The 144,179-nt window shown below is 33.5% G+C and overlaps 3 protein-coding genes across 4 annotated transcripts in view; 1 reads left to right on the top strand and 2 right to left on the bottom strand.

The window, feature by feature from the left end:
* The window catches only part of LOC124363209 (proton channel OtopLc), a 26,083-nt gene extending 10,525 nt beyond the window's left edge, over positions 1–15,558 (bottom strand). Inside the window, exons 1-7 of the mRNA XM_046818370.1 lie at positions 15,323–15,558; positions 9,342–9,527; positions 6,446–6,562; positions 5,690–5,804; positions 4,854–4,965; positions 3,445–3,639; positions 1,431–1,591 (exon numbers count right to left, since the gene is read on the bottom strand). Of these exons, the coding sequence (XP_046674326.1) occupies positions 1,431–1,591; positions 3,445–3,639; positions 4,854–4,965; positions 5,690–5,804; positions 6,446–6,562; positions 9,342–9,527; positions 15,323–15,525 (1,089 nt within the window). The 5' untranslated portion in view covers positions 15,526–15,558. The remainder of the gene's footprint in view (positions 1–1,430; positions 1,592–3,444; positions 3,640–4,853; positions 4,966–5,689; positions 5,805–6,445; positions 6,563–9,341; positions 9,528–15,322) is intronic.
* A 4,437-nt stretch (positions 15,559–19,995) lies between these two features.
* On the top strand, positions 19,996–45,743 carry LOC124363208 (vesicle-associated membrane protein 7). The gene is made up of 6 exons (XM_046818369.1): positions 19,996–20,215; positions 36,900–37,108; positions 40,373–40,510; positions 41,710–41,800; positions 42,741–42,901; positions 45,522–45,743. The coding sequence occupies exons 2-6, from the start codon at positions 36,905–36,907 to the stop codon at positions 45,588–45,590; spliced, it is 663 nt and encodes a 220-aa protein (XP_046674325.1). The 5' UTR covers positions 19,996–20,215; positions 36,900–36,904; the 3' UTR covers positions 45,591–45,743.
* Positions 45,744–49,891: 4,148 nt separating this feature from the next.
* LOC124363207 lies at positions 49,892–121,170 on the bottom strand. Of its 2 annotated transcripts, XM_046818365.1 has the most exons (8): positions 121,043–121,170; positions 92,810–92,911; positions 80,335–80,583; positions 69,841–69,964; positions 68,586–68,752; positions 64,271–64,390; positions 52,795–52,980; positions 49,892–51,504 (listed from the first exon to the last, which is right to left on the bottom strand). In XM_046818365.1, exons 1-8 carry the CDS (start codon positions 121,145–121,147, stop codon positions 51,439–51,441), a joined length of 1,119 nt encoding a protein of 372 aa, XP_046674321.1. In that variant the 5' UTR covers positions 121,148–121,170; the 3' UTR covers positions 49,892–51,438. The 2 variants fall into 2 exon arrangements, with proteins under 2 accessions (XP_046674321.1, XP_046674324.1); XM_046818368.1 differs by lacking the exon at positions 64,271–64,390.
* Positions 121,171–144,179: the final 23,009 nt, after the last annotated feature.

Here is a 144,179-nt window from a genome sequence, read left to right as displayed (position 1 = left end):
AGTGGCGTAACCAAAGGGGGGATGAGAGGGATAAAAACCCTCCAAAAGCCCTAAAAAGATTAAAAATATATGTATAACGTCAATCCAACATGTTTGAAATAAAGCAGTTAAAAGTTTTACTCTGAACTAGGTCTTCTGATTTATTTAAATTTAGATTTATTTCATACCCCCAAGGTGGGGTGCTTTTTAATCAGATTCATCCCACCCTAAAGCCAAGTCCTAGTTACGCCACTGGTAGGGAATAATATAAACCTACTTCTTTTATTTTTGGTTCTCTTAGGACAAGAAGCTTATAAATTGCACTTAGTCCTATAAGGACCTTTACGCTACTTGTGGATTGACAGGATATTCAATATGGGTAAGGTTGGAGGTAGGGGCCGCCTCCTATCGAGATGCATGAGTAAGAATTAGTGCACTACATCTCAAAGTCATGTTCCCCCGGAAGAAGGGGGGCCAGCTCTGAACAGCCTCTCCAGTCAAAGCAGGCAGGGGGTGGCACATCCTTGTTGAGGCTAGCAAGATCCTCTGACACTTAGGGAACGAAGCTCACCAACTCCCAACAGTCATCTCCCACAGTAGACTAGACCTATCGAATTACTCTCACACTCCAGAATCTCGACATTTGCAGTTAGTGGTGTGCGGAATTTCATGCATTTCAAAACTTTGTTCATCAAACATTGAGTGTGAAATTGCTTGTGTAGCCTCTGTTAAAGTGGCTTTCTTGTGTTAGTGACTATATAATTTTTCACAGGTTGAAACATTCGCATCTTGGCAATAAAAATTCATCAGTAAATCAATTTTTTTCTGTTCTCTTTAACCCATACCTTTTTATATGTTATTTTACGTCTATAATTAAAAGTGTAGAAATAAATATGCTTATTAATTTGAATTTCCTTGTAAGGATGCTATGTAATATTACTATCACTTGAAGACTCATTTCATGTTGATGTCTGCTTCACTCCATTATTATACTAATAATAGTTTTAATTTAAAAAATAAAAATGAACAGTTTAAACAGAAAGGGATAGGAGGTAATAGTGGACGATCAGTCTATATGTGGTTGAGAGGATTAAACAGAATGAAAACTTGTTGAAACCTGACACATAATATATATTTAAATCAGTGGCGTCGATAAATCATTATTTTTTAAGGAGCTGGCACACTGGGTGGTTTAGGAGGTATAAGACACCCAAAAAAAAACGCAGACTCGGGAATTTTCCTTCCAGAAATTGTTCAGCTCAGACCTCATAAATGTGTTCTAGCTTAAAACAAACAACTGGGTCCAATTTTTAACATTTGTCTTTAAAAATTTAGGGGGCTTGAACCTACTCAGTCCCCTTATATACGCTCATGATTGAAATATTATATTTTCAATATAAATATGAGCAAATATAGGAAACAACAGTACAAAATATTGTAAACGACCTCACCTCATCATTTAAAAAAATGAAGTACATCTGTATAAAGATGAAAGCCATTCTAGTGGCAGGAGTCAGCGCCAGCAGCACGTTGTGGCACTTGGTGTCTCTCTCCAGCTCAAAATACTGGCCGAACTCCAGTCCAGAGTAAATCATACTGCCGATTCCGAAAGCTGTGAACAATCTCTTATATAATGATACGTGTAACAAATGAAATAAGTAAAATTCTACCTTCACAACAATTCGGTTGCTCAACAACAACAACTAATGAACTAAGTAAAGCAAAGATGCCTTATTTTACCAGGCGAAGTTAGGGCTTTCTCTAACACTTAACACTTTGTACCCTGAGCCCGAGTATAGGTCAGGCCGCGTCGGCAGCGCCTGCTACCGGCGCCCGAGTATAGCTCGGGTCGTGTTATTTAATTGTATTATTTAGCTCAGTCATCTTATTTTTGGATTCAAACATTTTGATTATGTTCATTGGTTGTCTAAATTCGTATTTGTTGGTTTTGAGATCCCTGGGTCACGTTTTAGTAATGAAATACGTATATTTATCGTCGTACTACAAGCGAGTCTAGACAGCTGATCGTAGGCGCCGCGGCTGATCGTCGGTACTATCAGTTTGCTTTGTAGTGTTTCACGTTGTGTGTTGTTGTGAGTCTTAGTGATGTCTTCTACAAATCTTGCTGACGAATACTGAAGCAAATATTATTATAATGTATTATAAATGTGAATTTAACTGTTTGTAAATAATCATAACTTTAGTTTCTTACTGAATGAAGTAAAGGCAAATGCAAGGAATGTGAGGTTATCCGTGTGTTTTGTTTTTTATTTATACTCGCTTTACTCTTTCTTCTAGACTTTCCGTTGATTTTATTTTATATTATTTACTTATTATTTTTGAGTTTAAATAATATGGGTGATGAAATCAAAAGTGATGCAATTCGCGATCTTTTGTTTGACTGCGAGTCGGAAAGTGACGATGATTTTGATACACACCTGGGACCAAATATTGATTTTATGAACGATCTAAACAAAAATTTGCGAGATCCTGTATTTGATTCAGACCATTGTACTTTAAAAATTACCACTCTAAGGCGAATTACCTGAACTAACAAGCTATGTAGCAAAAACTTTTTTTGTATTTTTTACATAACATTCAATACTATGTAATAATTTTATTTTGAAAATAAACTTTATATTTGGATACATTTAAAAAAAGTATGTATCTCTATCTTTAAAAAGATATATAGTATGAGTTTATAACATAATTACTGTAATAACACAGAATTTTTTAAAAGCATCATAAAACCCCCAGGGAGCCACGCCGAAACATGTATTAAGGGCCCAGGGTACAAAGTGTTAACCTGGGGACCAACAGCTTAAAGGTGACTTCCAAACCACCACCTATGTTAGTGGATCTATGTTAGTGTAATGATTCATTTTGAAAATATGGTTTGATCAAATAATAATAGATTTAAACTGGTTAAAAGTAAATATATCTACTCATCACTTAAGTATGATTTTTCAGCAGTGAATTGTGTTGTATTTGTATGCATTTACATAAGATCTTCCACCGATCATGGTTTAGATCATCTTATTGTCTTTTCAATTATGCTAATTAATCTAAAAATGACAGTATTAAACAGCTGTTCTGAAACTTTTACATGAACATAAACATAATGTTATAATTAACACCAAATAGTATTACAATATTAGTAATAACCACACAATTTTTCAAAGGAAATCTGTATTTTGTTCGAGGCCTTTTGAAATCAATGATTTCATTTTTTGACAACTCTAAAAATAATTTTGGAATAAATTTGTGGATCTAATACAAGTGACTAAATTTTATTAGTAGAGTTCATTTCTTAAGGCTTCTCACAAAATACAAATTCATGTAGGAAAATTGTGTGATTATTACTAGTAGTATTGAATGTAAATATTTTCCAATTTCTCCAAGAACCTTCAATCAAATATTATTGTTGCCTATGCATAGCTGAGACGCATTATCTTATCAACTGACCCACAGCACCCATGCGCAGGTAGAAGCTCCCATAGTGCTGGAATGGAACAGAGTTCTTGGAGAGTGTGTGACCTCTGTAGTAGTGATCGGTCACTGTACTCATCTCCGTGTCTGTGACGTAGTTTTGATGAGTCTCTCGACCACTCTCACACTCATCACTCTCCTCCGACGAGTTACTTGTATCTCTGTCCCTCTCTATAAAATAGTCACAGTAAAAGTTTGACGGAGAAAGACAGCTGATTCGATTTTCCAAAAATAAAGGTCTTTTGAGAAAAGTTCAGGTATTTTCAAACTTCTTATATAAATTATGGAAATAAAGTTTCCATTCTTAATAGTATATTTATAGAATAAAACAGCAACAATTTTTTTATTTTTAAAACTCAAAAATAAGAAGACAATTTTTATTGAAATCAACAATTAAATGAATAAACAATGATCTTGTGGATATTACAAGAAGTTCTATTGCATCAATTTCTTAAAAATGAGTGATAGTTTAACAAGCTGATCCAAAGCATTAGGATGCCAATTACATTCTTACATAATTTATCTATCATAAATAGAGATCCTTTTTTAAATGTTATTCCAAAACCTTAAAATTGTATCCACTTAATAAAAAACCCTTTTTAAAATTATTTGTATTCCGAATTACTCTTCACATCTTTTTATTACAATTTAAATTTATTGTTAAAGTACATACAGCAAGAACGGTATATTATTTTGAAAGGGATTATATGTTTGGTAATAAAAACACAGAATACAAAAAAAATTAACCCAAAGTTTTAAATATTATTTCATAATTAACTCAACCTTAAAAATGTTATTATTGTTTTTACTGACAATACAAAAGTGCATTGAGGTTGCAAAATGTAGCAAACAAAGAAAGCAGTTTGAGTCACTGTTGCTGTTACTCTTTGATTTTGGATCGTCTTTACACAAAATCGCATACATATAATACTTACTCATTGAGTCACTGTTGCTGTTACTCTTTGATTTTGGATCGTCTTTACACAAAATCGCATACATATAATACTTACTCATTGAGTCACTGTTGCTGTTACTCTTTGATTTTGGATCGTCTTTACACAAAATCGCATACATATAATACTTACTCATTGAATCACTGTTGCTGTTACTCTTTGATTTTGGATCGTCTTTACACAAAATCGCATACATATAATACTTACTCATTGAGTCACTGTTGCTGTTACTCTTTGATTTTGGATCGTCTTTACACAAAATCGCATACATATAATACTTACTCATTGAGTCACTGTTGCTGTTACTCTTTGATTTTGGATCGTCTTTACACAAAATCGCATACATATAATACTTACTCATTGAGTCACTGTTGCTGTTACTCTTTGATTTTGGATCGTCTTTACACAACATCGCATACATATAATACTTACTCATTGAGTCACTGTTGCTGTTACTCTTTGATTTTGGATCGTCTTTACACAACATCGCATACATATAGAAGAGGAAGGCCATGCTGCCAAAGTAGAGGTACAAGTAAAACCCCTGAAAAAAATATAATCCTGATCACATTTTTTATTGAAGGTACAATAAAATTATTCTAGCACTGTAAGACTGATTTTCATTTACTGAATTATCATAAAAACATAAAGAAAAAGGGCCAAAATGAAATTATTTTCTAATTGATGTAGATATATAGGCCATGGGCCTCAACATTGATATTTTATCCACTTTACTTCAAAAGATTGTTTGTAGAGGTAATAAAACGGTTTTATTTAACAGCAACCATATCATGTGACACCTGGTTTTGATAAAAAAAGAATGGTAAAATTGAGAGGCATCTAAGTTACACCGCCCAACATAGCATTCGGTCGGAGTTAGAATTTTACCTTCAACGATATCCAATTTGGATGGAGTGGTTAGAAATTGGTTTACTTAATATTCCTGGTTTTGTCTCATAAAGATCTAATTTTAGGCATTATTTTAATCGTCATCCCATTCACAACTGTTTTTGGGCAAACATTTTTTTGGAATTACTGGAAGTTTTAAAATCTCTCAAAAATCCACAGATGAAGCTAAAAATGTGGTTTTGACATTCTGTTATTAATTTAATTCCAAACATTTGTTTTTTTGGCAGCCTTCAAGCTCTTTTATCCTATAGGAGATAGTAACAAAAATATTAGTTGAGAATAATTTCCAAAATTATATGACTTATTCCACCTGAAATTACACAGCATCAAAGTAAACTTATAATCGCGTATGGACTTGCCTCGTAGACTGAAGTGGGTATGTGGGTTGAAATGACTTCTGCCATTGGAAAGGCAATCCCCATGACGACTAGCAACTTCCCATACAGTGCAGACAAGGTGGTGGCCAAAGCTTGACTGAAACATAACAATTTCTCATTATGCCATAAAAACTATTTCAAATACAAACAATAAATTATTAATTACAAGAACAAATAGCAGTACTTGAGACTAAACATTTAACTATTTTAACATGATTAACATGAAATTAATAACCATCTATATATACAAACGAATGTTTGTCTGTATGTCCTTTATAGAATCGTAAACTATTTGACCGATCATTATGAAAATTTGTATGTTCACGGAGAAGGTTTATATGCTATGCCCATTGATGAAACGCGCCACCAGGTGGCGCTGCAAAAGATAAAAGTTTACAAAGTGCCTGTACACTATAAACTGCAATTACGAGACAGTTACAGATATTAAATAGCCAAACACTATTTGAAGGCACTAAGTTATGATGTATATTTGTCTTTAAGATTAATTTCTGGTTGAACTAAAAGCTTGAGTGTTAGACCACTTTATAATAAAGTACATGTATGTGTACAATGGCTATAAACATACACAGATTTTCTTGATCGTGGCAAACTCTACATCGGCGTTGGAAATATAATTCACTTGAACCAGAAGTGCTCATACATGGGCAAAGCCTACAAAAAGCGTGCGATGCTGTAGGAAACGGCTAATTCTTAATATTATATAAATATTTGACTTACGCCCCCATTTTTCTCCAGTTGACCTGTAATTGTTCAATTCGAGATGGCCTCTTGATATTTGGTAAAGCAGCACGGTAAATGATGGGGGGATACATGACACACCCTGGTGGTGGCAGTCTGAAACAAGTCAAGATTCATTACTTTGTTTTTTCAATTTATCAGTAATTTGTTTGTAAATTAAAGTATTGTATAAAATAATACACTCAAAGTTATAATAACAAATGCCCCAATAATTTCAGCTTTAGCCATGACACAGATTAACAATGTATATTATAAATAATAATTACAGGAGTAATTAAAATACAGAACAAGTTAATAATATTATAAATAACAAAAAGCTATCAATTTTGAACTATCAAACTAAACAATAAAAACAATAATATATTTCAGCATTCAACAATAATGTAATAAACACTCTAAACAATTAAAATAAATATTAAAACACAGACTCAAACACACACATTTACATATGGCATCTGTATAAAAATCTTAGTGTAAGTGAAAATGAAGTTAAAATACCTACATGCCTCTTGGTATTCAACTTAAATCATCTTCATTTTTTCTTGCATTATTTATTTACATTTAATTATTTGTTTATGAGTTCATTAAAAAAATAAACATAAATACATATATCGTAAAAATCTATAGGAATCAAATAAGATGTTTATTGAAATATGAAGTTATCCAATACTTAATTGGTTAATATAATTAGTACGTGTTTAGACTTTTTATAATTTTTTTATTAACCCTAGAAGAGGCACACACGTTAGGCAGCCAAGACCACACACGCATCGCACTAACATACTTTCATACTATGTAATTTTTGTAAGAGTAAATATTATTTGATCATAATAAAATTTATATGGTTGCAAAAGGAAGAACCTAACTTCTCAAATATCAGGTTTTTAACAGTAATTTTACGGAATCAATATTAGTGTATTGAATTTTAAGTGTATTAAATAATCGCTAATTTTGCATGGTAATTCCGTATTACATATTTTGAAATTTTTTTTACTAACACAGTTCTCCAGTAGGATGCACACGCTTTATTACATCTGCTTGTTTTACAAAGCAACAGCTGGTGACTTGCATTGCTTGTTTATTTTTGTCTGCCAAGATGCCTGAATCTTTTCATAAAAATATGAATATATAATGTTTAAGTCCTTTAAATAATACATATCTAAAAGCAACCTAAAATTTGGGATGAAATATATATTTTTTACACTCCAACTTAGACATAAACTAAATTTGGAGGTGAACAACAAAATTTTGTTCACATAAATTAACATAACTTCTCTGTTCTGTTATGAGAAAAATTATGTATAATATATTACAGCTGGGACATTAGTTTTAGTTCAAATAAGCTTTTGAAAAACACATTAATGGGTACCTAAAACACCGTGCCCACACAGTAAGCTTGCGTGCTACTCCTAGGGTTAACTGGAACCCAATTTCTTCCAAGAGAGTACCGGTACACAATAAGATCAGCCAAGGTAAAAGTACTAGTTGTTCATAATATTCATCGCAATATTTTAGAAAGAGACAAACCTTCATGCATGTTAAAAGTAGAAAACAAGGAGAAACATACAGTGGTAGAAGAAAGATTTCGTTTAATGAAATTAATGTAACCAATTCTCAAAATTTAGGTCCCTATTTCTAAACATAATTTACCTAAATTGTACAGCATTCAAAAAAGAAATGGGTTGGTTCCATTTGCCCCCTACTCCCCCCTCCCAACATGGGTCCTGGCTACATCACTGAATTGAGCCATAGACCTATTGAGGCTGATAACAGTGGGACCACATTAACTAATAGACAAAAATTCAACAGGCACTGCGCTGTCACTTAACTACTTCTCACTCATAGAATTATAGCACAACACATATTCTATTAACGTTCTTTACAGTCTTTAGGTGTTAAATAGTAAAAAAGTTTAACATTTAAGTATAACAGCCGTTTAGAGTAACACTTTATAACTTAATAATCCATCAAATGAGTTATTAGAGTTTCATTAAAATATCCTTAAAAATCTATAACTCAAATATTTTTAGCTTAATAATTCAATAAATTACCTCTTTCTTCAATGGGCTCAGTATGTAACCCTCTTAGGATGACGAAAATATTTGTAATTTTTTTCTGGTAGGCCCTACAAACTTTTGAAGTGACTTATTTTTTCTGAAGAGTACACTGAAGAAGGCGAAGATGAAAATAGGAAAATGAAAAGGTTTTATGAATACATTACAGGTAAGTATTAAAAAGAAATTCATTTTTTTGTACAGTAAAATTGTCTAAAATTTATAACATTATTTAATAATAATTTGATTGAGTATAAAATAAAGAAGAAAACAAATTTTACTTTTTGTTTTATGTTTTTCCTTGTTATAACTTTTTGGTTTACCATTAGTTTACTATAACAGCAATAATAATTTTTACTGTAGATAATTTTTTTTTTCAGTTTCTTGCTTTATTTTCTTTATAAAGTACAAAATTTATATTGATTGGTTGTAAGGATAGCCCGTAGACAAGAGAGCTGGAGTGATGTGGTATGATGAAAGCTATTACGCAATTTGATAAAGATGTAGATAACTTATACTACAACATGACCACATAAATATTTGTAAAAGGTCATAGGATATGTTAGCATAGAAAATCATGATTTTTACTATGTTTCATGACTAATAAAACATTAAAACAAAAATACGCATACCCTGCATTGTCTTCTTGGACAACAAACTTTGCAGGCAATAAACAGCCTGCTCTAATTTTTCTCATCCATAATTATAAAAATATTAATTTTATCGTGTTGGTTGCATTGGATTTATATTTGAAAGTAGATTACGTTTTAATGATATACATATGATTGTATACAACGCAAAAATAATGGATGACAGCTTACCCCGAAAGAGATGTGGAAAGAGGGTGGCCACCCCTAGAGGTGGAAGTGGTAGCCCTGGAAGTGCGGCCATTGGGGGGTGCTCTGACGGGAGATGAATGATGAGACAGGGTCTCTGGGCTAACTATCACAGCACTGGGCGAGGCAGGGGATGGTAGTAGGTTCGGCTCGGCAGACGGGCCGACCCAACTGTAACACAGACCTACGTTATAACAACTAACACAGACCTACGTTATAACAACTGTAACACAGACCTACGTTATAACAACTGTAACACAGACCTACTTTATAACAACTGTAACACAGACCTACGTTATAACAACTGTAACACAGACCCACACCAACAACTGCATTGTTCTAGAGCGAACGTTGGATATATCCAGATAACAGTTGCAACAAATTAATCTGTTACAAACAAATATAAAATTCTTTGTTTCAACAAATTGATAATATAGGATTAATAAAAACCATAAATAGAGGGTGAACCAGCTGAGTATCCTAAACATAAATTAGAAGAACGATTAGAGCTATAACAAAGAGCGAAATGTAACCCTCTAGATCACATACAAAAAATCACAAAAATGGAGATCCTTAGTTGACTCCCTGTACAATGTAATGGAATGCTTTTTGACTCACCCTGTACAATGTAATACAATGCTTTTTGACTCACCCTGTACAGTGTAATGGGGTATTTTCGACTCACCCTGTACAATGTAATGGAATGCTTTTTGACTCACCCTGTACAATGCAATACAATGCTTTTTGACTCACCTGTACAATGTAATGGAATGCTTTTTGACTCACCCTGTACAGTGTAATAGGGTATTTTTGACTCACCCTGTACAATGTAATACAATGCTTTTTGACCTACCCTGTACAATGTAATGGAATGCTTTTTGACTCACCCTGTACAGTGTAATGGGGGTATTTTTGACTCACCCTGTACAATGTATTGGAATGTATTTTTAAAGCAGTAACCTTATTTTTACACAAAGATTATTATAATCATAGGTGGAAATCTCTAACACAAAACCACAAAAAAATTAAAATTTGTTAAGGTTTTATAAAACATTAAAAGTGTGATTATTTGAGAATATAACAGTTTGGTATATTTTCATAACTTAAAGTTATAATTTAAATAATTGTGGTAAAACATTCACTTCCCTCGTTTCAATTAGATTTAACTATCAATTTTTAAACATAACTGTTATTTAATTTTAAAAAACAAACTGATATACTTGCCTGTCCCTTTTCTCTTGAATATGCATTGCAAATAATTCACAACGTTTATTTGTAGCACTCACCTTGAATTATTCATAGATAAAAATATATTACCGATTAAAAAAAAAACTGTTTTCGCTATACAACTCTGGTATAACAATTATAACGAATATCAAATACAATAACAAGCACGACTTGCATTTGTTTCAGCAATATCACGCATTTATTGTTAGTTTTATGAAAGTTTTCATTTTAATGTAGCTATGAGAGTACTATTAAATGCTAACGGAACAAATTACAAATATATGGATAAAACAATAAATCTCAAGTTATACAGAATAACTTGTTCACTTTATAATATTAAAGTTAACATATGACCTGTAGAGAGCAAACTGATTGAAAGGGCAGCCATATTGTCTCAATGGGGCAGGAGGGGCAATTAAGGGCTAAATTGGCAAGTTATTGTTCCACAGTTGGCTCAAGGTGATCTGGCACCTTCCAACACCAGTTAACTTTGCGTAATGATATCATTACACAAAGTATCATTGTGTAGTATATCATTACATTGTATTAAATCAAATTAAATTCTTCCGTCCTGTAATAATACATGTACATAAACATATACGCATTTAGCCGTATAATTTATATTTAAAACATATTGGATTGTACCTCCATTCGTTTAAATTAATATTTAAAAATCAGAAAATTGGGTTTATTTATTACAATAATATAAAAACATATAACATATAACATTTCCTAAAGTGGAATATTTAATTGTTCGAGATAAACCAAATTCTTTTTTTTTATATTTAAAAATGTATACCATTCATTACTAACATTATTAATAAAAATCTTTTGAAATAAAATAAAACATTAGAATGAAAAGCAATTTATAAAACGTAATAACACACAAAAGCCTTGAATCATTTGTAAATTCAATTACATCACCACAGTAAAAATGTTTCTAACAAACATGTTTTCTCTTAATTACTCTTCAAGAGGGCTTCATCTTGTGAAGTTGTTATTAAAAAGCAACAAAACATTAGGCTCAAGTTTCCAGCAGTGAAGGTAGTGCAAAGTGTACTCCTGCTGTCATCAAGGCCCCAATTTCCTGCTTCAATTTTCTCCTCTCACCCTAGTAATTAATTCTCAGTGGTGGTACAGTCAGGTGCACTTAGCTTTCTCAGTACCATGCCTTCTACATACTAGTTTTACAGCCTGGCTGTATTTATATTAAAGGACACTTGTTGTTTTTGTCAATATTCTTCTATTCTTTTAGTGTTATATTAATGTTAAATTTATGTGTTCTGCCATTATGTATTTCATACTTTTTTCTATGTATACACTTATAAAACTGTTTTGAATCTTCATGATTTTAATAAAGCTTTTTGATTCTGATTTTTCTAGTAATCTCATTATCTTTGGTATCTCATTATCTGTAAGATAATGATTGTCTTTTAATACATAACCATGCTGTTCAACATAAGTGCACTAAATTGACAGTCCACTTCTTATACATTTTATTGTTTTACAAAAAAATAAATAAATAACATTAGAATTAATTATTGATAGTTTACAAATTTTCTTTTGGAAAAACATGCACATTGGTGTATACAATGGTCTGTGTACAGCCTTTGACCTTCAAAAAAAATATGGGAATTATGTTGCAGCAATCTTTATCAATAAATCTATTTCTGTTCAATGAAAAATATTGAATAAGTATAGCACTGCCATATTAACTCTTTGTTTAGAGTTGTTCTTCCATTTTAATTTCTAAAATGTTAGGTATTTTTTATTATTATTGAGAATTTACTTAATATAAATATTTAAACAAAGATAAAATCTGTACTATATTTATAACTACTGTTTCTTTCGTTTGCCACAAGAAATTAATTAAATTATTTAAATGGCAACAAATTTTAGTACTGTACACAATATCTTTTCAGAGGCTGTTTAGTAACCAAAAGTACATTACAAATAAAGTACAACACAGTAAATAATATTTCACAATATCAGACAGCAAAGCTATCAGCATCAACACTAATAATAAAATTGTTACAAAAAGTTTAAAAAACCAATCTGAAAACTCCGAAGAAGACCTTTTGATATTTATTTCTCTTTTCCTAAAGCATTCCCTACTATTCAAAAATTTCTTTTTGTTAAAACATGTTTCAAGAGAAATTCAATTATCTTTTAATAAATCACTATAATTGCTTTACAAGATTGTTTAGTTTTGTGTGGTAAATAATTAAATAGTTTTAAACCATAATGCAAATAACCTGTTTAACCCTTTGAGTGCTACGGCATATTTTCCCAAGTCATACGCATAAATTGCCGGAGCATTTCCTTCTGTTTTGCAAGCGTGTGGGGAAAAAACTATATTAAAAAATTATTCAACTGATTTGAATAATTTTTTTTTAGTTTGTGTGTTATAAAACCTATGTTTTTCCATATAATATTATAATTTTATTTTTATTTACACAAAAAGAATATAGGTTATAACAAAAAACTAAAAAATGAAAAAAAATAAATTTTAAGTTTGAACTAAAATTTTATTTATACATAATTTTTTTAAATTTTTTTAGCTACACCATATGAAAGAGCATGAAAAACTGAACAAAAATAATGCATAATATGGTGTGTTACAGTAATATTTAACCAGATACTGCAATATACACAAAATACAACAAAAAGCAATTTTTGTTCAAGTTTGTCAAAAGTTTAGAAACAATATTATAATTATCCTATTTCACTCAATGAAGTAAGACGGCTATAAAATATTAATTATATAAAAAGTATATAAAAATATACACAGGCCTACAATATAACCTTACTTCTATAACCTTACTTCACCTAAAATCAATAGTTTGATTGGAACTTGCATTTTATTTCATCACCAATCCAACAATAAAATATACGTCACTAAACACGAAAAAAGAAGTTTATAAATGCATTGTAAGTTTTACTGAACACAATTGCAGAATAGTAATAACAACAGTTTTCAGCATAAACACACGAAACTAGCACAATGTAAACACACACAAACGAAACTGTGTAGTTAATGGCAACAAGTAGCAGCTGACCAACTATTGCGTCATCTGTTTTTTTTTTTTCTGATGGCAAATAACTACAAGGGGGCGGTGAACAATAAAAATCAATCACAATCGATTGTTCGAAACTTGTAGATTGCCGTGAAATAAGTTATTTGTCGAAACAAAAATGAATTATATGTGATATTAATTAAATAAAAATCGTCTACTGGGTAGATGCCGACAATTTATGCACATTTCACAACATCTACTATGTAGACGCTGCGGCACTCAAAGGGTTAAATATAATGGTACCAATTTCTCAGTATGTCATATTTATCTGGAGATATAATCATGGTTTTTATAAAGGACTGTAATTTCAATATACATATAAAAAAAATCAGATACATCTTTTATATACATATAATAAAAGACACGGCAAAGTCAAAACACTATCTGAACGAAAATCTCTATAGCTAGCTGTATATCCACTAAACCTATATGACTCTCAAACCACTCTTCTGGAAAAAGAGACCTTTGAAATTCTTAACTGTTACAGAATTCTCCGAAAACATGAATACAACTCAGTCAAGGTTAAAAAAAACCAAAGTACAGTAATTTGAAGACAACCTCAGAGGATTTGTAAGGTATCACAACCACAAGAAGGAGGTTTGAATAGATCTAAATAAAAATGATTTTTACAAATAAAGCAGTTTTCGATTAGTATGGACACATCTAGAAAAATCTAATATGTCCAAATTCACTAAAGGATTTATATTTTTCCAACTACTTTCCTACAAATTTATCGTCAACTGATCCCAATAATGTTCCTGCAGTTCCTGATAAGTGATACAGGTGTGCATGATTCTAGGATGAATGAACAAATTTCTCACACCTATAAAAGAGCACAAAGAAGATATGGACTCTTCACAGTTCTGTTTGGTGACAATGGAGGAGGCACTTTGAATCAAGCAAAGTGATGGCATCTTATTGTTTCTTGCATACTCTTAACATTATCAGGAATATTCAATCAAGTGCATCATACATAAACTGGGGGAGAAGACCTGGAGGTATTATTACAATACCATTTTAAAGCCATCATCCAAAGAGCAGTTCAGGATTTGGCTGCACTGGTGTTGTGGATGTCATCCAAAAAACTGAAGAAGTTGTCTATCTTTATTGGCTGATTTGGCTTTTTAAAACTTTAATTTTGTGTAGGCGGATAACTCAAGAAATTTTATAGATTTGTATATAAACAACCGTTAACAGAGCACATGCTTTTACAACACAGTGCATATTGTAATCAAGGATCTAGACTTTATAGATCCAAATTTTGCTCCCCAAGATGAATTTTATTGACGGTTTTTTGCATAAAACAATTTAAAATTTATGTTAATTTTTTGGAATAGTATGAAAATGACAATTTTGTAGAATATTATACTAACAACTATGTATCACATATAAACCACCTAAGTCCCATTTGTTTGTAAATCTTGAAAGTACGGTACAGAGAATAACCAAGAAATTTATTCAGGATGATTTCTTGATAGGTTTTCTATAAAAGTATAGTAGCCTACTTTTATAAATTAAAGAGCAATGATTTCTTTTACTTTTATTGATTAAAGTTGATCATTATATTTTTGTTAATTACTAACCCCCAAACATAAAGAAAATGTGTAAGTAAACTGATAAAATACCTTTATTAGTATGTATAATATTAAATATTGTGCTTACCAAGGAGTATCATCCTTGACAGTTGTGGCAGTGGGTGTTGAGGCATCATCAGTGGTACATTCTTGTGCAACTGCACCGGACGTGGTAGCTACTTCCTCAATATCCGAGTCAATTCCTTGGGCAAAGTCCATATAAAAAGAGTCTCTTGAGTCACTAGAGCCACGCCTCAACTTAAGGCTCAAGTCTGGTGAACTGTCTTGCATTGTCACACAACTTTAAACTGTCCCCTTCATGTTTAAAACCTGTCAAAAAGCTACTAACATTGGAACATCAAATGTGTTAAAAAATAACCTACAGTTTTACATTTAAGACAAACTAGCCTAATTAACGGAAGCACTAAAGAACAGTTGTCACTTTTAGTCAGACCTAAATCTTGGTTACAAACTTATTGTTAAATAACATGACTTTAGTTATGAATATTGTTTTCACTGTTCATTTTAAAATAAACATACACAGCTAAAGCTTACATTGTAATATTAAAATAAATAAAGCGATTTCTTTGTCAGAATGAAAATTAGCCACTTAGATCCTTATTAGATGAATAACTCGCCAATCAATTCTTTGTGTTTGTATTTTTTGTTAATTCTATAAAACCTCAAAATTATATATAATTAAAAACTTAAAACAATTAACAAACTTAACAGTTGTTTTATATCAACAACAGAGCCTTTCTATTAATATTCAAATAAGATCAAAAATATTTAAATAATTCACTTCAGCTTGAAGAATGGTGGAGCGTTTCTATGTGCTTCTCAAGTAAATTTTCGGATATTTCTAAGTGATATTTTGTTTGTGATTTGGGAAAATGAATCAATGGGAGAACTGTCAATTGGGTGTTTAGTTGTTTTGGTACAGTTCAATTTTTTTAAGGCTTCTCACAGAGAGAAAGTCCAAAATATAATTCTGAAAAATATTACATTGCAGTCTTATAGAGAAAGAAAAATACTTTGGCAGCTTGCACAGAAACTTCAAAAATCAGATTTTCAAAATCAGAACTGATTAGAGGTGAATCGAGCGTTATAAACTGGTATAGTCAGAACTACAATAGAAGCGATCTGAACACTCTGACTCCACTTGTTTATCTCAAATCATTCTTAATATTCTATGAAACAAAATATCTTCTTATAGGTAGAGCTTTATTTTTAGGTGACATCCTGATTTTTGTATATACATTACGCATAATATTACACATACCATATACGTATACATTTGGAGAGACCTGATGGCATAGTGGTCTAAGACTTCGGACTTTAGATCTGAGTTAGAGACAGGACAGGTTCAAATCCTATCTGTAACCATAGCACTTTTTATCAGTACCATCGACCTTGAACTGCATGGAATCTTTCCCTTATTCTGTTTGATAAGATCCTCATAAAGGCCAATGGCCAATGCAGACAAGCAGAAAAATGCTCTTTTAAAAGACAAAAGAGGATTATGCTCTTTTAAAAAAGAAAAAAAAATTATAGATTTATTTTTATGTAGGTATTATGAGTTCCTTGTAAACAAAGTTGATTAAGTCTGTGATACTAACAAAGGCTCCCATTTGATATCTTCAGGTAATCATTGCTTTATATTAATGCAGTTTTACATTAGATATTGCATGCTATTTTTATGTAAAGATGAAATTTGTCACAAGTATCCCACAGTAAAGAAGAGAAAGTGAGTTATTAAATTATGTGATTTTGAAAATTATGGCTAAGCAAGTGCTAATAATATACGGTGACGATTCAAATGCATACTGTACTTTGTCTTCACATCTAGCTACAAATAATGTAAGTCTGAGGAATATTATAGTCAAAGTTAAGAAGAAGATCTGTCTGATAGTAATGAAGCTCCTATATGATCTTCCAATGTACAAAAAGTGTTATGTGCCATTGCACCTGTTACCCAACAAGGCAAAATTCAAAACAACATTGTATGTCCTCAGAGACCTAAATATTAATAAAACAGGCTCTGTCTTTATAACTATTGCAATTATTTACTTTTCAATGATTCTATGTAATTTTAAGGTTTAAAAAATTAACAATACGTGACCTTCATCTCTGTAATGTAATTATTCCCTAAGTCTACTCTAATTTTATTGGAACAAAATCTGCCCAGTACTAACCAATGTATCTTTTACTAATCAAAACATATAATTTAGCTTATTTTGAAAGAAAATTGTTTCATATGAAAATAATTTTCACAATATACGACATATTTTGTGATCTAGATAATAGCTACTAAAGGCATAATTTTTATAAAGTCTATTTTAATAGTTAAAATTGTAAAACATTTTAATGAATTAGACTAATTTATATAGTGAAAACCGAGTTGAAAAACAAGACTATAAAACCTACTAGACCTAATCCATTACAGTATCATAAAGATATTCACAGTCAATGTTCCAAAATAATAAAAATAAAACATAAACCTACACTAATCCACTTCACGCCACTGTCAAAATGTCACTACAGGGGAGATTGTTTGAGCATAGTGTATGAAGAATTCTTACGGGAGGGTGGATACTGCACCCTGAGAAAGGTGGGCAATGCACCAAAACAAATTCGTAGGGACGCGGTTTCCTTGTGCACTTTGTTTCGTATCAATAAGCTCCTCCCTCTCACAGCTGATCAAAACCAAAGCAGGAATCAAAGAGAAAACGCCGATGGGATCTTCACCGATAACCAACTATCGATAGAGCTATACGAATATATCGATTATTTTTTGTGTAATTTGACATTCATTGTATAATAACATAATACGTACTGATTGTTAACTATAACAGTTCAAATGACTGTCGTAGTAAAAAACGAATTGATGTCGCATTAAAATATTAGAACCAGAGTTTGTATTTACACTCTCAGTGCAACAAGGCTTCCATCTGGGACCAATTTTATTAAAAATGTCTATTCAGGAACAACCTTCCCTAACTGCCTTGAAATTATATGCTTTCTTTTTATTGATGATGTGAAGCTTTTTTATCGCATTCACTCCAACTTGAATGCGTGTTTAAATTATGCAACGAGGCAGTTTAAATATGCTTCAGAATAGATTAGTTACTGAAAACAGCCTGCCTATTATAACACTTTGATTGCTTAATTTTTGAGGCGTGCGTATCTTTGCAGACTTCGTCTTTAGATTCATTGATTGTATTCATTACACAGGAGATAAATAATTCGCTGGACGTGGTGTGTTGAGGTCCGAGAATTATTTAACTTAGTTCTGAGCATTGACGTTAGGGCTGCGAAACGTAACTTTTTTTATCGCTCTAATATTTTCTATCTGACCTCTCACTCCATAATTAGTGGCTGTTTGAGTGCTCACCTTTTCTGTGCCTCAATTTATAGCATTGTATAAGTTATCTCATGTGTAAACTAATATAATGAAATGTAAAATCTATGATCGAATTAAAAGAGAAAACTGTATGATAAGTAAATCAGTTCTAAAAGTAAACCACTGAAGTTTGCTTTCGACCGACAATAAAAAATACTGAAACATATAACTAACAACATACGTAATCCGTCTAAATGAATGCCTTCACATCTCTTCACATAGATTGGCGCTCTTAAAGAAATATTTTCTTTGGAATTATAAATAATTCAGATACAAACCAATAAAAACAAGATGTAACCAGATATTTAAACGGGCTAATTTATTAGTGAATTAAAAGTTTAACTACGTAGTCCCGGCCTAAGGACAACTCTTATCTAATTAATTTAGGAAGGTTTAGTTTACAATTAAATAGGCTACGCAAAAACTATATTTGCAGAGCCGGCCTTGTGACCAAAATACAGATGATGGAAAAGGACTGTCGTGCCATCAATGCAGACTTTACAAATAACAAAATAAACACATAAACAATAGAAAATGATTCAAGCTAGAATAAAATAATAATATTCAACTTTACAATAGATTGAGCAAGCTGTAGTCTATACAGCCATTCAAAAACAAACAGGACTACACATGTGCAAAGCTATTTAAAAGAATTCTGTATTGCTGTATAGAAAATTGGCAAAGAGGACATTTTTCAGTCTTAATTATATACTTGTTAGTAGGCAGATTCTTTATATCAGTAGGAAGTCTGTTGTACAATTCAATAGCAATGACATCATAGCTTATAAGAGTTCTTGAATATTTATTAAACTTAATGAAAATATTGTTTTCCTGTCTGGTAGAATACTTATGGATAGTTTCACACAATGTGAAGTATTCCATATTACCTTTTTCATACAATAAACAGTATAAAACATATATAGTTGGACACGTGAGAAATTTTAGTTGAGTAAATAATTTATGTACTGATCTCAATGAAATTTTTTAACATTATAGATAGTTTGAGCAAAAGCTTTAAGGATAGTAATTTAAAAGTGCTCTTGAAATGATTATGTGACTTTGAAAATATTATATAAATCTTCCCATGTTTGAATGACCATTTCTCCTATATTCAAGTAATATAAAAACAGTTTCGTTCATTGAATACACAATAAAAAGTATTAAAAATAACCCTTTAATTATCAAATAATTATAATTGCTACAAGGTTTAGAACATTGTAAAACTAACATTGAAATTAGAATGTGATAAAGGTGGCAGAAGATAAAATAAGAAGCTTGCCTATGAATACACTTTGTAGTCTGTTGGTGGTTAGGCGAGATCAGCTGACTTTATTTAATTGACTTTTTACTGTCACCGTCAGACAGTAGATACAGATTGGATTCATGTCAAAAGCAAGAAACGAGTTTTGATCAGGAGACGGTTGAACTGCGAAGCACTAACTAAATTGTGATTGTGATCTTGAAATTCTTTTATCAATAAAATTTATAAAAGTAAAAATATAGTATTGGTTTGTGTCATGATAGGAGTGGTTGTAACTTGTTTTATTGTGTAATTCTGTTCCTTTTGATCTACAAAACGTAAGTAAAAGAGTACAACTAAACCATTTTCAACGTCTTATCCATGAGCTTGGCAGATTGTATTACTTGTTATATAATAATAACTGTGAATAATGCTTTTCATATAATATTTTTGTTGGTTTTAAGCACAGATTCAATTTGTTTATACTAAGTAGTTAATGAGATTGCCAACATTCTTGTGAATGTTAGCCTATTGGTATCATATTCTACCAATTTAACAGGAAATCATATTAGATACAAGGTCAATACATTATAATTAAGACGGAATTTCATTTAATTTATTGTCAATGGCAAAGGCACTTTTTACAGAGTTTAACAGATGTAAAACAAATACAGATAATATAATATCAAGATAAATAACAATAAGTATAACAAAAATAAACTAGGTATAACATTAATGATAGCCATAAATAACAAAGCATTAACTATGAAGACAATAACAATAAATAGAAAGATAACAAATGCGTTGTACCCAATGTGAGGAAGTGAGTTCGTTTCCTCTGTTTGGGAATGTGGGTTTTATTATAATGTAGTTGAATATATGGGTAGGGTACGATAAGCGGACCCGGTTTTTTATATCGAAATTGGCAAATGATATTACTTAACCCTTTTACTGCCGGCCATTTTTTTATCGTACCAGTCAAAATTGCCAAGGGGGAAAATCGCTGTTGCGCATTCATTTACAAAAAAATGCTGTATCTTTTTTATTTTTCATTAGATTTGCATGAATTTTTACTTTATTTACTCGTATTTAAATGCTGTTTTTTAAATAATAAAAAGAAATTTTAATTTGAAACAAACTCATTATTTAATTTTAAAAATTATGTAAATAAAAAATAAATAAAAAAATAAAAATTGTGTTTGGCATCTGATAATTTATTTTTAAAATTATACTAAAATTTTGAGCATGATATCATTATAAACTAGAGCAATTGCTTAGAACATATACCAAATTTGAAGGTGCTACCTTAAAACATAGCTGCACTATGAGGATTTTCCCAAAACTGGTAGGCCTCCTCTAGGCCTACCAGTGGAAGTTGAAGGTAAACTTATCTGTGCCACATCCCCCTCACTATCTAATAACTCCTCATTATCTGATGGTAAGATAGTCAGGATCGTCATCAGTGTCATCCACATCACTTTGATTGTCATCAATAGCCCTAACACTAATATCAGAATCGTTCTCGGCATCTGAATCTGACAAATTCTGAAGGGAATCGTCACTCAGTTCGTCTTGCACTTGTACACCACCATCGATTAGACTGTTAATTATTGTTCCCTCACTCACAGGAGAGTTAGATGTAACTCTTTTACTCATTTTATCCTTGACCAACAAAAGTAACACTTCAAAAAACTTTCGATAACATTGTAAACAACAACAATGAACGAAAATTTCAGTAATCTAGACAGCTGTCTAGGTAGTTCGTCAATTCTAGTCAAAGACGACGAAAATAGAAATCCAAAGTTCTTCAAATGGCTTCTTTCATTATCCTTTCCTCCTAAACAACCAAAATACCGAATATTTCGGCATTTGAACATAACAGTAGCCAGTAACAATAAAAAAAAACAGACGTCTGACATATCGGACGTTGGCGTTTTCGGCAAAAATTCCGACGTCCGATATGTCGGACGTCGGCAGTAAAAGGGTTAATCATAACCATCAATATAATCAATCGATACTGATTAATTATTTTGAACAATTAACTTAAATAATCTATACAAACAGCTGTAAACACTCAAATAATACAATTAAGGTAATATTTTAAATTTCACAGAAGTAACATTTTGTAGGCCTATTAAAAAATGGCTGTCAATCTTAGGAAGCTTCACGAAATTGCTTTAAAAGACGATAAAACATGTTTTTTATGGCTTCAGCATGTTGGGTTAGTACCTAAGAATCCATTATGTGGTATTTGTGGAAAGGTAACAAATATAACTGTCAGAGGAGCTAACATGGTCGTCTTCAGATGCAAAAAAGAAGGTAATGGTGGACACAATTTTAGTAAAAACGCACTGAAGAATAGTTTTATTGAAGGGTCAAAGTTCGGACTGCGCAATATTGTAACTTTAATGTACTTCTTTTCCAGAAATCAGACAAATTACGATTTTTTAATTCTTGAGTGTAGTTCTGATTTACACAATCCATCTAGAAGTACGATATCTGACTGGCTGTCGTTTTGCAGGGAAGTGTGTTTTGTTTGGATAGATGATCAGTTTAATAGGGAAGAAAAGCTTGGAGGTCCTGGAGTGGTGGTGGAAATTGATGAGTGTAAAATTGGTAAACGTAAAAATAACAAAGGGAGGTTGGTAGAAGGAACCTGGATTCTAGGTTTAATAGAAACTATACCGGAAGGACAAAAACGTGGGGGTAGATATAGGATAGAGATTTGTCCTGAAAACAAACGAGATGCAAAAACTCTCATTCCTCTCGTACTAAAACACGTGCAGCCTGGAACAACCATAGTTACAGATATGTGGAAAGCTTATTTTGGATTAAGTGATTGTGGTTTTGTCCATTTTACTGTCAACCATAGTGAAAACTTTTTAAACCCAGCAACTGGTGCCAACACTCAGACAGTTGAAAGTTCGTGGAGAGCCGTAAAACGTAGTCTAAGAAGTGGTATTCCAGCCGACCTTCTCGCAGATCACCTCTGTGAATATTTATATAGAAGAGAGGTACAATTTTCTGAAGAGGACGCGTTCAACCATTTCTTAAAAGCTGTAAAAAATTGCTACCCAGGGGAAGACATGTAGATAGTTCGACAAATTTCCGTTTCCTATTCTAATTATTTTTATGTTCTAATTTATTTTCTATTCCCAATGTTTGTTATCATTTCTTAATTATTTATGGTTTTGCTGTTTGATTGTTCTCGTTCTGATTCATTTAGTTAAAGTTATGAGTTTCCCTGATTTTGGTTATGTTCATTTATTATTTGTTACATAATTAAATTCACATTTTAATATAAAACATATGATTGTTATTACTTTTATATCGATTGATAGTCTATGATTCGATATGCGAATATTAGGTATCGAATATTAAGTATCGATGATTATATTCTTCAATATAAAAAACCGGGTCCACTTATCGTACCCTACCCGAATATATTTACATAAAAAATGCAACATATGCCTTGGCACTAATTTTAGTTTAATACAGTCTTAGTTTTCAATACCTTTTAGATAGGCTAGTACGCAGGAAGTTATAATGTCTCAAACTAGGATATGATATACACATATCAACGAATAAATAGTTTCAAATAAACTTTTCCTAGATGTTGGGTTTTAGGAATACCCTCTAAAAGTATATAAAACCACTTTTAAAATATCCATACTGTGTACACTGACATTATTACCACAAACAATAATGAGAAATATATTAAAAAGTACTGAGAAAATAATATTGATAACTCGAATTTAATGTGATCAGTTAACATCAATAAACTAGGAACCCTGAAAGAATTGGGTTCTTTGTTGAGGATAACTGGGTAGAGTACAAAAAGCGGACCCAGTTTTTTATATCAAAATTATCAATGATATTTAATCAATAAAATCAACCAATAGTAATTAATTTAAACAATTGTTAAATCATTTGCACAAACTGTACAAAATTGTTATGTTCTAAACACAATTTGTTTAAGAAGTAACTTCTTTTAAATAAAAGAAGACACTTAAATCTAGAAACCTGTAAAAAATAACACTAATAGATGATTTACTGTCTTTCTCAGTTTCAAGATGTTTGTTTTGTTGTTACGCTTTTTCGATTATTTATGAAATTACGTAATTGTTTAAACTATTTCTATTAATTTGAAACATGTGATTTTGTTTAGATGTGTAGATATTGATTGATAATTCTGATATTCAATATATAAAGTATCAATGATTGTAATAAGCAATATAAAAACAGGGTCCACCTATCATACTCTGCCCGGATAACTAACGAACAATTTAATGTAGACTAATAACACTTACAGTATGTGTCCAAGGCTTGGTTAGACACTACATAATTGTCAAGCGTACTCAAGAATCACCTACCCGGGGGTCAACCGGCCTATGTGAGAGTAGGCTGTTGTTTATAATTGTGGGCAGAGTATGTTTAGTAGACTTGGCTCTTATATCACTTAGTATAATCACCATACTATATCTATATGGAATTAAAGAAATATCAATCCATATATAATATTAAGTAACCATCAAACAAATAATTAGAATAGGTAATAAGAAAAATCGGTACTTTGGGATTATACCGACCACACCCAGACATGAATCGTTATTTCACATTTCGTTTCTACTGATTACTAGATTAGCGTAGAACAATATTTCGTCAATATAAAACAGGAATTGTCTTATCGCAAACCCCTCCCCATCCTCAGACAGAGGTCAAAGTCGAGCGTCTAGTAGATAACGTGATTGCAGTCTCGCCGCCCGTTCAGCTGGTGCATCGCTTTGTTGTACTTCCGTGTTTTACCTCTACATTTCTCCAAACACAAAAATTCAACAAAAACAAACATTTACCAAACTAAACTCTTTATTAAAAAAAACACTCAAAACTTGTTTTTATTCTTGATCACATTCCGCCACCCAAAATGCGAGTGCCTCCGGCCATCAGCGCGGGCTTCGGCAGCACCTACGGTGCTGCCCCGCGCTGATGTCGACGAAAGAAAAAACATCCCTCGAGATAGTACCTATCAGTAAAATATCAAATTCTAGAGGGGCTAATCAGAAATATAAATTGAATTGTAATGGAAAGGCAAATTATGTACCGTGCAAATCACGTGATGCCGCGAGGCCTGCCGTAATCAGGATTCTCGAGAAAGATAAGATAAGATAAGATAACAGCGACAACAATACCGATCACAGTACCTGGAAATGCTTGTAAGTTTGTAATTTTGTAATTGAAGAGTTGTTTTTTCGTTCTATCATGTTTGTTTCTATAAATTTCTATTTTTGTGTTCTTCATACTGGTGTGGTCGGTATAATCCCAAAGTACCGAAAAATCTAATTTAAATAAATTAAGCCATAACAAAAAAAATCATCTTGAAAACAGTAAAACAAAGTTAAGTATCTTTTGTTAAGTTAATTATCTAATACTATGTTTACAATCTGAAAGTGCCTTTGAAGTTGTTGGTACAAACTTAAGGTACAGATGATTGTACAGTTACCAGTAACTGTTTTGTAATCAATATTGGTTGATTATATCGATGATTGTATTATATATAGAATATTGATATAAAAAACCGGGCCCACTTTTCATACTCTATCCATAATTATTTAACTGTAATTTAAGAAAAATAATAAAACTCATTCAACCTAACTACTTGATTACCACACCTATCTGGGGGGAAAAACCCGCTCTATCCAAGGAAACCAGTAGACCCAAGGAAACACCTTACCCCAGGTTTTTCTGGCCTTTCAGAGAATCAACTCTCGTATCCGAGCAAACTGTCAGACCCAAGGAAACACCTTACCCAAGAGTTTTCTGGCCTATCGGAGAGTCAACTCTCGTATCTGAACAAACTGTCGGAGACCTAAGGAACCACCCTACCCAAGGGTTTTATAGCCTACTGGAGAGCTAACCCTCCTATCCGAGCAAACTGCATAATTTCCTAATTTCATGTTTCCTTGCACTAAATGTTTTCTTTGGACATTATTAGTTCTAAATTGTATAATAACTGTTTTTGCACAAAAAATTGAGTGTCCCTAAACGGAATAAATAACCAAATTTTAAATGACAACTATATCTAGTATAGTACATTATAATTTAGTTTGTATGATATTTTTAATGTATGGAAAGGTGTAATTGTTTGTGTGTGTTTTTTTTTTTTTTATTCAGAGAGGCACATGATCCATTAAAATTGAGATTTAATCCTCCGACTGCCATTCAACGGATATCCGTAGTTTATTTTCGTTCCTTAAACGCCAATCAACGGATATACGTTAATTTGGTCTACGGGCCCGCCCGTCAGCCTGCTTAATATCATTTGTTATAATAAGTAAACAATCTAGTATCGGCGTGATTCATGTACCATTGGAAATGGTAAAGAGTTAGCCTGCTTAATATCATTTGTTATAATAAGTAAACAATCTAGTATTGGCGTGATTCATGTACCATTGGAAATGGTAAAGAGTTAGCCTGCTTAATATCATTTGTTATAATAAGTAAACAATCTAGTATCGGCGTGATTCATGTACCATTGGAAATGGTAAAGAGTTGTTGGAATTGGTAAAGAGCTTTTTTGTTGTTGTAAGTGTTTTATAGTTTTATAAGAAAACATTGCTATATAGATATTTTAAAAGTTAAAGTATAAAATCCAATTTCTTTTTGCCATTAGTGTTCACATTTTTACCAGGTACGTAATCAAAATATCTAAGTTTTGTTTTTTTACATAAGTTAATTATCTACAATTATGCTACTTATCAACTTTAATTTTTTTACTAATGGAATATGTTATAAAAAGATGTTTTAAACAATACAATTTCACATGATTTTAACTGTTTCTTGTTTGATTTTTAATCAATTGAATATATTGTTTCGGAGTTAAAGTAAGTGAATAAAGCCAATATACTTGACGAATGAAAGATAAATTGACATGAAGGAAGCGATAAGGTGTTAAGTGGGCAGAAGTATTTTTTTTTTTTTTTGGATTACTAATTGTGCAGAGTTGAGACGTGGTCTGATAGGCCAGTGATTATTAAATCATTGTCAATTTACTCTTGTACAGATTTGAGCAAACAAGGTCATTTGATGATTGAGTGTGTTTTTTTAGTTAATGTAGTGGGTGGGAGATCTATTGTAATGATTTTATGAATGGCCAACATTTATTTGAATTTTTTGTTTTTGTAGTCATGATTTAGCCCATCCACATGAATATCGCCCATTATTATAGTGCAGCATTTCCAAGTTGGAATAAGGTATAGTTTTAGACAAGACATCAAGGGCATTTCCAAGTTGGAATAAGGTCTAGTTTGTTAGGAAAGGTGTCAATGGCATTTCCAAGTTGGAATAAGGTCTAGTTTGTTAGGAAAGATGTCAATGGCATTTCCAAGTTGGAATAAGGTCTAATTTGCTAGACAAAGTGTCAATGGCATTTCCAAGTTGGAATAAGGTCTAGTTTGTTAGGAAAGATCGCAAGGGCATTTCCAAGTTGGAATAAGGTCTAGTTTGCTAGTAAAGGTGTCAATGGCATTTCCAAGTTGGAATAAGGTCTAGTTTGCTAGACAAGGCGTCAATGGCATTTCCAAGTTGCAATAAGGTCTAGTTTGTTAGGAAAGATGGCACCAAGTTGGCATAATGTCTAGTTTCCTAGACAAGATGTCAAGGGCATTTTCTAGGCCTCCAATTGGTGATCTGTAGACATCAATTGTGTATATTATGGTTTTGCAAATGGCCATATTGTGATAAACACGTACCTTCTCATTCAAGATCAGTTATGAGATTGTATATTTCAGTTCCCAGTAAAAAAATAATTCTATATTTTTATCGTTGGGATGGATTTTTGCACTCGATGGGGGTAAGGGAGGGGCTGTTTGAGCTGTGCTGAATAGACAACACAGTTCAGTTTTTGTGAGGGGTTTGCCTGCCTCCAACTATGTATATTTCAGGAAAGCAATAGAATTGTTGTCCAGAGGGGCTGTTGTATCATTGGGTTTTTATGAGTATGTCTGGCTCCAATTATGAGACTCTGAAAACTGTCTTTTCCTCATCAAAATCTTTTCGTTTAATCTGACTTGGTCAAATTATCTTATTTTGGTCATGTTATGACATGGTTTATACTTGTTAATTCCTGTAGTCAGTTTACTTGCATTAGAGATTTTAGGAAGGGTTAGAGATTTAAACTGATCATGTAATGCAAACTGGACACTGCTGCTTTTTTCACGACTGTGATGCGGACTTATATAAGCAAGGTAACCTGCCAACCGTTCATTAAACCAGAAATAAGGCACAGGGACAACTGGTATACATTCACACCATTTACTGATGTGTGGGAAAAAACCTTGTAGCAAATATTATGTTGACTGCCTGTAACATATCAGTATTACGCAATTCAATTTTTAAATAGTATATGACAAATCGGTTGGCAGATGTGTGGGAAAAAAACTTGTAACAAATATGTTGACTACCTGTAACATATCAGTATTACGCAATTCAATTTTTAAATAGTATATGACAGATCGGTTGGCAGATGTGTGGGAAAAAACTTATAGAAAATATGTTGACTACCTGTAACATATCAGTATTACGCAATTCAATTTTTAAATAGTATATGACAGATCGGTTGGCAGATGTGTGGGAAAAAACTTATAACAAATATGTTGACTACCTGTAACATATCAGTATTACGCAATTCAATTTTTAAATAGTATATGACAGATCGGTTGGCAGATGTGTGGGAAAAAACTTATAGCAAATATGTTGACTACCTGTAACATATCAGTATTACGCAATTCAATTTTTAAATAGTATATGACAGATCGGTTGGCAGATGTGTGGGAAAAAACTTATAGAAAATATGTTGACTACCTGTAACATATCAGTATTACGCAATTCAATTTTTAAATAGTATATGACAGATCGGTTGGCAGATGTGTGGGAAAAAACTTATAGAAAATATGTTGACTACCTGTAACATATCAGTATTACGCAATTCAATTTTTAAATAGTATATGACAGATCGGTTGGTCTTGTCCTTGACTGGAACGCTGAATAACATGTGAAGGTTAAAATAATGAATAAAAAAAGATTATACAGCTTTTTATTTGAATAAATTAAAATTATTTAATCATAAAAATTAAGAAAGAAAATCATGTTTTAACCATTATTAAATTCAAGTGTAGTAGTTTGGCTCTAAGACTAAAGATAGGACATCTGTTCCCGTCGAACCCGTTCCTCTTGCTATCTCGTACTCTCTCGTCCCTTTGCATTCGTAGGAGAAGGAGCTACTATGCTACTGTGACAATACAGAAGCGATTTAGTGTGTTTTATAGTATGTTAGTCAGTGATTTGGAAGTGAAATAGCATACGATCGATCAAACACGTAATAAGACGTTTAGTGATTAAGAAAAGTAGTAAGAACGGAAAACTGGTGAACTCTGAAACCATGTGTTACTGTGAAGTTTGTAGATAAATTCAAATTCATATTAAACTAAAATATGAATTTTGAATACTCCTGAAGTGTATGTTGGTGGTGAGTAAAGTAGATTACTGAAACTGAGCACATAACAACGAGAGGCGGTTGTTACACCTGCGATCCCAGTAAATGGTACCAACATCAAGGACCTAACACTATACAAGAACATTCTACATTGACTCAAATTTGATCAACAGCCAAGGATATCTGACAGCGTGGAACACAATATTTCAATATTTGAATTACATATGCAACACTATTTTTGACCTTCTACTGATGCACCACCTACACTGGGCTAGGCCTATATTAGTTGACCCACATTTCTGAACTTCTAAAATTGGCACAAATCAAGTTTAGCAGTCTCACCAACAAACCTGAACCTGAACCTGAACTGAATATTATGACGTCACCAACATTGGGCAGTTAATTTTGACCTATACATGCCTTAACTACAGCCTTCGGCGCAAACAACGTGATGTGAAATACTATTCACAATGACCAACACACCCGGAAGCGGACCACAACACGTCTTTCTAAAATAAATTTTACTATCATGTAAGTAATGCTAAAGAACATATTGTTTTGTTAATAATTTAATATAAATTGTCATATAATCTTAAGAAGTAAAGTTTTGAACAAAACACAAATTAATTTAGCCCTGTGTACATTGTGTACACCAGGAGTTTCACTGTTTTTTTTGCAAGCGTTTGGAAAAACATAACCAAAAATACAATTTGTATAGAATTTTAATATACATTAAAATGTTTACAATTGTAGGCCATATGTGTAGTAAAAACTATTATCTTTATTTTTTGGAGAACCCGTCAGTTGAAAAACACAAAATAACTTTAAACATTTTGTTTTATCACTTGTTTTACAACAAAAATATAAAGTATTTAACTTGAGTATATACAAAAAGTAGATTGTTTTATTTTATTTTAGGAAATGTACACTTATACATATAGGTACTCCCCAAACAAATTACAAGACTAAAACTGAAATTTTTACATGTCAAAAAAGCCTAAAATATTTTCTAGTTCAGCCTGAAAGAGTCTTCTAAAGAAACATTATTTGAAATATCAATTGGAACGTTGTAACTACTTAAACTCTCCACATCACTAATATTGTCTCCTAACAACTCTCTAATACCTCTACTACCTAAATTATTATACATTATCATAAAATAGTATTTCAATGACATGTAAAATGAACAAAACAACGCTGATTTGAAAGGTTAGCTAAAAGTATGCTCTATTGTTGTTGCTGTGATTTTGCCAGCTGTTTGGTTTTGCGCATTAACAAAGATCATGTAGAGACAATACACAGGAAAATTTTCAGATATCTATGTTTATTTTGACACTAAACACATTGATATTGATATTGTTTCTGAACGCACTCAGGGTACATACAGAAATCTACTGTATTAAAGTTTAATGTATCAACATTTTATACTTGAGTTAAAAATACAATGTGTAATTCAACAGATTTATTTTTATTTATATACAATCGGAAGCTCTAACCTGGATCCATTTAACACATTTCTTCTGGTTAAGTTAATAGTTTTGTCATAAAATGAAAATGCAATGCCCAAATAGAGACTCAAACCTGCGATCCTCGGTTAAGCTATGATGCTACCCATTCAGCTGCCTGAGAGTAGTTAAAAAGATTAAATTTTATATATATATATATATATATATATATATATATATATTATATATGTGCTGTAAAATATTGGATCATACATAACCATTCTCTTGTTATACTTACTAAACAATTGCTGTACTTCTATTAATAAACTCTTAATAATAAACCTCTGCTAAAAAATGTCCCTAAACTCAACTTTTTTATACTATTGCTACATGGTCCTGGGATGATAGCTGGCAAAAAGTTAATTGAAAATCTTCAATATAAAATATTTAAATAGCCCATTTTGATTGGATGATGAGGCTCTAATGTTGACCATAATTTTAAGAAAATCCCTCATATAACACTTTTTTCAGTTATTTTATTCTATTCATTTGTTAAGTTTGTTTTTGTTAAACCCTGTCCAACCATATCCAATAAAAAAATAAAGTAAAGGATATCTTATTTTACCAGACTAAGTTAAGGCTAAGAAGCCCTCTCTAACACATCTTGGAGATTAATGGCTTAGAGGTGAATTGTGTACCACCACCAATGGCGGACAGGCGGACTTCTTGCACTCACTCAGCGGTCATCCATCCAAGCAGCACTCATGCAATGTTGCTTCATTTGGTTATCTTGCGATAACCGCCGTACCCGCTACAGTATACCAATAGAAACTGTATCGTAATGATATAGTTGTGATTTTTACAAGATAATCCAGATTTAATTCTTTAACATAAGTTCTTTGGAATAATAAGTTACTCAACTAGTAATTAAATTAATAGATTTTCAGTACGTTCCTAAAAACAACCATCCTTGAAGAAGTAAAATAAAACCACTGATGGCATGTAATAAAACCATTAACAATCTATACCATTTTCATCATTTCCAGTATCTCTGTGTAAATATAAAGAAAGTGAGAAACTCCTGAAAAAAATTAATTGCATTCACAAAAAATATCAAAGGTAAATCCAGTCATCTCTCCAAGAATGTGAAGTCCTTTTTTTAAATTCACATCTGCTTTTGTCACAGTGAAACAAATGTAAAAGATTCAAGTTTTCTAAATGAAAAATTTCATCACCATTTCCTATAATAATTAATTCATAGTGGGTCAGTTTTATTCTATAGAGTTTGTATTGCTGCATATTGATAGTAATAGAGCTGGACTCAGTTATTTATCTGAGCAGAGTGACACGATGTTTGTGTTCATGTATCAGATAACTCTGTCACTAGAGTGGTGATATAAGAGGCGAGTGCTGCTGTGGAACTGGTGTTTTTTGTCCCAGCCGACATTCTAGCACAACGAGAAATGTACATGCATGATTTGCATAGTGGATTGTTGATTATATTTTGACCATGTGACTTGTTACTTTTCTATTATTAAACCAGTTCTATTTTACTTGGTAATTTTTCAACAGAGAGAGTGACAGCTTACACAAAATCTTAAGATTAATTAAATACTTAGATCCTTGTTGTTGATGGCATTTTACATTTGTTTAGTTTAATTATCTTTTGTAACTTTTACTCTAACAGTTTCTTCCAATTTATTTTCATGTGAGAGTATTATTTGTCTTTGTATTATGTTGACAATTACTTCTTGTGTATCCTAATGGATAATACTCAAACCTTGATTTCAGATAAAACTCTCAAACTTAACAAAAACTCATCAAAAAATAAATTTTTGCAGTAATTTATCACTAATAAAATAATTATGACAGAATTACAAATAAAAATTACATCCAATTTATGTAACAGTACACATTGTAACTAAAAATAAACTAACCTATTTTAAAAACCCATTTTAATAACTTTCCTTTAGTGATGAGCACAATATAAATCAAACCTAACTAAAGTAGTTTTATTTCATGCATTTCTCAGAATTAGTTGATGAGTCACTTGTTCATTGTAGATTTTAACTACTACTTTATATAATGCCATGTTACAATAAATTATGATTAAATTAACCCGGACTCAAGTTTTAAAAATTTGGATTCTATTCTACTATTTTTAATTTGACCAAAGAATTAAATTCCCTTGTTTTTCTTTTTTTTGGCCATACTGTGCTTATTCAAAAAGTATTTGGATTAGAATCATATCTTTGCTGATAAGCAGGACAATCACAGGATAATAAACTTTGCAGAGTTAAATTTAGTACTCTACTTCTCATTTTCTTAAGTTTATGAATATACATAATTTTTGGTTATTAAATTAAATTCTATACTTGTACGAGTAACTTCTTTATTGGTAATAGTTGTAACTGGTTGTCGATAAGTTATGACAAATTTTGAAAACTTCTACATCATTATATAGCATATTATAACCTATTTACGGGTCGAGCATTAGCAAAGCCCACTAAATGAGCGACCGGAAAAATTTAATTTCTGTCTGTCTGTCCGCATATCTCAAGAAAAACTGACTTTAGACTTGAAATTTTCGTGAAGGCAAAATCTATAGGCGTTTTTCTATATAGTCGACATCAAATTTGATGATGATGGTACATGATACTCGATTAGATTTTGCTTAGAGTTAGCCTATAATTTTACACTTGAATTTCAACTTAATTAACAAAAAATTGACATAGTTACACTGATCATTTATTGCCAAGTCATAGTAAATGAAAATACTAACCTAATTCAATCTAACAAAGTGTAGAGTTTTAAAACATATAAATAAGTTTATTGCACAAATTAAAGGTATGAACATATCAATATTACCTAATTTAGTAAACTCTATTGCTATGGAGTGAAGCAATATTTTAAAAACTAATGTCATTTGTATAAAATCTTATATTGAGTAAATTGAATTTTCCAAAAGGTAGGCGTAACACTTACACAAGAATATTTGTAGGGTAACTTTTTATTAGTGGGACTAGATAACAAATGAAAAAAAGGGGGCCCAATATTGAGCCTTGTGGGACCCCATACCTTATTGTTTGTTGACTTGATGCAATTTTTCTTATATTTATTTATTTATTTCATTTACGGCAATACACCATTTTACAAAATATCAATAATTAGCTCAGAAGAGGACTAGTAACTTAGAAGCAGCGTGCAACAATAATATATACAATAATAAATTAATAACAGTACATAACAATATAAGTAACTAGGACAATAACAATGGACATAAACTATATAATACATTGTAACAATAACATAAATAATAAAATATAGATAACAGATAGATAACAGTAACGATAGCAAATATATAACATCGCAGCACTATGTGGACCCTTATTAAGTTGCTATCACAGCCAATATTCGTGCATAAAGCACGATGTGGCCCTTTAAAATAATTATAGCTTAAGTTATTTTCTGTAAATTGTGTTTCCACATATTGTTTCTTGTTACGTACTGAGATAAGAGGTAAACCAACTGAGTTCTTTTTTGTTTATATCTAATTCTTTCAGTTTACCTAATAACAATTTGTGAGACACACTATCAAAAGCTCGTGATAGGTCAAGAAATATCCCTGCCACGTTTTTTCCTGCATCAACTGAATTGATTATGTTTTCAATAAACTCAATGCCAGCTGTAATAAATATATTTGTAAACAAACTGAGCACAAAACATATATTTTTAACATGTGACATGGTAACACGTGCAGCTTAACAATTCGTAAGATATCTTCAGAAAGATTTTATTTGTTGGCTTTTAAATTGTTCATGAAATTCATTCCTACATATACAAGAATGAGTTCTATGATGGTTCATGTCTATCTAAGGGATTTGTCTGTTTTATTGAAACATATCATTCAGTAGGTGACACAAAGTCTCTCTTGTCTGACAGGGTGATGTAGCAATTTCTCTTCTGTATGGCTGTCCATATATCTGCAGGACATCACAAAAATAAAAGGAGCAATAGGCTAGAAATTTTGCATACAACCTCAGCGAAATCTGTTACACGATACATAGTTTGGTATACCCCTAGCTCATTAATTTTTAAGAATTATCGAAGACTCTTGGAGTAATTGGAAAACTTTAAAAATATTACTAAATGTTAATAAAAACAATTCCAAATGGTTTATTTTTTGGAGGAGGCCTTTCGAATCCAATGGTTTTATCATCTGGCAAGTCCACAAATACATATTTACATTATTTTTATTACAATTAATATTAAAATACCACATGGTGTAAATATGCAAATACAAACATTTTTGGAAATATTTCAGCCAGTATGAAAAATTAGGTATGACTAAATTTTAATTTTTGAATAAATTGAGAAGAAAGAAGACTGGAATTTTCAATAGGACCCTCGTCATTGTTTATGAGAGTAGTCATATTTATTAAAATGTAGTCATATCTAATTCTTCATACTGGCTGAAATATTTAAACGTTTTACTATTTTTATTTATTATTCTGATCTCTATTATTTTTTATTTCTCCAAACAAGTGTTTTGATGATTTACCTCAAAAGTAGTTCGCATTTTTGCATGATCTGAGACTAGGTTGCATAACCCCGTACGTATATACACTCCATGCTTAGCCCTCATACAGTATATAAGCATATCATAATATTCGAATTCCAATCTTTAGTTACTGTTTCAGCTATGGTAAATTTACATTTCTATCCAAGTGTCAATGGTGTATTGGGTTAGTCAGGCAAGATAACAGCCAGTCTCACAACAGTAATGGGCCCAGACTGTTTGTTTATCTGTGATGATGGGTGACTAATCGTGAGTGAGCGTTTCCATTCTCTTGTCCTTTGTTCTGAGTATACAGCAATATCAGTTAGTTGACATCATACTACTGTACTGTACTTTCCCCTTCAGTTTGGGTTAACAGCCAAAATATTGTTTTGTGGTAAATGATGTCTGACAGATTAAGTAAAACTTGTTATTTATTTTACAATTACAATTATAAAATATAGACCTACATTAAAGAGCTTATTCTGTAATTTTATTTTATTTTTCTGCCCGAAAAGGCAATTTCTTAGGAAGATTATTAAATAAGGAAATACAAAGTACCGATAATGGAAAGTACTTGAGTTGGAAGCAAATAAGAAAGCATGTAAATGAACTTGTTAAACTGAAGTAGTTTTATCACAAGATGTTTATTTTACTTTGTCAGTGTAATTTATGGCGTGATATATTGGTAGCTATTTTATAGATGAGACTTTGATCATTCTCATGGGTCACTGGCCTGTGCCAGGATCTTGTTAAGCAGAATAAACGAGATATTTGATACAGTACAAGGTCGGTGGTGCTGATGAAAAGTGCTACTATCAGGATTTGAACCTGCTCTATTTCTAGCTCAGATCGAAAGTCCTTTGCTTAGACCGCTCTGCCATCAGCTCTCCTGATCAGTCAAAGAGTAATAGATACACAATTTTCATAGTAAAGATGTGTTTATTGGATAACTGTTTATTAGCAGAAAGATACTTTATTTTATTAGAAATATATTTACAGTAATACAATTTGCACATTTTGGAGTGGATTGAATGCTTGAATTAAAAGGCAAGAGAGATTTTGTAACATTTGTTTCTTCCATAATGAATTGAATATTATTGGTGAGTCATCTAGCAGAATTTATTTGTTCGGCATGTAAAACTCAGATTTTATTCCAGGAACGATGCCTATTCTGTACAGTGTGGTTGCAAGGGTGACCACGGTTCTTGCCAAGTATGCGTCTTGCCCAGGAAACTTTACCAAGTGTTTGTTCCGCATGTACAACTCAGATTTTGTTCCAGGAATGATGCCAGTCCTGTATAGTGTGGTTGCAAGGGTGACCACGGTTCTTGCCAAGTATACGTCATGCCTGGGAAACTTTACCAAGTGTTTGTTCCGCATGTACAACACAGATTTTGTTCCAGGAACGATGCCTATCCTGTACAGTGTGGTTGCAAGGGGGACCACAGTTCTTGCCAAGAATGTATCATGCCTGGAAAACTTTGCCAAGTGTTTGTTCCTCATGTACAACTCAGATTTTGTTCCAGGAACAATGCCTATCCTGTACAGTGTGGTTGCAAGGGGGACCACGGTTCTTGCCAAGTATGCGTCTTGCCCAGGAAACTTTGCCGAGGTCACGGACCAGATACTCACAAAAATTCCTCCTGAGAACGGGAAACTAACTCTGTCACATGGCAGTTACTTATTTCATTATATCTGCGAGGATCGCATTGTCTACATGTGCATCACAGATGATGTAGGTACAATCGTTGCATCATACTGAATATTTAATTCTTACTTCATTACTCATAAAACGTTAGACTAACAATAGTGAGAATTTGGAATTACATATTAACATAATATAAATCAAGAATTTTACTTTTATTTTGCTAAGGACTTATAAGGTTGCAACATAACCGTGAAGACACTGTACCATATTTTTTATTTCATATTCCAATTTCACCATTTAACCACATTTCAAAGTTTACAAACAATACACATAAAGATTTATTTGTGTATTACTTATATAAGATAATTTTACAAAGTTGTAGAGGTTACTAGATACAAAAAAAGTAAAAAGATGACCAACTTGTAAAAGGCTTCCCCTGCACTTAATTTTCTGCCTCTATGATTTCCCGTACTTAGTAGTTTTTAAATGCCAAACAAATTATTTATAGATGTAAACTGTAAACTGTACTATAGGTACTTAATATAGTATCTTAATAAAAATACTCAGTGTTTACTTAAATAATTAGTGTACAGTACATGTAGAAAAATATATTTCAATTTGTGTAAAAAATGATTTTAAATTTCCCAAAAATCAAGGTAGTAAGATAGTGATAATGACTAGAGACATAAAAATTGTCAAAAAACAACCAGTTTAGAAATTTATGAACTTAAATTCGATGGAAAATAAATGAGCAAACGCTTGTTTACTGCTCCAGTGTATTATTTTTTTACTGGATTGATATAGGATTTGTGTTTATTTGACACAAAACAAAATTAGTTGAATAATTATATTTATTTTGAATAAAATTGTAATAGATACATACCACTCTTAAACTGAAATTTTTTATGGCATTCTCTCTGTAAGCTTTCTTTACCTTCTCAAAAGTCTTTTTGGTTAAAAAACCAAATCCTAAATACTAAATTTCTTGAAAATTCACATTTTCAGAGATAACCAAGTGTTTTGTATCTTATTTATTTGGCCTTTAAAGTAACCTATAATAGGGTACTAACTTTTCAACAGTGTTTTGGGATTTTGGAGATTAGAAAAATTACTTGCGGTTCTTGGAATAGAGTAGAACTTATAGTACTGCAATTGTAACAATCCTAGGTTAGCATATTTTATTATAGAGTATCCTAGATTGACATTGAAATAAATGATCAGGTACTTACTGCTCGCGTCTTTGTCTAGATAAGGCTGGGTGCTGCTTTATACATAATATATTATGAACTATTGTGTTTTTTGTCTTTTATTGCATTAATACAATATATATATATATATAACAGAACAGCATAGCCTAATTGAACTATTATATCGGTTATTATTCGCTTTTAAATAATAAAAATATCAATACAATGCCTATTTGAATTGGACATCCATTACAGGTTATATAATCTAAAGTAATTCTTTAATTAATTTTTCTAATATAATTTTTACAATGTTTTGAAAAAAGGGCTTCTCAAAATCATTTTCTGCTGCAGAGGATCTTGTTATTTGAAAAACTCAATTCTAGGGAATTGCAGTAGCACTGAACCTGCTGCCAAGGAATTATTTACTCGAGGAACCTGATATTACAAGCAATTACAGTACGATGGACCTGTGGGCTGGGATATGACTTGACTATAAATAACTAAGTACAGGGTGAGAATTTAGTCGTGATACAGCTTAATTAATTTGTAGTGTAATTAAATTGTGGTTCATATACAGTTTTACATTTAGATACTTTTCACGTGCCCCATTAATTTCCTGTGAAACAGATCTTTCTAATGACATGAATCAAGATAGGGATGTCTTTGAGAAAAACTCTTCCTCTTACCACCCTTCCAAATGTTGACGAAGGGGAAGGGGCATTATTAGTCACTGTAAAAAGTGTGATAAATGTGATGGAGATTTAAAAATTGATCTGTCTCATAACTATCTGACCCATTTACATTGTGACTTTGGATTTAAAACGTAATTTTTCAACAATTTAAGGAGTTATTTACTCATACATTTTACATGCAAAGGTATAGTGTATTCATTTTTTCCAAGCGCATTTTATTTCTAACACGTAGACCTTTCAAACGGTATGTCACAAGATAGGGGTTCTAATTTGAAAATTGCCCTCCCCCCTTACTAACATTCCCTTTAAAGGAGGAGAGAAATTAAAAAGCGAACAAAAGACAAGACAAAGTACTTTAGTATGTATTACGGAGATTATACATGAACATCTCAATCCGTTTAGATTATATTCAGCAGTTTAAGGACTGAATTTCCACCCTGTATGTATTATTTAATTGTATTCAACTGACTTTTGAACAGAAAGCAAATAGTTTACATTAATAGGAATAAAAATTACTGAATATTGTTGCAGTGTTAAAAATGATTTCATAAGAACTTACCAAGAGTGTTAATTTATTCTATACAGGGTGATTCATGAAGTTCTCCCCCCACTTCTACAGCACATTGTACTAGAAAAAATAATGAAAAAATGTTATATAAACATAGGTCCGAAAACGCTTCGTTAGCGAGTTACAGCTAGCGAAAGATTTCGCCTGAATTCCAGGGTAAAGAGTAAAATAAAGCCATACTGAACTTTTGAAAAGGTTAATTATTTGGTACTTATTTCTGTTTTATTTTAGACTTTGATTATATCAATTTTCTCAGAATTAAATTCTCTACAATTAATGTTTTTTGATTTTATGTATTTATTACCAATTTAACAAAGTTATTGTACATCAAACTTAAAAAAAACATTGTTTCGTGCCCCAATTTTTTGCATTTAACCCTGAAAACCTCAAAAGCTACTACAGATACAGTTCTGAAACCTATTTTATTAGCTTTATCAGGTAAAAATACATAAGAATCCACGATATTTCTTACTTAATTAACCTTTCCAAAAGTTCAGTATGGCTTTATTTTACTCTTTACCCAGGAATTCAGGCGAAATCTTTCGCTAGCTGTAACTCGCTAACGAAGCGTTTTCGGACCTATGTTTATATAACATTTTTTCATTATTTTTACTAGTACAATGTGCTGTAAAAGTGGGGGGAGAACTTCATGAATCACCCTGTATGTAATATTAATGCAGTAGGAAAGTAAAACCAAAATTGATATGGATGATAATATTATTCACTACAGTATGCCTATTGCATTTCATTACACATTATATTTTATAAAGTTTAACCCTTCATATCCATGCATCATCGGAATTGTACTAGTCTCATTGGTATAACACACTCAATATGTATTGCCAACTAAAGTGTTGAAAACACCTATAAACTAAAGTGTTCTAATGATGTTTTTCGATTACAGGAGTTTGAAAGATCAAGAGCGTTTCTGTACTTGAATGAAATAAAGCGCAGATTCAAATCCACCTATGGAAAGCGTAGTGAAACTGCAATCGCATACGCGATGAACACAGAGTTCTCGCCAATCCTCAACAATGAGATGGTAAGTAATTAAACGTTTTAATCAGCATGAGTCATAAATACTAAGACCACATATAATTCTAATCTGCAGCAGTTATTAGTATTATGATAACAAGAACAATTTAGTCAAGGACAGATTAGTTTCAGTACATTCGTATTGATTATACAGTCACATGTGAAGTCGGCTTTGATGTTGAGTAGTACTTGTAGTCATGTACACTATAGTTGTTTCAAAGACATGTGTAACCCTTAAAGCGTTAGCGTATATTGTGACCAAACGTAACAATTGTAAAAAAAAACCTTTAAAAAATTGTATTTATGTTTATCTATATTTTGGAATCCAAGCGTTAGTCTATATTCTGACCAAATGCAAAAATTGTGAAAAACATTATTGGGATCCAGTTATATTACTGTAATAAAAAGTTAAAATCAATTTTTATTCTTCTGGTAAAGTTAATATCAATGTACAGTAATAGCTACATAAATGCCCATAAAGACGATTGGTGCTATCTTGTCCAATTACAAAAGTAATTATAAAAATTGGGTTATTATAATAGTAGTTTACCATCAAAATATTATATCTAGGTATATTGAAAACCACTGAACATATTACACTAAAAATCTACTTTGGTGTGATAAACCTAAAAAAATTCATCTGGTTGAAGGCTGGGTTTGGCTAAATTTGCCATTATTTATAATACACAAAGTAAAACACTATTAAAAATGGTAATAATCATGTACTATAAACTAAAACTTGGATAATAAAAAAAATAAAGTGAACAATCAATAAGTAAGCGTAGTCGAATTCCATGTCAGGGAACAATCGTAAATGAACAGCTGTTGCTGATATACGTCTTTCTACAGATCGGTAATCACCATAAAGCAATGAAAACCACTTTGATTATTCCGAACTGTAGAAATGAACATTTTACTATGCTCTGTCGGATATTTTCAATAGATGATACTTTAATTTGTACTGAGAGAGCGCTCTGCGTTTATAACTGCTATCACATTTTAGTGATCGACTTAGCCACATATATAGGCGCACTTGAAGGGTTAGTTGTAGACTTATTGCAAGCCAGTAGAGCTAACAAACCAGCCCCCGATACTGTGGGAAAAAGAAAATTATTAGACGGCAGTGAAAGGGTTAATATATCAAAATCAATTAATAATAATACATATTGGTGGAAAGGCTGTTGTACCAGAAATGTGCTGTTCCAGAAACATTACTCGGAGTCTCGTGATATCGACGCAATGTCCAGAGTTCATGGAGAGCTGGATGAGCTGAAGGATATCATGGTCCGCAATATCGGTGAGTTCCCTACGTTTGTTTACTCATTCTAGATCTTGTGTCAACTGTGGTTCCGAAGAGTATTGTGTTTGAGAGGGTGAATCCAGGCTGTGTTCTCAGAGAAATTTACGCTTTACTTATGCCAGTAATTTATCAATAAAATAGGAAAAGAGTTCATTTTGAGCTTCTTTGGTGATCAATTTTTCTTTTTTTTATCTCTTTAGACGAATAAGTCTGTGATAGTGTCAAATTTCAGACGCTCTATTAAAAGGTAGGAGAACTGGAATTAAACTCGACATTCAAATGGTGTTAAAGTTTAAAATAGGAGCTTGTGTGAAAACCAGAAATGTTTAACTTCAGAAACTTAGATTTTAGTGCTGGAATGAATTAATAATTAATTGTTAAAAATACAATTATTATCTGAATACAATTAAATCACACAAATACAATTATGTGAAAGTTTATTATCTATATTCAAAATAGAATTTGTTATGGAAAATTTATGCATTAAAAATTTTTTTTAGTAACAGATAATTGCATTATTAAAAATTGGAGTGTATTGTTTTGTTGTTATATTACAATAATGGAATACATGTAACTTATCCATGGTGGGAGTTTAGATTCCAGGAGTCAAGTCTGTGACACTGTCAGATTCCAGACACGGCACTCAGAGGAAGGTGAACTGGAGCTTAACTCAACATTCACATTTAATAACGGAATAGTGGAAAATAGGCAATTTTCTATCATGTTTGGCACAAGTTGTAGTACCTTGATATAATAAATTTATTTGAATATTATCATAAACAGTATATAAGTTGTAAGCTTCACTGTGGTATCTTGTTGAGAAAAGAAATCATTCCACATTGTAGATACTCATTAATTTATTATTTAAATGTTGCGAGTAAAGCCTCACAGTTTAATGAAGACATTGCTTTAATTGACTGATGTTTGTGCATTACAGACAATGTAGCGATGAGAGGGGAGAAGCTGGAACTACTTGTGAACAAAGCGGAGAATCTCAGTGCGAGCTCAGTCACGTTTAGATCTCACAGCCGTAACTTGCAACGGTCTATGTTCTGGAAAAATATCAAACTCTACCTGATTATTGGAGGAATCGCTACAGTGAGTTATTCGCTTTGCTGTACTTCTTTTGTTAGGTTTTTCAAATTATATTGTTCATATACTGATTTTAGAGTATGATAGGCAAATATTAGTTTCCCATAAGATAGTGTGTGTGTTAAAAAGAGTACAATCTTCCTTGTCAAAGTATGCCAACCCTATGATTTTAAATTATTTTCCTGGTCTCAGTTTCTCATAAGCGTGCCATTTCTTTTTTTGTTCTCTTAGGACAAGAAGCTTATAAATTGCACTTAGTCCTGTAAGGACCTTAGCGCTGCTTCCGGAGTGACAGGATATTCAGGATGGGTAAGATTAGGGGGTAGGGGCCGCATCATATCGAGATCCATGAGGAAGAATTAGGGCACTAATCTCAAAAGTCATGTCCCTTGGAAGAAGGGGAGGCCAGCTCTGAACCAGCCTCTCCAGTCAAAGCAGACAGGGGGTGGCACACCCTTGTTGAGGCTAGCAAGTACCTCTGATAGTTAGGAAACGAACCCCACCAACTCCAACAGTCATCTCCTACAGTAGACTAGGCCTATCGAATTACCCTCGCACCTCAGAATATCGACATTTGTGGTTAGAGATGTGCCGCTCCTGTACATCCATAAGGTTGCCCAGATTTAAGTACCACATCGGTTTTTGCTGTACCCAGTGGCAGGTATAGACCAAGGTATAGTGGAAGGTATAGACCAGCCAGAAGTGATCCCTGCTGGGTGAAAAAGCTTGCCATGGATAACCCTTTGACACGGGTACTTATAGTGTGCATGATAACCCCTACGGCGGTACTTTTTTGAACACATCTGTTACCTAGGTAGTAAAAACTTATGTTGACTAACATCGCCATCCTATCATCCATAAGTACAGATACTTAAAGACCTGTAGGTCTAGATGAAGAGCAACCATAGTCAATATCAACACTAACACTATCGTCAGAATCATAGTCAACCCAGCAGTCAATTTCGCTATCCTGTGCTGTCATTTTTTCAACAAATTACATCATTAAAATCACATGTTACAATCTCAAACACTTTTATAACGAACAATCAAATCCACCAACGTAACTAACATGCAAATACATCCCATTAAAAAAGTCACACAGCTTTGTTTATTCACTGCAGTCAGTCGACAACAGCCTGTTGAATACCTTAAATGTTCAGACAAATAAATTAACCAAAAAAAAAGAACAGCAACATACATTTTTTGTTCCATCCACAATATTCTAACATTATTACTTGTTCGAAGTAGTTTGGGATTTACTGCAAGATGGAACCACATGGTAGACTGATGGTTGGCGTTATACGAACGTCAAACCGCATTTTGTGCTTGTGTGAGGCACCGCCTCCGTACAACGTCAAACCATGTCAAAGGGTTAAGATATATAATGCTCTTTTTCACACAACAAATGACATTGGGGGTCATTCTATATCTATATCTACATCTATGTTTGAGTTTTTGAAATCAAATACAATATATTTATCGTCTGTAGGTTTAGAAACGTGCAGCATTATCCAAATTATTTAAATGCACAGTAGCATAAGCAACTAAAATGACCATCATCACACTAAGTGATATTTACTCATATACAAAAGTCATGATTTAAAATTACTCCTGAATTGAGACTTAGAATGAGTTTCCAGTGATTTTCCATGGGTATTTATGCTCTTTTCCCTCATTTGAATAAAGAGTGCATACTGTTATAAAGAAATCAGCTGCTATTTGGTTAGTAGATTGAGAATGAAGTGCCTGACCAACACATGTGTTTTATCAGTTGTTTTCGCCTAAACAAAATACTCTCATAAGATTAACATTGGAGATGTTAATAATTAGATGTTTCAAATCCACAAAAGTCACTTCTAGAGTGCTAGATCTTTTGGTGCAAATACGTATATAAAATAATAGTTTTAGATGCCTAAAATTGCCATACAATAATAAAGAAATTTGTTGGTAGATTTCGTATACAAAATCAGCGTGTTGCAATTGCCCTCATGGTTGCTCTTACCAACATTTCTGAAAAACTACTGAACATAACCTCCAGAGTCTAGAATCACCCTTGTTAAAAATTTTGTATAATATTATGCTTTATAACTTGGCCTGAGGAAATGATAACTGTCACAAAGAAGCACAAACAAGTTGAAATTTGGTACAAAGTTCGTTCTTCTTATTTCATTTCAATGTGGCGGACGTTTAAAATTTAAACAATTATTTATGAACATAAAAGAAAACAAATCTGTTCTAGAATGCTTATATTATTTTGTTATAAACTTTTATTGTATCTAGAATAGTTTTCGAGATATTGTGAACATGTAAATACCACAAGAATAAATTTATAATATTTAAGAATTTATTATGTCACAGAATCTACCTACTTCTTTCAACTGAACTGGAAGCACTATTTTGATAGTATAGAATAATATCTATGAGAATTTAGTTTTTTCAATATTATCATGCATTATACAAGATTCCTGAATAAGGTGATTTTTGGAATAAGGGGTGACATTCCTCTATTTTGTATGGGCTCTCCCTCAACATCGTTTACAGTTATAAGGCTTCGGATTCAGTGCTGAAGTATTGTGCAGGTTGGTGTATGTTTTGATTTTGTTTACTAATGTGGTTCTATTTACAGGTGATAATCTACATAATTATCTCCATGTCCTGTGGCTGGACTTGGTCAGCTTGCTTCAGCTCCTCCTAATAGCTCGGAAGCATCCCCCTCCTAGCTACTGTACTTCTACACTAACGTTATTCCATTTTATTTACCATTTTAAAGTTATTTTTTTTCTCTATTTATAGAATTACTCATATGTATATAATGTTTTATAAGCAATTAAATGTGATTATTTCCAGATTTTAGTGAAGGTTGCATTGTTTGAAATTCCTGTTTATCTAACTTTGTTGGAATATAAAATATTGTTTGAACGTATTTTCTTCCTTTCGTACCTGAGCGTTGGAACTTGGTTTAAGATCAAAGTCCTACGATTGAGATTTTTATCTAATTTTAGGTCAGAATAAAAGTTGAATGAAATAATTTTAATACTTACAAAATGCTTATATATATATATATATATATATATATATATATATATATATATATATATATATATATATATATACAGTTTTTTCACAAAACTAATTTGAAATCCATAGTAGTAACACAAAAATATTAAAAATTGTTTGTATGAAGATAAAAAAATCTTTTATTGTTATATAGTATAATATATTTATTACTGATTAATAGTGTGAATTTATGATCCTGCATGTAAGTATTTGGGTTTTGCGTGATTATTCCAGATGTCAATTTATGTAGTTTTCACCCAGCTGTTATTTTAGTGAAAAGTAGTTGTTTGGCTTTGCCACATAAACACATTTATTTATCAGGGCTGCTTTTGAGCCAGCCAGCATGAACTGTGGCTAGCGCATACGTGTAAGCAACTGTTCCCTCATAACAATCGGTTCTTTAATTTTTTTAATTCACTGATAATTTACAAAAGAATACCTACATTTTTATCAAAACTTAACAGGTCACCATTTTTATAGAGGTAGGGACATGCGAGAGTGTTTCAGTGACAGGTTAGGTACACATACTGAGCAACGGCGTTGGCTTGTTTAATGTACGTTGTCACGCGTGAGAGGGGGACGTCTCTACAGACACGAATACTCCCTGGTTCGCGCTAGCTGACTTCTTCCTCAGTAATATTTTGTTTCAGATTACTTCTTTCCGATATGAGTTTGCATGGTGTATGTATGTACAGTGTTCCAATTGCAAGAAGTGACAATAAGTTAATCCCTTAGTAGAACAACATCAGATTTTTTATGGAATTGATACTAATGGATTTGTAGATTCCAAGGTCGATACAACTGCCAGCCTGTTTAGAACAATCAATTTAGTGATAAACTATGTCTAGGAAAATTTTCTTTTCTTTTCATACTTGTAGAACTTTTTTAATTCTTTACTAGTAACTTTATGTATAGTATTTTTAAGAGCAATAAATAATGAACATATTTTATTGTTGTGTTATTTAACAACCGAAAATTTGAGTTTTAGTGTATAAGAGTTGAATATTTGTAATCAAGACAGTGGTATTGGTTCTTTAATTGATATTTGCGTTCTTAATTTCTAGAATTGGAAAATAAATTGGTAACTAATATTTTTGTTTTATTTTCCTTGTGGAAAATCATTTTCTATACGTACATATTGAAACAAGATTTTTTCCAAATGGATGTTTAATCAATTTACATATTTGATCTCAATAGACTGGTTTTACATATTAATGATTTTTGAATTTTTGATTTGCAAATTATTTTGATACAAATTACTTCAGTTTTAATTACTGTCATTACCAAACCATGAACTATGAGTATGAAATCTTAAATCAGCTATCGTCATGGCTGTGGGAATTGAGAACATGTTATATGGAAGGTATTTTTAAACTTCATTATCATAAAGAATATATTTCCTACTATTTTTTATCATTTTGTGTTTGATGTTGTGAGACTGGCTTATAATGTTATCAAGCAGTTACATAAAAGAGTCAATTTCACTAATAATTTTATAATTTATTTGACCAAACTATTCTCTTGTAGAATGACTTATCTGTATCAAAATTAAATATGCTTTTAAGCCCTACTAAAATGCCCATTTATACCCAAGAATTGACAAGGGTGGATCCAGAACTGATTTTTTTTTTTTTTGGGGGGGGGGGAGGGAGGAGAGGATTGAAAGCACCTTGGTTTTAGTGTATTATATTTACTGTAAAACATATTATCTACATGTAGATCTGTATTTTATATATATATATATATATATATATATATATATATATATATATATATATATAAAATTTGTTTAAATGGCAATAGCCTAATTTAATTTCAATAAACATTGAATCGCAAAAAGTACTTGCTCCGCCGGAACTCGAACCCGGATCTCTCACTTGCCGGGTGAATGTGCTACCATTACACCACAGAGCCCTCACTTTTTGCGATTCAATTATATTGTATTTGGCCGTATCTGTCACATATGCGTTTAAATAACCAAACTAACATATGATCGGAAGACCAAATACCTGTCAAATGACTTGTTTACATTTATTAAATTTGTATAAATACAAGTCATTTGCCAGGTATTTGGTCTTCCGTTCATATGTTAGTTTGGTTATTTAAACGCATGTGTGACAGATACGGCCATATACAATATAATTGAATCGTAAAAAGTGAGGGCTCTGTGGTGTAATGGTAGCACATTTACCCGGCAAGTGAGAGATCCGGGTTTGAGTTCCGGCGGAGCAAGTACTTTTTGCGGTTCAATGTTTTTATATATATATATATATATATATATATATACACACAACAAAATAACATATTTATAAAGAAATATACTCAGATTGTAGTTTATTAAGTTATGAGTTTTCAACAACAGTTTTATACTCAGAATTTAATTTTAGAGATTTTTTTGGGTTCACAAGTTTACAGTTTTTCCAGTATGATGAGAAGCAAGGATAATTTATGGCATTTAATGATTTTTCTCGTCCTAATAGGGTCAAGACAGTTTCTTCGTAGACATTCTCTTCCCACTATATCGGCTGGGTTTTTGCAATAATGCCACTTCCTTGATACAAATCTCTGTTTTAGTTATTCCTCATAGGACTTTTTTTCCCTAAATTATATTTTTAAACACAGACCATTTAATTTTTTTTAATACCTTGACAATTCATTTACTCATTTTTCTGCACTGTATTTAAAGTAGTATAATAATTGTATATTTTCCCCCTACGTTATGATACCAAATGGTAGCTTAGTTATTATTATTTAATTTCAATTTCTGTTCTGTTAATACTGGTTAAATACAGGGTACTGAAAAGTCTGGTGTCGGTTTAATATTTTTATTATTAATTGGGGTAGAGGATTAAAACGTTTCAAACCCAATTGGGAACGAAAATCCTATTTTTTGTGTTCCTACTGACTCTAACTCCAATTTGGAACAACCCACAAGGAGTCAATAGTTTATTTTAAATGTAAGCGTAGGTTGATATGCACATCATGTTAAGATCTGGTCAGTAAACAAGAATGCCGCAAACCGCACTACAAAAGGATCATTAATTTAAACATGACGGTTATTCAAAGATTTTTTAAATGAGCAGTAAAATTAAGCTGAAAATTTGGCATTTGCAATGAACAAATTTCATTACATTTAACATTTTTCTGAGTGGTTTGTAACCATACGCACATAAAATCACTTTCTATGAACGTTATAGGTGTTCAAATTGTTTCAAAAGCTACAGAACTAGTAAAGTTATTCCTGACAACATGGGTAAAACCTTAATGTGTTTGTTATTGTTCAACTAATGGGCAAAATTTAAATGAAACTCTGAGAACATTTCAATGTTTAAGTAGGAATTCCCAAATTATATAGCAGCAACAAAATGATGACCATTTGGATCTCTTGATACAAAATATCCCTGTATGAATAAGGTATTGGTTATTTGTAATAATTTCAGTGTAAATTCAAAGAGAAAAACATCTTTAAAAATGATGTTCTATCAACATTTTTGAATAAGACAATTAACCAATCATGTAATTAGCTTTAATTACTTAACGTTTTTTTTAATAACACCACTGAGACCTAACTTTTGAGATGAATTTCATAGTTTATTATTAAGATGAATAATTATAATATTTTAAAGAATAATCCTATTGAAGTGTGTTTTGCAGCATTCTGCTTTGCTTGACCAGCCCTTATAATGATGTTTATGTTGATCTATGTTTACGTTTAAAATGATCTATTGACTCCTCGTAGGTCATTCCAAATGGGAGTTAGAGTCGGTAGGAACGTAAAAAATTGGATTTCCGTTCCCAATTGTGTTTGAAAAGTTTCAATCCTGTAGCCCAATTAATAATAAAAATATTAAACTGTCTGCAGACTTTTCTGCACTCCTGCTTATTGTGGATATTACAACAGTATGATCAGGTCTTTGGTACGAAATGAAGAGAAACATATTTCCTATTTACACATAATTTATTTACTGTACTCCTATGTGCATATAAAAAGCTTTACAAAATGACGTTAGTGAAAATGCTACATTTAGAATTGTATTATGCTGATGGGACAATTCTGGAAATGGGCGGAAATTTATTGGCTGGAAACGTTTACAGGGCTGTACTAGATCTAAGTTTTGATTTCTTAACTAACTACAATTACATACAACCTAATAAATTTAACTTAAAACCTAAGAGAAAGTAGTAAATAAATAGTGGAAGATACCAAGATCGTAAGTGAAATTTGCTTTATGATATAGAATAACAAAATTCACTTTTCCATATTGTTTAATTTTTGAAATACGTTTATTCTGAAATGAGACATTGCTGGTTGAAAGTGAACAAAATGTAAATACATAATAATTACTTAATCATTACAATTTAATTTGTGCTCATATAGCTGCTAATGAAGGTACTCTTGATGAGTTTGATATAGTGGTAAAAAGGTAGTGATACTGAATTAATAGCTTTTATAATTATATAACTTATACAAAAATTTTAATATCTAAAATTTGAAGACCGTACTTGGTTCATAGCTATTCATGGAATTTATAATTGAAAAAATATAAGTGAATTATAATTTTATATTTGAAATAGTAATTACATTATAATTGGCAGCAAGTTGTACGATGCATGATGTAGATTTTTACAATGCAAACTTTTTTACTAATTTTATGCTGTAAAATACATTGAGATTAAGAGTCACAACATTGTATAAAATTGTATTAATTTATATATAACAAAAAAGTGACAATTCTCTACGTACTGTTCGCATAAAAAAGAGAGAAGTAAAGATTGATTGATCTTTATCTGAGTATTTGTAACGATTGTGATCACAGTTATGCTGAGTAATATCCGTATAGTATCATTGCTAAAAAATTTAATTGGTGTATTTTCAAGAAATACAATCTGGATTTTTATATGTTTTAATAAAACAATTAATTTAATACTTTTGTTTTTAAATGTTGGAAATTTAAATAAGCATCTGAACATAATACGCAGTGTATTCACGCGATTGCATAATACGTAATCAACCTATTACGTCTAGTAACCTTTAACTGAACTTTAGAATGGTTACTAAAACTGAAGTTTTACCAGAAAAGTATCACGAATGTAATTAGCAGAATTGAAATGTAATGTACGATTGTGTGTGGAGAAGAATTCTCGATATGGCAGTGAAGTTGAAACGTTGTAATGCGTCAGTCTTATTTGATATGGAGCCATTGTCTATTTACATTGCTTTGTGATCGTATATATTACACAACATATCAAACGTGACTTGTCCCTTCTGTGAGGGAGGGGGTGGGGGAGGGAGGACAGAGTGAGCGCAGTCTGTACCCCCTCCCCGCACGTGTCACTTGGGGCTTCCTACAAATAAATTAGAAAACAGAATATTAAAACTTTCACAATTAATCGTAGAAACAGATGTGGTTTTGTTGTCGATGTCCTGGTTCCTTTGCAGAGCACCCCAAGTGATAGGACGTGGTAACTGAGCGTGGTCGCTGAACTTAGATGATGGAAGTGATGAGCCTGGCCTTGAAGTTCACTATTCGCTCACTGGTTTGGGCGAGACGCTGTAACAAAACAAATATTGTGTTCAGTAATCCGAGATGTTCAGAACACGGTAAAGAAACAAACCTACCTTGTGGTGAATTGCATACGTCGTGGAAGCTGTAATAAACATTATGGTTATAAGCTAAAACAAAAATTTTAATATTGCAGATGATAAAGATGGTAGTAATTCAAGTTATCATTTGGTAGTTTCATTTTTATTATTGTCAGTCGAGAGGCATCAGCTGTTTTGATATATTTGTTGTTCCCGGCTCATGCAAGCTTACCTTTCAAGCCTACTGGTCGTACTCAATTATGTGTGACAGGTTTTGTTTAAAAAAAGTACTGTTGGCATTGTAATAAAAATTGTAAAATAGTTGGTATCTTGGAAATTTTTTCTAATTATACTGATTTTTATTGTTATTTGACTAAACATTTTCAGCAGGTGCCATTTTGTTTATATTAAAGCAAATAACAATTATTTTTCAGTTTACTTCTTATTTGTCAAAACCTATGTGCAATTCGGCATCTATATCTTTACTAGTTCTAGATATAATATTTTTTTATGAAATAGCGATTAGCGGCTAAACAACACATTTCTGTTACCTATGTTTAATGACAGTTAAAAAAAAATCATGAGTACTATCAGTCACAAAAGTCTGTGACACCCTTTTCAGAACACCCTGTATAGTGATTGAGAAAATGTTCTATAAACGATGAGGTTTTTTCTCAAAAAACCAACATCATGCTAATGTTGGACATTATGGAAGGCTTTTTAACTTTGTGCTCTATCAGTGGAAAAAACTGGTCTGTTTCTATGCGTGATGTTGAGCGCAATGCACAATCCATCTCTTGCCAAACCCAAAGATCACTGAAGAGACTCTTTTATCTTTGATGCCACCACACCAAGACATGGTATAGGTTGTTTTCACTTAACATGCTTGTAACTCACATGTAACTGTGTACTTGATCAACACGGAAATACCTGTAATTGTAGTATTTGCCTATTCATTACAGGTTTTCTGACATTTGCCATCTGCATTTGTTGCAAAATTAAAACTCTGTTTTTTTTTTTGTTAGGAATCTATCCTCTTCTTTAAAAACGTAATACATTTGGTTAAGCAATTAAAAATCTATATATGACAATGAAATCACTAAAGTAAAAAACATTGACAACAGAGCAAGTTGTGCTCTAAATTCGTTGATAGGCGTGTGAACGATCACAAACCAAACACAACAACTCATGCTATATGTATCAGAGAAGGGGAGACACTGAGGATGTAGAATGTGTAAATTTTAACATGTGGACTTACAAGAATGAGGTCCTGTATGAGGTTGGCGATGCCGCGGTTAGCGATGACGAAGAGTCTCGTGAGGGGTCCGGGAACACCTGCACTGTAGCCATCATCTGCCTTGCCGGAGTGTGTGGTATTGGTCTCGTCCAAGGGTGCATTGTCTGCCTCATCCTGGTTCTGAGTTGTTCCACTGCCTGCCACCAGCTGGTCACAGCCACAGTGATTACAGGTTATTGTCAGTTCAAAATATTGACCTTTTGTGGGACTATTAACTATTAAAGCATTACTGAACGATTTCTTCAATTATTGTATAAGTACTGCAATTATTGTGCTCATAATAATGGTTTATTATTTCAAATTTAATTGATTTGTTTAGACTTTTGTGGTGTTTAGTTCAGCAATATACCTAGTAAACTGGGGTTTTAATTTATTGAGAACGTTGAATCAATTACTTAATTTTACTAAGTGAAATCTACTGATAAACTAATTATTGCAGACTATTTAAATTTTGATTATGCAATAAATTTTGTTTAGAGCGAATAAATAATTACGAAAATGTTTTAATTTAATTGTGGTATGGGTAATGTTTTTTTGTTAAAATTTTGTAATGTCATAAATTTTATTTTCAAGGAACGTATAGTTCAAACGAGATAATAGAAAATGTAATATTAGCGAACCACTAATACATACAATCAAAAATTAAGTATTACTTTGAGAGATTCCTACCTAGGTAGTAAATGTAAAGTACTACTTATTTTGTTTGCTAATTCAAATCATGCAGATAAGAACTAGAGATTTTTACTGCTAGCTGAAAATGGTAAGGTAATATATAAAAAGCAAAGCATCTAGGAAATATAATACAAGGAAAATACAGGCTAAAAATTAAATCACCCCCTCTCTTCTGAGATTTTAACTGCAATATTTGCAAATTTTATTGTTTAAAACATCACTTTTGATGTAGGTTTTTAACGTTTTAATACATCCTTTACTCTTTGCAGATAATCTCTTTTGATTGACTAAATAAAAAAGGCAATGATAACTTTTTATTAGTTGTAAAATTACTTTTATTTTTTTTATTTTGTTTTTGATATGAGTGTTAGCATTAAAACATTTTATATTGACATATTTTGGGATAGGAAAAACTTACTTGCAGATCCAAAAATGACTCACACAAGGTTGAATAAATATTATTGAAAAAAACATTTTATGAACATAAATATTTTTTTTATTTTCTTAAGAATTATTAGAGAGAGTGGGTTACTCTACAGTCACCATTTTATTGGTATACATATGTTAATCCACCACTGATGTTAGTTTTTCTTGCATTAATTTATGACATTCAGTGTTTGTGTTTGTGAAGATAGTTTGAAAAGTTTTTTGAGCTCAAGTGCCCCAGTTGGTAGTACTGCTTTTTTTTACAATGTCATCACATGTTTTTCAAATAAATGGTTATGCAGCTTTGTATAATGCTTATTTTTTGCCTTGTTCAGCAATAAAACATAAATTTACGGGAACATCATTGCTGCCAAGTTTTACAAAGATACCTTAATTACGTATCTTACTCATTGGTAAATTACGTAATTTACTCCTAGGTAGATACCTAGAGTACGTATCTTACTTTGGAGCTATTAACATATCATAATTTACTCCTAGGTAAATTACATAATTTACTCATGGGTAGATACATAAATTACGTATCTTACTCCAAGTTTATAAACATATTATAATTTACTCGTAGGTAAATACCTAAATTATGTATCTTACTCCAAGTTTACTAACATATCATTTACTCCTAGGTAAATTACGTAATTCACTCCTAGGTAGATACCTAAATAACGTATATTACTACAAGGTTATTAACATAGCGTAATTTACAAGCAGTTGTGTGGCAATTAAAATGACACATAGATTATACCATTAGTTATGAGAATAACTTAAAGAAATTACCTCTTTGGAACCCACTCATTTCCAGTTTCTGGAGAAAGCTCAACTTTATAAGAAGTGTATTTGGAAAATACAGAAAGTTAGATTTTTTAATATTTGAAAATATTACTTATAATCTCAATACATTTTTATAAACAAACAAATTGAAAAAAAATTGTTTATCGGAGAAAACTTCTTATTTCGGCAACTCTCTTATTGTTTTTGTCATCAGAATCATCAACCATATATCTTTGCTGGCCTTTCCTCTAAAACTCAGTGTCACTTTGGTGAACAATAATCTCTAGAGGTGTCCATTAGTCATATATGACAATAATCCTAAATATTTCAATTTTTCTCAAAATGCTCAGGAAAGCTTATCACTCTTAATGCTGGTTTACTTTGTGAACATATGTTGGTCTATCAGCAAAAGGATTTTTTATGTCCTAAACAAAACAATTAAGAAAAATATGTAAGAGAACATGTTTTCAGTTGCCAAATATAACAATCATACAAAAAATGTATTACTTGTATTAAAACAGACTGCTCTCGGGAGTTTCTTGAACATTGGTTTACTCTTCTTTAATTGACAAGTTCTGCTGATTTAATTAGGTTGAACTGGAGTAATATCCAGCTGACAATGCAGACATGTGACCTTCATAATGATAACATTGTCTGTTTAGTGTTGGGCAGAATTAGTGTACTAGAGCTGTTGATAAGTTTCAGTAGAAATCAGAGGCAGATTTAAGCGGTGGGGGGGAGTTATACAGGTGACCTCTCCCCGAATATTTAAAAAATATTTTATTTTAAATTTTCATGTTATAAAAGTTAGTTTTAGACAAAAGTACATAAAAGTATGTTTATTTTTATTTTCCAGGGTTGGGAGAGAGGACCACTAATGGGGGGTAGTGACCCTCTTTCCAAAGTTTAAATGCTAATTCCTCCCCTGATAGACATATTTAAGTGTGACATGATTGTGCTGAGACCAGTGCAGCCCCATTCCCACTCTCTTTCCTTAGTAGGGCACGATAGTTTAGTTGCTGACGGCACATCCTTTGTTTTTAACATGGGGTTAAATTTTAAACAGTGTTATAAATAGGAACTTGTCCTTAAATTAATAAATGTTTCACTTCAAATCCTAGATTTTAGTCTGGCTTAATGGTAAAAAAAATACAATTATCTATCTGTTAATTACTAATCAAATTATTTTATAATTTATATTAAATATAGAGTTCCTTATGGGATAAATCTATACTGAATATTATAAACAATTAGCATTTACAGATAATAGTTATTTTTATTTCACTAGCAATGAAACATTAAAATATAGTTTCTGCATTGAAAAATGTATGGATTTCAGACAAGTTCCTATTTATAAACGCATTTTGAAACTTTAACCCGATGTTGATAGCGAAGCTTCAGATGCATAGCCGGCCAGCTAACTCACCGTCTTAATATGGCAGAGCAGCCAACTAAATACAGGGTGTCCCAACAATTGATTGGAATTCCAGTTAAAGTTTGGATCATTTTTATATTCAAAATGAAAAAAAAAAATGGTCTCTTGCAACATTTTATTAAGATCACCTTTTAAAAAATGGTTGAAATGTACATGTTGGGACCTTTTTATTGCAGAATAGTAAACAGAGGTTGTTGAGGGTTATGTGGCAAAAACGACTGAAAAAGTGCATGTTCGTACAACTTTTTGACTGATATTGGCTGGATAATACGGGGGATTCTATTTGTTCGGTCCAGAGATTCACTCTTGGGGAACTGTAGCTATCAAGGGATACCTTCCCGGATACATTATCACAGGAACATTTCTGCTCTTAGAGAATTCACTATTGTAACAATGACCATCAGCAACAATATATTTATCCCTATTTTGGAATCTCTCCTTATGAATGAATGGATGCAATGTGGGATGAATGTATTTGTTTAGAGGAACTTGTCTCAATTTAAAAAATTCTTTAAGTTTATCAATACTATAAAAGTGATAAATTTAAACTTTACTCGGATCTGAACTGTGTCGTCTACACTTATCTATCACAAGTTTGCAGAGAAATGAATGTCTTGATTTATTTCTACTTATTCTTCACAATAGCGTTCCTCAAAAAACTCAGAAACTTGACCAACTGGGTAACAATAATAGCAACTGTACTACAAGGATTTAGCTTCTGACTATAGATGAAAATATTTACGGAAATGTACATAGAGAAAAGAAACAAACTCTTAAGTACTGAAGAACTAAATGCTGCAGAAGGCATTTTAATACCTGACTACAAAAATTGTACTATGTTGACACAATATTTAATACTCAATGTATAAAGATTTTGGTCTGTACAATAAAGAAAGAAATGGTAGGCCTTCATTTAAAAGATGTATTAGTGAAAAAAAAAATTGCAGATGCAATGTACCAAGACAACTCTTAGAGACTCACTGTGTTCTTGAAAAAGATCTTTTACATGCAACATTCTAACAAAATATTTACTAGAGTTTGGATTTTTACTGTCTTGTAAGTTAACTACAGATGAAAGATAAAAATGACAATCTGAATTTAAAATATTGTTCTTTAATAAATTTAAGGAAATGTATTGAATTTTTTAAATGTGTAACATTATTTACAGACCAACTCAACCTCATGTAAACAGACTTCTGGATTTAAGCCCAGATTCAAACTTGAAATATAAAATATAACAATGAATTGTACATTGTAATTGTCATTGTATAACTAAAACTCTGGCACTTCTTGATAAGTTCAATATTATTTAGAGTGGTGGGGGGAGAGACAGAGAGGGAATGAGACTTGTGGGGGGAGGGAGAGGTATAGGTACAGTAATAGATGACTACTTATTGAAGCATAAAACTACTGGTGTTTAGTATTGAATTTGAATTTGAATATAAGATTAGAAACAAGATCTGAATTTGTTTCACAAGGTTTGTTTTACATTCATGTAGTATTTGAAAAAATTGGAATACCATCCATGTAATTGAAGTCATTATTTAATTTAATGAAAAAGAGCAAATAATGGAAGTAACTTCTTTACCTTTGAGGTTAGGAGCACCAAATATTGCTTCCTTGTTCTTTGTTAAAAAATTAGAGTTTTGTAATTTTGAGTAGATTTAAAAACAAATTTACTAACTGACATTACAAAAACCAAGCAATTCAAACACTCTGATGAATTATTTAAAATTTTGCTTTGCTTTATATTTTTATAAAGTACTTTTGAGTGTGTTTGGTTGAAAAATATTTATATCTATGTGTAGTACTATGATTGTACTAATAATTTAACAACATATAGAGATAATTGCCATTACGGAAATGGTTATTAGTGTTAAACATATGCTTTAACCTTGTAAAATATTTTAATTTCTTTATGCTTTACACATTTATTATAGTTTTAATTTTTATTGTAAATGACAAAATTTGGATTCTATAAAGAAATAATAACTGTGTATTCTACTGGTTCAGAAAAACTAGAAACAACAGAACCTAGAATACACTTATACATAGTGAAATTCACATTACAGTTTTACAACAAAATTGACAACACATCAATAACACCATAATACACAAAACACTGACAACACAAAATGCCGCCTATCACCAAGTTGCTACTGGCTGCAATCTAAAAACATAACAAACTTTGGTTACAGCACACTATTTACAGACTATAGTACGTAATATAACATCTTACTAAGCAGGTAGAGAACACCAGAGCAACGTCTTTACATACACAAGTAAGATAGCTGTACATTTATCTCGTTACTGTACTGTTTCATGTTGTAATGCGAGAATACTGAGTACTGTAGAATACTGCAAGTCTGTTAACGTAAACAACTAAGTAGAAAGTCTAAAATTAAATTTCACTTACAAGGTTATATAAATCAATTTTGAGAAACATGTTTATCATTGCTACATTCTTAGTTAATGTTTTACGAATATGCCAAAATTAACTTAAATAAAAAAATAAAACAATTGTAAATAATTATAAAATTAAGTGTACGGTATAGAAATTAATTGTAAAATAAAAAAAATAATTAATGCTTTAAATAATTAATTTATTACATTTTAATTTCCTAATTAAAATTGATTATTTATCAATTTATACTATTAATGAATTAATTTTTAATTAAATTAATATTATTATTTAATTTTTTTAAGTTACTGTTTTGAATGTCTCAAGAATTGTTAAAATCAACAGTTCATAGCTTGAGTTCTAAAATAATTGTAACAGTAAGTTGATAAAACATATACAAAGAAAATTCAAGAATAATCATATTTAAACTGGATTTTTATAACAAAAATGTGTTACGTTACAAGAAACTGATATAATTTGGGATAGCAGCGATTTTTCCTACTGCTATAGTATGGTTATTCATTAATAAAACTATTTTTAAAATAGCGAATCAGCGTATCTAATTAATTAGAGTAAACCAACATTAGTATTAAGCGTACACTCATGCAAAAATGTAAAATATACTACATTGCAATTATAATTTTACTGCTCTAGAGAAAAACATGCAGTCCTTCACTGATTACCCTGGCCAAACAACAGTTTATTACTTAAATAAGCGAGTAAAAACAATTTTACAAATTTTGGTTTGTTGTATGCTGAGAGACAGTGGATGTATTTGCATGGGGTTAGGTTTATTTAAAGGGTACAAAATTGTCTAAATTGCATACTTTATAATTCTAATGGAAGTTTACACGAATAAGCCTAGCAATAAGTTATTAGAGTTAAATGTTGAAAGCAATGTTAGTTACAGCAAAACAAAGCTGGTTATTAATTGAAGCATTTTGTGTTACAGACTGTACATTTGTTAGTTTGATTAGTTTACAGTAAATACCACAATCGTTATTTAGATATGGGATTTTAACTTGAGACAAAAATTTTGCCTGAGTATACATATTGAAGTAAGTTTTTATTCCATTTAACTTTGTTGTACTCCTTTGATTTATAGTATTCATAAAATTATATATTCTTAAACTTTAGTTTATGTTATGAATTAATTCAATATATTAATTCCAATGAATATTTAAAATCTTTTGCAGTTTGATTTCTGTGTACTTGTATATACCCTGTTTCTAAGAGCTCAATTACAATATTGTTAAATGAAAACATATTAATAGTCCAAGCCAATTTATGATAGAATAAAAGCAAGGAAGAAACTCAAAACTATACTCTTGGTATAATAGAGAACAATTTTTAAAATAAAAAATATTGCATAAAAGCGATTTTTATATACTATTGACTTTTTAAAGTTTAGATTATATTTTATCAATTTACTAAAAATTAATCCTTTATTACAAATTCCTCCTTATTTGTGGTTTTAAGTACATGGTTTTTAAACAACTTTGTACAAATTATAAATTTAATATAACAGTTTGACACAAAAGAAGTTAAGAATATTGCATAAAGTAAAAAAATTATATATTTAACACCACAGGTATTTGTAATGATTGAAATTGAAACATATTTAAAATATTTTGCATTAAAACAAGTAGTAAAATATATTGATCGAATGATTACATGTGTGCAAATCAAATACATTTCAACATGAAACAGTAGTAAAAACTCAAACACCATTGCTATTTTACATCTGTTCATACACAATAATAATGTCTACAAATACTGTAGGCTCACATTAGTGGTTATATGGTCATATATGAAATGAAATGAGGCAGTCTAACCATTAGATGTAGGGAATTCCATATTGTTATTTTTCAATACTTAAACACACTGTAGTATTAAGGTTACAATATCAAATGTATGTGTGTAATACCTACATACTGCTAAACCTTCCCACACAAAATTTTTAAAATGTTAGTTTTTCATATTTTAGGGTTGAGTCCGTGAGTTGAAAAAACATTATTTTTCGTAGTAACATAAATTAAAAGCTCATAAAGCGGAGAGTATGATAAAATAAATAGAAGATAGCAGCCTTTTCAATAATTTTAAAGTTGCAAACATAGGTTGTTCTATCAATCAATATGTTTTGTTTCACAAATTTACATGATTCATATGATTCTCTTCTCCAGTTAGGAAACAATTCATAACTTTGTTAAAAAATATTTTTATGATTTTCGAGAAAGGTCAGTGCTTCCTATCTCTTTTTATTGTTTTCTTCTGATAGAACTTTTGTAGAATCCAATTAGCACAAAATTTGTGGTTACCAAGCTTTTTAACTACAATTTAATGCACTAAATTCATTAAAATTTTGGTAAAAATTTATACGCAATGTAACAGTACTCGTAAAATAACTATTTTCATGGATATTGTTGTTGATTTACACCTCCAGTTCATTATTCACAAGGCTAGTACCAATACGGTTCTCATCATATGGTCGTTTTTTTAATCAATGAATGATATGATGCCTTTACTCAGATTTCTTTTCAATATTCTTTTTCTGTACAATTCACAAGGTTGGCAATACGATTAAAGTGGTTTGTTGCTTTTCACTAACAAAAACCTAATAAAAAAACACACCTCAAAGGTGGTGGGACTTTCTTGTGAAGCGCACGTTTTACAAACCACACACAACTAATTAGGGTAGGTATAGTCCATACAATATGACAACATGATGCATATTGAGTTTAGAAACGTTTTTACACCAAAGTGGCAGCTCTATCCCCACCCATTTCCGTCGTAAGTCTTAATTTCTGTTGCTTTCTAGATATCTTATGTATAGACAAAGTTTTAAAGTCCTAATACTCTGCAACAAAATTGGGCAAACTGTTGATACAAACTGTTGTTTTTAGTCTCAGAATAATAAAAAGAAATTATGCAATTATTGTTATGAGATTGGTTATACAATAGCTGTCATGTTAAACTTAGTAATTTTTAGAAGGTTTTCACAATTTTCTTTCATATGTATGACAATAAATGAAGTTTTAAAATTTCATATATGAAGATTTGAATCCAAACTATATAAAAGTTCAATATTTCTAAAATTGTGTGTAAGGTTTTTGCAATATGTAGGCACTATCAACCAGTGGCGTATATAGAACATTATTTCGGGGGCTGACGTACTGGATGGTTCAGGAAGTATAACATACTCTCCAAAACAGGGGTTTTGAAATCTTCCCCAAGAAATTCTTGAGCCTTAGGAGCTCATAAATGTGTTCTAGCGTAAAACAAATTTCTGGGTGCAATTTTAATGTTTGTCGTTGAAAATTTCAGAGGTGGGGCTAGAGCCCCCTGAACCCCCCCCCCTTATGCCCATGCTACCAACACAGTAAATTTTGTATGTCTTTAATAGTAGAGTGTGTTTAGAACTTGAAATAATAACATGGCAAGCACAACATTCAGAAGTTAGATTGTCACATGGATATTCTGCCTGTAATTTAAGTCTAACATTTACTTGTGTTGGGAGGTTGAAAGATCAAGCTAGAGCATTACATAATCGGTGAACTTTTCAGTTTAAATGACCACATTATGATAATTTTCAGTGCATTTTACATCAGATGTCAGTAGATTTCACCAGAACTAGGGTATATTACATAATTCATAGAGATCCTACATATCTGACGTTAAGAGCCGGCTGTACTGGCAGGCATCTTGATTTTAGTGCCATAGTAACAATGTAACATCTTAATCTTAACTCCCTTAACTTTGGCCGTAGAGTTATAAAAGATGTATCATTTTATAGATATAATTAATACACATACCAAACAGGTTTTTACATTTTTTACATTATTATTGGTTTTTTAGAAAAAAGTTAATCTTTTTTAAAATTTTTATTATTTAATTAAATATGGTAAAATTATAAATTCTATAAGAAAAATTAAACAGCATTTGGATATTTATCGATAATATCTTTAAAATGAACACCAATCATAATTATTCTACTTAATATATTCTTATATAGTCGTTTCACTAAAGCCAAATCATAGCAAATATTATCGACAATTTAAGTTTCAATTAAAATTTTCTTTCAGGTATCAAAAAATTGTTAAAATAATCTGTAGTAAGTTAGAAAATTTATTGTAAAAAAGTAATCATGAAAACCTGTGCAGTTTCAGACAGTGTTGAGTAAAACAGCAATGATGTTTTAAGTTACATGGCAAAGGGAAGATTCACAACCAATTTTAACCGGTGTAAAACACGGTTTCATGTAATAAAAGAAAACTGATTTTGATGGATGACCATCTAGAATAATACAGGAAACATGTTTCCAAAAGTCATAAGTGATAATCTAGTGAACTCTCTATACAATCGTCATTTTTTGTTCCTTAATGAATGAGTTTGCGTATGACCTCAAATTTTGTTGAGAGGCAACTGTGAAATACCTAGATCTAAATTGACACCTAATGTTTGCATTTTTGTTTTAGTGTTTTAGTCGGAATTCCCTCCACCTTTGTACCCATTAGTGAGTTAGAATTCTTAATAAAAAAACTAACTAAATATATTTAAATATTTATTTGCATTTGCAATAGTTTGGTTTCTACAACGAGAATTCAACTCATCTGTTTCTGCTTGAACACGATGGTTGCAGTAAATCCTGTTAAGAATTTTTATATCAGTAATTTTGTACATATGTATGGTGAACGAATAAATATATTTTTATTTGATCCCTTGTGGTGCCTACACTAGTGCTAATGCTTCTGATTATGTGTTTTAGAGCATAGTTCCAAAGTTAAAACTTTAACTGTCTTTTGATATTATGTTTGTAAACTAATGTAAAACAATTTTTACTGAACCTCCCTTATAAAATGTTTGCTCTGCATTGTCTAAAAACTTTCCTGCAGCAAAAATTAAGTGTTAAAAAGAAATTCTTTAGTTGTAATAATCTTATCAACAATCAGCCACTGAGTTTGTATTATAATTATAACAGTTAAATGATTTATTATTTTTTAAGTTGGACATTATTTACGAAGTTTATTTTAAATAATCAAAACTATAATTATCGAGCATAATCGAAATTAAATGTTTTGTAAGCTTTTATTTTAATACTTGTAAATATAACTGTTTTTATTGGAGAAGATCTTTTTACACAAAAAACAATCCAGGTTATTTGCATATGTACTTGCTGCATATTTTGCATCCAACAAAAAATAATATGGGTCATTGAAAAAACATCTCGGTGTACTTTTTTTTATTCAAAAGTGTAATAATTTTTAGAGTATTAACTGGTATATTTTAAAGTTACTATTTCAAGAAGGCAAAGTTAGGTATCATCTGAAATAAAATTTGTATATAGACCATCTGTTATGCTTTTATTTTTACTGAAAAAGTATTAATCTATTTTTGAAGATTAGAATACCGCTATTCCTTTTTGGATTTAATGAAACCGTAAGTCTTTTCTACTTGTATTGCAAACTAAATGCTACGTATTCTTTACAAAATTCCTAGCAGACACACATCTTTCTCTAATTAACTTAGAATCTGATTTGATAAAGTACCTCATTTATACAGCTTTGCATCTCACCAATTTTGAAGAGTTCCATATTTTACAGTGTCATAACGACATACATGAATTAACAACAACAACAACAACAATACAGTGGTTGAACAGTTGTGAATCTTGCCTTGCACTAGAGAAAATATGTACAAGTTGAGTGAATATAGTTTACCGCTGCTCTGGTGTGTTTGTTGCTTGTTATCGGTGGGTATGTTGGCAAGCCTACATCGTCGGTGCCGGCCAACACCCGGTAGACTGTGCCGGCCATGCGTGCCGCCCTGTCCGCTGAACGCTTGACCATCAACAAAACTGACACATTCATTGTGATTAACAAATCAACAATTACATTACACCTACTGTTTCATCTTATTCTAATAGTAATAAATAAAGAGTCAAAATATGACGTCTCTCTCACAGAGTATGGGTTGCGTTGATATTGAAGTACTTACGATTACAAAACCGTTTTGATATGATATAAAAATTGCAAAAGAAATTTTTTGCATGTGACTAATTTCATTTGTCCTTAAGGGGTAAAACTGAATCAAATCCTATTGTGTCTTTTGAAAGAATTTGCAGTTTTTGGCAAAAACATGATTTTTATAATAAAAATACTAAATTTATGGGTTTCAGAAGTTAAATATATGTAGTTTATATATGTTTTAATTTTTATTATTACTTGGGAAAGGCGTTAATTTCATCGAAATATTAGAATTAAATAAAAGTGTTATAGGTATAAAATATACCTATAATTTTTATTATATATATATATTATTATTATATATAAATAAAATAATTAAAGATAAAATTTAATTTTGACACTTTTGAGTGAGCATTTTTTTAAAGAGATACAAAGTAGCAAAAAAATAAATTTGAAAAATAATGTTTGTTTTTTATTAAAAAAACTTAAGTTTGTGTAAAAATTAAAAAAGTCTCAAAATAATATAAATTGAAAATAATTCAGGTATTCACCTGAATGCCAAGCTATCAGTCAGTTGATTTTAACACACTTGACACTTTTGGACATTTAAAAAAACTTTTATGACTGAGATGGTCCTATACAGATACCAAATGAAAAAATTATGTCATATTTTCTGCACTACTTATGCAAGAAAGGTAAAAATATCTGAATGTCCAATACTCAAGAAAAAACTGATTTGTATCACATGTTCCAAATTTGTATGGTGGAAGACAGATAACATACACCTTGTTATATAATATATGTTGTGTCAACATATTTTTACACTACTTGCTATTTCACACTACTTTAAGAACCCAAAATTTTGTTCATTGTAGCTAAAAACATAATTTTTTTATTGTTTATGTAGTCTAGACTAAAAATTATCCAATTCAATACCAAACATTATTTCTACTACACTAAATCCTGATGTATATGTAATATATATCTTGTACACAGAACAATATAAATATACTAATACTTTAATAATAACAGTTTTAGATATCATGATATAAATTTTACAACTAACATGATTATTATATTCAAATGATAAATGTTTTTTTTTCTGTATAGAAAAATTCTTAATGAATTATGTAATTGTAAATATGGAACTGCTATTTGAGTAGTTCATAGTTCATAATAAGTATTATTAATAATTAAATTCAACTCAGAAATATACAGGATAGAAATTATAAATATAGTACCTTAATCAAACAAGGCAAGTTAAGGCTTATTTGTCATGATTATAATAATTATAGTAACAAAAATTTAATAAATCCATCAAAATACTATAGACAGCTGTTCTAATTTTGTAAAAATGAAAACATAATCTTCAGTTTAATTTGATTTGTAACTTGTCACAATGTAACTGAACCGGATAGAGTGAAACAACAATTAATTTTATCCCATAAGATGAAAGCTAAACTTCAAACACTTTTACTCCCTTATTGTTTATTGTTGGATATTTGGGATATGTCTCATTTTAAATATACGATTACCAGACATCCAAACACTTTTGAGTTTTTCTTTCAAAGTGTATGTATTTTGAACATTTAAATGATGAGGTAAAAATATTAAGATTTGTTTCTAAGTAAATAATAAACATAAAGTTAGTGTTTAGTTATATATAGGACATGTCTCATTTTAAAGTTCATTTCTAATTGGTTTTTAGGTTTTTATTGGTTATTCAGAACAAAGTCTCAAAATTTCGTTAGAACTTATTTTTTAAACACTCAAAAATATAGACTTTGGAGAATAATTAAATAGTGTTTGGATGTGTATGAATGAATTATATTTAAAAAAAAGAGAATCCATACTCTATGACTAATAAAGTTGTAATTAATAGGGATGAAAGTCAAAGATTGTTACTAGTTGATAGGAAAATCATCAGGTTTACCTTAAAAACTATCTTCTAGGATCCATTGATTGAAAGAACACTTAAAAGTACACATATTTAGAAATGTTCAATTGCACTGCAATTTTTCTCAACCAGTAGTGAACATTCAATTTGGCTGTTCATTTTGGGTTGCAAAGCCAATGTGGGAAGCAGTGTTGCCAATTCACTTCTTATAGACACTGTTATCACTGTACAACTGTTGACAATGTGTAGAGAGCCTGTACTCTACAATGCACAAGTACTCGATACATTGTCAACAGTTTTACAATGATAACAGTGTCTATAAAAAGTGAATTGGCAACACTGCTTCCCACATTGGCTTTGCAACCCAAATTTAACAGACAGCTAGAACGTTCATTATTGGTTGAGAAAGATTGCAATGCAATTGAAAATTTCTGATTATGTGTAAAATATGTGTACTTTTGTATGTGTTCTTTCAATTATTGGACCCTAGAAGATAATTTTTAAGGTAAGCTTGTAGATTTTTCAATCAACTAGTAACAAAAATAAAGTTGAAAAAGTGTATGAAGTTTAACTTTGCTCTTATGGGACTAAAATGGCTGTCAGCATTATCGATACTTAAACTTTTCCCCTCTCAAATTCTCTAGTATTTATATGTAATGACTTTTAGTGACATTCTAAAACTCACACATATTTCACTAATGTTTTGGGAAATAATAATTGTCTTATTGTGTATTTTTTTTGTATCCGCCAGTAATGGTTATTAATATCACTATTCTATGATACAAATAAACTTTTAAGGATGTATTTTTCTATTTTTCACGAATCGTTACGGTTCAATTTACAAGTATGTCTTTATCTTCTTTGCTAAGATTACTGTATATTTTATTGGATTGATTCTTAGGTAGTATAAAAATAAAACTACATCCTAAATTTTTAAGGTGGAAAATGAATACAATATTTCATGGGTGTAAAATTAAAGTCTATGGGGGGGGTGGGGTGTCTTGCTGCTAATAAAATTCCAGGTTATTATAAAAATATTGTTGTCATTTTATTCTAGCTACCATTTATCATTAAGATATGTACTGTTAATGTTGTTATGGTGCCTACCAAATCCTATACTGGAGGCAGATATTTATTATTATATACGATTATTAGCACTCGTTTAATGCATTACTTTTACCTACTTTATAAGTAGGCAAGTACAATATGCCATTAAAAATACTCATATACGATTAGTGTTTTTGATTGGGTTCTTTATGTTAAATGTATTTATTAAATGTTGCATTGCTAACAGCACAGGATGAAACAAGTAGAGGAAAGCATAGAAATAGGAAAGGATAGGAATCATGGAAGGGTGCTCCAGCCATGAACAAAAGAAAGTGTATTAATGTATAGAATTGGTCTGAAGTGTCTTTACATACTTTCACCGTACTCCAACGTGAATACAGAGATGGTTGTTGACCTGTTTTAAACCCGTTGCTTCATAGGTTCCTTTTAACACTGCTTACGAAGATAACTTCTACCACCTTGTGAAACACATTCACCCAAAGCCAGAATACTATATCAAGGGATAGTGTGAAAATATATAATCAAAGTAGGTCTCAATTAATTAATATGAAAAGTAAAAATAAATTTAAAAAGTGCACTGCAACTGCATTTTGCAAGCGCAATCACAAACAGATTGTCAAAATTTATTTCCCTATTCATTACTAAAGGAAATATCTAGTTGGTCAAAATACTTAAAGAAAAAAGGAAAAAAAAATATTATCAATAAGGAAGTTATGATACTTTGGTTTATTTTCTTCTCTGCATCTTGCTGCATATATTGCTTTTAAACCAATCAAATTAAATAGGATACAAATGGTTGTAACAATAATTTATGTTGTTGCTTTCCTTGCAGTTTTCGATTATGTAACTATATTTTTCACTTTGTATATTGTTGACTAATAATTTGTAAAAGGTATAATTTGTTTAACCATACATAACTTTTGCTTAGACATCACGTTACCGACTCCATCCAAAGCTTACATCCGAACTTGTTATTTTATAAACGTCTTTAAACGCTAATTCTAATGTTCACATGCGCAATGTTAGCATGCAAGTCTAAGGCCACAGCTACGGTTAGAGAGGTACAACTTCTATGCAAGCTAATTAGTTGATGGCTGCACTAACCCGGATGATATCGAAGAGAAAGTTGCCCGAGCCTCCACCAGAGCCTCCAGAGCCTCCGGAGCCACCCAGGTTCAGGAACCTCTTGTTTCTTGGGTCATCCTCATTGGTTTCACTCTCCGCGGAGTCTGAGTCCACTGCGTCATCCTCTGCCTGGGACACCTCATTGTCTGCAGAAATAACATGTCACAACTCACTGTGAGTAAATTACCCGTTAAATTTCATGAGTTGGTACAAAAAATATGTGTTTTTAATTAAGTTTCAGTGTTCTTTAACTTCTTTGGAAGCTTTTCTTTGAAGTGTGTACTAATTTTCATATATAATATTTTAGGACCAGAATTTTGTTTTTACAGTTTCAGGACCAGCATTCTATTTTTACAGTTTCAGGACCAGCATTCTGTTTTTACAGTTTCAGAACCAGCATTCTATTTTTACAGTTTCAGGACCAGCATTCTGCTTTAACAGTTTCAAACTTGTATAATCTATTATTATCATGTCCCATTTTAAAATAACACATGAGTTGTGTATACCTTTCTGTGGTACTTTCGTGATAAATTTCACTCATTAGACTTTTAAAAGAAAGCGTTGAGAAAGTAATCAAATAATATTATACAAATGAACTAAATAGTGCATGGCAATTATTCACATTTCCAGGATGTAGCAAATTAAATGCTGTAATAAGAAAACAAAGTGTAATAGCTACACTTAGTACAACGCCTTGTTTTAAATATAATTTCTTGCTTGTGCCTTAAAAAACCTCAGGACATTTTTACCCACTGGCCCGAGCCCACTGGGGCCCATTTACTAGAGAAGCCGTAGATGTAAACCCTGAATAATCTGGTTTTGATTGTTTTTTTTATTTCAGTATAAAACCACTTATTACACAATTTTTAACCATTTAAGGAAAATAGAATGATAAAAAATTTGAAAAAAATAAAAATTATGAGGTATGGATTTTTATAGCACGATTTAAGAAAATGACATTGTTTATATTAAAAACTATTACTTTAAGCAATTTTTTTATATAAAAAACATGTAAAAACTGTCTTTCAGTCAGTTCCTTCATATTATTATTATTATAAATTTGTTGATCTCTTATAAGCTTACATTTTATTATTATATATTACCTTGTATTTTAGTTACAATCTTGAAAGAATGCTTTATTCATAATTTAAATCTATACATCCTTTGTCTGATTGAAAATCCTGTTAATTTCAATCCGAGCAACTAGTTGTATTGTAGGCTACAGAATACTCACCTCCAGTGGCTGCAGTGTCTTGATCCTCATCTTCATACTCCTCCTCCTCTGCTGCGGGGGCTTGCCTCACCCTCCTCACCACCACCGGCACCAGTCTAGACTCGGCTAAGTTCTCATCTGGACTCTGAACATCACAGAATCACCATATAAGTTAAAACCTTCAGTGGCTGTTTAAATTCAACTCATGATTTTTATAACGACTAATTGCTTGATCTGGGATCAATTTAACTGAAGTTTAGCTGTCATTTGATCAAAGTAACTTGGTTTTACACCCAGCAGGGATCACTTCTGGCTGGTTTATACCTTCCAGTTGAACTTCCCACTGGGCACAGCAAAAACCGATGTGTCACTTAAATCTGGGCAATCTTATGGTTGTCTAGGAGTGGCACATCACTAAGCGCAAATGTCGAGATTCTGGGGTGCAAGGGTAACTTGATAGGTCTAGTCTACTGCAGGAGATGACTGTTGGAGTTGGTGGGGTTCGGTTCTCTAATCTCAGAGGATTTTGCTAACTTCAACATAACCCTCCCCCTGCTTCCAACCACCCCCTGCCTGCTTTGACTGGACAGGCTGGTTCAGAGCTGGCCCCCTCTTCTTTCGAGGGAACATGACTTGAGATTAGTGCCCTAATTCTTTCTCATGGATCTCGATAGGAGGCGGTCCCTACCCCAACCTTACCCATCTAGAATATCCTGTCACTTTGGAAGCAGCGCAAAGGTCCTTATAGGACTAGCTGCAATTTATAAGCTTTTTGTCCTAAGAGAAGAAAAAACTGGGTTTTAAGTGTTCAAAAGGTTTAAAGATTGTTACTTGTAATTTTAAATGCAAAACCTGACACGAGTATTGGTTGAAAGAATGATAAGTTTGACGTGTGCGAAACAGTGACAAATATGAACCTGATGAGATATATTAGGAGAAAACCTCTGCAGATAATAAAAATGTTACATTGATGAAAGACTTTAACATGATTCTCAAAAATCCCTCTCAGATAAAGATTTTGTGGGACAGATATTGAAATAGTTCGTGTTTATAGAGCTTTAAAAGCTTATAACTGAAAGCTATACATTCTTTTACTCCTATATGTATTAAATAAAGTAACGATCCAGAAATATGCTTTGTGAATCGCTCACAACAAGTATATAACAAGTAAAGTGTTTGCTAATTATTTGTCTGGTCAAATAAAACAACTCATTGTAAGTCAAAATAAATCATTTGATAACCTAAGACATAGCTGAATTTAATGCACTGATAATATTGAACGGCACACCTATATTTTCCACAGGCCTGACAGTATGGTGTGGTTTATCTTCAAGAAGTAAGAATGGACCAGTTTGTGCCAGTATAGGTTATTTATAACAGTAATACAAATTATTCACTGTTGCAATTTAGAATATTTATAGGTTATTACTTGAAAACAGCATAAGTTATGTACAGTATTTAAATTATTTCATTCATTGAACATAACAGTTCAAAATTTGTATACTTTTTTCATACACTTTGTACATATTGTCATCATATATGACAGACTGAAAAGATTTGTTTTCAGTATATGAACTGAAAAATATATTGAAAGCAAAATATATAAATCTAAACCTCTTTTAATTAAATAGACAACTGTACGCATGAAACAAAATAAACTGCTGAGAACAGAACAATAAAGCTTTATGGTGAGTTTTAACAGTTTTTCTATTTTATAGTTATAAAAACTAATTAAGTCTAATAGACAACAATATAAAGTAGTATCGTAACTTTTGGAATGATAAATAGACTTTAATAACCTAGTTTCCGATAAATCCTGATTTTCACAGTCATAAAATTAATCATTTAGCTTTGCAAAAACATATGATCAGGAATGAAGCAAACATTGGGGTAAGATTATCAGCATTGCAAACATGCTAATAAACACATACAAACGGTAAAGTCGATTTTTGTCAATAGTGAACAATAAATATTGTTATCTAGTAAATATCTTATCAATAAGTACTGTTATCTAGATGTTGTGTTAACAGGGGTGTTATCTTAGCCATTAATATGAGATCACAAATTGTTTTTTTTTTAATTTTCTAAAGGGTGAGTCAAATAAAGAATAGGCCTAAACTTGCATCAGGCCCAGTTTGCTCATAGTCCTGTTCAGAGTTTTGTTACACTGAAAATTATTGTGTAATTTCTCACAATTGATTGTTTTATGAATGTAAGGTCAAAATTAACTATTTCTACAATAGTTCTCATGTAATTGTTTACAGTTTTATGGACTTATTTTGCATTCGGAACATTATGGTCAGACTAAGTGCCTGGAAGTGTAATATGGAATAGTAGGAATGATTCGACTTTATTAAATTGAGGTGCAAGTTTGACACAGAAGCCAAAATCTAGTTTGCATTGTATAAGCTCGTGGCCTGATTTTTCATGAAATCAACAGAGGAAATTCCTCAAACTAGAATTGGTTGTGAGCTGCCCAAGTTTTTACTGAGGTCAAAATCAAAGGATATCAAAGGGGTTAAAAATGTCAAGTTAAAAAATGTTTTATTTGATTATTGTAACCCTTTTGGTACCCTCAAATGTTTACTCTCACCGAAACTAACACGGCTGATGATTAATTTTTCTCCTATCAAAAATTTCGCCATAGATTTCATAAAAAACAATGGAAAAAATACAATTGAAATTGCCTCTCAGTTTGTAGACTCATATAAACTCAACTCATTGTTCCGAATTGAACATTATTTGCGTTTTAAAAACACTAATGAAGTGTTAATGTTAGAAAGAGCATTTTGCATTCTGTAGTCCAATGGCATAACTAGGACTTGGCTTTGGGGGAAGATGCATTTGATTGAAGGCCACATCACACTGGTGAGAGGAGGGGTATGGAAGAAATCTAAAATCAAACAAATTAAGCCTAATTTAAAGTAAAACATTTAATTGATATATTTCAAATAAGTTAGACTGCTCTATACATATATTTTAAAAATATTTTAGGGCTTTCAGGAGAGGAGTTGCCCCTCATCCCCCCTCCCCCATAGATACCCCACTGGTGTGAAGCCTTATCCAAGGTTTATGGGAAACTGGTTCTATAGCATTCGACAAATAAAGGTACAACCCAGGAAAGACATTTGGCTAAGGCTTCAGAAATTGATTCTAACACATGTGAAATATTTCTTTATTAGAACTGTGTTGTTTGACGAAACACAGATTCATAAATGTATTTCCTGAATAGAAACAGCATTGAAGTTATGTATTAATTTAAACAAACTCTCCAATAATATAAAGTTTTTATTTTTGTGAGGCCTTTGGTACTCTGACTAACTGAACCTTTCGTAACTGAATAAAAGTAATAATTATTACTTTTATTCAGTTGTGTGAGTCCGAAGATGTACTCATTGAGTACGAAAGGCCCTCACAAAAATAAAAACTTTATATTATTGGAGAGTTTGTTTAAAATTAATATATAATTTCCAATAAGACAAGAGCTTCAAGAAAGCATTGAAGTTACAAAGTTATATAAATTAAAATCTTAATAATATTGCACTATACAATTCTAAGTGTAACAAAACAAGGGGAATACCCTTGGACACTGTTGTGAAAAAAGATATTGCATATTGTGCCTTTATGCTCCCCACCGCATACATAATGTGTGGGGCTACCTACTTTTCCCAGACAGCAACTGCCGATACTATCTTGGCTATTACATGATTCACTCTTGTAGGTGAATCATAAGGTCAGTTGTCTGCAAAAAAGGAAGAGTGGAGAGGATCTCCTTTCTCTATTGCATCACATTTTATCCTCAACCATGGGCGTATATAAGGGAGGGGGCTAAGGGGCCTCAAGCCCCCTCCACCAAAGCTTAAAAGACACTCATTAAAAATGCACCCAGTAGTTTGTTCTAAGCTGGACCACATTAATGAAATCTTAAAAGTGAACTATTTTCCAGGGGAAGGTTTTTGGAATCCCTGTTTTTGGGGGGTGTTTTATACCTCCTAAACTTCCAGGTAGGAGGCGGCTTAAAACCACCCATACTCAGACCGGTTTTTTTCGGACAATTTTACCGGGGCGGGGCCCTGCAACATGTCTATTTGAAGGGGCTGTGACGCCGGACAGGAGATGCCGGGCCCAACCAAATATCTTTTCCAGAGCCCGCCAAAGTTGAGTACGGCTCTGTAAAGCACTTAGTGGTTCAGCCCCTTCCAAAATAATTTTCTATATATGTAACTTTTGTCAGCCCAACTTGACTTTTCCTATATTACAACGAGTTACTGCTTCTAGTTACAAAATTAGTGAATATAACAAATGCAATACGGTCCTAGATAAATTTAACAAATTACCAATAACAATATAATTCTAAACATAGTAATATCTTCAGTAATTTTTTTTATTTACAGTAATAATGTTGCCTAAACATTCAATTACAAAGAAAAACAGCAGTATATGGAGATATCAAGAAAAAATGTTATTTAGACTAGATAAATTCTTTATTTTTTCATAATCTAAAGTAACAATCCATAGAGGTGGAAAGAATCTCAGAGCTATCCATCTAGTTTCTTACTTTTTTCTTATCCATTGTAAGAAACCGGCGTATGACACAATTTTAATTGTCAGTAAAGCTGCGATTACACTGGAAACAAAACATGTTTATAAACAGTGTTTTGGAACAATGTTCCTCAAATCGAAGAATAACTACTTGGAACAATGTTTCGGAACAGAAATTCGGTGTTTCTCCACATGTTTCTTGTTTCCCGTAGAAAGCGGTAAGATCAAAGGGTGTTTATAAACATTGTGGACTGTTTCGGAAACATAAGACGTTTAGATATAGGAACATTGTTGAGAAACATAAATCATCAGGTCTACCAATAATTTTTTATGCGTTCTGTTGGTAGAACAAGTTGTCAGTATGTTTTGTTTCGATGGAATGAAAGCAATGGTTTCATACAAAGTCAAGAATTCCAAAAATGTGTTACTTCTATCGACTTATCATGAAAAGCCATCAATTAATAAGGACTCAAAAAAACCTCTAATCATTGAGACATACAACGCAACCAAAGGTGCAGTTGATACTTTGGATCAAATGTGCCATCAAATGACGTGCAGCTGAAAGACGAGGCGGTGGCCATCATGTATATTTTTTGGCATGATAAATATCATGCTAGTAAATTCCAATGTTATTTACACTAGTAACATGGTGAAAATGGACCCGAAACCGCTTTCAAGGAGAATTTTTGCAATACAAATCCAATATGACCTCATCACACCATGGCTTCAGCACCGTATGAACTACCCAAACTTGCCAAGAAAACTCCGCCAATCAATTGCTGAAAAAATTAAGGCACCTCTTCAAACAAACAAAGTTAATGTCCCTCAACACCCTGTCGAACAATTTGTGGAATATGTCCATCAGCAAAACGGAGGATGACGTCAATCTTTTGCTGCCGATAAGCCAAGCCAATCTGTGCCGAGCATCGTGGAAGATGCTGTGTCCATTGTATAGATGAGATTTAACCATAGACTTAGTTTTAAAAAGGTTTACTAAGCTGTATTATAAGTGTTTATACGCATTTAAATGGCATTTTTGTAAAATAAAATGTATTTGTACATTTTTTGAATCCTGTCGTAATTTTTACGATTCGTTAGCTTTAACGTAACTTTTTGAACACGTTAGCTCTCTAGAGTTAAGGTCTTTGAATAGGTCACTTCCACTATAAACATCTCGTGACGCAAGTGAAGGCCTTACCCAGAACCTGCTGGGTTCTCTGTCACATAATAAAACACAGGTAGCGGCAGCTAGAAGAAGAACATCCTCCTCGTCAGACGACATCAAGAGTGGCTGTCCTAAAATGTTTAGGAACATTGTGTGCGAAAATATTTCATGATAGTAGCAAAATATAAACAAAGTTTATAAACAAAGTTTATAAACATTGTTTATGGAACAAAAGTTCCAGAAACAATGTTTATAAACATGTTTTGTTTCCAGTGTAAACGCGGCTTAATGTTCATATAGGAACTAATGTTTGTATACTGCTTATTCTACTCTCTAAATTTTTTGCTAACACAACAACAATCCCTAGCACTATTAATAGTAATGATTAAGATATCTACTGGAATATAACCTACTTAGAATATCACAGTAATTTATGGTAAAATACATTACTATAGTGCACATACTTTGTATAATGGCAATAAATGATATTGATATTTGTAGGTTAATTTTATTGCTGATCATTTGTATAGACTTTAATCTTAAAACATTGAATTTAAAGAATCAGCTGTTGTGAAACGACCTTGAGTTTACTCCCATAAGAGCAATGTTAAACTTCTTTAGTCATAAAATTATAGGAGATGCACAATTTGAAAGATATTATTAATACTCACCTTAGCCCTTTTTAGTTGTTTTTGTAAAGTGCGTATAAAAAATTAAAAAACCATAAAGTATAAAAAGAACTCATGTCTGAATAAGCGATAAAATATTTTAAAGCATTTGGATTTACTTTATATTAATTTAATTTTTAAAATAGGACCTCTCCCTTAAAATTCTATGAGTAAAAAGGCTGTAAAAGTGGTTGAAGTGTTAACATTTTTCTTTTGGGGCTAAAATCAAGATGCTCACCAATAGAGTTGGCTCTTAATGTCATACACACAAACTTTAAAACAACACTTCTTTATCAATTCATAGAAGATCTAATCTAGATGAGATAACAGATCTCAAAATGGCTGCTTTCAAGACCCAAAAAGTAGTGTATGTTGCAAGTTCAGTCTTGTAACCAAACTTTTCACAATGAAAATGACAATTACACAGTATCCTGTGGAGTTCTCAAACCAAAAAGAGTTCAAAAATATAATTAGGGATGGTTTTTGGTGTAAGGGAGTTTTTGGAATGTTTGAAAACACTTTGTGCTTAATAAAACTACAAACAAAGTACAAACATAACAAAAGCCAACATTTACTTTGGAGCATTTCAGCCATTCTCTGTTTTGTAGAGATATACTTAAATGTATAACCAGGAACAGTATTTAAATATCAACTTCAAATGTTTAAAATTAATACTGTTCATCTACGCCGTCAGACATTGTTTTGTCATTACAATAAATATATCAACATTGTATACTCTATAATTTCAACAAACTTCAATACTATTATGAAGGAATGAATCTAACTGAAAATGCCAAGGTACATTTTCAAATATCCCATTTTTAACAATGGGACTCAGGATAAACTTAAGAAATGTTGATAAATCATAGGCTAATATTTCTTAAGCCAGTAGCCAAGATTAAGCACTTGTAAAACATTTCTCAAATTCTGGATTTTAGCACTGTCACCCATTATAGGTAAAACCGCTATTGTTAATTATTAATCTTTAGTTTTCTATTCTATCTATTTCATTAAAAACCAAAGCTTGAAATATGTCTGTGATCTAGCTCCTTATTTATGAATTAACTCATTGACAATTTTCTTTTTCATGGATATAGAAATAAACTGTTTGATTTTTTGAGGGGAATAAAAATAGGTGAACTGATTGAGCATTAAGTTCTGAAAAAACACCAATGGGATTTTTTATTCTTCCAACTTTAAATAAATCAAATGAAACTGTAAGATAAGGAAAGGTCCACATTACCCTCAAGTCTCTGAGACTCTTATTCTCCTAGCCTATACCCAATCCAATAATTATTCTGATATCCAGAACATTTGCTTTAAATTGAATGATTTTGAGTCATTCTTCTAGATTTTGTAGTTATATAGATACTTTTCCTATATTTCCCACCTACATCATTTTCCACCACTCATTTGAAGGCCTTATCTATGATTTAGAGTTTCTAAGATCCCTAACCTTAAACTTGACTGACCTTGAATTGTAGATTTTTCAACAGCAATAACAGTTTGAAAAATTACTCATTCTACGATCATGCTGAACTCTCATATTTGCTGATCTAAGTCTAAATATTCAAGTATTCAGTCCTCAGGTTTCTTGAAACTGCGGCTTCACAATCATTAAATGTCTAAGGTCTAGGGTGTTTAAGGTTTCTGTGTCAGTTGACCTCTTGATCCTTAATCTTTAGAACTCTGTTCTTAGAATTTTCTTAATTTAGTCAATGGAAATTAGTCTTCAGATCTCTTGGATTATCTTTAACAACATTTTTGGTTTATTGGTTTTTAATCCTTGATACACTCTTTTTGCCCATTGTATATCTTTTGTTTATTTGGCCTGTAAATATTCCCTTAAAAATTCAAATCTTTCGGTTCTTCATTGACATTTTTCTATCCTTCCTTTCTCAGTATCCTTGATCTGCTTGATGTGCAAACCTCTAGTTTCACAGACTTATTGGGTTTTAAGTCTCTATTAATTGTACAAGTTCTCAAGTCTTGTATTACTCACTCTTCTTGGACTGTAAATGATAACTTTCTTGTTATCTATGTCTTAATTGATAATTAGCATAATTAGTTCCTTGGTGGTTCTGTAACTACAGTTCAAAGGACATGTTTCTCAACTCTATTGTTGTACTTGAATCAACAAAGGTGTTAAACCAATTCAGTTCCCAAAATATTATTCCTTCTTTACGTTTCATAAAATTGGCACCAAGACTTGTGAATTTTTACCAAGTTTAGTTATTAATGATGATAATTACTAATAAAGCGTTCATTCACTCATTAGTACTGCTTTGTCGTACTTTATATGCTAAGCTTTTTGTATTTGTTGGTAATCTATAATTTCTATACTGTTCATTGTATTAAGTTGGTGCTTTATTTGTGTTTGATATTTTTGAAGATTAGTCTAATTTATAATATTTTGTTCATTAGTGGAATTTTCTGAATCTTACAGTCCAAATTTGTTGTATAATTGTATTGACTTCAATTTAAGTTTTTCAATAACAAAATTAGAATAAGGTTGGATATACAAAATTAAAAATGGTAAATTATTGGGATTTTTTGAGCGAGCAGTAAATAATAGCAATAGAGTTTTTTATTAAATAAAATATGGCAGTGTTTGAATTATGAATTTAGTATGAGGGTCAAGGTGTACTGGATGTTTATCTCAGACATGCTGCGGAGCAGAATGTTTCCTAGTGCATGCACAAGGTGAACATCAATTCAATTGAATTGATTCATTCAATTTTAAAATTCATGTATTGTTTTTGGAAACAATACAAATTAGAAAAGTTAAGTATTTTGAAAAAAGCTACTGAGCATTATTATACTGATGTATTTTTGAAAAACGCATTAGTCTATTTCTTCTGCAAACTGATTTCGTACAAGCTGTGAGAAAGTTTTTTGTAATAAGCATTACAATGTATATCAACATTGAAAGCATTAACAGTTTAATTCCATTCTAGGTCATGCCTTTTATGGTGTCGAGATGACTAAAGAAATTAAAGCAATTATACATAATTTACAAATATTAATTTCCATAAACGATTGTTATAAAAATAAAATTCGTATATAATCAACTGTAATGACATAACTAATGTTTGTTTTGTAATCATCAATATCATCTTGATATATAAAACGAAGAATGGCTGAAAGTTGATATGAAGTTAGTACATTCATTTATGAATACAATGGCAGTCCTTAAAATATATTAGTTCTACAAAGCAGGCAAACAGCTGATAACCGGAAACAATGATGCCACATCGAACTGGAATCAATGATGCCACATCAACTGGAATCAATGATGCCACACCGACTGGAATCAATGATGCCACATCGACTGAAATCAATGATGCCAAATCGAACTGGAATCAATGATGCCACATCGAAATGGAATCAATGATGCCACATCGACTGGAATCAATGATGCCACATCGAAGTGGAATCAATGATGTCACATCGAAGTGGAATCAATGATGCCACATCGAACTGGAATCAATGATACCACATCGACTGGAATCAATGATGCCACATCGACTGGAATCAATGATGCCACATCGAAGTGGAATCAATGATGCCTTATCGATACATTTGCTACTCGTACATTAATGTAAGTAGAGTTAAAATGAACGTGCAACGATCACCCGTCTCATATCCGTCAATCGTATGAGATATTGTCCCTCATGCTCATTCCATTGCACTGACGTCAAGAATCAGTTTAGTTGCAGGTTTTGCCTGCTTTATAGTTACATTTCAGTAATCATCTAGAATCTATGCGACATATAATTGATTTAAGCCACATAAGGACTTCTAAAGATCAAACAATACAGTGACAAAAATAAAGCTGTTTTACAACTTCAAAACACATATTTTGAGAATTAAAAGGCAAACATGCAGCTTTATCAAGTGTTCCATCCAATTGGAAGTAACAGATTTGTTATTGTGTTTCATCACAGCGGTAATGACTACAATCACACTGGTCTACACAGGAACATAAAGTGATGAACGGCAACACACAATGCAGTGAAAGTTTACTGTAAGCCTGAAAGTTCATGCATGACCAACCAAACTGACCGGTCTGGAAGGGTGATGATGATGCATGATTAGCTTGTGCATTAGCTATGATGATGACAGGCACACAATGTTTACCGGCTCTGTGGTGGTGGTGGTGGAGTCATCCGAGGATCCGGTGGTAGAATCTTCGTCTTCATCTTCATCCTCATCTTCGTCAGCAGAAGGAGGGAAAGTCGGCAGTGTGATCTGTATCCTCCTGTCACTGTCGTCGTCAGAAGACTCCGCTGTGCCTCCTCCCCCTCCTCCTCCTCCACCACGCAGGACTAGTCGACCGATTAGTCGAAATAGTAGCCTTGTGATCGCTTGAATTTTTCTGTCAATTATCTACAGACAAAGTTCCTATCTAAGATATAATCAGTCAGTCAACTCATGAGTAACATTTTGGTAAGAAGCAAGTGCATATTATAAGATTATTTCAGTCAGCTAATAAAATAATAGTTTTGAAGAGTGTTTGGTTTGAAAAGAATGATAAGCATCTAACGCAATATATCAAAGGCACTTGATGAAGAACGTAGCCAGAAAAAAATTTGGGGGGCTTCCAGACAATTGATATTTTCTTGTAGTGAACAAAGAGTAAGGCTTCATTTTGTTCCTAAAAAAGTTCTTGGCAGGTTTCTTTTTTGAGAACGGTCTTTCAGCAGTACATGTCAGTTATACTGAATTATTTAAATAATAATAATTGTTTACTACAAAAGTAATTGAAAAAAATAAAAATTTGGGGGGTCCGGACCTCGTGGCCACCCTCGCTGGCTACGTCCCTGTACTTTATAAATTATACTTATTCCCCTGGACTATTGAGGCGTGGTTGAACTCTTGCGCTTAATGTATGAGTAGACATTAAGCCTGAAATTACTGAGTTGGTAAAAACCTTAAATACAAAGTTGCAGTCCTGAGTGGTATTATGAAAGACCTGTTTAGAAATGTTACGGCTATGCTATGTAATTAGGTGATATGCACAGGACATTTCATACATCCGACACAAGATGTTCAGCATCCGGCTCAACTTCATTCATTTGCCATTGGCGCAGTGTATCGAGTACGGCGGTTATCGCAAGATAACCGGATCAAGCAACGTCGAGCGTGGCTGCTGCTTGGATGGGTGACCGCTGAGAGATCCTGTCCTTGCAAGCAGCCCGCCTGCCCGGCCATTGGTGCTGGTTCGGAAGTCACCTTTAAGCCGTTTGTCCCCAGGTTAAGTGTTACAGAGCCTTATTAGCCCTAAATTCGCCTGGTAAAATAAGACATCTGTACTTTACTCCAGTTTTATACCTATAGATTCGTGGCAAGGTGCAATTGGAACTTCAAATAAGCATGATCTGAGTAAATTTCCGAGGCGAATGGTGGAGAACAAAATAGGGTTCTTTAGCGAGATGGTTGTTTGCATAGATATGGAAAAAGAGAAAAGGGTATTTCAAAGAGAATGCGATATTTTAATGATTTGAGAAAAAGATAAAAGCCTGCAGACGAGATGAATAGAAAAGAACAGAAATATAACATAGAAGAAGAGGAAGATCACTGAAAGGAAGAAAATGAACAGGATTGAAACCAGGCGATAATTTGAAGTATTTTACTCGCCGCCGCCGACTATCAAATTGGTTTCTTTGATCTTTTACGATGAAAAATAGCCTTCCACGAACGTAATATTTCTTGGAACTGTAACAACCAGCTCAGTACAGCGACAGATTGAGTCTATTATCTCCGAAACACGACAATAACGGTCCAGTTATGATGGTCGGACGATCGCCACTACGCGCCGCGCCGGTTAGGTAACGCTGAGTGTCGAAGCGCGCAGGTATTTCCGCAGCACACACTCACACACACATGTAACAACTGTCCACTTTCACTGAGGGATTGAGGTCGGTATCTGGCTTTAGCCGGTCCGCCAGGGCTTCGCTGGCCAGTGACCACTCGCTAACACACTCTTTCTGCTCTTGACCCGCTTAGATAAGGGTTTCACTCTTGCTTCGTCTGTCTGCTTGCTTAAGCGTCATAAGAAAAGGTCAAAAATAGCTTCTAACAATTTCCAGCAAGAGCATTATTTTACACACTATCAATAAAATTCAACAATCCCAATAACATTTTTATGTAAAAAAACTAAATTTTAAAACTTGAGTAAATTTATTGACTAGTACTAGCAAACAGGGGTTGTGGTTGAAGGATGAGGTGGTCGCCTCGCACGCACGCACCCCTACCCTCACGAGCGCAGAGGGTTGGGGCTAGCCCAAAACTTGCCGCTTCCTGTCCCCGTTTATTCAGTAAAGTCTTAGACTCACGACTAAGCTATACTATGTGTCATTGTCAGTGTATTATACGTTGTTTACAATAATTTTTCTCGTCATCATGTATACTCTCTATGTACAGGGTGTAACTGAAATGCACTAACAAACTTCAGGGGGTTGTTCCTTGGGTAAAAACAAAAATGGCAGGTTACCCATTTAACCATCAAGCTGACATGATATTTAGGTATGGAAAGGCTAACGGTAATAGTCGCCTAGCGTCCTGTCTGTATTACGAATCATTTCCAAATAGACAACAATCTACCCATTCAACATTTTCTACTGTTTTCCACCGACTTCAGGAGACTGGCACTCTGTTACCTTCTACTGCAGATCGAGGTGTAAATTTTTCTGAAACTTTGAAAACCTTGCAAATATGATATGTTACTAGGCTAAGAAGAATGCCACAACTTTTTTTATCTCTTGAGCGATTTCAATAAATGAGGTACAGTTTGTTTTAGAATAAAATTTATAAAAGGTTTTCATTCTAGTAACTTTTTTATACACAGGAAGTTTTGAATTTTGTTGACTAAAAATGTTTAACTTTTTAAAGTGACAATTTTACTAGATTAGCATAATATGTTGAAAATTTTGACTTTCAACCTTCAATAGCAGTTAAAAAAATTAATGTAAAAAACACAAACAGACGGAAAACAATGCATTCAGAACATACATTTATAGGAACTTTTTGGTTTTTTTTACCACAGGAACAACCTTCTGAAATTTGTCGGTGTATTTCAGTTACACCCTGTATACTAATAACTTTTGAATAACTTTACAATTAACGAAAGTCGGGGTTCGATTGGGGAGTGCAATATTACGGTGGAAATTCACTTGTGTCTTTATAACTGCACTTGTGTGTATGGGTTGTGGCCTATGTGGGTGTTGGAGTGAAACTAACTTTTGGAAAATATTATAATTTTATGTATGTTACTCGTAAGACACGTACTATTACGTTCCCGATAGGGAAAGAATTGAGTAACTTCAAGTGTGCCAAAAGGAATTTGTTTTGCTGTTTCCGTCTAACTTAAACACCGTTTCTGACCGATCCATTTTCGGCACCCACTACACAATTTGTCCCCAATATGGGCCACCTACTCATATGGCATGTTGTTTTGTTACAGTATAAACCCAATAAGACGCTACATGCAAGTATATTTGATTCCTGTCAACTTGCTCAAAGTTGGCCAACACATATAGTTTTTGAAATGTTTGCACTGCCTAACAATGGTAACTCAGGACAAGACGAAAGAATTGATCTAAATCATTCTATGGATGGGCTAAATAAATCGTATATCAAACCTATTTAAAGCTGTTCAGCAAAATGTCGTAAACATATCGTTTTAGCCATTTTGGTCTTTTCTTTTACAACCAGTTCAGTACCATGAATGCTCAGACTATGCATAAAATGTGAACCAGGTTTAACCAATTGATCTGAAAACCACAAAATGTGCCCATATCTTCTTCAGCACATCTTGCGTTTAGATTAAGCGTCATATTGATCCACTTTGGGGTCTTGTCCCCAGTCCAATTCATAAGGAACATTTGCTCTGACCTAGAATTCGTCATATGGCCATTACAGCCATCAACATCCGTATGCTAGGCCTAAATCTGATCTAATTAACTACTCCGGGAGTGAAGATAATTTATGGTGTTGTTTGTGATGAAATGGACACTAATTATATCTAGAGCCTTATTTACCAATAATCGTGTTGTGGATTTGGGCTGCACAAGTTTAGAAAGTGTTATTCTTCGTCACTGATTGGAACCTCTGTGAAGAATTTAACGGGCTTATATAATGATGGTTTCATGTAGGATCAGGTGTTTATATTTATTTACAATTATCCTTTTGGAGTGTACAATGAACATAAAATAATAATAATGTAATGTGTGAGCAAACATAAAATCAATAAACTTTACTACAGTATTAGTAGGCTATATAAACTAACCTACGACCATTATTATTTATATAAGTTATTTTCGAGGTATAATCTAGTGATTCTGTAGTGAGTTTTGGTCAAATTAAAGCTTTTAATACTAACAATGGCAATTTTGGTCTGGTTCACAACGCGTTGAAACATTGTATACACTATTAAATTCTTGAAATATTTCGGCCTCGTTTTGGGCACCATCTTTAGTCAAAAGGTGTTAAGCCGGAACTGCCTATTATACACAGTCGTCTGTACAGATGGGCTGAAACTTTATTGTGATTGGTTGAAGTTTAGGCAACAGCGAATAATACGACCAACAGTGGTCAATATTGCTTATATATCGGATAGCTTTTCGACAATTTTACACTTTCGTCTTCGTTGAAGTTGTTTCCTTTCTTGATCATTTCTAAGATTTCTTTTTTAGATTTTTTTTCTGAAGTTATATTTCATTAAAAAATATTACATACTGTAATGGTAATGAAATAACCTACGTACATACTGTAAGTATATTATATTCTTATCTTCAGTTGTTTTCCTGGTCCTGATAACAAATTGCCAAATATTCTTATAAAAAAACCGATTGAACCATCTCGAAGAAGAACAGTTTAAATTCCCTCAAGATTCAAAACCAGCGGCTCTTCATCTATCGCTTGAAGGCCAGCCACCAGGCCGAACTGGAACTCACGTCGATCACTTTACGAAGAACCACCAGATCACTCACCACAAGAATATAAAGGGTGTGGATAAAGTGGACAAGCATGAATCAACACTTTCATCAGTTCGCTGTCCTTGGTAAAAGTGGCCGTGTATGTTCAATGTTGGGCTGTCCATCAACACGATCTAGTCAGCCTGACGAATTTAGAAAACGGGACTTGTTTTTGCACATGTTGCCTAACAGTTGACGTCAGCCCCCCTCCCCCTCCCCGCGAGGTGAGGGTGTCCCGGTTACACTGCTCAGTCGGCGTGTCTGGACGAACTTCACACACTCCGACACACACACGGAGGTGTAAACTCAGACTGCAAGGCCGCAAAAACGTTGACCTAGTTGTCCCCGGACCCGCCCCGCCCTGACCCGTTCTCCCCCTCCCTCCTCCAACACCAACGAGTCTGCATGGCAACAGAGTAGGAGGGTCGTCACTGTTGGATAAAACCTCTCTAATCCTATTATATTAAGGGGAGCAGACCACTTTCAATATCCCTATCTCCACCATGTTAACTTATGTACGTATTACTCGAAATTTATAAAAGGTACATGATTGAAACTCTGCATGAAACATTAACCCTTTATACATATTTACAACAGAGGATTTGGTAAATTATACTTTAGTTTTGTATTTATGATTTTTTATAATGTTAAAAAAGTCTAAAAATAACAAACGCACGCTCGGCTGCGACGCGCTCAGTTCTTCGTCGTGAGGGCTGAAGTATGCGTGCAAGCCGTCAGAAAGTATAGTTTTAAGCTAACTTACCGTAAGAAAACCTGTTATATATAATCACATAGAGGAAATTTCAGGCTATTTAAAAACTGCAAAAACGAAAAAAAATAGTTTTAAGTGGTCTGCTCCCCTTAAATGAAAACGCTCACACATATAAACACTGCTTGAGTGTTTGTTGATTCGTCAACTATTTGTCTACCGATTGCCAAAGAATGATTTTGGAGAAAAGACATAATTAGAAGACTTAGGCTAGAGTTCATATTATGTTCTAAGCTATTCTCCTGACAGTATGTATTAGGGGAAATAATTAAATAAGCCCATCTTGACCAACCAATAGGCTTATTATGAGTAATCTAAAAATAGAATAAGAATATCTCTAGTTTTATACCTATAAATTTGTGGTCGAGCGCAATTAGAACTTCAAATAAGCATGGTCTAAGTGAATTTCCGTGGTGAATGGCTGAGAACAAAATTAGGTTCTTTAGCGAGATGGGTGAGAAAGAGAAAAAGGCATTTCGAAGAGAATGAGATTCGGAACAAAAATGAATTTTCGTGATTCGGAACAAAAGATAAAAGTCAGAAGACGAGATGAAAGGAAAAGAATAGAAATATAACATAAAAGAAGAGGAAGATCGCTGAAAGGGAGAAAAAGAAACAGGATAGCTTTGTGATGAACGGAACAATATTTTCTGAGCAATGAGTATTAGTTGATGCACAAATGTCAAAGTCAAAGTCAAAATTTCTTTATTGCCATAATAACATAAGTCGCGCTCATGTTACTCTACTTTGTACTCTACTTTAACGCAGTTTTAACTGAGTGGTATAGAATACGCATAATAACACTGACGCAATAAATAATGTACGATTCGACAGCAGGTGCAGTACTATGACACAACTGGGCGAGCTCATTGTAATACTAAACCAGCAGGCGTCACGGTGGAGTGGGCGTTGGCTTGGGCATTGCAATAAGTGCACAGCAGGTACTAATGCAATGCTGGCGTGGAGTTGTCAATGTCACCCACGACGAAGTACGTCTAGTATCAGCCTACTTCGTCATCAAATTGTAGACCTATCGTTGGACGTAGAAACACGATAAATCCATCATTTAAAGGTCGGTTTTGCTATCCTTTGACCTCTTGACCATAAACAAATAGGTTTCTTCGTTTGACTAAAGTGCAGTGCCGGTTTTAGCACTACTAGCGCCCTGGGCGAGATTTCTTCGGCGCCCTCTAACTGCAATTCAATTACATACGAAAAAAAGGTACCGGCGCCCCTTTTCGTACGGTGCCCCTGGGCGGTCGCCCAACCGCCGCGCCCTACCCTAACGCCGTTCCTGCTAAAGTGAATATGTTTACGAAGTTTCCCAATATGGCCTTTCCGTAACAAATATTCATTGTCTTATTTCACGAAGTTAGGGCTAAGAAGCCCTCTCTAACACTTAACCCGGGAACCAACACTTAAAGGTGACTTCCGAACCACCACCAACGGCCGGGCAGGCGGACTGCTTGCAAGGACAGGATCGCTCAGCGGTCACCCATCCAAGCAGCAGTCACGCTCGACGTTACTTGATTCGGTTTTATTGCGATAACCACGGTACCCACTAGGCTGCGCCCTCGGCAAGGAGTTTTCACAGTCAAAGAGATGACGACTTGGTAAACTACACGGTTCTTCAATACTTTAAATCTTCTCAAAAAATGATACTAAATATTTTAGGTTCAAAAACATCGATGAAAGTTAAACCTGGAAAATAATACGCATATCAAACAAACTTTGATTTTATTTTGTAGTCTTTATGGCTCATGCATGCCAAATATATAAAATAAAACACGTTTCGAAAGGAAAAGTCTTAATTAACACTGAATTAAGTAGCTAGCCAATCAAATAATTAGTGAGCATGCCGTCAAGGCCGTCGGAGCCAAATTACCATAGGCCATAGAAGAGTGAGCAGGGCACAAGAATGCGTGTAGCCGCCAACACCTCCGCAACTTCCTCTACTCTCCACTTAGTCTTCCTTGCCCAATCTTTCACGGTTTGGAAACCGCAGCGCCGCTAACGACGGCATAAAAACCGCTTGAAAGTGAAACATTACCATAAACACTCGTTTCTAATGCAAAGGGCCAACACGATTCAATACCACGTTTTTTAAGAACGGTAGCTAAGCACTATGTATTTATTATACTAACCTTCTTTAAAAGGAAAACAGTTGAAACCCATTTATAAATTATTTGTTACCTCCTCGCCGTGAATCGAAACTGAGACTTCTGATTAAAATAGCCGCAGTCTTGCCCTTAGCTAGGGCTACGGTTTTGACAAATGAATGGCTTTTGACAAGCAGTAGTCTTATGTGCTTGGAAATTCCTCTCAGCTGGAGTTCTTTGCACTGATCCTCCAGACCTTCAGGAGGAAAGCCCTCTCGTTTGAACGTCAGTCTCATCAACGTCCTTTCTAGGTCGTTATATTATTGGTTATAGTGTTGTAAACCCCTTATCTTCTATATTTTTGTTGTTATTTGAATAGATTACCTTATATAGTCTATTAATGTTATTTATTATCACGAGCTTAGTTGTTGCTTTATGTTTATGCATGTTTGGTTGTTACTGTTATGTTTGGTATTGCTATTATTGTTAATACTGTTTTGTTATTATTATTTATACGATTTTCCACAAATTGCCACTATTTGTTTGTTGAATCTTTTTTTTTCGTTTATTAAGTTTACATATTGATTTGGCTTATTGTTGCACATGGCGTGCTTGCAACAGTTATTGTTTTGTTCCTTGTTGACACTCTGGTATTGTTGTTCTATAATTTATATTGCCATCTTAATATCCATATATGTAAAATTGTGTATTAGCAGTTGATAAATACATAAATGACAAGCCTTAACTTTAAAGATTCATCAACTAACCTTAAAGCTGTTAAAGATACTAACAAAGTCTGCCAATTTGAACCAAGTAACCTTTAATACTGATATTTTGTGTGACTTTGTTCTATGAAATCGTCAGAACTAGATATAATACTTCAATTAATTAGATTAAGTAAAACATTTTAAAAGAGATAAATAAATAATAGTGGCCAACTTCAATTAATAACTACACCTATAAGGGTACACATGAAGTCGTGGATTGCGTAAATTAAAGAGTAGCACATTTGTACATCCTAAACAGTGTCCCTCTCACATTTTGAAACCAGGGGACGACATCACCTCCACAGGACCAGGCAACGTGAAGAAATCAACATTCCCTACACTCGACTGAGTCTGGTAAGGGATAGTTTCCCCAACCAGGCCAACAAACTTTTTAATAGGCTACCGGCCTCAAGTTATGTGAAGTTCTGGATGCGACAAAATTCGAGTCGATGATGAAAGACTGGTTAAAGGCGCGACCCTTGTACTCCATCAATCCATCAATGAGTTCTTTGAGGAGGATTTAACAACCTTGACCGTGTCCACCGCCATGGAGTAGTTTGTAAATAATTTGTATATAGGTTTGTGTTGTGTGTTTTAAATTTGAAATTTTATTGACGCAGTCATTGCAGCTCTGCTGGTATTAGATCAAGAGGAAGGTCTATTAAGGTATTTGTCAGTTACAATTGTTATCAGTTAAGATACCCACCCAGACACAATTTACCCTCATAACTTTTACATCCTTGCACTGATTTCGGTACAATAGGTGAAAGGTATTGGATGGCTTATTTTATCAGGTGAAAGACAGGGTTCTCTGCTCCAACCTCGGAACCATCGGTGACTTCCGAGTCACGAACAATAGGTTCCCTACCTATCACCTGGTTTCAATCCTTCTGAAGTAAAGTAAAGTAAATATGCCTTATTTTACCAGGCGAAGTTAGGGCTAAGAAGCCCTCCCTAACACTTAACCTGGGGACTAACGGCTTAATGGTGCATTCCGAACCACCACCAATGGGTAGGGAGGCGGGCTGCTTGCAAGGACAGGATCCCTCACCGGTCACCCATCCAAGCAGCAACCACGCTTACTTTGCTTGACTTGGTTATTACGCGAAGAGACCGCCGTACCCACTGACCGCGCCATCGGATAAGACTGACGAAGACAGAGAAGATGTGTCGGCTCCTCTTCAAATAATACGCAACGAAAGTGACCAGGAAGATGACCGGTAGGAGATCTCAGAATCACGCACTATCCGTATCCTCAACAACAGGTAGCAATAAAGATTACCACAGAATTACTCCACAGCCGACTATTACCGAACGGGCATTCCCCGTGGACAACGATTGCTATCTTTATATTAAAGAGTGTAATTTACTGTAGAGGAAAGCCATAACAGGAGCATTTCCTGGAGAGGAGATCAGAGAAGAGTATCTATCTCTATACCAGTGAGCAATGTTGGGCTCTGGCGCAACACAATCCAGCTACTAGTAGAAGAGTGGTTTGGCAACCGGCCGCGACTACTTTCATCCACACAGTAACTGCCACGGGCTTTAGTGCACTCACAGCCAATCAAGAGGGCATAGCGCTATCATTAAAGCCTGCTCTGGTTCTGGTTATATGTTGGTCAACAGGTCGAGATCCATCACTCACAAGTCTGTCACGACTGGCGCTTTGATAATGACGGGACGTAATGTGATTATAGCCCTAAAATAGACGAAATTAGGATGTACTGTAAATTATTCTAATCGCGGATAAGACCCATCTGGGCGCTCGATGGATGATCCAAGAGTCAATATATATTAAAACAAGTATGGTAAATAATGGCACCATAAAGTTCTAGCTAGGAGCCGAGTGCCAGAGAACCCTGATTTTGGTGGAGGTCGAAATGGGAGTGTATCGAAAGGGTTAATAGTACGAAACAATGTTTTTCTCTCAGATTTATTGTGTCAGTGTTATTAGTATGCGTTATAGATAATGCATAATAACACATAGTGGCCTAGAGACCACTCAGTTAAAACTGCGTTAAAGAAAACTACATTTGTGACATCAACTAATTCAGCATTGCTAAAAAAATATTGTTTCGTTCGCACAAGAAGCTATCCTATTTATTTTTCTTCCTTTCAGTTATCTTCCTCTTCTTTTATGTTATTTTTCTATTCTTTTCCTTTCATCTCGTCTTCAGACTTTTATCTTTTTTTAAAATCATTAATATTTCTCATTCTCTTCGAAATGCCTTTTTCACTTTTCCATACAATAACACTCATCTCGCTAAAAAACCTATATTTTGTTCTAAGCCATTCACCGTGGAAATACACTCAGATCTTGCTTATTTGAAGCTACACTTAAACCGACGGGTAACCTCAGAAATAACAGTTGTATTACTATTAGACACCTAGATAAAAACAGCGAAAGTCGCTAATTTAAGGGCCAGTATACGATTAGTCGATTTAATATTTATTTACGTTTTTGACGGTTGAATTTAAGTGAGTCAAACCAAGAAATATTTTTAACTCTTTTGATCCTTTTCCATTAAAACCTTTCTCTATTGACAACCTATTTCTTTCTTAGCGAAAATTTCACTATCGTTTTCCAAATAAACCAGATTGTTTACTTACACTATGCAAATCGGCTATGGACTTGTCAAGTATAACCATGAAAATAAGTTCCAAACTTACCTAGTATATTGCTATTCCAACTATTGGCAAATTATAGTACTATTGGCGCTATTAGGCGTACACCAGTTTGGTTTTCGAACGTTTCCAAAGACGGTATTTTAAATAATAATAAGTTTAATTAATTCAATTAATAATAAGCATATTTAAATATACACAATTATTTGTGTACTCTTTACCGAATTGGAATCAGTTGGAATGATGTTAAAAATAAACTTAAACATTTTTAAATTATGGTCTTTTCAGGTAAACTAAGGCTATTTTATGTCTTCCTTGACATAAGAGATATGACATCCTTGACATTGAATAGTCCAGGAGACGTAATACTCATTCAAGGTAAAAATTTTGGCCAAATTTGTAATTAGGTCCATGAAAACCAGATGTATATAAGAATGAGAATTTGTATAGTATGTACATGTGTTATAATTTCACATAATAGCACGTTTATTAGCGATTCTTGAAATTTCATTTTTGAAACAAGTATTATTTAAGATATTACAGTTTTATAATAAACTATTAGTTAATGAAAATAAATTTGTGTAACAAAAAATTTTTTATTGAAAAATGTATATGAAAATAAAAAAATAAACTGTATAATTATGTTCAGTCTTTTTTATATGGGCCTAACTACAAGATACTGATTAGAACTTTATATGCTTTACATTTATTTTGAAATTATGACATTTTTCAATATTTTCCAGTTATCAGGAATGGTATTTTAAAATAACTAAGGCTAAAGATGTTATGACACTAATGTAACCTAATATCGACTTCACCACCATCGCGTAATGTTCTCTACTGTTCTAACTCGCTATTTTCGAAAATAACTATTGCTTGAACTTGTAATAGAACAGAAAAGGAGTTAACTTTTACCTTTTCTAGAGCTGTAATGCTAGAGAATACAATATAGCCTACTTTGCATATAAATAAGATGAGCATCGTTCTCTGGCGAACATTCAGTAGCGAAATCTAGCAGCGTCCGAGTCAGAGTTACTAGCGAACCTATTGGCCGATACTAACTCTAACTACTAACTATCTTGGTTCATGCAGATGAATCACTCAGCTGACGCCCAGAAAGCGAATAGTTTTTTGTGCCATAGCATATATTTTCTAAGCACAAACTACATAGAGATTCCTTTATCATTTAGATATACAATAGTAACATTAGACTGTTACAAGTTAAACCACAATTATGCTAGCATAACTGTTTATTGACAATGAGTGTCTTAAAACTACCCTTAAACTTGCAGTATTAAACGAAGCGGTTTCTCCTATGACTTATGAAGCAAATCAGTATGAAACCAAAAACAAAAAAATGATCTCAACAACGCTTACCTGCGACAAAGTGGGGAACGCTTGCCGTAAAAACCCAACGGTCCTTTTATCCCGCACTACCGCGGCATCATTGGTCGATTCCAATGACAGCTGATCATTTTCCTGGAACAGACAAAATTTGAGGTTAGGAAAGACAGAATTTGCTCTCGCATTAAAACATAGCAGTAATTAATAGAACAATAACAATATGAGATATTTCAACAATGTATACACAATTATAATAACGTACTAAATTTAGTAAACAGCCAGCTGAAGAAACGTTTTAGTGTGGAATGCAGAGACATAGATGTTTATCGATGTGCCGGTGGCCAGTTTTAGAGGAATGAGGAGTCATAAACATTCAAGTATTTGTGACTAAGATCTTCAACAGATTTTAGAGGAGGCTACATCATTAGTTTTGTTCCTTTTTTGTAAGATTGGTATGATATCGCTTGCTGAAAATGTATTTAAAAATTGATTTCTTTAAAGAACATATCATATCATATCATACTCATATCGTACATGCTTAGGCGAAGGTCATGTTGAAACGTATCAACCAGGTATGAAGATGATAGATGATCGATGTTGCAATAAACAACATACAATAGTTATTCGGTTGGAATTTTATCGATTGTTTCGATTGTTTTTATCAAATGAACAATTCGATATTACAATTTATTTAACACATGACTTTAAATTATTAATTATTAATGTATACAGGGTGGCCATGGCCCAATGTTGAGAAAAATGAGAACTTCCCAGTTCAAGTCAATTTTTTGACATTTCTGGAGATTCAGACCCATCAAAAGTGAGCCATACTTACTAAAAATGTCGTATTTCGTAGTAATAAAGTCGAAATGTATCGAAATGTCATAGAAGTTTTAAATGTTTTACGAATTGCTCATGTTTTATTAAAAAACGAAAATAATGTTTCTCTGGGTATGTGTGAAGAATAAAGGCTTTTAATTTCCGAAATTTAGGTTGTATTATAACTCACAAAAAATGTAATACTATGTAATGGCCAACATATATATATATATATATATATATATATATATATATATATATATATATAAAATGTTTAATGTAAAGAATAAAGAGAAGAAGTAATTTTTTTGGGAAAATGTGAAAATGCTGATGAATTTAATTGAATGTCGAGACTGAAAGTTCTGGGCGAGTGGTCAGAGAAGTTGAGACTAACAGACCATCTTTTTGTTTTTTGTACCGCTGGGATGTGCACCTGTCTGGGGATATTCCTTTCCTCCATTTCACAAAAGCTGTTGTTCTTTGCTATCCAGGCAAGCTGTAAGTATTTATTGCAAAGTATCTCTAAAATGTAGGTCTAGGCTAAATTTGGTTTCGCTATTGTTAAATTATTTTTAATGTGTTAATCTTGTTATTACTGTATTATAATTCTTTTTCGAACGATTATTATATAATATCGAAGTTGGGTAATACATCGAATCGTTCGATAACAACAATCGATTACCGAGTGTAGGCCGCTTATTAAAGTCTTCCGGCACTTATCGAGATCGATGTCGAAGATGATCTTGAGTAGGTGAGATTATAGTGACGCAGGACAAATCTGTAGGAAATTAAACATTTCCTGGAATTTTCCATGACGTCTGTGTTGGTTGTACAATTAATACGTACAGCAAGTCGACGATGGGATAAACACAACGTACTATTTTACTGTTTCATAAGCTGAGTACCGTACATAATTGGCTGAGCGTCAGCGAAGAGATCTACAATTCCTTTAAGTCAAGTTCTACATTAATTGTGTAAATTTTCACATCCTTATTTTGTTTCCCACATTCCTGATTTCAAACGTGGTCCAGTAACTCGTATCTTACCGTAACAATCCTTGTTTTTTCATGCCTGAGACCGGTTTCGATGTTGAAACACCATCGTTAGTCAGGCTTGTAGAAAGATGTAATTATTTATTTCCTCGCCAGATTATTGATGTTAAAATTACATTAAAACAAAACACACGCATAGACGCAAGGGTTTAAAGGTTTTAAGGTTTAAAGCCTTACACATCTTCTAACAGGTTACTAACTAAGCTCTGATTTTCCCATACTTAAATTACGCTGTGGCAATCTAGGGATAAGAAAGAACTAATTCTAAATGTTTTTTATCTTACATAAGAAGGCATTGCGGATTATTGCTGGAATTAGTACAGAGTCTTGCAAACCTATTTTTAAGAAGTTCAAAATCCCAACTTTCATATTTATTTATATATTTTACACCCTAATATTTTAAAACAGAATCGTAGTACTTTTATCCCACAATCTAAAAACAGGCTTAGAAACAAAAAAAAAAAATATTCCTTTCCACAGTACCACAGTACATCTTTTTCAATTACACTTATACTATTATGCCATAGTATTGTCCAAGGCCCTACTTGAATTTTTAAGGACAGAGATCTAGATAGTTTTAAAAGGAAACTTAAGGTATTTTTACTAGAATTCTTTTATTCTGTACAAGGACTACGTCATGTACAGTGTTAGTTAATAATAAATTAAATATTATGTTTGAATGGTTATTTTGAAGCAAGCAAATGCACGTATTTATGTTTCATGGAAATAAAGAATATTTGAACTTTGACCTAATAGGTTGGCCAATCATAACCTAACCTAACTTTTTTGACATACATACTGATCGTAGGGCGGTTTCAGAAGCAGCCATCTTTCTTTTAGCCCCAATATTAAACTTCAAATATTTCTACGTTCTTATTTTTAGGCACACAGCTAGGTCAGATATCTCATAATAATGATGTAATTTATAAGCGCCCAAACGGTTTTTAGTTAAAAAAATGTATAGTTATTAAAAATAGTTGAATATTTATTTATAATTAATGTCTGATCATTAAAGAAATATAGACATCAGAACAAACCTCATTAGGGTTTAGATGCGTATTAAGGTTATACTTTTAAATGAGACATCTCTTATAATGTTATAACTTAAAATGAGAACGCAACAGTAGACTAAGTTTAATATTGTTTTTACGGGATACAACTCAAGGTCGTTTTCTACGGTCAGCTGTTAAGACACAATACGTTTATGTCATATCAATCAATCAATCAATCAATCTTTAGTGCAGAACATGATATACATGTATAGCAAACGTCGATATTAAAAGTGCAGAGCTAAAATTTTATACATTCTCCCCACATTAGGATCACATTCACACATACAATTCAACATTCGTGCATCTTATACCCTTTGCAAATTTTCCACCTACAGCGCCGAAGTCAATCTCCTCTTTGGGCGATCTCCCAATCAAATGTAAAAAATTTGGTAACATCATTGTATGATGTAAGCTACCCATAGGCTAATAACCATCATGATGTAACTTGAATAATACCCATTTGTTTCTTTTATAAAGGAGGGGCAGATCCCCTTTTAAGCTTTATTCTGTCCGTCCTCATTTGCCACTGGCCTGTGCGAGGATCTTATCAAACAGAGTAAAGGGGAGTGTCAATACAGTACAAGGTAGATGATACTGATAAAAAGTACTTCGGTTACAGATAGGATTTGAACCTGCGCTATCTCTAACTCAGACTCAAAGTCCACTCCTTTCTTACTCTTAATTACTGTGCACTTTTACTAGCTAATTTTTACTCGTATAGTTATGGATGATATATATAATTTGCAAGATATAGTTAATACGCACCTAAGAGTATTTTATTCTCCAATATTTTTATAAGTTACTTAGGAAATACACCAAACATGTTTGTACTTCGTAATTTAAATACTGAAAAAGTGTACAAATTACAAAAAAGTCTGGATGTGTGTTAACTATAGATCAAGTAGAAAGGCTTATCAAAGACAAAGTCAGATCTCAAAAGGGGTGACCGGGCTCTACGAGCTTCTGGATCCAAAAAGGGTCAAAGAATAGCAGGCCAAAAGTAGAAGGAGTAAAGTTGCATGAGGTTTAATACTGTACTAAGGGAAAAACCCCTAAGGGAAAGGTCGCTTCACGTCACAGCTGATCTTAAAGAGTTATGATACTGAAATAAATAAATAATAAAAAAAGAAAATTGATTTTACCTGTAACTGAGGTTATGACGCGTGACGATGTACTCAAACTGTCTCTATGGCCTATATCCATATACCATGACCTAGTAAGCATCTTTTATGTAACTTTTTAAATAATTTAAAATCGACTTTTACAAAGCAACTTTCAAATATATTCGGCAGCCTATCATCACTTTGAACCAAACAAATGACGTGTACCGGAAGTGAACCAGTTAGTGGCGCCAGCCCTGCGGCCACCTGACGACTAATGGTGGCGTTAGAACAGGCAGCGGGGACCGGGCGTCGAAATTATGCAACACGAAAGTCGACTTGTTCTTGGCACGGACCGGTGCATTGGGCTGGATATTTGTGGCGTAAATTACAGACAAACATGTGGACTATACAGTGTGTTCCAAATGTTATGCACATTGAAGGGATCTTGGAAAGATACAGCAAAGATTATGAAGGAAACAGGATTTTTCCGGACATTTGCCATCGTCCAGTGGAACAAAAAATCAGTAACACTACGTTTCGAGATCTGCAATCTGATCTCTTCTTCAGGTAAATAAGTAACCTAACACATGGTGGTTGAGATTCCTGACTTACGCGTGTCACAACGCGTGTCTGGTATGATTTGTTTATTTTAACATAGTGTACATAAATCGTGTATATATTGTAGTAAAAGTGCACTTTTTTTCTTCCGCCATTTCTATTTCAGTTTGGTTAGAAAAACCGGCCAAATTTTATATTTTAATTAGTGTCATTTCTTCCACTCTGTGGTCAAAAATGATGTTTTCCTCATTTTCTGACTCAGGGGAAGTTATCTTAAAGAACGTTCTTACCCGTGTCACAACGCTCTCTATGATTTGTTTATTTTAACTTAGTTTAATTATGTGTTAGGTTAGTTATTTACCTAAAGAAGAGATCAGATTGCAGATCTCGAAACGTGGTGTTGACTACTGATTTATTGTATCTCTAAACGATGGCAAATGTCTAGAAAAAATCCTGTTTCCTTCACAATCCTTCCATTGTCAAAAGTAAACTTCAAACAAAGAAGCAAAGATTAAATGGGCAAAGTTGTGCGTAATAACAAGACCAACAAATTAATGTCGTCAAGTTGACAAACCAAAATAAACTTTACGTATTAGTCTAGTTTGTGTTTTTTTTGTTCGGTATGTGTATTTGAAACTAACATGCTATTTTGCAAACCAATTACAAAAATGTCATAAACAGTCATTTTTAAAAGTAAAGTAAAGATGTCTTATTTTACCAGGCGAAGTTAAGGCTAAGAAGCCCTCTCTAACACTTAACCTGGGGACCAATGGCTTAAAGTTGACTTCCGAACCACCACAAATGGCCGGGCAGGCGGGCTGCTTGCAAGGACAGGATCGCTCAGCGGTCACCCATCCAAGCAGCAGCCACGCTCGACGTTGCTTGATCTGGTTATCTTGCGATAACCGCTGTACCCGCTACACTGCGCTTACTTACTTTGGCAACTGACCCTTTTCTTACTTTAGACTGACCTTTTTGATAATTTCAATGTTTTAATAAACAGCTGATTCCATCACTGTGTGCAGTAAAATATCAGTCAGGTTTACCAACTATCCGAGTAGTAGAATTGAAATTCCCTTCAAACAACCATACAAAACACGGTGTTTTATGAATTGTTTGATGAAAACCACGAGGAAAGCATAACATACGAGTATATGAAATTTTTGAAATTGAAAAAATTTACTTTCTTTTGATTTAGTAAAACATGGGTCGTTCGTTGCATTAAAAAATGGACTCACAACCCCTATACCTCCTGCTAGCTGGTCTTGATTTAAAAAATATGATATTTAAAAACTAAAAGAAATTCTATGCGGATTTCATATAAAACACGTTTCAATATAGGTACTAATAAGAGTGCTATGGCAGTTTGAAATCTTTGACCAAAATCAGTTTTTTTGAGCGCAGCGAGTTATTACGTAAAACTTTTTCCATTTAATCTTTGTTGTAGCTCTTATATTTTTCAAGATTCCTTCAGTGTGCATAAAACTTGGAAAACACTGTATAACGTTTGGAACGAAATGGGTCAACGAACTGGACCCTATTCTTCATCCTACGTAAAACATTTGGGCTAATAGATAGCTGTTGAAGAGTTTTCTCAAATGTGTTATAAAATTGCATGCACTGGGCTATTGGAATTCGGTACTGAAAATCTAGGGTCGTTTAAATAATCTTGGGAAAATTTTATCAAAGTCCTACTAAGCTAATCTCGAATCCTTAATATTATTCTCCCCAGTCTTCCGCCGTCACTGGTACATGTGACATGTGCTGTGTAGTGTTCTAGTTGTGTATAGTGACATCTGAAAGTTGTAATAACAAAGTGGAAGCAGTAATCTAGAAGCTGAGAGCCAGTTTGCATTATGTAAGCACAGACTCTGGTTTTCTTGACATCGATAATGGAATTTCCCATAAGAAATAAGTCGATCGCTAGCTGAGCTAGTTTTGGAACAGGTCAAAAAGGGGAGTATTTAAAGGGTTAAAAATGAAACGATACTGTTTTTCTCAGATCACATTTTTTACCTCGATACTCTTAAATTCAATGTCATACACGTAGTGAAATCAATCATCGTTAAGCAACCATGTAAGAACCAAGTACTTATCTATTGGTCTGCTGGTGATATAACTGTTATTTAAGTGTGTGGCTGTTGGCTTTAAGTGTATTAGATTAAAAAAGTCTCCTGAAAAAATCTATCGTTTGATCCTTTTAACTATTTTAATACCCTCCCATTTCGACTTCCTCCAAACCTAAGGTGTCTGATAATCAGTTTCTTTCTTACGGGTTTTCTATCGAGCTCTAGAAAAACCAGTTTGTATGCTTACACAATGCAAACTGGTTCTCTACTCCTAGAACAGAAAAGAAAGGCAACACAAAATAGTTGTTATTGTTGTTTAGTACAACAATCGCGTGCAGTAAATTTACTTCAATACAAAGTGCACCGGAACTGGGCTAATACTTGTATTACTACTAATACTAATACTAGGGTTTAGTTTAGATAAAGTACTGTACCAACACGACTGACAAGGCTGGGCTTATTGTTGTATTATTGTTTTTTTCATAATATGAAAAAAAATGCTTGAGACCCAATTTTTTCTGACAAATTTTAATTACAAAGTATCACAAGATGAATAATGTAGTCATATATTAACGAATAAGCAATTAAAATTTACAATCTACGTATTTTTATTAAGTTTTCAATAAAATCCTTCATTGATCTTGGATAAATTGTGGAAATTAACGAGTTGTTCGGTTTAGCGACACTTTCGAACCACAAGTAAATTTGAGATATTTTAAAATGTAAACATCACTAGCTTCTTTGAAGCTCATACTAGTTGACTACTAGATACTAATGGTAAAGTGAACAAAATACGTTTCTTATAAATATTAGACAGGGAGATGATGAATGAAGCACTGTTAAGTGTTCCGGATCTTCCGTCGTGAGGTTATAAAAGGTCTATCACTCACTTGGCCCACAACGTGGACAAGAAGTATAACCAGCTTTGTCCAATAAACGGCTACTTGTCGAACAATAGCGGCGCGTGCGATTCACCTGAGCGTTAAACTGCCATTCACAAGCAGGCCGCGTGGACGCAAGGCTGCACGTCGCGTCGGTCGTCGTATGACGCAAGCGTTGTGTCAGCGGCCGCGGCCGCCTCGTTGACGAGTGACGATCCGGTCAACTCAATCGAAGAAAAACCAAGTAGAATAGAACGCGCAGAAAGATCATAGAGCGAAAACGATGCGGAAGGAAAATAAAATTAGAGACCATTCTTATTAATTAAAGTGTAACCACTGCAAGAGCTTTTTTGTTTTTTTTGTTCTCTTAGGACAAGATGCTTATAAATTGGACTTAGTCCTGTAAGAACCTTAGAGCTACTTCCGGAGTAACAGAATATTCAGAATGGGTAAGGTTAGGGGGTAGGGGCCGCTTCCTATTGAGATCCATGAGGAAGAATTAGGGCACTAATCTCAAAGGGGGGGGGCGCCAGCTCTGAACCAGCCTCTCCAGTCAAAGCAGGCAGCGGGTGTCACACCCTTGTTGAGGCTAGCAAGAACCTCTGATAGTTAGGGAACGAACCTCACCAAATCTAACAGTCATCTCCCGCAGTAGACTAAACCTATCGAATTACCCTTGCACCCCCAGAATCTCGACATATGCGGTTAGTGATGTGCTAGTCCTGGAGATCCATAAGGTTGCCCAGATTTAAGTGACACATCGGTTTTTGCTGTGCCCAGTGGTAAGTTCAACTGAAAGGTATAAACCAGCCAGATCCATGCTGGGTTGCACTGCAAAAGTTACTCAAGTGTGAATTCTATAATGCTCAGCAAACCTTGATGCAAATAATATTTACAGCAATTTTGTACACTTAGTAAAATCTATCAGTATAAGTTATTGTAATGACAGTAAGAAGAGGACATCTTATTGCACTTAGTAAAGCCTTTGCGTTTGATTCCGAAGTGGCCGATATTTAGGATGGGTAATGTTCCTCCTCCTGCCGCGATGCCATGTTGCATCCACCATGATGTAGTAGCAGGCACTATATCAATCATGGATTCTTGGAAAAAGGGGAAACTAGCTTCAGTGCCTCTTCGGTCCAGCCTCTTATAGTCAAAGCGGGTAGGGGGTGTCACACCCTTGTTGAGGCTAGCAAGAACTTCTGATAGTTAGGGAACGAACCTCACCAAATCTAACAGTCATCTCCCGCAGTAGACTAAACCTATCGAATTACCCTTGCACCCCCAGAATCTCGACATATGCGGTTAGTGATGTGCACACCCTCGTCTTTAGGCATGAAACACCCGTCAACATTAAGGCCCATCCTCCCACTCCAACAGTCATCCTCTGTAATAAATCAGACCTAAAGACCAACCCTCTTACTCCAATATGTTAACATCATCTGTTAGTGATGTGTCATTCTTGGGCATCTTTTGCGTTGTCCAGATGGACGTGAAATATCGGGTTTTGCTGTCCGTGTAGGTTAAACTCGAAGGCTGAATTCTCCTGGGGTTTTCTCCTTTGGAATAAATCAGTTCTAACGAGTAAGTTAATTTTTTTATTTTGTAAAGTTAATAATTAAAAATTTTTGAAACCTTTTTTAAGTAACCGAAATGGATCGATGAACTCCCTTGGTTGCTTTTAATTAAATTGAGTTCGCTATTTTGAAACGTTTCCATGACTTTCCACTTGGACTGTGAAGGAAGAAGTGAGTGTCCAGTTGATGTTCACTTATGTCGCAGTTAAGATTGAGTGATAGTTCGCCCATCAAACTGACAACGGACAGGAAGTTTGTATCTCCATTTGTTTTCTTGATTGACTGGATTGGCCATTGTCCACTGGGGAAAGGAAACAACCAAGGCCGTTCGTACGGTGAGAGAAATTAAGTTGCAGGAACTCTGACTTCACTTATCGTTCTACACGCTTACTTTCTATGTTAGCCGCTTAAACAATACTACACATTCCGTTGATAGTGTTCGAAAATTTATAAGTGGAAATGACACACTTTAGTATGAATGTTTTATGTTATTAACCTTTTAAGGGAGGGAGGAAAGCCGAGTCTGCGTGTCCAGTTTTATTTTATTCTCAGATATATTTTTAAATTTATATATCACTAGTTATCGGCGGTGTCGCACGTAATTTCGTAGGTTTCGCACCTGTATGAGCACTTCTGCTTCGAGTGAATATATTTCCGACCAATGTTGAGTTTGCCTTCTTCCTACGATCAAGAAAATATGTTAAAAAATAGTATATTTATGGCCATTGTGATTTAATCTGATCTTAGTACTTTTTGTTCCATAGCTGATTTTGCCTATTTCCCGATCAAGAAAATATATATATACCACACACAGCTCTGAAAAGCCTACTTTTGTAAAAAGACAAGTAATTTATATTTCATAACAGTCTAAATGTAAAGTAAATTTAGATTATATTGTCTTTTATATCTGCACTGCTAGCAGTTCCCGCTGCCTTATTTGAATTAGATGCATATAAAATCGTGTATCTAAAATCAGCGATTTGTGACCAAAAATAACTGGATAAATTGATTTACAAAATACTCTTCTTCTTGCATAACTTTGTTTCAGAACATGACTTAATAATTTTTAATAGATGATCGATCACAATTAAAAATGATAACTAGAAAAAGTCCGAAAAACACATAAATATCTGATAGACAGTGTATTCTGTTAAATAATCTAAGTTTTGCGGTTCACATCGCGTATACCAATATAAGAAACGTTTGAACTCGTTGTGAACTGGAAAACGAAGGTGATATTTAAGACTCCGGCCGCAAGATCCAAGTTGGTTCTTTATATCAAAGTATCGAACTTTATGTGACTAACTTGAATTGGCAAAGTTGGATATTTTCCACAACTTCTTTCTCAACCATATTTTTGGAACAAGTTCTTTATATTCCGTGTTCTCTCCAGAGTTTCGCCTCATAATAGAGAACGAAATGACAGGCGACCTCTCGTAGGTAGCAGGTTAACCTTAGGGCAAACAAGTCGGTGAACTTTACCCGACGCTCTTGGACTGCCCCCTCCCTCCGCACCTACCTTCAACTTCCTGGAAATCACCATTAACCTAGTCTGACAAGCACGACGAGAGTAGTGGGGGGGGGAGGGGAGGGTTCGACCTGTGTTCTAGTTCACCTTCTGCCGGAAGGTTAATGAAATCAAGGAATGTCTATATCATCCATTAAATTGAAATCAGATCATTTTGATTGATGGGTTTGGTAGATTAATATTTATTAATTTTAGTGCCGCATCTGGACTATGTGTTAATCTTTCCTTGTTGTTGATCTGCTTAATGTGAACAAGAATATCAATTACTTTACTATACTTGAAACATCCAAAAATATTTTAATATTTGCACAAAATCAATCACTTCTTTAACGATATATCGTGAATTAACAAGTAATATAACAAATATCGTGTCGTAGTAAGAATTTGAAATTTAAGTAGAATAAAATAAAGCCAGTGCAATAAATCTTTAGTTGGAATATCTTTTTAATTTTAAACGAATCACTTTTTAATATTTTTAAAGACAAAAAAGTGGCTACAAACATTTTTAAATCACTACACAAGAAGTTACAATCTTTTAAAGAAGAAAATTTACTCAACTTTGTAACCAGACCCAAATAAAAATGGCTGAAGGTAAACTTTTGAATTCTTTTACGGTATTTATAATTATGAGTCATAGATTCAGGAAGTGACATGTTTTAAGTAATACACTAATTAAGAACATTCATTTTTTGAAATATAATGGACGAAACTTACACTTTTTTCAATAAAATGTTACTTAAAGATATAGTATTTTTTCATACATAAAGTCATATAATTACCTCCAGTTATATTTTACTACATTTCTTCAGATATTCATACTATTAATTTCCGTTGAGCCTGATATTATGTATAAGGTTCCCTTAAATTATGCTTCAAAATTCGACGCCTCCTCAAAGAAAAATATAGAAATTGTTTCTATTATTTCCGTCTTTACAAAATATAGCCTACTTTTTTTAAAATTCTTTTTTAAGCCTCAGCTTTAAGGCTATGCTGGCTTCGATGTACACTGATATTTTATTACACTGGTATTTTTGATTTACAAAGTACACTATCAATCGTGTCTAAGTATTTATTTACAATCGTGTCTATGCCTGATTGGACCTCCCCGGGATTTGAACCCGTGATCTCTCGGTTAGAGAGCCGAGACTATAACCATTAGTCTACGGAGGAGGACATATAACCTACTTAAAAGGGATGTGAGCAAAATTACGTCAACACAATACTCCAAATAGCAGTACAATTGATTGTACTACCTTATGGCTAAAATGTATAGAAAAAAGAGTTTTGCTATTGTCAATATTGGATATGTAAAAAAATAGTCGGATCATCTCTGTACATCGAAAAAGTTAGTTATTAAATTAACCTTTTTCTATACGTTCTCTTATCTGTTTAGCTGTTATTAATAAAACTAGGCCATTGAAAAACAACAATCGCCTTTACGTAAATGGCAGAGTTCCATTGAAATGTCAAGTCTAATGGTTGTGAATGCCGATCCCTAAGATACCGACAGGTGGTCAGATTATCTTGATGTAATTGTCAACTGTTGTAAATGCAATTCCAACTCCAAGAATGGATAATTATTTCAACCACAAATCAGCAAAGAAAACACAATTTCATATAAACGCAACAAAATATGGAAAAAACTTGAAATAAACAGTGTGAATGCGTGACACTACGTATGCAGTAAAAAGCTTCAAAGTAGTTGCATGCAATATGTCAAGTCTATAGCTAATTTCATTAGGCTACGTGTTGAAATGTTGTATGGTTGTTCTTAATTTTATAAATTTATTTATTATTTATTTATTTATTCTTCCAACGGAATTACACCACTTGTACATGTAATAAGTTAAAAGGAGTATAAACTATTAATAGCACTAATATAATGTATACATATATAATTAAATAACAAACAGTGTTAAAATAAGTAATAAAAAAACAGTGAATTAGTAATAAATATAAGTTAACAAATAATCAACGAAAAGGTAAAAAAAAACAAAAACAATAATAAATAGTTAAATATAAAAACGAAGCAACAGTAATAAATGTGTAGTGTATGATAAGAATTAAATAACAACTAAGTGATAACAAAATTTGACACATAAAAAAAAATAAAAAATAAATAAATAAAAATAAATGAATAAATAAAAAAATTTGATTTATTTATTCTACGAATTTTGTTCGTTGCTGTCATGGTTGTCCATAAACCCCACGTAAGAATGTTTGCAAACGCTCAGCCAAATCCCATAGAGTGGAGTGGATGCACCACCATCGAGGGAGCATCAGCTCAATCAATTAGGCTACATGTACTATTTTGTAAAACTTCAAATTGTTATATGATCATTTTTGCAATTCAAACAAATTTATTTATTCTCCGATTTTCTTGTTACCATCGTGGTTACCCATAAGACCAATGTAAAAAAGTTCGCTAACGCTCAGCCAACTCCCGCAGAGTGACATTCACAATGATCGAACTCATTATTTGACATATATAAATAAAGCTTCATGCAAAATGTTTTCGCGTTGTCGTGCAGACAGACATAAAAGAAATATTTTCCAGCCCCATAAGTGACAGGCTTCGCTAACGCTCAGCCAATTATTTTAAACGCAGGTGAGTAAGAGAAATTAAATTCCTCGAGCCCCTGAGGGGGCAGGCTTCGCTAACGCTCAGCCAATTATTTCAAACGCAGGTGAGTAAGAGAAATTAAATTCCTCGAGCCCCTGAGGGGGCAGGCTTCGCTAAGGCTCAGCCAATTAATTAATTAATCTTTGAAATAAAGACTATGTAGGAATTTCTGTTCCTTTCCTTCAAATATCATCTTACCTGTTTTTTGTTTCATCATGATAAGTAGAAAATAACTTGTAAACGTTGATTCAATTTAAAATAGCGCTTGCCTTGAAAAAAATGATACTTTCTATAGTGAGTAAAACCTCAACACAACTTCACTCAAGATGTCGTCATTTAAGTGGTAGGAGGAGATTGTACAAAACCTCTTGTAGGGTTAGGAAACAATTTTCAGCGTTAAAACGTTAACGGTGTACGAGTGACTTTCAAGGCAAAGCGATAGCAGGTGAGTGGGTCACTGTAGTTCTCTCAAAAGGATTACAGCCCACAGTAACAATGAGCTTTAGGGTAAATAAAATCATCGCCTCTGAATCATAACAAGATAGATTGTGAATGTTGGGGGTTCAGCTCCATTTCATCTTCTTAATCTAAAATCTAACGCTGTCACACGATTGCCTCCTGGAATCAGGAGTTGACATCCTTCAGAAGAGATTAAACAAGTCGGTGATGATGAAATTCAAAACGAACTCATTACATCGTTTCGACACCAGAGACACAAAGACTTCCAAATCAAATGTAGCCTAGATGATGAGGTATTCACATTGTCTCATCAGGTACACAATTGAGTGCATTACGAAGTTTTAGATGCGATTCAGAGCACAGATTTGTAAAATATTACGTCAACTACAGATTTTGAACTTTATCGTTAAATACTCAAACATTACACACACTACTAGACAAAACAAACATTGGGTTACGTATTGATTATGTATTTAAAATGTGACACCTCACATAAGCCTGCAACCCTAAAATAAAGACTTAACACTGTTCGAAGGCTAAAATGTTTATGGGGTAAAACTGAAGGTTGTTTCACTACAGCGGATAAGAAATCGAGACTAACAATTTTGAATTTAGAATGATCTTCCCTACCGAAAACCAATTACACCCACCTTAAACAACTAGAACTGGATCACATTATGACCACTTATTCTCAACTGTCCCACACTCTCTTGATAAATAAAACCATAGCAATCCTTTTCCACTTGCTTTTGATTCCGTCTACGTCGTGAGGCACCCGAGGGCAGCTTCGTGACTGTCAGTAGAAACAATACTGGAGAGCAAAATTCAATAGCTCTCCGAGAGATGAGCTTCACAGCTCCTGAAGAGATACCGGTCTGCGGTTGAAAACAAATGGTCTGAGAAAGCGCCCGCCCCCAATCAGTCAACTGCTTTCAAAATGAATAATTGTTGTTTTCAATGCACGGAGCAACACTATAATTAATACTGTATCTGCAATTTAGAGGTCCTTCCGTCTCATACTATCGTTTAAAAATAAGAGTTTTCATGAATAAATATTTCCAATGAGAGGATTTAGATTTGGTCTAAAAGTGTTGCTGTAATATCAAAGATCCAAAGGATCTTCTTTAATCATATCACTACCCGCATGCCATCTGTTTGTTCGATGACTCTTAATAGAAGGAAGAATCCTAGAGGCTTGAAACTTGGGACACAGGTTCCTGTTGATCAAAGAAAGGACTTTTGTAAGGGGTTACTTGCCCTAGGACTTTTGCTAGGATTGTTGTATAGATGTTTTGTTCATGTTATTGTGCTTCTTTTGAATTTTACCTTTTAAATGACATGCCATAAGATAGGGGTTGCAATTTGAAAGTGACCTTTCTACCCATTTTTGAAAGGAGGGGGATATTTTACTCTCTAAAAGTCCAAAAAAGTATTTTAATAGAAAATTTTTTAAGGTGAAAATTTTATATCGATATCTCAACTCGTTTGGAATAGTTCCAGGCGAATCAGGACTTAATTTACACTTTGTATATTTTTCTGTCATAACACTCGATAGAAGGGTCCTGAAGATTTAAAACTTGGATAGGTTCCTCTTGGCCATGGAAGAACCCTATTGATTTCTATTTGGGATAAAAAAGACAAAGCTCGGTGAGGGGTTATGTTGCGTTCTATCAGATCTTACTACGTGACTGTTTATTTTCTATTTTGTACTATCAAAAACCATTACAGTGCCTCTGTTTTAAGTGATTGGAGGAACCAACCAAATAACAACGAAGAGATTATCTTTGAAACCAAAGTGTTTTTGAGTGCCGACAAATCTTAGGGATTTGCATAAGTAAGTCGAACACCTACCGAAGTGTCTAGGAACCACGCATAGCCTCACTATGACGACATGCACATACCTGTTTGGTTGGTTGTAGCTGGCTGCCTTTCTACCTAGTCTGGGATTAAATTTATATATGAAACTAGCTATTACTAGCTGCTTCTTGCTTGCGCATTAACCGGCTTTACGAACCGTGTTGTGTGAAAAATAAGATAAAAAAACAAATGTTTTAGTAAAAATGTACTTTTAATTGTACATTTTAGCACATATAAAGTATATTAGATATAAAAGACAAAGTTACTTCCTAACTTGATCAATACATTTAAAGACTGTCATAAAACCCATCTTAGTTGTCTTCTGACAAAAGAATTCTTCTGAGACCTGTGTATGTTTACATATATTTTCTTGATCAGTAAACAGGGCAAAACCACCTATCGAACTGTTATATAATGTGTCCTATAACTAGTGAAATACAACTATCTAGAGATCTGTAACACGGCTAGCTATACGAAAGTTTGTATACTAGACATTGCAGTGGTTCTGTAGTAGAGATCGGTCATATAACCAGAGGAGTCAGATCGAGATTAACGTAATGATTGTCAATCCCGATAGTACAAGAGTCGTGACTGGCAAACTGTCGCCCCTCTTGCAGTTTGTGTCTCAACACATAGCCTACCAGCGTTCTGCTGACTGTGATCCTAATTACAAAAAAAAAAAAAACTGTTCAATCTCATAGCGTAGAACAAAGACCATGATGATTATTATTGCCTGACCTTTATAGATGATGGACAGCTTCAGTTAATTTGAAAATTGAACATATATATAATATAATTATATTAACACACATTTTCAAACTTACGGATTTTTTGTTCTTCAAAATGTGAAGACAACGGCTCAGCAACAGATGTTTGTTAGTGATAATGTTTTTTCAAATTACGATTTTTACAGCTCTAAAATAGCAAAGTCCAATTCTGAAACGCAATTTAAATAGTTTTTTGAGCATGATTTGAATTCTTGGAACGTAATCTTTTCTTGCAACATTTTGCGAATTGTAGCAAGATCAACTATCCATTAACTGTTATTATAACCTTCAGCTGGTGAGCTGGGTATTTTTATTGGGGGGAGGGGGAGGGGGGGATAATTCGAATCTTTAGTCCGGAACCATTTGGTACATTATTTTCGACTGGAACCAAATAGTAATTTGGTAACTTTTAAAAATGCCAAGCATGAACCGGGATTCGAACCCAGAACTCTGGGACGATAACCTGAGACGCTAACCACTGAGCTACCAGGGACGGTAGTTGTTGAAGAGTACAATTTTATATGAAGGACAAACAGAACCCTGCTATTTAAGTATACTCCTAAACCAGTTTTAATACGTTGTAATAAAACTAGACTCCAATTGTTTGACTGAAAGTTCAAACAGAGATGTTGCAGTTTTCCACCACTACTAGATTCCAAAAGGTTTTGCAACAGTACTGGAACAGAGTACAAACACATAACATGGACCGTGCACGGAGATTGCAAAATGTAATCTCGAACCTGAGTAATGGCGGATTTCTTTAATTTACCAGAAGTTGATCCTGCTCAGATTACTGTTACATAAACTAAACTAACAGTCACTTGAGTCATGGCGTCTGTACTGTTTCATCGAACCTTCTCTGGGTATGAAAGATGACGCTGTTTTATTCTTTCCTACGTGTCTTCTTTAATTGACTTTACATATAAACTTATTATTACTAATTTCTTTACAAAAATGAAGAAATGAGCCGTTAATAGAATTACTGTAATACGTTAATTATAGTCCATCTTGGCTAATCTTGATGGCCTTAAGATCCTCAAGATCACAAAACTCTAAATCCAAAACCCACACCACTTGTAACGTAAGTCTTCGCTGAAGTTGCATGCAGAATTGCAACTCTACATCTTATTTCATTGATAAATGAAGACATTTTTTACTATGGAAAATGTAAAAATGTCATATGTTTTCAGTTTGTTTCTAAATGTTATATTTGTATATTTCTCCTTGATATTAAGGGTATGGTATAAGAGCTATGTAAAAATGTTCAGCCAAATCCCATGGAATGACATGCACCGTTACAGAATTAAATATTGCTCATTCAGTAATGAATCTTCATGCAAAATTTCAAATCTATAGGTTCCTTCCTTTTTTGAGATATCGTGTGAACAGACATACAGATTGAGAGAAATCAAATGTTTATAACCCTTCGTTAACGCTCAGCCAACGAGTTAGTATCTTATTGCTAGAAACTTAAATTTCTACATGTACACGAGGGGTATGTACAAAAGTACTAACAACTTTCTGTTGTAAGTACATTAGCAGTTATACTGTACATGAAATTTAATACACATTGGTTACACTTACACCAGTTAAGTCAGTGCCTAAGGTAATAACTAAACAATTATTCAGACAGCTAAAATATAAAATCGATATCACCACATACTTTTTCCATTTCAGGAAAGTTTGCTAAAAGTATGACACTTTTGAATGTTTCCCAGACCATTTCCATGTAGCGTAGAAACACACACCAGTTTGTGTCGCTAGTAAACAATGGCGGTGCAGTATTACAGAATGCTGATTGAGACAGTGGTACCAATTGGGCAGATCATTGTGTGCACAAACTCGAGTAGGTTTGTGGAAGGAAAGGTCTGCGAAGTGGTAAGGAAAGTGACAGTGAAAGTGAGGGAAAGGAAAGGAGGAGTGACGCTCTCCGGGCTGGAGCTACGCTGGTCGCTGCAGATCCGCGTAATGTGCGCTACGCTGTGCTCAGCACTGTAACAATGGTGAGGTAACATCCACGCGCTTGCTCAGCACCCTGCTGCAGTACCTGTTGACCACTCCAGAGATTCGTTTGCTTTCGTGATCCTGTGTTGGAAACTGCTTACAGTCCCCAATCCAAGATATTTATAGACTTGGTGCATAAGTCTTCGCTGGGTTCTATGCACAATTTTAAGGCTCATTTCATTCTCAAGATGTCCTGATTCAAATTTATGATTTTTAGATCCAGAAACGAGAGCCTAATAAGTGATAGACCTGAAGGACTTTCAGCCAAAGCCCATGGTCAAACCACCTTTAACTAACAGAATTTATTCTTGCCTATTTAGAAATGAAGTTTAATGGTCAATTTAAAGTGTGCAGATGTAATCTTTCTCGGAATATCTTACCACATGATACGTTCAGATTAAGTTCCTCCTAAGGTTTCAAAGCAGTATGTAAATAACACACTTTCAGGTGAGTTGGAAAGGGTACTACAACGCAAGAGTGCGCTGGGCTCAAATCTTTAACATCGACTTTTCAATCTATTCATTATTTTTACTCTATGAATAGTGGTCTATTCACAAAGACCAACAATTGAATTAGTTTATTCAGCTATTTTCCCTTTGTCACCATAGTTACTCATAAGACAAATGAAAATGTATTCGATAACGCTCATCCAAATGCTATAGAGTGATAAGCACCATCACCGAAATCAGTGTTCCCTATGTACAAATGAAGTTTCATGCACAATTTAAAGTCAATAGATCAGTTATGTTGGGATCATGTGGACAGACCGAAATGTAATTCTTCCAGCCCCTCGAGTTCTTCACTAACGCTCAGCAAATAATAACAAAAAACCCTTCCTGAAGGCGTGTAGTACATAATCGAATACTCAGAATCCTCAATGACGGTAGACTACAATTTTAAGAAAACAATCCTCTGCAGAAAAAATTCTATCCTGGATAACCTGCAAGCTTCAAATGCTTGTTGGGATGGATAAGCATTGGGAACACTCTGTTTCCTCTCTCAGAACTATAGCTAACTTGATGTTCATTTATATAGTGATAACATGGCCACAGGTTTCAACGTAAGTAGTAGACAGAACCCCTTTCATTCCAGAGACCAGTTAGGTTGTCCAAATAATAATTAGAGTAAATGGCCAAATAATAATTTGGTTGCCATTGCAAACAGTTGGTTTGTTGGTAATGATCTAGATAATATTGTATAAGTAATGTGAAAGTGGAACAGGAAAACTGTACCATACAATAACAAAAAGTAGAGAATTCTGTACATTTGTTAGTTTATTCATAGATCACACTTCAAATTCGATAGAGTTCTTTTATAGATCTACCAATAGCAAACCAATAAACATGTTATATAATGTAGTATTTTATCTTTCATCATTTATGGCTGGTTTGTTCATACGTACGTACCCTCGGTACCGAAAAAATCAATTTGTCACATCTGGGCAACCATACGGGGTCCAGGAGTGAAAAATCACTAATAGGTATTGTCAAGATATTGGGATAAAAAGGTAGATCGATAGGTCTATAATTAGTTGCACTGGATTAGTGTTGGTGTGGGTGCAACCCTGATAATGAGGGAGTCCCCTCCCCTACCCGCTCTGAGTGGAAAACGCTGGAACAGAGCAAACCTCCCTTTCTTCCAAGAGGACTTAAAGGAGATAACAGTACCCCTCCTCATAGCTACCCCTCCTCATGATGAATGTAACATGGTGTCTCAACAGGAGACGGCCCTTATCTCTTACCTCACTCATCCTGAATAACCCTCATTCCGAAGCAACATAAAGTTCCTATTAGGACTAGACAATGAGATGTATCTTCAGCTTAGGGTGCGAATTGAAAAAAGTTTACCACCACATCAAAAAAGGTTTCTTTTTCATTAGTAGTATTCAGCGTTCTGGAAATAATAATCCAGAATCTCGGTTGTCCTGGAAAATAGTTTGGAATAACATTTATATATCCTTAATAACTTTTTTTATGCGATACGAAGCATTGAAAAAGACGGTAATCTCTGAGTATTTAACGATTTGTTCTGGTATGAAGGTACACATCAGTACATACTAGTTTTAAATTCCTTTAGATTTGATTCGTCTCTGACAAAATTGCCTATAAATTATCCCATCTGTTTTATATAAAATTGCAATATTCGACATTAAGTTTCAGGGTATAAAACCTGCCCGGTTGACCTATAGCTGGATAATGTAATAACGTGGGACAAATCAGCGACGGCTGGATTGGTCCTCAAATGCATTTTCTGATGCAAGGGTCCATGACAGAACACGTCTAGAGAGCCCGAAGTCATGGCCATTTGCCTAGACGCTCTCTCTGGTCAACTAATTAAAACAGTGAACACGTTCGGTGATGAGATATTACTTACTGAAGTATGAAGTGCCAAGGAACGGCCTTGGAGTAGCCCAGTTCTTCAGCCTGTCATCTGCCTGACCGGGTCGCTTCGGTGAAGTCGAATGCCTTATACGGTCGTCTAATTGAGATAGCAACAACCGATTTCTTAATCCCTCAATTGCGATTGCGAAGAAACAATCGATTATTAATTGCACTCGTCGTACTGGAGTCACGTGACAAAGTAACGTCACTGACAATGTCTGAATAGTAATAGTTGAAATATAATTGTACTGTTTCAGGATAATAGTGTTGCTTGGTTCTAGAGAAAGAAAAAAGAAATACGCGAGACACGCTAAAAGAAAAAATTAATTGAGTAAGGAAACGCAGAGAAATATTTCAATTAGAATTTATCGCAATCGATTGTGAGAAGAATAAAACAACTAAAACCTAAAAAGAGAAACATTTCTTCAGTTTTACCTGTAAAGTTTATAATTTACAATATGAACTATACAAATAAAGCAAGTCATTAAACATAATGCTAGCTAGCTTAAGTTACGTTACTTGGCGTAATAAAATACGTTACTTGGCAATGAGTGAGTGAAGAATGAGAGTAAGACACAGTCAGGATGGTGTATCTAAATGGCTACATGGCATGAAAAGGGTTAACCAATAATACTGCTAGCTAGCATAACCTTGATTGTTAAATAAATATTTAATTAATCTGTTCTTATAAAGTTAGGTTGTGTTATTATAAATTATCATAAATTAAAGGTAGCTAATACTATTTCTTATGTATTAAGGATTATACATTAAAGATCTAAGGTGGGAGTGCCAATGGCCAGGCGGTCTAAGACGTTGGACTTTGGGTCTGAGTTAGAGATAGCGCAGGTTCGAATCCTGTCAGTGACCGTTGCACTTTTTATCAGTACCATCGACCTTGTACTGTATCGACTCTCCCCCTTATTCTGTTTGATAAGATCCTCGCACAGACCAGTGGCTCATGAGGACGGACAGAATAAGGCTTAAAAGGGGATCGGTCTCTCCATAATTAAAGTGTTACCTCGTGAGCAATTTTTCTAGATGATAATTGTGAGTTTTGGCCTCGTAACACCTTTGCGTAAAATTTCATCAGCGGGATAATTCGCCTTTTGTTACAATTTTTACTGCTTAATATACCCTATTAATCTGAACGCTAAAAACCTCAGCAGAATATAAAATTAGCGGCTGATAATACGTTGCAGATTTGTAATACGGTCAGTTAAAAAGCGCACAAGAGAATATTGTTAACTCAATTCTGACATGATCAGTTCTGCCTCTAGAGCAATGTTGGGCAAGTTGGAGCCTCTAGGGAGAAAGTGCGGTATGAGTGACAATAGAAAGAGAGAAAGACACAGGACGGTCTTTGTTCTTGCAATGCCAGTTCAAGGTAACACAGAACTTCTCCGTATAAATAAAAATATTATGTATCAAACATATGATTTGCTGTATAGTCAACCAATAAACTCAGGCATAAAGATTTATTATCATTGAACATGTATTTATAAGGCACGGATACAATTTTCTTGTATTCAAGATACTCTTGCCTTTTATTACAGTTCATCAACTCCTGTATATATACATTGTGTTTGTAGTCTTTACAACTTCAAACAAACATAAAACCTTCATTTTGCAACCTAGTTATGAAATTACAACGAAAGTGTTTTTTCAAATCTATATTGTGAAGGAATTTACCTAATTTCGATGTGTTTCCTATTATTTGCACTCAAATGAGGTCTACATCCCAGCTCGGCCCAAACACGAAGTAAAATTTGACGATTAATTTCACTAAACACTCTTCTACTTCTTAGTCTCGTTCTTCTTCAGTGTTTACCTTATACACCCGATCCTTAACAAAATCCCCCCCCAAAAAAAACATAACATGGGGTAATATCAGGAGATTTAGGAGGTCATCTTCATTGCTGACAATAAGAGGATCGTTAAGTTTCTCGTGGTATAAACTTCCAGTATTCATGAATTTTGCATATCAAGCTCTAATTTTATTTAAAGTCTTGAAGAAGGATTTCTATTACATATATTCGAAATTTACGCTGAACACCAACATCAAAAATTTGTTTCCATAAACCACTCTACAAACTGTGTTTTACCACGAGTGTCTGTTGCAATTTTAATTGGACTTAAATTATTTATCTTTGAAAGGATATCAGGATTTCGGACATTTGCCATCGTTATAGGTTATAGAAGGGATAACACAACGTATGTATTAATACCTCTCCCACCTGACGAGGAGGATAGATTCCAATCCTCGAAACGTTGTGATATACCTTTTATAACCTATAACGATGGCAAAAGTCCGAAGTTCTGATATCCTTTCAGACCTTCCATCGTCAATAACAAACTTTAAAACTAAATGATTTTTCTTACAAGGTAACAATATAATCTACCTCTTTCTCTTTCATGTGATGGCATAGGGTAACTTTCATGTCCCGCGGTACATTTAAATTTGTAAATTTGTTTTCATAAACACCTAATTTTATGTTTGTGTTAATGGAACAATCTAATCGAATTTATTCAGAGTTCGTTTGATTCAGTTGGGGACCTTGTTTAGGTTCCATAACCACCGTCATTAATGTTGATTTTTGTTACAAAACTTGTACTTGTTGTGTCTCTAGCAACAACATTATAATACTGTAATATAAATACATTACTTTTGTTGCCCATCAGATAGACAATTTCTGTCAGGTACATCATGTGTTCACATTAAGCTTACATATTAGTCATTCCTGATTCGGAGGACTTAAATAATGAAATCAAACTAAAGTTCTATTTAGTTTTCGATCTAAAACTTTTTTTACGAAGAATCTAAACTTTTATTGAGTTATCTTCACTGAATAACTAACACCTAAGATTTTCGATTCAAACGGTGTTGAAAAATTGCTCCACAAATACATTCTTGAAATATTCCTACTTCGCTGTAGATACCCATCTTCATTCAACAGATTGTAGCCAGAAACTAACAATAATACATATCCGCTATACAGTTGAGTAGCAGTGGGGGGGGAGCTATATCGTGATTGGCTGAGGTTTAACCAACCAACGATCAATATGGCTTCTATTTTTAAGGCTGCCAGGTTTTTGACAATTTGATGCTATATTATTTTTTGAATTTTATTTCTTTCTTATTGCCTCTAAGTTCTTATCGACCTTGAACAATAGTAGACAATTTTTGTGATTTCTTTAAAGTATTCTAAGATAATTAGTGTTCTTTTTTGTTTCTGGTAGCTGTTTAATATGATTCAATGGGACTGTATGAATCGTTAATTCTAAAACAATTGGTTTTTTAAACAGATCATTGCTTAAATAAATTGTTGGTGGCAATACTCGAATTTTAAAACCAACTGCAATATTAGAGCACTGTTAATAATACTTAAATAAAGTGAATTAACATGGACTTGACTAAGCCTACAATAACACAAACCAGATTTTCTTTGTGTGTGTTGTATTACACTGTATGTTACTAGCGTAACATTTTGGTCTAAAGGTGAACAAAATATTTGTATAGAATACAATATAATGAAAAGTTTTAGTTAATAATATGGAACAATTAAAAAAAAACTATCAATGGAAAACAAAAATGTCTAAATAATGCGCTTAAAATTAGACTGCTATGTTCACTAACGAATGAAAAATTTGATGATGACTTTTTTATTAAGTTTTATTTATAACGAATATCTGTTTGGATTTGTCCTATCCTAAACTAAGAAGTTATTTCAATAGGACTGAGATTGAAAAAATTCTCGAGTAACAAAGAACATACATTGTTTTGTCCTAACATGTTTATTATCTATAATAAATAATAGAGTTAGACTGACGAACATAATACTCGTACAATTATTAGTGTTCCTTGAAATGTCAAATTTAATATAAGAAGTCACCTCTTCCCCTCATTAAAAAAAACTTCAAAACATTTGTTATATCAAAAGATATATCATAAAATTATATGTATGATAAGAGTAAAATTAATGTTAAGAGTCTAGAATACGTGTCTTGGCATGGTACTGCACTTACTGTTACATTGGTTTATAATTATAATCTGGTTTTTCCGACACGAAGGCTACGAATATTAGGCTGAACAAAAGTGTGTTTATAAGAATAGAAAATGGAGTTTGACATTGAAGAGTTCTATTTTTATTCCATGGTCAATTGCCGTACCCACTGACTAGGTAAACAACTCAAGGAAGCGTCGCTGATTTCGTCTATTTGAACTTGTGATCAGGTATGCAGGGAACGTTCCTCAAAATGAACTGCCATCCAACAACAGTCTACGACACTCTTTTAGCCATTTCTTCATGAAGTAATATTTGCTTTAGGGCACAGGGAGTTTATTGGATATTTTTTATCATCTCAAATATATGATTTAGTAATAATAAATAAAGTGTACATTATTAATAATTAGTATTGTTAAAAGCCTGAATTAAAACTACAACTTACCAGTAATATAAAATATGTGGTACACATAACAGCAAGAAACTTTTATACTCCCACAACGTTAGATAAAAAAAAAAAAAAAAAAAAAAAAAAAAAAAAAAAAAAAAAAAAAAAAAAAAAAAAAAAAAAAAAAAAAAAGATGCAGACGGATACCTTGTTATATCTACTGAATGGTATGTATTCTAGAATTCATTTATTTAGGTACTTTAAAAACGTGCTCCTCAATACACCGTGGTGAGAAAAATAATTTAGTTGTATCAATAAAATAATTTAATAAGAAACAATAAAAAACAAAAATCCTGTTACTTAAAATTACTATTCATTATTTTAATTTTTATCGAATTAAAAAAAAAATTTGCATTAATAAACCTATCTTCTCGAATGAGTAGGATTATTAAAAGCTACTGTGATACACTTCTGGAATTCTATGACGGTTTACTGGACATTACAACCCATATCGAATGTACATGCTCATCACCGATCTCTACACTGGTACTTCTCATAAAAATTATGGTTATATTCTTTTAGCAATTTAAATTAAGAACAACCCTAACCTAAGTAGTCCAAAAGCAAGAACAAATTTGCATTGTATAACGACAAGACTTGTTTTTGTTGAAATCAGTAGATAAATCTATCCTAAAAAAGAAATCAATCACCAGTTTTGGTGGAGGTCGAAATGGGAAGGTATTAAAAGGGTTAAAAATACAGGAATTATATATTTTTTCCTAAAAACGTATTTTTCTTCGATTTAAAAACTATAAACCAACCATCAGATACGGCAAAAAATTTTAAATCAGCATCAGCTATCCATGTACAGACACTTAAAGATGTAACTTTCAGCCTCTTTATTTTGTTGTCTGACAGTGATATAACTGTTATTTAAGTGTCTTACGGAGGTATTTAAGTTTATAAAGTTAGAACAAATATAATCCCAGGTAAAATTAAATGTTTGATGTTTTTAACCCTTTTGATACCGTCCTATTTCGACCTCTACCAAAAATAGCATTGCTGACGATCGATTACTTTCTTAGGAATATTTCACCTATCGATTTCAATGAAAACCAGGTTGTGTGCTTATACAATGGCTGAAACGTCTCACTGGACTCAGTAATCAGGACCAGTCAAGTGAATTCGCTAGTAATTCCCTAGGCCATAAATGTACTCCTAGGTCTGGCCATAGGAACGCGCTGTGAACAGTGTTACAGTGAGACATCCGTGTTTTACATTTACTGTAGCGTAAAGTTTATCGAGTGTAAATCTATATTTCAAGGTAATAATGGTTTACACAAGCTTAGTAAATAAAGTTATTACTCTGTTTCTCTGTTCAAATTTTACTGTCTTCTCAACTGTAAATCCAACAAATAAAATTGAGGTGGCTACGCTGGGAAGGGTTGATTCACTGTGGATGTCGAGTTTAGCTTCAGTTCATCTTCCTCTTAACGCAGAGTCAGGAATGACCAAGTCTATGGCAGCGTCAAATTCCAGTCGTTGCACTAAGAGTAAGGTGAACTGGAGCTAAAGGCTACTTCACAAAAAAATCGGTTTCACACTAACAAAACAATTCAACATTTTTACATAAAAGTACAAAGTAAGAAAATGTTTTTTGAAAATGACAAAACAAACTACATTTTAACCTAAAAGCTGGGTGTCCTTTACATATACACATGTACAGAGAAACATAGTAACTATCTAATAATCCCGACTAATAATGTATGTCTAATTGTAAATATGGATATTGCTGATTCTAGAACCTAGATTCTAGAGAGCTCGGACTGATATTTGTATCACGTGACAGGAAAGTTGGCTCAGCGCTCAAGTTACTGTGCAACTCTCAGATTTCTCGAGAGTTTGGCGAGCCACATTGCATTACTAACTCACCTAACAGATCAATAATTCATGAAATCCTGCTGTGGGTTTCTAGAATAGTAATTAATATTGAGGACACCTGTTTAATAAATAATCCCTTCTAACTAATATTTGCATTAAATACAATCTTCTTCCTGTGAACACAAAATTAATGGAGATTTTGAGACCATCAAAGTCCGCCCAACTTTGAGATGTATATTTATAATTTATGTTGTACAATAAACATTTACCCTTTACACAGCATGTATCCGTTTAGATACATCATCCTGACATATGCGCAGGACCGATCTCTGGCAATTCTCATAAAAATTACGGTTACCAACGATAATACTTTTTGTTGTTGAAATCGGTAGACAAATTTATCCTACAAATCGATCACCAACTGCGCTAATTTTGGTGGAGGCGAAGTGGGAAGGTGTCAAAATTAAGTTTATAAGATTAGTAACTCACTCACTATATACTATCCAATAAAGAGTTAAACATAGAAACTCTCAAGCTGTTTTTGAAGAAAAAAAAAAAACATGACGCTCTATACTCATCTGATAATGTACTCGCACTTTACCGTCATCGAATCAAAAGTCCATAAATTTTAATTATAACTCAAGTTTTGGTTAGTTAAATATTATAATGGCCGAAGTTGAATAAAAACACAAAATAAACGAACGTAATCATTTAATATAAATTCAACTATAAAATCCATTTTGATCAAATGAGCGGTTTGATTTTTGATTTAGTAACTTGCACACTTGAATAAATAAAGATAATTTTGGAAATGAGTATGTACAAATTAGATAATATTATATATTTCTTCCCTTAGTTTTAGCAGAATTGGTGTGATTAAAAGACTCTCTAAGTGGATTTCGTTCTTACTAAAGTATTATACAGTTTAACAACATAAATCAAAGATAAAAATTAAACAGAAAAGCAATACATTTATTTTGTTTGGAAGCATAACGTTAACTTTGCCTCTATACTTGTAAAATCTACATTTCAAATAACTCAGAATTTAAAATTGTACTGTTATGGTTAAATTGGTGAAGTAAGATGTTGAAAAATATAAATAATGGACATGGAGACATGCAATGCCTAGAGATAGTTCCTCAATTAATCCCTGGGTTTCCTATTCCTGGTACATTAACAGATGTTTATCACAAGAACATTGATGGTCAGATAGGTTACATAATACAAGACACACAGATATATAGATGTAAATGAAGGCGACATTACCTGGTCTAGCAAAGTCTCTGGATGCTCTGGCTCAAGAGGCAGCGCACACAGCAGCTGTGACGTCACCAGGCATACACCGAGTAGTAGAAGTGACCTGATCAACATGGCGCGGCACGGGCACGAGCTCACTGGAACATCGTAACATCACGATAAATATAGTGTAGCAAAGTCTGTGGATGCTCTGGTTCAAGAGGCAGCGCACACAGCAGCTGTGACGTCACCAGGCATACACCGAGTAGTAGAAGTGACCTGATCAACATGGCGCGGCACGGGCACGAGCTCACTGGAACATCGTAACATCACGATAAATATAGTGTACCAAAGTCTCTGGATGCTCTGGTTCAAGAGGCAGCGCACACAGCAGCTGTGACGTCACCAGGCATACACCGAGTAGTAGAAGTGACCTGATCAACATGGCGCGGCACGGGCACGAGCTCACTGGAACATCGTAACATCACGATAAATATAGTGTAGCAAAGTCTCTGGATGCTCTGGCTCAAGAGGCAGCGCACACAGCAGCTGTGACGTCACCAGGCATACACCGAGTAGTAGAAGTGACCTGATCAACATGGCGCGGCACGGGCACGAGCTCACTGGAACATCGTAACATCACGATAAATATAGTGTACCAAAGTCTCTGGATGCTCTGGTTCAAGAGGCAGCACACACAGCAGCTGTGACGTCATCAGGCATACCCTGCACAGGTTTCTTGCTCTGCAGCTTGTTGTGAATAATTTTATGGACAGTTCCAACACCCGTGTTTGTTTTCACACTTACTAGTTCAACAGTAAATCGCCTATTGTCCCGAGTCAACTGATTAACGCGTCAATCCAATATTTTAGACAGGAAGTCCCAACTTTGACCGGTCGTCCTTTGCGGTGCTCGTCAGAAACTTTCGTATACCACTTTCAAACTGTTTCGTCCATTTTTTAAACTTTCAATCGATTTAAAAAATTGTCTACGTACAATTTCAACATTTATTTTGTGGATTTATAACCTTTCTCACCTTCCACGACTAAAAATACGATTGCACGGCACATTGTTTTTCCACGGTGCAATTCACGAGCGAACTCACGATTGTTAACTGAATAAATTTGAGGTTATGTCCACATAATGTGAATGAACAGCTGATCATATGCTATGACAAGGCTGCCAACTTTATGTAATGAAAGTTTCATATGGATCAATTTAGCCGTTTTTTAGCAGTGGTAATTTGTCTCCTTACATATTGAACGACCCTCGTATCAGTTGGTTAGAGTTAAGCTGTAGTGAAAGATGGGCTTTTCTTTCAGTGGTGTAGGTTAAAAGGACGGTTGTAATGACCTGGTAAGTAATGTAAAATTAAAAACCATAATAACATGGCAACGCATTTACATTAAAAAGATACATAATTAATATACAATATTCATGGAAGTAAGAAATAGTCGTATATCCCCCAATAATTTTGCTAAACCGAGTACGAATATATAGAACAACAACTTAAATTTAAAAGAACCTAAAAATATAATGATAGGCTTATCTGGAGTATTTTGTGATTGATAAAAGTGACTTACAGAATATAATATACAATAAAACGTAGTAATTCCTATAATTCGTTCAACACTGAAACTAAATATTGTTGGTCATTCATCTAATTGTACATTAGACAATGGAGACTTTAATAACATATTTATTTATTTTATTTATTTATTTATTTCCACGGCAATCGCCACTTTTACAATACCATTACATAGTAAAATAACATAACAATATAGAATAAGAGTGCAACAAGCGAATACAACAACTGATGCAATTGGATAACAATAACTTGATAACGACTAAATCAATAGATAACAATAATTCAATAACAACAACAGGTAACCATTTGACAATATAACAAGAAAAGTTTGGAGATTTAAGATGCACAGAGAGTCAAGCAAAACAGGGTTGATTAAACAAGATCAACAAGAACAGGTACATGAAATAATCAATAAACTATAAATACAACAACAATATCGAACAATTTAAATGCAAAGACTATAATATATAACAAAGTACTACTAAAAAAAGGCGAGTAAAAACAGAAAAAAAGGTATAGTTGAAACAGAATTATAGAGTGCCATATACTAATTTGATGATTTCTTCTCGAAATCTAGCAGGGCTGGTGGCGAAGAATATTAAATAATATTAAACGTACTTATTTGGACTTCAAAGAAAGCAACTTTTCCTTATGAAGTGTGATGTTCTATACTTCACTGAAATCACACCTAGGCAAACTATAGGGACGCCAACCACATGTGACCAAGGACTTAAGCATCATACATCATGACTTGACCGAAATTGACGTTTTGTAATCAGAGAAAAAATGAAGTCAAGGCGATCTACAGTCTAATGTTTTTAATGGATTTTAGCATAGAGGGCATTTGATGACTTGTATATTTAGTAGGATAGTGTATCAAGGTGGTGTAGACCCACTACATAATTAAATTATGACAAAAAAGGTAAAAAAATCTTAAAATTAATCTTAAAAAGTTTTATTAATGACGGTATCCAATTCTAATATTTTTTGTTGGAATATTTGGTGACATTATACGCTCTAATTTCTTGCTTAGTTGTCACAACGCGTGCGGTTGTGGTCCCCCCCCCACCAACACCCTGGCCAACCGAAGTGATCAAGGAATAAGCTATCACTTCGCTGTCACTACGGCAAAGTGACAAAATCTGATTTCGCACACTTTATATCACATGTGAGGAAACTGTATTTGTGTTATATCACTTGAAAGTAGGACAGGGGTATTGCTTTGTTATTGGTCACACACAAGTAGTTTGTAAACAACTTTTAAACTACAGTACACTAACTGCCTTGCTGTAACAGGCCTACACGTAGTTAGTATCTTGACTACATCTACACTATTAAGAGAGAGTTGTAATTTGTTAAACAGGATGCAGAGGGATACAATGGGAAATAATATAGGACAGGTAAAATATTTCACTTAAAATCTTTGTAATCAATCTCGTAAATATTCGAAAATAAAAATCCATTTCTGAAATACAGTTCAAGTATTGAATTAATCATTTATATAAAAACTGTAAAAAATTATAAAATATATTATAAAACGTACTTGTGCAAATACACGAAAACACAATATTCACGAAGTTGAAAATTATGATAAGTAACATATATTATGTCTAAACTAACGTAAATGTATAAACAAACTAAAAATGCAAAGAAAAACAACTAAGTATAAGTTCTCTGTTTAAAATTTGTTATTAACGATGGATGATTTGCCAGGGTAACAAGATTTCGGACATATGTCCTCGTTATGGTTACAAAAGGTATAACACAACGTTTCGACTATTGGAATCTATCCTCTTCGTCAATGTTTTTATCCGTGCCAGTGTGATATGTTATTGTGTTCTCGTACTAGTGACTTAAGCTCGGGACTTACATTCTCAGCAGTGACGTCTAGACTACACTCCAAGGAGTTTTTGGGTATGTTTGAACCCTTTCTTTCCCTTCTTTTCTTCCTTCTGTTCTCTATTTTTGTATGCACTAATATCTCCCCCACCTGACGAAGAGGATAGATTCCAATCCTCGAAACGTTGTGATAAACCTTTTGTAACCATAACGAATACAAATGTCCGAAATCATTTTATCCTGTAAATATAAGTGTTCGTTAATAGTAACTTGTGCTATATAATAAAAAATGGATGAAGATTATCTGTTGGTGTTACAATTTTAAACGAGTTTACGTTGAGATATCCTTTTTAAATTTAGCACTACTTGAAAAATCTGTTAAAGGACCAACACAATGTTTAAATGCTGTAGATGGAGCTTATATTGGTTACTATTAACTTATATTAAAACATAAAACCAATATTTAAGACTTTTATTGTTTTGTGAGGCCTTTCGATGGCAAGGCTATCTTCCTCAGACACATCACAAAAGTATATCTTCTGGTGTAAAAGGTACTACAACTTATAGTATTGTTGTAATAGAAGTAATCATTACCATTAGTAAATAGTAATACGCTAAGACTACACCGTGTTTAACGTAACAGGTTTCACTGACGCAGTATGCAAAATTTAAATTGTACACCCCATTTTATTCTGGTAGGCTTCATCTATGTCACATGATAAAATGTCACTTAGTTTGCTTAGAAACTTTTTATTCTGTGATTTTATCGTTTCTATGATGGTACCCAAAAGACCTATGTGGAGATGTTCCCTAACGCTCAGCCAAATCCGATGGAGCGACATGCACCATTATAGAACTCGGTGTTGTCTGTATAAAAATAAAGATTCGTGTATAATTTTAACCTCTATGGATCAGTTCGTTTTCGGCATATTTGTTGACAGATAGATAGAGGAAAATAAAATTTGTCCAACCGCTGAAATGATAAGCTTCACTACCGCTCCGACAATAATCCAGAAAGCACAAGCTATAAGGTAAAGAAAATACAGTGGTTAAGAAGTGGTGAAATTGAAGTAATGGTAAACCTATGTAATTGATTGGAAGAAGTGCTATTGCCTGAAACACGGAAATGAGCCAGAGAGATGTGTAAGAGTAAAGAGCATGTGGACTGGGGTTTTTGGTGCATAAAGAGGTCACATGGCGTTGCCTTTACCCGAGGACGATGCATGAGGTCAAAAGCGAGCTGGGGTCGACCGCAAAGTCAGTAGGGAAGTCGCCCACTTCATTATAAAGTGCATTGCGAGTATGCCAAGAGGCTGGTGACGGGTTAACGCATGTGAAAGGAGGCGAGTTTATATAATGTCGAATTGTTCTTCCCCGTCCTCATTTAAGAGTAAATTAACTTTTTATGTACTATATTGTATTCTAGAACTATATTTTCATTATCAAAACTTAATATTGATGTTCACAGTTATAACAGTTGTATAACCGATACTTGATTCTAATATATCAACTGAGCGTAAATCCTTCCGCAAAATGCAGGATACATTTTGGATTTTAACAAAGAAGGAGAAACCAATGCCGTATGAATTAGAGTTAAGTAATGGGTAGGGGCTCTGTCCTCAATGATTATAAAAATGAAGATTTATGACTATGACTATATCTTAAAATTTAATTTTGTCCTATATTTTCATATAATTGTCCATTCACACTTGGTTAAGTTAAGTTAAGTTTAGTTACTTAAGTTCTAGGCCATGATTCATAATTCCAACTAGCAGATAGGACGTAATTTAATTTATGAAATTTGTGTAGTAAGCAAAATTAAAATGAAATATATTTACAATGATTTTACGACGAATTAAAACTGTTTTGGGTATGAAAAGGGATTGCATTTAATCTAGAAAAGCACAAATATTTTGAAGTAATTCTTATTTTTCATGCAACATTATTATAAAGCGGGTCAACGCGCACGAAGCAGCTAGTAATAGGTAGTTTCATATATAAATTAATCCCTGACTAGGTAGAAAGGCAGCCAGCTGCAACCGACCAAACAGGTCTGTGCATTTCGTCATAGTGAGGCTATGCGTGATTCCTACGACTAGAGACTTCGGTGCTTGTTTGACTTTTTGGTGCAAATCCATAAGATTTGTCTGCATTCAAAAATATTTTGAATACAAAGAAAAGCACTTAGTCGACAATGCTCGGTGTCCCACAATCACTTAAATAATGCCAATTTATAGTTCAAATAGGTATTGTGTAGCAGGACAAACAGATCCCCTCCCCCAGGATCCAATAGAAGGTCCTTATCGAACTTTGTCCCTTGGGACTCTGCTCCTCTTTGACCTATTGATCCAAGGTCAATAACGTTCTTCCTTGGACCAAAAGGAACATAAAAGACCCATTGCAAGTTTTTATTAAAACTTATAGTTATAGCACAAATGACAGGATTTTGAGAAAGGATCAGCGGGTCCTCAACAGTCCAACCGGAACCAAATGCACTACTAGAAAGATTTCACTAATAATCAGCCAAGTACTTTATTACTCATGGAAATTGATAAAGACCGTCTCTTTGCTACATACTAACTAATTAGGAAAGAACATGTATGTCTAAGAGTCTAATGTCTCTAATATATACCAAGTTTTAAGTCTCCAGGACCTTGCTTTCAAGAGTGATCGCACAAAAGGACGAGCTGAAAATGACAGGATTTTGAGAAGGATCAGTGGGTCCTCAACAACCCAACCGAAACCAGATGCACTACTAAAAAGATTTCACTAACAATCAGCTAAGTACTTTTTTAGTCATGAGAATTGATCAAGACCGTCTCTTTGCTACGAGCCATGTAATTAGGAAGGAACATCTTTGTCTAAGAGGAACATGTATATTAAGTTTAAGTCTCTAGGACCTTTTTATTAAGAGTTATCTCATAAATGGATGAACTAACAACGACACGGTGTCCAGAAGGACGTGTCGAGTTCTTAATAACAAAATGTAGTTGTACTTTTTTAAGATTTTAAAATATTGTGCAGTCTGACCGGATTTCAAATAAAAAAGGAGAAAATGGATGGACAAGTAAATCCAATTCGTTTGACAACTACGAATGAAAGATGTACAAAGTAGATTGAAACCACCAACAGATTATCCTGGATCGTGTGAACCGCCCCAAGTACACACTAGGAAGCCTGCAACTTCTTGTATCCAGAGCTGCAGAAGCAAATGTCAAGGAATGCCACAACCGCAACCAGTTCCCTGTTGCCTTGCGTCAACCAGACCAACCAGGGTTACTTTCCTTTTCACCCACCGACTTGTTACACTGCCTTCCTTGGATTGTAACATACGAGGTAGCAGTGAACAGTTCCGTTTTACTTGCCTACGTTTTGTTCAGTGGTGATATCACCACTGAACAAAACTGTACAAAGCTAAATCCAACAGCTGTTGCCTTTTTATATAGGCAACAACTGTTGGATTTAGCTTCAGCTATATTAATTCATTAGTTGCTGTTGATGGAGTATTACGAGTTGAGGAACAAAATTGATCTTCTTGCAACAGTATTATGTTTACGCTTTACTTTACTGACCATATTTTCATAAAAAGAACCTTATCAACAGCAGATTTTATTAATTAACAGTAAATTATGCATAAATATGAGTGATATTAAGCGCTGTAATTGTTGGTTGGTTCAGGTTTAAAGTTTTGTTTCATGTCAAGTTGCATTTTAAATAACCCATTCATGTTATAGATGGACTAAGAACTTCTTTAGGAAAGTCCGTGTGTATTTTTCCGATGGTGTTGATGGATTTTGATTATTTAATCATATATATTTTAACAGTCTTTTAGGAATTTGTAAGGTTTTTACAGAGGAAGAGTTTTATGAACTTTACAGATGTATTTAATTGTGAGACAAGGGTATTTCGTAAAGGTAAAAGCGTAAAGTTAAAAGAAACCCTACAATTTCTTTACCACTAGATTCAAATATGTTCTACCTAAGGTTTGGAAGATGATGAAGTGCCTTAATATTTAAAACGTTTAACCATCGTAATCACCAGTCTTGTACAAATTAGCCGTCTAAAGTAATACTGGCTTTATTTTGGACCTTTCCAGATGACGGTTGCAAGTAAAATCTAACTTTCTTACGACACACCCCGAAGAAATTTTCCGGATATTTTACTTTGTTTTGCTTAGATAACTGTTAAACTCTTTCGTTAATAGTTTTGTATATAATCTAATATATAAAATTGGAATCACCCATAAACTTACTATTATCTCCCAAGATAAACTGTTATATTAAGTCTAGTTAAGTCTACTATTATCATTTAATAGTACAATTAAAGTGTAAATGTTTATATTAAATGATGAATTTTTCATATTATGTACAATACAAAAGTATTCAGTGATTTTCCGAAATTTTAAATGAACAAATTCACTTCCACATTATACCAATCGCTATATCAATTCAAGAGAGTACAATGATGTCACTCCTTCCGGAGGTTTTGGCGATGCGTCAAACAGTCCTTAGAAATCAACCAACTGATGTGACTATTAATGATTGTTCCATTCACAGGGTGTGGTTGGCAAAACCAGCAACCACATGACAACTCTAAAGTGAATGTAGAGTTATCTCCAGTTCACCTTCCTCTCAGTGCATCGTCTGAGATCTGACGCTGTTGCAGACTTGACTCCTGGAACCGGAGTCATGTTTGTCTGAAGAGATAAAAGAGTCGGCGAAGAAGAAGCACAAAACGAACTCTGTATAGTTTCGACATCAGAGACACCTAGACTAATTGTAATCTAGGCGAAGAGGTATTCTAATTGCCTCATCAGGTGCACAATTGAGTGCACTACGATGTTCTGACACGATCTCGAAGCACAATGGTGCAACCGTTTTCTACTCATAACGTAGTAGGAGGAAGCTAAGTCTGCACTAAGAGGGCGGTGAACTTGAGCTAAATATTCACATTAAATCAACCCTTCCCACCATACCCACATTGTGTGTACGCAACTCTCAATTTCCGCTAAATTATCGTTTGTTTGGTACAAAGTAATTTGTATAACATCTCAAAATCTTTTATTTTTTAATTAAGGTAAGCCAAAGTTACTTCTTGAAGAACCTCTATTACTTTTGCTATTACAATATTTTAAAAGTCGTCGGTAATGTTAAAAAGTGGTAAAACCAAAGAAGTAATAATTACATAACAATTGTGTTATTGAACGTTAAGTACATATTCATTTATAACATTTATATGCCTTTTATACTCTTCAAGACGCATGGTTTATTTTTACTCGCGCTAAATTAGTCAGCAAAGTTTCTAATACCTATCAACACCTGGCATGTTGTAATGCCTAGTCATGCACTTCATGTAGCGCAATCATGTACTGACAGATGACATATAGAAAATGTGTTTATTCATTCGACAGGTATATCTTGCAGTACGAACCTCGTGTTACTATTAATACGCTATTACACAACGTGAAAGAGTGAAATTTGTATTATTTATTCTTAAAGTGCGTTGGAAAATTCCAATATTAGATATGATAATTAGGGGTTTATTACTCGACATATACAAACCTCAAAGACAAAGGTTTTGTTATAAAAGATGACTCAATGATCAAAAGCAAAAATAACAAACCATAAAGATCCTAATTGGTAAATTTTATCCAAATTAGAGAGCGCAGTGCCTCACTATTGATGCTTAATTTTGATTTGGAATTTGTTTATGTAATTTGTTTATGAATTTGTTTAACATACTTAATCAGTAATTACATCATCAGGGTTTTTTAATCAGTTCGTGCCTGTTTAAAATCTTTTCTGAAACTTCACCAAACTCACATAGGTATCTTTTAAACAATGTAGATTTGATATAATAAAACATATGTCATCCAGTGTTTTAAATATAACGTTAAAATAACTAAAAACAAATCCGCATGTGGTCTTATAACAAAAATTTTGCCGAAATTGGACACTCATTCGCCATCAATTTATCAGTGTTGCCACCTGTGGGAAAGAAAACTGTCACGAAAATTACCCCGAATGAAGACAAAACTTGAAAATAGTCTAAAAAATTGACTTTAACACACTCCTCAATATGGGGCTCATTTTTCACCGTCCCATACACAGGAACATATGATATCAAGGTTTAGACTCGATTTTGGTTAGATCCCTGTACAAAGATTTGCCCTTCTAGGTTGAAGACTTACATCTTTTACTATGCAACGTTTCAATGGACCTTTGTTAGATATTCAATTGACCATTGACTTAGTCTGACCGAATTAGTCGAATTAGACTTAGAGTAGCTTATACATACGTGTCTAGTGAGTTGAGAGGCAAGTCCCGTTGAGAGTGTTCCGACTGAATGTAAACTGAAGGTAAACTTGTACTGATGATGTTGCAACGGCCGCGCAGAGTTCCACCGACCTGTCCGGTAGAATCCGGGCAGACAAGGCTCTTATTATACCACGGTGGCCTACGCGTACTCTGGATTTCACCTTAATTTTTAACTGTGCTGCCACCACATTAAGGACGCTAATTAATCACGTGGACCCGCGAAGAGGAAAGAGTTGTAAATTCATCTCTGGCAGTTGTCGATTGCACCAGAGCAATTGCAACTTTACAGTGGTATTAAGTCTTGCATCACATCAGTCAGAGCAGTGATTGCTTCGCAAGAACAGGTGTAGATAACTATGGTTGACCTCTGCCCCCAGGTGTGATAGAGCGATCACAACACGCTGCTGACAAATTAGCATTATTCTATTATTGGTAGGTTGAATGTCACACCGTTTCACAATATGTACTTTGACTCTCCAAAGATGGTAATGATGGACTTTGCCTTGGTAATGGTTTCTGATACCTTGCTGTTAAAGTGTTTTATATAATATAGTGGATGTACCGGGTGTTCAAAATTTTGTACACACTGAAGAGACCTTGGAAACTATGAGGGAAGCAAAAAAATAAATAGACAAAATTGTGCGGTTAAGTTAAATTATTGGTTGCGTCGTTCACTTTCTGCGCTCAAAATACTATCTTTGGTCAAAATTTTCAAATTGTCACAGCTCTCTTATTACTACATTTAATGGAACCTTTTTTCCATGAAATCTGCACGGAATTTCTTCTAGGTTGTTTTCATAATAAAAAATTCCAAGGTCAACAAGCAAGATGTTCCATTTGTTTTACTAATAAAAAGAAAGTAGATATTTTAGTGATATAAAAAAACCATATATGTTATACTTTCCTTGTGCCTTTCATAAAATAATTCATAAACCCCCGTTTTTTGTATGGTTGTTTGAAGGGAATTTTACTATTCGTTTGGTTGGTAAACCTGACTGATATTTCACTACATATAGTGGTAGAATCAGCTGTTTAGTGAAACATGAGTTTTAAAACGACTGTTACTGACATTAGCATGTTATTTTAAAATTGTATTATATTTATAATCGTATGAAAAATAAAAATCATTATACAAAATAATTCAACAACCTCATTAAAATTTTGTTTTATTCTAGTAGATTTACTGTTTTTTGTTTAGCCCTCGCCAATGTTTCGAAAATCTTCGGTGAAAGATTATCAATTACGGTGAAGATCATCGCGATAATCAAATGTCCTAGAGGAAGACCAAAACGATAATCGAAGCTGGAAATGCATACGTATGTGGTCCAGCCAGTTAGATTGGCAGGAAGAGATTTAAGGAAGGTTGGTCTGCTAGGAAGGAAGGAAGCATTCGTTTTCTCTACGGCTCTGTTATAGCAGTCCAGCTGCTAGTAATTTATTTCCTACATCACGTCGAAAGTCTTCATCACACAACAATGTCCATTAGACACAGTATCACACACATATCATCCTAGCTGGTGTTACCTTTATCACGCGCCTTCTTGAAACTCTTGAGCTTTCTACTCCATCAAAATGTATTACTTTATAATTGTCTAATTTGGAAAATATACCACTCATCATCGGATAAACGAAGTCTAACAGCAACGAAGTTGGATGAATTATTGTTGTGCTGTATTAGGAAAATTTCCAACACTCAATTCTTTCTTCAATTTGCCTTGTAAATCTTCCTGTACGGAATAACATGTAAAAAGATCCAAGGTTGAGGTAAGCAGAAGAAGGTCGACGACATCTGTTAACCTCATGGGGACATTACTATGTATCTGATGTAAAAAGGGGAGACCGAAATTGTAACAAACGAGACGGAAAGTAGAACCAAATAAATTAGTTCAAGGTCGACCAGAAACAGGATTTAGGAACTACACTGGTTCGGCTGACGAATTAACATATGTTACGTCAGCGTCGAGGGATTGCTTAACTTGAGATGAACCGGATGGCGGCGGCGGTGGCCACATCTTGGGCAACCGAGGTCCCGGACCGAGGGCGGGCACGTGCAGGGAGTAACTCAGCCTCGGTGCTGACATGACACATCAGCTATCAGCAGTCGTGGTTTGTTAGGCTGCATCAGCAGTAGTTAGCAGTCAGCATCTACGCACGTAGGAGAGATATGCAGTCTTCCAGAAATTGTGAAATGTTCCCAGGGAACAGGATACTATTTTATCACAGATTAGGGATCTTGCTTTTCTAGCCTTACGTTAAGAAAATGGGCAATAATTGTTCAAGATGCCTTTTACGAGTATATTATGATACACGTAGATAAAAAACAGCACGGTTTTGAATTCTCGAGACTTTGCCTTCGTGGCTTGAAGAATTACAAAATATAAATAAAATACGATGCGGCGTGGTTGGAACTTTCTCTGTAGACAAATAAAGGACCCCCTAGATGGTAGATAATATAACATTGTAGTACTTTCATGTCAGCTGTTCAAATATTTATTATGAAATTCCATTCCTTGTATGAAAAAGGTTTAAAGGTATTCCTGCTTTTTAAGTACTATGGTTTGTACTGTAATAATTGAATTGTCCATTTTTTGTGTGGTTTTATTATTGTCACCGTCCTAAAGTTTCATCACATATTTATGTTGGTGAAATTATTTTTCATGAATACAGATAGATACAAAATTTGTTGGGATTAAGTGGAAAACGGAATCTAGGACGTTGGATCACGTTTCCATTGAGGAGACCTTATCCTCTGAGGGTTAAGATCTCTGACTTTCTCGAGTTTTTCTCTAACGATTAAAGTCTTGTTTTATTTCAATATTAGTGAAAATACTAGATTTTACTGTTCCCAGGTTTATAAATAACTTTACAAATGCTAGAGGTGGACAGTGCTGGGGTTACATAGAACTCAATGTAGCATAAAAACGCCAAGCAAGTCCAACTTCCTTTCTCTCTGTGGGTTTTGACTAAAGGAGAGGGTATTACATGAGACATTACAGTATAGTTAGGTATACAACTAATGTATAATTTCCTATACAAACTCATAAGTATTGACTTTCTTTTTTTTTGCTCTCTGTTTTAGAACAAGAAGCTTAGAAAATTGCACCTAGCCCTATAAGGATCTTAGCGCTGCATCCGGAGTGACAGGATATTTTGAATGGGAAGGTAATTGCATGACAAGAGTAATTGGATAGTAGACATTTGCGGTTAGTGATAAGCCGCTCCTGGAAATCCATAAGGTTGCCCGGATTTAAGTAACACATAGGTTTTTGCTGTACCCAGAGTGGGTTCATCTAGAAGGTATAAACCAGCCAGAATAAGTACTGACATACATATGTATGCTTAGTAAGTATGTATGTAAGTATAAAACTCAGAATATTATGATTAACATTTCAAATGAATACAAATCTCAAGAGGGCATTAAATGATACAATACAGCATAGTTCGGTATACATATAACTGATGGCTAATTTCCTATATAAACTCATAGACTTAGTTATTGACTTAGTATAAGTATAAAACTCAGACTATTAAGTACTAGTACCATTTCAACTGGATAGAAACATTAAGAGCGTATTAAACGGGACATTACAGCATAGTTAGATCCTGATGGATAACGTCTTATCCAGTCATAAACAAAAGTACCACTTCCAGAAGACTGGCATGTTCTGAGGTCGCAACACAAAAGTGAGTTCAAACGCATATCTTTTTGGACGTAAATTTGTTTCCAGTACTCTAAAATGATCATCTTCGATTTTTTTTGGGCCCGGGGGAGGAATGCGTTGCCTCGTTATCATATACCGTAGCTAGTCATTTATAATTTATTGCAGATGGAAATGCCATCAGAGTCAAATCAGAAACCAGTTTACGATGCACTTAAAATGATATACATCTAGTAAAATGTGTCCAGTCTTACCATCCATAGAGGTGATGGCCCCATGTCAAGGAGAACGTTCTCACTCGGTCGTAAATTTAGCTTGCTACGAATTAAAAATGATGACATGTAACCCGAATGTGCCTCATATAAAACCACATTTGCAATATCACTCACGACCTCTTAACTTAAGAATATATTAAAAGGTTTTAATAGTCAAGCTTAAACCATAATATAGCAAAGCTTTAAAACTATGCCACAGACAACAAAAAGGATGAGCTTAGATTTGTCAACAAACGATTTATAATAAACACACAAAACGCTATAATTGTAGTGAGTATAGTGTATGTTTATGCTATTTGTGTACACATATTTATATGTGTAGTGCTTGAGTGGAAATATATATTACGACACCCCGTCCTTTCCCGCTGTAGCAGTTTTTTTTCTCTTAGGACAAGAAGCTTATAAATTGCACTTAGTCCTGTAAGAACCTTTGCGCTGCTTCCGGAGTGATAGGATATTCAGGATGGGTAAGGTTAGGGAGTAGGGGCCGCCTCGTATCGAGATCCATGAGGAATAATTAGGGCACTACATCTCAAAGTCATCCCGGAAGAAGAGGTCAGCTCTGAACCAGCCTCTCCAGTCAAAGTAGGCAGGGGGTGGCACACTCTTGTTGAGGTTAACAAGAGCCTCTGAGGTAAGGGAACAAACCCCACCAACTCCAACAGCCATCCTCCACAGTAGACTAGACCTATCGAATTGCCCATGAACTCCAGAATCTCAAAATTTGCGGTTAGTGATGTGCCGCTACTGGACATCCATAAGGTTGCCCAGATTGAAGTGGCATATCGGTTTTTGCTGTGCCCAGTGGTGGGTTCAACTGGTAGGTATAAACCAGCCAGAGGTGATCCCTGCTGGGTACGCTGTACCAGTTAGAATGTTCGTGTGTGCAATTGAAGTATCGTTGTCGGGAACCTCTTATTACGTTTGAATTGTTATTCAACAACCTCGAATTCAGAGGTGATAATTGGGAGAAACCCTTATCTCTAGTTGCAATCGCTTCTCGCTATACACTACCTGGAAGATACCCTTCTTGAGCGCCGCTTCCAGGAATTCTTTGCAACTTCAGCAACCACGATGGAAATTATAAGTTTGTAAACACACTGGGTACAAACATATGAGATTTTAAAATATCGCATATTAAAACATGTAGCCTATCATTGTATCATAACACTTTTTTGGGGTATACTTTTTATTCATAGCGTAAAAGAAAAGAGTAATGTAGTGGAAAGTCAGTATTATTCGGTAAAAAGCCACGATTTCAGCGCCAACTTGCGTTGTAGTATCCTTCCCAGCTCACAGGAATCTTTATTACTGAAACACTGCAATGAGACCGAACGACGAAGAAAACATGTGAATGTGTCATGTGGTAAAATATCTTGAGTCAGATTTTATCTGAAGACTTTACACATTGCACTTTATGTAGATTGAATTTCTATATAAACACTAGCTGTTTCCCGCGGCTTCGCACGCTTTTCGTAAGCGTTACCCGTGTATGTGCACTTCTGGCTCAAGTAAATTATATTTCCAACGCCGATGTAGAGTTTGCTTTGTTGCCACGATCAAGAAAATCTCTATATGTTTATAGCCATTGTACACGTACATGTGTTTTATTATAAAGTGGTCTAACACTCAAGCTTTAAGTTCAACCAGAAATTTGTCTTCTAGACAAATATACATCATAACTTAGCGCCTTCAAATAGTGTTTGGCTATTAAATATTCGTAACTGTCTCGTAATTGCAGTTTATAATGTGCAGGCGCTTTGAAAACTATTATCTTTGGCAACGCCACCTGGAGGCGAGTTACATCAATAGACATAGCATAGAAACCTTCTTCGTGGAAAAATACATATACATACAAATTTTCGTAATGATCGGTCAAATAGTTTACGATTTCATAAAGGACAAACACAAACATTCATTTTTATATATATATAGATAAACTAGCGGGCCCCGGCGCGCTTTGCTGCGCATTTCAATAATTTTTTGCAAAAAGTTGCCCGCGGCTTCGCACGCAATTTTCCGTTGAAAACAGTACACTATATTCACTTATTCTTTTTCTATCACATTCTAAACATTGCTGAGATAATTGATAGTCGTTCCATCGTGAGCCTCTTGGGCGTATTATGAAGGTATGTACCATATTCCTGCCTCTATCTAGCTGTTACCCACGGCTTCGCACGCAAATCTTAAGAACCGAAGTCCTTATATTACTTAGTAAATTTTTTTTTTACTATAATAAATTTTAGATTAAATTAGTTATATCTCCGATGCCACGATTGAGCTTGCTTTGTTGTCTCGATCGAGAGAATATGTTACACACGGAGTTTTTGAGAACCATACTTCTGTCAAAAAAAAACAACTAAGGTTGATTTTATAACATTCTTTATATTTGTAGCCAACGTAAGATAGTAATTATGATATCTGCATTACTCTTCTGATCAAGCATGAGCATGGTTTATATTAAATAAATATTGCAGTTAAAGGTGAATTTTTACGTCAAATTTGAATTGTATTATCTGGATAGTAAAGTCTATGTTTAACAGTGATTGCAAAAACAGTTTAAACAAAATTTGTCGTTTCTCTTAAGCTTACTCTATGCTTTAAAACTATAAGTGTAATATATGTTTACAAAGAACAGCTGATTAAAAATTTGAAAAGACGTTAACATATGTTTGCTGCAATGCATTTCTTATGGGTATTTCTGTAACCAGTGGGGCGGAATCCTGAATCGGGAAAGGGATGGGCATAGCTTATAAACCTTCTCCGTGGAAAAATACATATACGTACAAATTTTCATAATGATCGGTCCAATAGTTCACGATTCCATAAAAGGACAAACATACAAACATTCATTTTTATATATATAGACAAGAATGATGTATATGATGGTGTTTGTCCAAATATGAAATTTGGCCAGCGTCATTGAAGCCTATCACTAAGACGACTGATAAAATTCCTCTTTTCTGATTCAAATGACCTAACCTTTTTTATGAATTATTATCTGTCTGTCTGTCTGTCATATCTGTGCACAGGACAACTCGAGATTAAAATGAGCTATAAACTTGATATTTTGCATATACCCTAAGCGAAGCCTGCTGCGGATACGTGGTGTGGTGCACTCCATCTTTTTTGGCACATTTTATTTATACAAAACTTATATGATTCACAATACAATCATATATTAACGAAACCTTAGATTGATCCAAAGTGTAGTACATTATTAAAACGGCAGACACGAACGTAACAAGTGGCTTATAGGCCTAAGTATCTAGTATGTAAGTAGTGTAAGTATAAGTATAAGAGACGAGGAAGCAGCAGGATTATCGATGTGGCATTTTTAAATGACTGCCAGATTACTTAATCAGGTCCAAAACAAGCCTCGAGTGCTCTGGGCTGGCTATGCGATAACCGGTCCCTTACCTTATAATTGCAACAGTTCCTGGTTAGGTTAGACTTGTAACAGGCTCGTGGTGCATCGATAATTGCGTGTACAAATTGATAACTGCAATTACGGAGCAAGTAAGCGGCACGTGGATCTTCGACCTTTCCTCAAATGTTACGTAGAAGTTTTAGTAAATGACGTAACGCATAAAGCAAAAAGAGTGTAGATTAACAACGCAACTAGGTCTCTGTGAAATGAAATGATACTGATGAACTAGAGACGATGGTGTAGCGAGTGTTTTCAAATTCTGAATTTCAAAACTGGCGAAGCCTATAACACGGGGGGGGGGGGGGGGCTGGAAAATGTTCATTTCTGTTTGTCTTTCCGGCTCAAAAAATTTACCTACAGACTTCAAATTTTGCATGAAGCTTCATTTATAAATGAGTTCGGTGATGTCACTACATGGGATTTGGCTGAGCGTTAGCGAATATTATATATTGATAATATGTGTGAACATAATGGAAACGAGAAAATAGCTGAGTAAATAAATTTGAAAAGAAACTGTTTACAATCGTTTTAGATTTTAACAAGTTACACTTTTATTTTATATAGTAATAAAATTACAATAAATAATTGTCTGGAACCAATTTTAAAAGTCGGTGACAATATTTGACTTGCACTCTTACGGTGTTGTACCCTCGTTGCTTACTGTAACTTATATTTTGAACACTGCTGTAAAACATAAGTTATTGAATAAAAATGTGAATGTATCATGTGGCAAGATATCTGGAGAAAGATTTAATCTGGACACTTCAAATTTTGTATGAAAGTTCTCTTACCTAGACAAGAATAAGTTCTATGATGGTGCATGTCCGTTTTGCCATGGAATTTGGCTGAGCGTCATTTAAGCCTATCCCACGGTAGGCTGATATCTTTATCTTTCGTTTGCAGTGAGGATTTAAAAATTGCTTTTAGATATGATTGTTTGTGTGTCTATCTGTCTGCATGACATCAAGAGAATGAAATGAGCCATACATATTTGAAATTTTGCATGCAACCTGAGGCTTAGCGAAGTCTGTTGCGCGAAGAGTGACGTACAACTACCTACCTTGTAATTGATGACTATAAATACATTGTTTGTGTGAAGATCAAAGAAGAAGACAATATACCTTCTATTGGTATACCAGTTCCTCATGTTTCAGTCCTGAAAGGCAAATCTGGGTAGGCTACACAAGTTTTCGGCAGGGTGTCCTATGCTTCTAGTAATATAACCGTATTGCGTTTTCTGCCGTATCGAATAGGATTATGAAAGGGAATAGGCGAGATCAGCACTCTCCCATCGCAATAACGAAGAAAGCTTGGGAATGCTTTGGAAGGAAGGTGAATTTAAGTCAGAGCAAGGATTAATTCAGGAAAGGCTGCTTATGTTATCTATTAAAGAACTGTCTTATCGTAGATATCTTCAAGTTTGCAGCAATCATTCACCCATCATTCCGTAGTTGCAAATTTAAGTTATGGTTTGTGTCATACACTTTACCATCCGATCGAAGTATTAAGTGATAGAAAATACAGCACGGGAAGACTTAAGGTATGAACTTCCTAAATCTGCAGATCTCCAATATGCTACAAACATGGTGCAAGTTGTTGGTAAGAATTCAATAATTTCGTAATGTTCAACTAGAATCAGCCTAAGTATAAAAACAAACTACTTTTACAACTAAGTTCAGCTGAAAGAAGAAAAAAGTTATTAACAGAGTAACAAATGCTTTACGAAATATATGGTTTGTTCAAAAGTTCAATAATGTTCTGGTGATATTTATAAATAGATTTTAGGACTAGAGTATTTAAAGGTTTATAAACTTAACAAACTTATAAAATCAAATGTGCTTAAGCAATAATAAAATTGGATTAATTACTATTTATGCGCATAACGTAGCTATAATTTGAAGGGTTGATTCAATGTGAATGATGCGTTTAGTCCAGTTCACCTTTCTCTTAGTGCAGCATACGAAATCTGACACTGTTGCAGACTTGACTCCTGGAAATTGGAGTCATCTTAGTCTGAAGAGGTAAAAAGAAGCTTCAGTGACGAAGCTCAAAATTAACTCTTTGGACTGCTTTGACACCAGATACACATAGACTACAAAATATCGTGCAATCTCGGTGAAGAGGCAGATTTCAGGTAAAATTTGGAATTTAAGTAGTACAAATAGATATTTTTTATAAAAAGTCACATGATTGAAGTTAATAAGGTGAAAATTAAACGATCAATAGCAGTTGATATTAAAATATAAAAGTATGTATCTTTTTCATAGGAGTTTGATGAGAGAATTACTTGTAGTGCACAATATATATATGGGAGACTTTAACGCCAGGTTTGTATGTAGTCCCATCTGTATTTTTATATAATGTAGCGTGTTAAGTAGATATATATATATATATATATATATATATATATATATATATATATATATAATTTATTTAAATAGTCTTACATAAACCAAATTAAACAATGCCATACGACATTTTACAAAACGTAGGTCTAAATTTTGGTCAAACCTGAAAAGTAATTAATTCCAAGGGAAGATAGAAAGAGTAGTTTACGAGATATTAGATATTTTTGAGCTGAATTGCGTGTAAAGAAACAATGCATCTGCTAAACATACCATCTGCTATACATGTAGGCCTATCTGATGACCCAAATTCGGCCAGACTTCAAACTAAAATATAAGTTTAGCTCGTGTAAAACTTAAACCTAATCTAAAAAAGAAGCAGTATTTCTGGCTTCGCCGGAAGAGGCAGATAGATTTTGTGACAACTGAAAAATTATTAATTTATTCTCATGGATTTAATCATATACTTATTATCTTAAAACCCGTTGAAGATAAAAGAAGTGTTTAGCAAGAAGTTTAGGAAATGTTATAAACATTGAAGAACACTTTTTGTCCCCCTCCCTTAGTTTCATAAACAACGGAGCTGTGAAGTTTTATCTATTTTGAATGGCCGCCATATTGAAACAAAATTGCGTACTAAGATAACAGCTAAAGAAAAGCCGAGATATTCAGAAAATCAATTTTTTGTACAAAATTTTAACTCGTTTGGGCTTTTTTGGGACAATTATTGTTTCCAAAATCCGAGTTATGTGCTATATATATATATATATATCAACATTTTGAACGGTGGGCGATGTACAATCAGTTAATGAATACATAAAATGACCCAAATTTGGCAAGATTCCAAACAAAAATGTTGCTTTAGCTCTTACTAACCAAAGGTAGACCTAAACACAATACAACACATGATGTACTTATTATTTTTCTTATTTATAAATAAAATAATAATAATATTACAAAAATGGTCTAATAAAAGTTCTTAGAATAACGTATTCAAGCAAAATGACAATTATTTATTTACTACAGTCAAAACTATAGAGTACGTAACCAACTGCATAATATGTCCGGTCATCTCACTAAGAAGCACTTCTTCGCCGGTATAAATGATGATGATGGAACGGAAAGAACGAAGCGAGCTTTAATATTAACGAGCAAGAACAATCCGAAGCGAAACGGTCGCATATTAGTCGAGGTCATTCCGGTGATCGAGCGAAGAAAGTGAAGTTGGTTGCGAAAGTGAAAGCCATTGAAAGGCTAAGTAGCAAAGTCGTCATGTGTAACCTGTAGTGATGTAGCCGTAATGTAATGTAACATCGTCTGCAGACAGTCCTCATCTGCCGAGTAGCCTGGCCTGCCGGCCTGTGCGACGGCGACATAACCTGCTGTCTCAACTCGCTCATAAATAAACAATGACAGGCGACTGTTAGCGAACAATAGTAACGCCGAGCAAATTGCTACTCTCGTTAAGTCACCATGCTAACGTACTCGGTAATTTGCGAAACGTCATCAACACCAAGAGGTGTGATGAAGAAAGGTGCGGGAAGTGAATGACAAGATGACATGATGTAATTTATACCCGAATAGTTTACAGGTTCACAAATGGTACAATAGTGAGAATCCGGGACTTCTTACATGGATTTAGTTTTAAAAAATCTTGGTTCCTACGCTTACACAACCGGTGTCGTGATTATATTTTGATAGTCCGGAAAATGAAAGTTAGTTTGAATTGTATGAAGACTTCCTAAAAACGATAGAGGAAGAATTAATTCATCTGCGCCAGTTTTGATTTTGGTCGGAATGGACGGTAGCAAAAGGGTTAAAAATAAAGAACGATAAATTGTTCCGTAAGTCTATTTGTTTTAACTTTATATACTCAAAACCGAACATGAAACACTCAAATAAACTAAACCAACGTCGGCCAACGAGACAACGTCGGCCGTTTTAACGAGGTTTCGTTAAAAATTTTAGCTTTGTCTCTTTTTAGTATACATTGATGCTGGTATAAGTACGGTTTTGGTGTCCACGGAATGTTATAGGTGTATAAAATATATTAACTTAAAAATATTACCTTTGAAAAATTTATAAATGGTAGTTTGAATCTTATCGTTATCGGCATTAAGAGCAAGCTGTAGTGAAATAATTACAGTTTTCCCCCAGAAGAACAATATTAATTCTCAGTCATTTTTACACCCATATTGTTGGTCGTAGAACTATAGAAGGTATCATATCGTTTTTTGTTTGTAAAAATTGTACTTTTTTCAGTATTTGAACGATAAAGTGTACAAAAGTAATTTATTCTTGGGGAAGTAATACAAATATCGAAAGAACTAAAAAGCGTTTAGATGCACAATAGGTATATTTATAAAATGAGACTTCAAAATTCTGCGACTAAAAATAAAGGAGTAACAATTTTTGTGGTAATTGTTCTTGTGGGGCATAAATAAAGTTAGTCACCAGTCCAGCCGGCTTTTAACAAAAAATATTACGGCAGACGATAAATTTATTTCTTAAGAAAACTTTATCCATATATTTGAGGAAAAATTAGATTTTATGAGTAAACGATGCAAATTAATCCTCGGTTCCTGGAATGTGAAGTTTTAGTTTAAAAGTGGTAGTAAAATATCACTTTAACATCCTTTGATTGGAGATGGATCTCCAAAGCGAGACCGAAAAATCTCAAAATTTAATCGTGTTAGCCAAACTTCCACGTACTGTGAACCGAGAAACTCAGTACGTGTTGGATTTAATCATTTAACGGATTTTATTTTTACACAATTAGAGAATTAAATACCTCGTAGTTGTAAAAAATTGCATAAAACATTAGTAAATTGTGAGATTTTAATCATTTACCATATATGTTATTTACAAATATTTTCATGGCATTTTCTAAAAAGTAAAAGGCAGAAAGTTACTGTTGATATTACACAGATTATAATCACATGCACTAAACGAAAGTGAAGGACGAAATTGTTTTCAAGAAATATTGGTACATTGTTTTTGTTGCAACATCTTCGAATGTCCAAAGTGTTGTTTGTTTTCTTTGAAATGTTTGTTGACACAAGTCATGTTACTATCAGGAGCCGGCGGCCAAGATTGGTGATGTGCAAACAGATCCACCTATTCTATCAGTCAGAATGTGCAAACTATATCCACCCTATTGCGTCAATTAAGATGTGCAAACAGATCCACCTATTCTATCAGTCAGAATGTGCAAACTATATCCACCCTATTGCGTCAATTAAGATGTGCAAACAGATCCACCTATTCTATCAGTCAGAATGTGCAAACTATATCCACCCTATTGCGTCAATTAAGATGTGCAAACAGATCCACCTATTCTATCAGTCAGAATGTGCAAACTATATCCACCCTATTGCGTCAATTAAGATGTGCAAACAGATCCACCTATTCTATCAGTCAGAATGTGCAAACTATATCCACCCTATTGCGTCAATTAAGATGTGCAAACAGATCCACCTGTTCTATCAGTCAGAATGTGCAAACTATATCCACCCTATTGCGTCAATTAAGATGTGCAAACAGATTCACCTGTTCTATCAGTCAGAATGTGCAAACTATATCCACCCTATTGCGTCAATTAAGATGTGCAAACAGATTCACCTGTTCTATCTGTCAGAATGTGCAAACTATATCCACCCTATTGCGTCAATTAAGATGTGCAAACAGATCCACCTGTTCTATCAGTCAGAATGT

The sequence above is a fragment of the Homalodisca vitripennis genome, chromosome 5 (assembly GCF_021130785.1).
Source record: "Homalodisca vitripennis isolate AUS2020 chromosome 5, UT_GWSS_2.1, whole genome shotgun sequence".
In the NCBI taxonomy this organism is placed as follows: Eukaryota; Metazoa; Arthropoda; class Insecta; order Hemiptera; family Cicadellidae; genus Homalodisca; species Homalodisca vitripennis.
The sequence above is the reverse complement of the archived record's forward strand: the minus strand, read 5'-3'. Positions and strand labels throughout refer to the sequence as shown.

Excerpts from the sequence above, each read along its gene's own strand:
- LOC124363207 (XM_046818365.1), bottom strand. The coding sequence starts at position 121,147 with ATGTTGATCAGGTCACTTCTACTACTCGGTGTATGCCTGGTGACGTCA. Across the intron at positions 52,981-64,270 it reads ACAAACACACCAGAGCAGCG|CTGGTGGCAGGCAGTGGAAC; the intron begins GTAAACTATATT and ends GGCTGTGACCAG. Across the intron at positions 51,505-52,794 it reads TCATACAGGACCTCATTCTT|CGTCTCGCCCAAACCAGTGA; the intron begins GTAAGTCCACAT and ends GTTTTGTTACAG.
- LOC124363208 (XM_046818369.1), top strand. The coding sequence starts at position 36,905 with ATGCCTATCCTGTACAGTGTGGTTGCAAGGGGGACCACGGTTCTTGCC. Across the intron at positions 37,109-40,372 it reads ACATGTGCATCACAGATGAT|GAGTTTGAAAGATCAAGAGC; the intron begins GTAGGTACAATC and ends TTTCGATTACAG. Across the intron at positions 41,801-42,740 it reads TATCATGGTCCGCAATATCG|ACAATGTAGCGATGAGAGGG; the intron begins GTGAGTTCCCTA and ends TGTGCATTACAG.